Source organism: Rattus rattus, chromosome 7 (genome assembly GCF_011064425.1).
Source record: "Rattus rattus isolate New Zealand chromosome 7, Rrattus_CSIRO_v1, whole genome shotgun sequence".
Classification (NCBI taxonomy): Eukaryota; Metazoa; Chordata; class Mammalia; order Rodentia; family Muridae; genus Rattus; species Rattus rattus.
In genome coordinates, this window is record NC_046160.1 from 28,873,038 (window position 1) to 29,009,046 (window position 136,009).

Here is a 136,009-nt window from a genome sequence, read left to right on the forward strand (position 1 = left end):
ATGAGATTCTGTTTAAAAAACAAACAAACCAACCAACCAAACTTCGAACAAGCAGAAAGTAAGACTCAAATGGCTTCATCGTGTTATGGCTATGTTTATAAAGCATAGGTGTCTGGGACAGATGAGCCCAGTAAAACAATATGGATTAATGAATTTCCTTTGGGAGAGAGTGATCAGAATCTTCTAGCGTTGGCTACTGCTATGACTGTACAACATTACGGATGTAATTTCTAAAAGTACACTGGAGTCGATCTGGGGCTGCGGCTCAATAGTAAATTAGGGTAAAGTCTTTGCCCAGAATGTGTGAATCTGGGTTCAGTTCCTGGAAATGTTACTCAAACTAAAAACAAACAAACAAACAAAAAATAAACAAGCAAGACCCCTGAACTTACGTTAAGACAGTTATTATGTTATATATATTTTACTTCAAATTTTTAATTAAAAAGATGGAGGGTGGTCTAAATAGATAACTTAGAGGTTAAGAGCCCTCATTATTAAAGGACCCAGAGACAATTCTTAGCACCCACATGATGGCTCACAAGCTCTCTGTAGCTTCAGTTCCTGTCCAACACCCTCTTCTAACCTTCAAGGGCACCAAGCACCCATGTGGCGCACACACATGAATGTAAGCAGACATTCATACACATGAAATCCATAAATCTAAACAAACAGTAAAAAAGAAAACATACCAGGCCGTTAAAATAGCTTGACAGTTAAGATACCTGCATTTTAAGGTTGAAGACCTGAGTCCACTCTCCAGGACCCACATGGCTCTCCCATGGTGTCCTCTGACTTCCACATTAATACTGTGGTACAAGCAAGCCCCTCCCCCTTCCATACATGAATAAAGAATTGAAAGTAATTTTTGAGGGGTTGGAGAGATGGCTCTGCAGTTAAGAGCACTGGCTGCTCTTCCAGAGGACCTGAGTTCAAATCCCAGTACCCACCTGGCAGCTCATAATTGCCTGTAACTCCAGTTCCAGGGGTATCTGACACCCTCACACAGTCATACATGCAGGGAAAACACCAGTGCACATAAAATAAAGTATTTGTAAAGATAAAATAACTCTTGAAATGTTTTAAGGATGAGCAATGGGATTTTGCAAGGCTATGTGCAAGCTGGGGATGTTACTAGGATGCTTGCCTATCTTTGTGCAAAGCCTTGGGCTTGACCCCCCAGCATTAACATCACATAAAACCCAGGGGAAGTAGCACAAGAAGGTGGGAGTAAGCAGGAGGGCTAAAAGTTCACCAGCTACCCAGTGGTTCAAGGCCAACCTGGTATACATGAGATTCTACCTCCCCAAAACAAAGCTCAGCAAAGCCTCCTGTCCAAATGCGACGTTTGCTGCATTGTGTTTGCCTCAAAGCAAGCTCTGCCTCACTTTCCCTAAGTAGAGCAGCAGGAAGTTCGTTCTTTTCCTGGCTCTCCCTATTAGCCCAAAGCCCCAGGGATGCTCTACTGTGCTCTTGCGGTAAGCAAGTCTTCCTGCTCCTAGTGTCAGCCAGCGGCCACCCAGTTCAACCAGTGCAAGGGCAGAGCCAAGCCCAGCAATGACTTTTCTAGAGAAACCCAGCAGCTGACCTTGACTTCTACCAGGAAGTGATAGACACCCAGTGCCCCAAATTGCAATGCAGGGGATACACGAGACGCTATTTTAAAATGCATTCTTTTTATCTACAGTACAACAGCTAAACATTAACCCAAACAGAGGAATCACGAACGTATCCCAGGCTGAGCACGCACAGTGCTGGCAGAGCCCTAAAGATGACCTGACGCGACACTATCTGCTTTAACTGCAGTGATCTGAAGCTCAAAGCACAGCAGGGGGAGGCGTGTCAGAGACTTGACCATAACACCAGCCTCTCCGAGGGGTGTTATAGTCAGCAGCCGCCCTACACAGCTAAGTGAGGGCCCTGAAATGTTCCTCCAAGATCCTTCCCAAAACTATATCCAGATAACTGGGCCTTGGATGACCGTGTAGCAGTGTGGGGATGACAAGCCTTAGGCAGAGGACGGAAGATACTGTTCTGTATCAGGGATCTCTCAACTCAACAGTGACCCTTGTCCAGCTGGACTCTGGAGATCACATAGCCCCCTTTACTTGCCACACAATGACTGGCAGGTTTTCAGCCTAGACTTGCTCAGGTGGGCCTTAGTAGTTTTCCTTCCGTGAAGCAATGCTTGCTTTCACTGTTCCTTATGCCAGAGACACAGACTTCAGCCACATCCACCTAGCCTGAGCTAACTATCCCACAGACTCAGCACTGCCTTCCCTCTGGCAGCACACTGACATTCCAGGCAGCCACCAAGCACATTCTGTAAGGCATGATGAACGTCATCCCAATCTGGGGCTCTGGGGGAAAAAAAATCTCCAGGATGCTGTTGAAGCCAGTGGCTTGTATTGAAGCCCTTGGACCCCTCCTCAGCCCCCTGAGCCCGAACAGGACAATCCGCCCCTGAGTGGACCACAGCTGTGAGTGAGGCTGTTTTGGGTAGCTATAGTGGGGACAGGGAGAGGCTGCTGCTGAGGCCTACAACTAGGTGTCAGGTCCGAAGGAAACCCCATTTCCTCAGATTCCAAAAGGCAGAAGAGCTAACGGCTCTCTTCGGTGCTTGTTAGCAATAGGCTGGTCTCCAGGCTCCTTCAGTTTCACAAGTACCTGATACACATTTCAGAGTCCATGCTGGCATCCCAGCTCTCCCTCCTCCCGGCCCACTCCCCTTTCCCCTTCTCTCCACCCTAAACCATCCAGCTCAAGGGCTCCCTTCCTCCCAGCAGCTCATTCACCTTATAATCCCGACATGCTTTTTCTCTATTTTCCTCTCAGTCTCCCTTCCTCTCTCTGTGCCCCTCCTTCTCTCTACTGGACTGTTTTCTATCTCTCTATCTCCCTCTGTCTGTCTGCCTAACTCCTGCTTCTCTCAAGGCTAGGTCCAGTCTGCTGGCCATGATCAGTCTGCTTCTTTCTCTGTCTGGACTCTCCCAGGTGCCTCTACTAGTTCTTTCTCATAGCTACAGTAAAAACCTTTCCATTTATCCATACAGGGTCACGTCATCCATTTAGACCCCGAGCATTCGGGAGCGTTGTTCTAGGAGTTTCCTCGCACACTACCTCCCAACCAGAGTCTTCTACTTCTGTTCCACTCGAGTGGGAAAATTCAGCTCCTCCGGCCCCGAGTGTGCCTTCAGAAATGATCCCCACGACCCAGACACCTCTACTGTGACCTCTGGTCACAAGGGGCCTTTTCAGAAATTACCTGGCCCGCACGTGCCCTGGTGAAATGGCGTGGAGCAGCTCATAGTAAGGAGTTGGGCTTTTGAGACTCTGCATAACAGTGAACTCCTTTCAGGAATGTCCTGGACACCAAGTGGGGCTGTTGCTAAGTTGGTACAGTGTCTGCCCAGTATGCACAAGGTTACATCTCTAGCATGGTATAAACTGCCAGTGGCCAGCACTCGTAGTGCCAACACTTGGGAGGTAGACACAGGAGAATCAGAAATTCAAGGTCACAGTGAGTTTGAAGCCAAGCCTGGAATATTTGAGTCTATTAAAAATCAGGGGGTGAGTGTTGGGGTTGGGGGAGGAGGCAGATTGATCTCTGTGAGTTCAAGGCCAGCCTGATTTTCATAGTGAGTTCCAGGCTGCCCAAGGCTACAAAGAGAAACCTTCCCTAAACATAAATAGAGCAGAGCATTGTAAGATATTCTGGATACAGATCACTTAACTCCTATCTCTTGAGCTCTGTGGCCCTCAGCCCTGAAAGAGCTGGAGAAAGTGATTGTCCGATCGCAGGCACTGAGCAGTGTTTCTCAATTCAGAAGGTGGGGTACGGAAGCAGTTTCTCCCCTCTTTCTTAAACACACAATCTCCCACCACTTAGGTCACCATAACAACAGGAGAGCTCTGAGAGGGAAAAGGCCCCGGAAGTTCAGCATCTCCTTGATCCCCACAAGAGGGCAGCTAACAAACTGACTCTGCCTGACTGCTGGAACCGAGACTGTGAGATGTCGCCCTCTAGTGGACTCAGAGGGCTCAGACAGACGGAGACGTCCCCCCGTGAACATCCGCGTTCCTGTGGCCATCCGGCTTCTCACCTGCAGTCAGTCTTCTCACCGTGCCTTGTATCAGTCCCTGGAGTTCATCCATCTTGGTTGGTGACCAGCACCCTCACCCACCCTGACCAAGCTCTGGCCAGGCTGGAAATTCCTGAACTTGCAGGTTCTTGCTTGTTCCTCCCTATATGTTCCTCCAGAGGAGCTGCCTGCTGGTCACCTCAGATGTCATCTTCTCTTGGTTCCAACTCCAATGGGAGTTGGCTTCCGTTGCACCATTATGAGTTTTTGTTTGTTTTGTTTGCTGTATTTCTGTCCTTGACCTCTCTCTAGAGCAGCAATTCTCAATCCAAGAGTCTCCACTGATTTGGGGGTCAAATGACCTTTTCACAGGGGTCCCATATCAGATATCCTGCATATTGGATATTTATGTTATGATTCATACCAGCAGCAAAATTACAGTTATGAAGTAGCAACAAAAATAATTTTATGGTTGGGGTCACCACAGCATGAAGAGCTGTATCAAAGGATCTCAGCATTAGGAAGGTTGAAAACCGCTGCCTTAGAGCTTCGACCTATTGGTTCAGTTTAGCTGTCTACTGGTGCCCAACTGCCACATCCTAGACAGCTCATTGTCTCCCTCAGTCCCTCTCCTGGCGTTCCTGCTGCACTTGAAGCCTGCCAGCTTTCCCTGATAAGGGGGGTACTGGGTCATCAAGAGCAGCCTTGGAATGAGAGATTTATTCTTCCAAGTGCAAAGTGTTGCTAGAAGAAAGTTCTCAGCTGTTGGTTTTCCCTGGGGATTCCTCTGGTGCAGAGAGGTACCTCCCCAAAGTTATTTTCCTTGTCTTCTTAATGAAGTCCTTATTTAATGACTGGGCTCTGTGAGACCTTGCCTCCACCCCCCCCCTCCAAATCCTCACTTATAAATATAGAAACATAATTGTTTTTGCTCCTTCTTTTGTGGGGGGCTTTTCGTTTGTTTGTTTTTGTTTTGTTTTGTTTTGGAGACAAGGCTTCTCTGCGTGTTGCCCTGGCTGTCCTGGAACTCACTCTGTAGACCAGGCTAGCCTCAAGCTGAGATATCGATCTCCCTCTGCTCCCCAAGTGCTGGGATTAAAGATGTGTGTACCACCACTGTCTAGCCCCACATAATTTCTTAACATAAAGTTAAAAATAAAATCCAACAGTGTGCTTTCTAATTTTATGAGACAAAGGTTTGTCTCGCCAAAGCAATGCCATCTAAATTTCAGCAAACATGTTTACACTAATTATTTACCACAATATGAGATATGATAGAGTGTGATGAAGTTCTAGGTTAGATTCCCAGCAAGACGTACGCATCATACCAGAGAGAAAGAGGGAAGGAGGGAGAGAGGGAAATGGGGAAAGGGGGAGGGAGAGAGAGAGAGATACAGAGAGAGACATACAGACACAGAGAGAGACAGAGACAGAGAGACACAAAGAGAGAGACAGAGAGAGACACAAAGAGAGAGACAGAGAGAGATACAGAGAGAGATACAGAGACAGAGAGAGACAGAGACATAGACACAAAGAGAGAGAAAGAGAGACAGAGAGAGATACAGACAGAGACACAGAGAGAGACAGAGACATAGAGAGACACAAAGAGAGAGACAGAGAGAGATACAGACAGAGACACAGAGAGAGACAGAGACAGAGAGAGACACAAAGAGAGACACAAAGAGAGAGAAAGAGAGACAGAGAGAGATACAGAGACACAAAGAGAGAGACAGAGGAGAGGAGAGGAGGGGGAAGAGGAGAAGCGAAGAAAGGTTAATCTGGTTAGAGCAACACATGCCTGTAAACTCATGAACCTAAGAGGATCAGATCAAGGACAATCTTATCTGCATAGCAAGACCTTATTTCAAAATACATGGTGTGTGTGTGTGTGTGTGTGTGATATTAACAAATTTAAAAAGTCAGTAGCTGCCAGGAAAAAATTTGCTAGAATTTAATACAAATAATAAAATCTGAAAGTAACTGAAGAAAATTGTTTGAACTACATGATTTAAGTCCACAAAAATCTCAGTTGTCAACCTATATACAAATCAACCTTAGAGTCAAATGGAGACCCATCAAGTGTCAGAATAAGGGTTTATTGGAACCAAAATGAAGATAGCCACCTGGGAAGAAATACAACCCCCCAGTGGCTGAGAGTGAGTGCTCCTCAAATGGTATGGGAGGGGCTAGAGTTGTTTCTCTTTTACACTAACAAGAACAAGAGGGAGGCTGCAGCAGCACAGGATGCCGGCTGGCTGTCTTCCATCACTCTTAGCTCCAGGTGAGAAGTGAGGCAAGCAGGAAAGGGCTTCCCCTGGTGTGCGTTGGTGTCTAGATAGCACAGGAAGTCTCGAGAGACCGAGCCCATGTCTCATGTTTTCCCCTGGGCTAAAGAATTCTGTGACTTCATTCTTGTGACATTTAAAATACTTTCTCATTTCCATCCTTCAGTTAACATAGAGATGGATGGCTAATAGGGTACAATCATTTCACAGAATCTTTAATCTTAGATTAATCTCCAGAATCATTGATGATCAGCAGATGGTTGCGGGGGAGGGGCCGTGGAGGGGGCTAAGAACTAGAGTCCCAGGTTACAAGAGAGGTTCATTCCTAGGCAGCTGTGTCCCATGTAGGAGGCAAGAAAGAGACTATAGTTGTGAGGCTGGGACCAAATCATCGGTAGCAACAGGGAACTCTTATGAGCACCCTTTTTAAAAAAAGATTTATTTATTTATTTCATGTATGTGGGTACACTGTCACTGTCTTCAGACACACCAGAAGAGGGCATCGGATCCCATTACAGATAATTGTGAGCCACCATGTGGTTGCTGGGATTTGAACTCAGGAAGAGCAGTCAGTGCTCTTAACCGGTGAGCCATCTCTCCAGCCCACATTTGCACTTTAAAGGTATGAATGATTCTTCAACAAAATAAGGTGTAAAATTTACAATATCATCATGAGCACACGATGTCAGAAATGACAATAACAGGATTGGGATTTAGCTCAGTGGTAGAGCTTGCCTAGGAAGCGCAAGGCCTGGGTTCGGTCCCCAGCTCGGAAAAAAGAAAAAAAAAAAAAAAAAAAAATGACAATAACAGATTTGTGTCTTTCTACAGTGGCACAGTTTATTGAGTGATAATCAATTCACTAAGTGGGTGGTTTCATTGGAAGCAATTTGCCAAGTAATCCCACGTTCCTTGCTAGTCAGGCCAAGGGAAACACAATTTTCTTTATTCCACTCTTCCTGTATTTTGAGGCAGGGTCTCACTATTTGGCCCTGGCTAGCCTGAAACTCGCCGTGTAGATCATAGTCTCCACCTCCTTGAGTTATGACTGACTCCGCTTCCCTGCTGCTGAGATTAAATTTTAACTGCCAGGTCACAAGCCATACGGAATGCAAATACATGCATGTACTCATGTAGGTCGAGGCCTTTATGTAGGAAGGCAGGTACTGGATAGAACGAGGCCTGTCATTGGATGAGAAGGAAGGATGGGCTAGAGAAAAGTTTTAGAAAGAGGAGAAGGAGCTGGGAGGACATGGCGGCAGATATTAAGATTCTTCTATGTGCTTAGGTACAGGTTGATATGACTATTCTTTTTTTTTTTTTTTTTTTTTTCTTTTTTGTTTGTTTTCTTTGTGTATGTAGTTTTCTTGTGGGCAAGAAGAGGGCACCAGACCCCTCAAAGAGACTGAAACGTCTGTTTATGGACCCGTTCCCAGGGCTTAGGACTAGGGCTGCCAAGATAGCTCAGCGGGTAAGAATCCTTACAGAGGACCTGTAAGGTTTGGTTCTCAGCACCCACATGGCAGTTTATTTATTTATTTTTTTTTTCGGAGCTGGGGACCGAACCCAGGGCCTTGCGCTTGCTAGGCAAGCGCTCTACCGCTGAGCTAAATCCCCAACCTGTGTGGTGTGTTCTTTCATGTGGCAATTTAGTTGAGTTCAAGGGAAGGTGCGGTGGCGGGACGCACCAAGCCCACCACAGAATTGGGATACGTACGCTTGGCATGGTAACAACCTGCCAAGGGAACTGTGAGTGAAAGCAAAGCGTCGTGGCAAGGTGCCATGCTCGAATGGCTCTTGGACCACCGGGGTTAGAGAGTACCATGGGGGCCAATGTGGAGCCGCTGAGATAAATTAGCACTAGTTACTATGGCCGGATGGAGCCGGAAGTGTGGAGCGAGCCGGTCTTGCCACTTTTTACCACAACATATTTACACTGTGGAGAGCTCTTGGGGCCACTTCTAGGAATTTGGCAAGAATTTGACAATGGGTTAGACAAGAAAGTAGGCTCAAGATGAGTACAGCTGAGGAATGCGCTCTTTGTGTCTTGATCTTCTTCTTAAGTCCCCGAACAAGGTAATCACAGGACCTTTGTTTATGCCTTGTTAGTCCCTTGACTACTTTGTCTTTAACCTAGAACTGACCCTACTCTTTGCATGTACCGACTACAATGGTATAAAAGCAGACTGGAGAAAATAAACCCACTCCAGCACTGGCTGGGGTCGTGTTATAATGCCATCTAATTGTCTTTTCTTTCTTTAATCCCCGATTTCTCCCTTGAGACCCTGTTGACTGACTGAGCTGGCTTAGTCAACACACATATGCGTCTGTATTAGTAAGGATTGGCTAGAAAGGGTTAAATATACATGACAGAGTGGGAAGTCTGCTGGAGATACTAACATAGAGCCGGCTCATCCTGGATTACAGGTTTGCCCAGAACTGCAGCATTAAGTCCAGAGGTGAGTGTAGGAACTAAGGTAGACAAAGGAATAGCCTGTCCTCACATACTGGACAGGCAGACTTCAGTCCACATAAGCCCTGTGAACAGCTGAGACCAAGCCAAGCTGAAGCCCCGGGGACAGTCAGAAACCTTTGGCCTGTGTCCCTTGCCACACTCAGCAGGTGGTCAGGCAACAGGTAGGAAGAGCCATCCTCATCACACTCTAAGGAGTTCTCTTCTTGACGGGATCCAGGTGAGGGAGCTGCACCCTTTCCCTAGTTTGATGTGTCCAATAAGTTCTTGGAGCTGGTTTATTTGACATGATCTTAATGTGTTCACGTGCTCCTACAATCTCAGTTCACTCCCATAAACGTACAGGGCGGCACCTCTTCTGCTCCCAGGAATGAGTCAGTTACCAGCCTGTACCTCCTTCGAGGTGCTGGAAGATGGGACCAGTCAAACGTCCACCAAGAGACGTCAGTCTCATCCTTAAAATGGGCTCACATGATCTGTGTTAAGGAGAGTCTCTTACGGCAAAGCCCAATCTGAACAAACACTGTTTTACAAAATATGGAATCCCTTCGGGAAGGGCAAGCCCGCTCTCAACAATTTTATCGAAGCCCAATGTAATCACTGTGTGCTAGAAGAATGCTATAAATAAAAATCCATTTGAGATGAGATGGTCAAGGATGAAGCTTATTATTTATGTCAATGTCTTTCCCTGCTTGGAGACTTAGTCGGCAGGGAGGAAAACACCCTCACGAACAGAATTTTCCTTTATAGATGTATATTTTAAAATAGCTAAAATGTCTGAAAGTCTCTGGGTGGTGGTGGTGCCCCACCTTTAATCCCAGCACTTGGGAGGCAGAGACAGGAGGATTGCTGTGAGTTCGAGGCTAGCCTGGTCTGTAGAGAGTGTTCCAGGGCAGGCAGGGCTACACAGTGAAACCCTGCCTCAAAACCACAAACAACAAAGTCAGAAAGTCACACTTTATGAGTGATTTGGAGGATGGACCTGGTCCTTCTAAACACCATTTGTTTTTATGTTAGATTATAGATGTTAGACACAGTCCTTTAGTAAACAAAACAAAGAACATGTTATATGCCCATTTGACCAGAGGTTGTCTTTGGGGATGCCTCTTCAGAGCCCTCTAAAGCTTTTAGCCACTGTAGACAGGAACGTTGTAAAAGTGGATTTTGGAGTCCTTACATTGACTATTGCGATTGCTTTAATGGTCCTCACTGTTCATCCTGCTTTGGTTTTAAAACACCTCCCATTTTGAGAGAAAGAAATATGTGTACTAGGAGTTTACAAAAGATTTCCATTGAGAAAATATATCAGTGTAGATGGGATAAGGGGGGTGGGAGGTGGGGTTGGAACTGCACCGAACATTATGGGTTGGGATTTGTAAACTACAACCACTGCTAGCCCTAGGCTGTACCCAGCCTGAAGTCAGGGAGTCCTAGGAACCTGGGTGCACAGGCTCATCTCGGAAATCAGAGCCAGCAATGGTGAGAGACTAAGGCCCATGCCCGCACCGACACAAGGCAATGCATTCATGTTGTTCTTTGGGAGGGCGAGGGAAGCAAGTGTCCTCAGTAAAGTCTTCCAGGGGACTGCAGAGACTCTAGATTATACAGGGAAAGGTCAGAAGGGGGAAGAACAAGACCCGCGGGGTAACTGACAAACTGTCTTCTGCCTGATCATTATCTCAGGACTGGTCAGGCAGAGGCATTGTTAATAAGACAGTTGCTAGTGCCTCCGGGGTGGTTGGGCCCTTGTCTCAAGTTGCTTAGACGTCTGCACTGCTGTTACTGGAATCCTACAGGCCAGATGCCGGCAGGGAAGACCAACTCAGTGCAAAGGATACATGCAAAATGGAAACAAAGATGCTAAGCTTTCATCCCGCTTCTAGTTACCGGGTGTGGTAGGGGGGAGGGGCGGGAGGAGGGGGTTGGCATCTGCAACCTGTGGCTATCTGCAAGTTGAAGGAGGAACAGAACATTGTCAGTTCAGAGACAATACTAATTTTTTTGGTTGTTTTAAAGAGTTGATCTTTATTTGTGCGGCATTTAGAAGCTTCTAAACACCACCAAAGATAAACCTCCAACTTTATTTTTTGTTTGTTTGAAAACACACACACACACACACACACACCACGACACACACACATACTAATGATACATAGTTTTAAAAATAATTAATAATGTTTAAAATAATAAATGAAAAACACAAAACATAATAGTAAATGTGAGATGAGGGCCACTGGGCATGATGGCAAAGGCCTGTAATTATATTGAGATGTGGGTGCAGGCGGATCTGAAATTCAAGATCATCTTCAGCTACATACTGGTCTGCCTGGGCTATGGGAGAGCGAGGAGGGGGGGGGGGAGAGAGAATTAGATGGAGTATGGCTGGAGTGATGGCTCAGGGTTAAGAGTGTCTGCTGCTCAGTCACCAGGACCAGCATTCAGATCCCACATGACGCATGCTTCCCAACCCTAAATAAATGTAAAAATAATATTTTTAAAAGAAAATAAAAGCTGGGAGGTGGTGGTGCATACCTTTAATCCCAACACTTGGGAGGCAGAGACAGGCAGATCTCTGTAAGTTCAAGACCAGCTTGGTCTACACAGTGAGTTCCAGGACAGCCAGGGGCTACACAGAGAAACCCTGTCTTGAAAATCTAAAATAAGCAAACAAACAAAACAAAACAAAAAAACAAACAAAAAACACCAAACAACTCTAATGGCCTAAGCCTTCCCACTGGATGTTAGATTCCAAAAGAAAGCAAACAATGAGGGCCAAGTATGGGGTTGTCTACGTGGGACCCAAGTACGTAAGGGTTTAGGAAATGTGTTATCACATTCTGTTCTTTGGCAAAGCAGACTCAGGGAAAACATTTAGAGACGTTTTAATTGACTAAGACATAGAACACAGCTATGAGTACACGAGAAAAATGCTTAGTATTTCTGACTGTATATGATGTGCTTTGAAAGTATTGGGGTGGGGGATAAAACATAAGGAACCCCGTGGTTCCCTTAGCCTCACAGGACCTCTCTCCTATGCTCTCGTAGGTGTTGTCTGTGGAGGCAGCTGGGATTTTCAGGGAAGATTATCCCTAAAAGAAAGGCTCTGGTGGTGGATGCTGTCAGACACACTCCTTCGAGAGGTCCAAGTTCAATCCATTTGTGTGGCTCAGCGTGCAGCGTGTGAGGCTTGCTCCTCCAGGTCTCCTCACCTTAGAGATTCTCTTACAGGTCTTGGAAATCCAGTTTCCAAGTCTTCATGTGCATCTTTCAGATGAGCTGAAGGTTCCCTAAAAAAAAAAACTTCTAGTGGGAGAATCTATGCAACTCCGAGACTCTTGATCACCCTTTCGGTCTGGAAAGAGCTGTCATTCTCTTCAGAGAGTTATTCTCACGGTTTTCGCTGTTTGCTTTAGAAGGATGTGGAGAGAAGGTTTTTCTTTTTATTTCTTTTTTTTTAAAAGACATATTTATTTTATTTGTATATATGAGTGTCTTTGCCTGCATATATGGGTGTACATGTGTGGTGTCCATGGAGGCCAGAAGCGAACGTCAGATCCTCTGGAAGTGGAGTTACAGATGGTAGTGAGCCACCGTACAGGTGCTGGGATTCAAACCTGGGTCCTGGATGAGAGCAACAAGTGCTCTGAGCCATCTCTCCAGCCCCAAGGATTTGTTTTGTTTTGTTTTTGTTTTCTTTTTTTCTTTTTTTTTTTTTTTCTTTTTCTTTTTTTTTTCTTTTTTTTTTTTTTTTTTTTTGGTTTGGGTGTTTGGAATTTTGTTTAGTTTTAGAGGTCTTTCTAGGTAGCCATGGCTGGTGTGTAACTTCCGTGTGTGTCAGCCTGACTGCAGCCTTGCAGTGATCCTTCCGCCTGTATTTCCCAAGTATTGAGATTATAAGCATATGCCACCACCCCTCCTGGATCTTTCCCCTTCCTTCCTTCCCTCTTTCCTTCCTTCCTTCCTTCCTTCCTTCCTTCCTTCCTTCCTTCCTTCCTCTCTCTCTTTCTCTTTCTTTCTTTCTTTCTTTCTTTCTTTCTTTCTTTCTTTCTTTCTTTCTTGATATAGGCCTTCATTATAGCCCTGATGATCTGGAATTCACTGTGTAGACCAGGTTGATCATATACTGACAGAGATCCTCCTGTCTCTGCCTCCCAAGTGCTAGGATTAAAGGGATGCACCACTATACTCAGTCTCTCGTCTCTCTCTGTCTCTCTGCCTCTCTGTCTGTGTCTCTCTCTATGTCTCAGTCTCTGTCTCTGTCTCTGTCTCTCTCTCTCTCTCTCTCTCTCACACACACACACACACACACACACACACACACACACAGAGGGGGGAGGAGAGAGAGAGAGAGAGAGAGAGAGAGAGAGAGAGCGCTTGTCCAAGACTCAGTAGGAGGCAGTACTTATCTTACACATAGACACTTAAACTAGGCCTAATTCTCAAAGAAGGTCGTAAAACATCTCTTTAAAACACAGTCTGAGACAAATATCTGGGAGACTGAGATCCTGAGGGGATTCAGGCCTGATATCTGGGGGGCTCTGAGTGGGAAGAGAGCATAAGGGATTCATCACCATCCTATCCGTATCCCAGCCAAGCCTGAAGAGAGCCACGAGGGAAGTGCTGAAAGACACTTTTGGAGTACCTTATCAGGCAACTAGTTTGACATTACCCCCGGAAAACATTAGGGCTGGGCCTCTCCCTTGTAGTCAGCAATCTAGAAAACAAAGGACAGGAGGAACAGGGTTTAGTAACTGGTTTAAAAGACAGGGACTGAGTCACGTCTCTGGCCCTGGAGGAAGACATGACACATTGGCCTTCCCAGAAGGTTATTAATGGATAACTTTCTAAACCTGACTCCAGGAGTCACAAATCTTATGAGATTACTACATAGCAGAAGGTTTTTCTGATTGATAAAGATCAAAGTCATACCATTGCTCCCTCCTTAAAGCTCAATCAGAGTGGGCAGTCAATCATTTGGACAGAACAAAGCCCTCCAAGAGAGGCCACTCATTCTAGATAGCCCTTAGAAGACACACAAATGTCCGTAGAGAACGTCAGTCCACGTAGTGGTCTCTGAGGCTATTGTCTGCACTCACTCCACCCCGAATGTGCACCCCCCCTCTGCTCTATTATAAGCTCTACCTTTTGCACTGGGATCTGCTGATCTTATCTGACTTCTTCTCACAGAGATAACAAGGATGAAGTATGTAAAGGTATGTAAAGGAAGATCCACTTTGTGACAGTCACAAAATATATCACCCTAAAATGCAAGCTGAGGCCCATTGAGTATGTGAAGAGACACTGTACTGGAGCCAAAACGAGGTTGGGATCCTGGGAAGAAAACATGAACTCTACACTCAGAATAAGCATTCTTATATAGATCACCCAAGGCAGCTGGGATTTACAGATTAAATGAAGAGAGATGGGGGTGGGAATGTATCTCAGAGATAGAGTGTTAGCCTAGCATGTACGAGACTCTGCTATTGAACAACAAAAAAAGAACGTGAAAGACGTTCGAGAAACCAGTTATTATAGTGACGTGGGGTGCTAAGAGCAGTACAAGACATTGGTTGGGTATCAGTCACCTACATTATTAGTCCTGGGTAAGGATTGCAGTAAGCACGGAAGAGCCTGTGCCAGGAACCTTTGGTAACCTTTGGTGTCAGGGAGTCCGCACAGACCGGCTGTGCTGGGTCAGAGGAACTCAAGTGACTTTGATCTGATCACTCATGTTTTTTCTAGGCTAAAGAATTTTATGACCTCATCCACATGATGTTTTAAACCATGTTTCATACTTAGTAATTCATGTTAGAGCCAGAGGCATGGCCCAGCAGGTTAAGGGCTTGCTTCCCAAGCCTAATGGTCTGAGTTCGATCCCTAGAACAAGGAGGAAAAAGAAAAGAGAACTGACTCCACAAAGTTGTCCTCTGACCTCCACACATCCATGGCACACGCACACACACACACACACACACAGATACACACTCACACACACAGATACACACACACACACACAGATACACACTCACACACACAAAGATACACATACACACACACACACATACACACACACAGACACACGCATACACACACTCACACACACAGACACACACTCTCACACACTCACACACACACACACACACAGATACACACATATACACTCACATACACAGTCACACACACAGACATACACTCTCACACACTCACACACACTCATACACTCAGACACACTCTCACACATATAAACACATTTACACACACAGAAACACATGCACAGTTACATACTCATACATAGATACATACACACACACATGCTCACACACTCACACATGCACACTCACACACAGACACACACACATACTCATACATGTATACACACACTCCATACAATAATAAGTAATTTTAAAAATAATCAATAATGCTTAAAAATAATAAATAAAAAATCACAAAACATAATAATAAGTGTGAGATAAGAGCCACTGTGCACGATGGGCAATGCCTGTAATTATATTAAGATGTGGGTGCAGGCAGATTTGAAATTCAAGGTCATCTTCAGCTACATACTGAGTTTTAGGTCAGCCTGGCCTGGGAGAGAGCCAGACTAAGAAGAAGAGACAGAGGGAGGGGGAGGGGAGGGGGATGGGAAGGGGAAGGAGAGAAGGAAGGAAGGAAGATGGAAGGAAGGAAGGGAAGAGAGAAAGAAAGAAAGAAAGAAAGAAAGAAAGAAAGAAAGAAAGAAAGAGAGAGAGTTAAGAATGGAGAAGGGTTGGTGACGGCCCAGTCGTTAAGAATATCTGCTGACCGGCGTTCAGACCCCAGCTCCTATATGACAGTCTAGGCATTAAGGAGGGCTGAGACAGGAGATCATTAAAGCTTTCAAGATCCCAGTTTAGCCATGAAGCCATGAACTCCAGGTTCAGGTAGAGACCCTGCCTCAAAGGCAAAAGAGAGGTTGCCTGTTTCTGGCCTCCACATATACACAGACATGTATATTCACTCACACAGAGACATACAAATATGGATGAATAAACAAATAAATGTCTTAAAAACAAAACAAACTCTTTTTTTAAAAAATAATTTATTTTATTTATCTGAGTATACCATTGCTGTCTTCAGACACACTAGAAGAGGGCATCAGATCCCATTACAAATGGTTGTGAGCCACTATGTGGTTGCTGGGATTTGAACTCAGGACCTCTGGAAGAGCAGTCAGTGCTCTTAACCACTGAGCCATCTCTCCAGCCCCAACATAAACTCTTAAGGGCTCAACATGGTGGTGCATGTCTTTAATCCCAGCATATGGATGTAGACAGTCAGATCACCAGAGTTGGAGTCCTAGAGCCTACATGGTAGAGAGAACAGACGCCACAAGGTTACCCTCTGACCTTCACAGGCAAGCCACAGTGCATGTGCCCACACATGCTTCCCTGACGGTGGACTAGCCCAGTAAGTTCAAGGCCAGATCAGGGCATGTTAACCCCAAAGCTGTGAGCCCGTCAGCCTCCCTGTCTTTTGCCCAAATGACCAACCCTACATTTAGGAAGGAAGAACTCTCAAAACCCCTTACAACCCCAGCACTCAAAGATAGACCATGCTTTGGGAAATCCCAGGCTCTGCTCTGCAGAGGGTTTTCTCTGTGTCCCCCCGCTGGTGTTTTCTCACTCTTTTTTTTTTTTTTTTTCTTTTTTCTTTTTTTCGGAGCTGGGGACCTAACCCAGGGCCTTGCGGTTGCTAGGCAAGCGCTCTACCACTGAGCTAAATCCCCCAACCCCCGTGTTTTCTCACTCTTGATGAAAGCCTTTCTTTCTTCATCAGCTGCTTCTGAGATTTTCCCTGAGCTACCTGATGCACTGAAGATTCATCCTACTTTTAATTTTTTTTTTAAATATCAGAGAAAAAGAACCTTATGAAGACCCCTAGGCAGAAACACTTTATAGCTTTATCTCCCTATGTTTCTATTTTTAAATCATGTGTGTGTGTGTGTGTGTGTGTGTGTGTACATGCGAGTGTGTGCCCCTCAGAAGCCAGAAAAGGATATCTGTTTCCCCGGAGCTAGAGTGGCAGGCAATTGTGAGCTACCCAAGTTCCTTAGGTCCTCCGGAAGAGCATTCTTAATCCTCGAACCATGACTTCATTCCTCTTTCTGTCTGAGACGGGGACAGTCATACGCATCTCAAGCTAGTCTCTCTAGCTTGCTATATAGCTGAGAATGACCTTCGACTTAGAATCTTCCTGCCTCTGCTTCTGGATTGGTGGGATTACAGGCATGTGCAGGGGCATGTACAACCATGCACGGGTTATGTAGTGCTCGAGCCCAGGCTTTATAGATGCTAGGGATGCACCTAGCCCTCTTTCCTTTCTCTTTGATTCAGTGCCGTCAAAAAGTCCCAAAAACTGGACTTATGTCAGGTGTGGTGATGTGTGCCTATAAGCCTAGCACCTGGGAGGAAGAGGCAGGTGGATCTCCATGAGATCGAGGCCAGCCTGATCTATCTACAAAATTCAGATCACTTAGAGATACTATAGAAAGGGGGTGGGGTGAAGACATGCATATAGACAGGCACTGCGATGATCCCCAAAGTGGTAGTGTTGAAACTTTGAATGAGGACATCTGGACAGAATGGTAACTGGTCCGAGGATGTCTAAGCCCAGGTAAAAGTAGGGGAGTGTTCCTGCTCCGGAGCAGCCTGGCCTGCGGTGTGAGGCTCAGAGTGGGTGAGGAAGGCTTCTGCTTTTTTGAGACAGCCCAGCATGAGAGTTCAGTCAGTGTGTGAATCGTCACAGCAGTCCAGCCTGAGATCTTGGAGCCTGACCACCGCTGGGGCAACAGGAAGCTGCCAGGACGAAAGGAAGACAGTGTGTGGTCAGCGAAGCTCAGACACCGCCACAGGGGAGGCTGGTTATCAGAACCGACGGGAAGGTGATAAGAAAAGATGTAAATGCAGCCTCTATCCTCATCCAAGCCGAAACAGACAGCCCAGCACAGCCAGGATGTACAGGACTACCCAGACCAGGAGGCTGGCTCCATACCTGCCCATGTGGACCAAAACAGCTGCAGTGCCAGCTGTGCCGTGGGACATGGGACATGAAGGTGCCAGAGCCAATCAGAAACATGGTGGATGCTCTGCTGGTTAATTTCCCTCGTGAGGGGGCGTGTCCAGCTCCATATATCACCCGTTCCTTCCTTCTGTTCATCCCAGCACTCTATTGAAAGCTGTCTCTGAGCTGAGGCAGGCTTCTGAGCACCTTCCCAGAGCCAGTGACTACGGCGACCCAGGGAAGACAGAACCAGAAGATAAACGGTAAAGACACTGGTTTCAGAACCTGATTCTCTGGCATCTTACTGACCTAGACCTGTGTCAATGAAAGGACGCATGCTAACTCAGTCAAATTTCCAGAGAGGGTTCAGTGCAAACTCCTAGTGCATACCGGCAGGTGCAGAACCGATAGAAGAGGATTCTGGGCTGAAAATATAAATCCACACCATCTATAGGAAGCCAGAATTCTTGAAAGTGAGCATGTGCATAGAGATATCCAGTACTTGGGCTGGCTAGGTGGCTCGACGGATGGAGGTGCTCAGTATGGGGCCCGATGACCTGGAATTGGCCTGATAACAGGACAGCTAACATCCGCAGGTTGATATGAGGAGAAATGCTTTCACCGGAAGCATTCATTTCGCTGGAACATTCATACCTGTAATCCTAACACTTGATAGGTTGAAACAAGATTGACACGAGTTCAAGGCCAACATGGGCTACATAGTGAGTTCTAGGCTAACTGGTGCTATACAGATAGATTCTGTCTCAAAACAAACAACTGTCAAAAAATACTGCTCGTTCCAAGCCAGGCTTCATGGGTCCAAGAACCAGATTGGGGGAAGCAGGACTCAGGGAGAACCCGATGGTGGATGAAGGATGAGGTCGGTGTAGACAGGACAGGACTAAGTCCAGAGTGTGAAGAGGTTGGACTTAATGTGAGAATTCCTTCCATCCAATACAGAACCCATAATGTAAAAATGCCTGGCCACACATGGCTCGAGATCACTTGAAATATGGTTTGTGCAACTGAGAAACTATTTTTTCAAGTGTTTTTTTCAGTATATATTAATTATACATGATAACGTATTTATTACTACATTGTCCTACAGTTTATGGTCCCACCGTCATATTGGTCTTTGTTACCATCTCTTGTCCCTTTCCCACTCATGCTGAATGACCCCCTCTTCTCAACTAGCCCCCTTTTTTGATTCATGCCTTCAAAAAGATTTATTTATTTATTTAATGTATATAAGCATACTGTAGCTGTCTTCATGCACACCAGAAGAGGGCATCAGATCTCATTACAGATGGTTGTGAGCCACCATGTGGTTGTTGGGAATTGAACTCAGGACCTCAGGAAGAACGGTCAGTGCTCTTAACTGCTGAGCCATCCCTCCAGCCCCCATTTTTTTTTTAAGTGACCGAGTGAGCTTCGTTAGGACTGTTTACAGAGGCCTAGGTGTCGGTTTGTTTACGGGTGCACGAGCACCTTCCCAGAGGCCACACCCTAAAGAAAATGTTTCTCGCCACCGCTATCGACGTTTAACTTTGTGCAAATACACAGGGAGGAGTGGGTTCCCACGAAGCTCTCTCCTCTCCACGGCAGGGTGTTGATGGACTCAGTTATGTGCAGAATTTGTGCTGATAATCACAGCTGTCATGGTTTTAAGAGTACAGCGACCATGTTGTGTTAGAAATTCAACATTTGCACTCTTTCTTCCAGCTCTTACACTCCCCCCGTCCCCCGCCACTTTCCATTCTCAGTGTTCCTTGAGCGTTGGGGGAGATTATGTAGATGACACACTTATGGCGGCTGTGGATGATCCAGTGGTCCTTCATTCTCAGCGCTTGGACTAGTTATGGGTCCCTGCAGTTACTGATGCCCACTGAAGAATGGAGCTTTTCTTAGTTATTTTAGAAGGGCGATCTGATGAACACATCCTATCCATCAGCAAAACAACAGCACTAGCTCCCTTACTGGGGTCTCTGGCCTCCTGGCCATGGACTTTTGCCTGGTTTTCAGTACCAAATACGAATTCCCTCCTTTGGAGCAGACTTGGAAAAACAACAACAACAACAACAATTGGTTGCCCCCATAACAGACTTGCCCACTACAGCACCAGTGTGGTTCTTGTGGATTGATGCTGTGGCTCCCAGGGTCTGGAGTTGAGTACGATTATTGATAACGATTCCTTCCCAGTGCCTGGGTAGCATCTTCCACCGCTGTGAGGGTTAGGCAACAGGGAAGAAACTTCCATTCGAGTTCCACCTTGATTGTTCCGTGTTCTGTTCCATGGCCAGTGGCACGCGGGCTCTTCAAGCAATAAGGTTTCACACACCAGTTCTGGTAGGCGACCAGCAATAGTGGCAATTGCTTGTAAAAAAACAAAAATTCTTTTAAAATCTTACTTAATTTTAATCGACATCTTTAAATAGGCACATACATCTAGTGCAGCAGTTGTCGACCTGGGGGTTGTGATTCCTTGGTGGGTGTTGAACAACGCCTCTCACGGGGATTGCACCTAACGCTACAAGAAAACACAGATATTTACACCATGATTCATAGCCGTAGAAATGTTATGAAGTTGCAACAAAAATAGCTTTATGTTCGGAGGAGTAACCGACCTGAGGACCTGTGTTCAAGGGTCACAGCAGTAGGGAGGTTGAGAACCACTGCTCTAGCGGCTACCATTCTGGACAGCACAGTGCGGCTAAATTTGGGGTTACTGTTTGGCTTTTGGTAGGCTGTGTAGGGTTTTTGTAATCTTCAATTCTCTCTGATAATTCTAAAAGTATTTTCAAGCGATAGAAATGATATTGCTTGTGTAAGTCTCTTGAGTCCCAGAGAGGCAAGTCAAATGAATTCACCTGCCAAGTGTACTTCATCTAGTGGTGGCTGGATTAGGCAAAGGAGAAAAACGTGCCCGCCTCCAGACAGACTTCGTTAGAGCGCAATGCTGACCAGCTGCTATCTGGCTATGTGTTGTCCATGTCACGAAGGGGTGTCATGACTGAGTTGAGAACATATCGTACACTTCCCAGGGATCGATCCCAATCTAAACCCTTCTACAGAGGCATGCCACAGATGCCTCGTGGATGGACGCTGGAAATTGTGGCCTCGTTCAGTTCAGATTAACACCCTTGAGGTTCGCCAGTGCCTGGGGAGCAGCCAGTATGAGAAAAAGCAATAAACAGACAGGAAATGGGGGCAGAGAATGGAGCTAGTGGGGAAGGAAACCTCTGGAGTGAAGAAAGCAGCGATTTCCAGCACTTCCCCGGTGAGCACTTCATAACGTATAAACAACCTACGCACACGAGAGATAAGAGACTAGGAGTCTTCTGTGGCCCATAAACCTACAGGAAGATGGGGGTGTGAGGTAGGTTGTTCCCACTGGACAGCAAAGCGTTTGGACCACGGGAAGAAGGGGAGAGGATAAGTTGGGAGAGGTGAGAACCCCCAGGAAAACCCGTGGAAAGGAGAGGCGGCTGGCTACTCAGTTTTCTTTCAAGTTGTCGTCACATGCATGTGGTTGGGAGTTCTGTGTGTGGCCATGAATGTGAGGAGGGGTGGACAACTCGCGTGAGTTGGTTCTCTCTTTTCTCTATGTGGGTTCCAGGGGTCAAACTCAGGTCGTCGGGTTTGGTGGCAAGCGCCTTTACGCACCAAGCTGACTTGCCAGCTCCCGCTCGGTTTTCTTGATGGTGGGACAAGGCAGGCTGAGGCACGCTGGCTGTGGCTGCTCTCTTGTCCTTCCTCCACTTGGCACACCCAAATGTGACAGGTTACATTTGCCCTCACGGGTCAGATTGACTGTTGTTCCTCCTACTTGCCTACTCCAGACTCGGGGACACTGAAAGTTTCTGGTACCGTGCCGAGTTCTCACGGGTGTCATCTGGATGTTCACACACCGGTTTGTCAGCTGCATGGAGTCAGCCACTTTCACCCCGTTCCTCTGCCCTGCTCTTCTTTGTTGCTGTCCTGGCTCACGAGCCTGTGGTGGGTGTGCTCCCTGTCTTCCTCCTGTGACAGAGCCACTCTGGAAAGTGTCACCATGTTGTCTCCGGTGTTCCCCAAACTACTGACTAGAAGCATCAGAAATGCTGGCCTCCCATTAGAAACGCCCCTGGTTTTGTGTGTTATTTTAACCACCCCAGTGCTGAAGCAAACTTTTTTTTAAAGATTTATTTATTTATTATATATAAGTACACTGTAGCTGTCCTCAGACACACCAGAAGAGGGCATCAGATCTCATTACAGATGGTTGTGGTTGCTGGGATTTGAACTCAGGTCCTCTGGAAGGGCAGTCACTGCTCTTAACCGCTGAGCCATCTCTCCAGCCCACAATCCTACTTTTAACACCCAAATGTCAGACCTCAGCAGCCTAGGGCTGATGGCCAAGTAAAGTCCTAGATGTAAAGCAATGAAAGCTTTGAAATAGTAGTGACAGACCCTCACCAATCCCCTATCCTCCTCTTTCTGAGCTACAGCCTCGGATCACTAGCTCCTCTTTCAGGAATGTTGAGGCCCAGGATATACTTTTCTTCATTCAGCCAGATTCCTTCTGGAGCGTCTGAAGCTCTCAGTCAAATCCATAGATAGAGTCAGACTGCAGAGCCTTGACCAGCCTTACAGCTCTGTCCAGTTCTCGCAGAAGTACCTGCAGGAATCTGACCAGAAAAAGTCAATTCTAACACTCAAGAGCTTCTGCGTCCTTACACAAACTAGGTCCCTGACAGTCTTTAAGATACGGTCATTCCTTGGGGTCTGAGAGCTGCAGGCCTGAAGGCATCATGTCTTATGGCTTCTATTGTGATAAAACACAGTGACCAAAAGCAGCTGGGGAGGAAAGGGTTTATTTGGCTTACACTCCCACATTGCAGTTCATCACTGAAGGAAGACAGGACAGGAACTCAAGCAGGGCAGGAACCTGGAGGCAGGAAACAACATAGAGGCCATGAAGGGATGTTCTTTATTGGCTTGATCCATGAGTCTTGATCAGCCTGTCTTCTTATATGACCTAGGACAGCCAACCCAGGGGTGGCCTGTGGTCAGCTTGAGCCCTCTACATCAATCACCAATCAAGAAGATGCATTGCAGCGTTGCCCACAGGCCGAGCTGGTGGAGGTGGTTTTTTTGTTTTTTGTTTTTTTTCATTTGGAGTCCTCTCTTTCAAAATGACTCTAGTTGTGTCAAGTTAACATAAAACTAGCCAGCACAGACCACCAGAGGTGACAGGAAGTCACACTGTCTCCCCTCACTTCCTCTTGTGGGGACGTTACTAGCCCTGCTGGACTGTCATAACCAGAGCTCAGGATGGGCTGAGTGGACCAGGCAAGGGAGTGGTCAAATTCTGGAAATGAGATCACATCAGCCTTTGAGTGTTCTTAGCCTCACCCAGTTGTTTCAAATGTACATTCAGGTGTTTATAGGTGATGTCACCCCGCCAGTCCCCAGGGAGATGACAAGCCATCACACAAGTTCAGCTAATCCCAGCGGGCCCCATGTCTAAGGTGAGGGGGTTGAACTGCCATGCTTCCGGGAAGGTTCAGTGGATGCTCTGTGGCCTCCAGACTTGGCATCAACGGTATCACCATCACTACCTATGCTGGCCCTGAGCACCAGGAGCCTCCAGTCTCAATGGCTAGACTTCCAAATGTTAACATAGCTTGCTTATAGTTTGACCCTCGTTCATCTCTGCTGGAGGCCTCACTAGCCATAATCCTAGCTGGCACCCCCAAAATACCATACCCTACAGAAATATATCTTGTACCATCTTCAGTACTTCCACTTGAGAGGATTTTCTTAGTTGTAGTAAGCCACAAGCTGGTGCCAGGGGAAAGGCTTTCAGAGCATCTGTAGGTACAGATTTGGGTTCAGAGCCCAGGGCAATACATGGCGGAAGTCTGTCAAGGAGTTAGAAGTAGTTGTGGGGTGTGTATGAAGGACTTCCATGGTGTTAAGAAGTGATGGGAACCTACAGGGGCTGTACAGGCCTCACCAGCTCACCAGAGGCCACGGGGGCCCAGAGAGGAGGTATCTTTACAGGGTTTCTGCCAAGGAGAAGAAAGTTTGGAAACCTCCTTGAGCTGACAGGTATTCTCCCTGGGGAGACTCTCAGGGCTGTATTTCAGGAAGCTTCTGCTCCTGAAACAGTCCTTACATGGAGCTGGGTACACAGCACCTACAACAATTGTGTGTGTGTGTGTGTGTGTGTGTGTGTGTGTGTGTGTGTGTGTGTGTGTGTGAAATGGCAGACTCCAAAAGTAAGGTCTGTGTCTGTGCTGGTTTCCTGTAAGACAGGCACAGCAGCTTCCATACTGTGTGTGTCAAGAAAGGTTCTCAACCTGCTTAATACCTCGCTGTAAACTTCTTTAGGAGACAGAGTTTGGGAGTCCCCATGAATCTACCTCTGGCCTTACTCCTGTCAGACTGATTCTGGTGAGTCATCCCTCAGTGCTGGTGCTCCTCAAGCAACACTCTGAACAGCTAGTGGCTTCTCTCCCACAGTTCAGCAGCCCTCTTTCCCAGAGTAGCTCTCTCCTTTGTGGCTAGGTCATGAGGTCAGCCAAGGCAAGTTGGTAGCCTCGGAGGCTCAGAGGCTACTAGCATATTCTGCAGAGGTTACAAGCCATGCTGGCAAAGCTTTTTGCCCAAAGAGACGTCGGATGAGTAGATGCCTTCCCACGATGCATTTGTTTACCATTCTTTCATCCTCCACCCTGCATTCAGTACTGTCTGGGAGATGGAGGACAAGGGGAGGAGCATGTCTCTGTTGTCGTGTTTTTTTATTTGAGGGACAGAACACAACAGTGAACAGACAAACGATCCTTCAGCCAGTGAAAAGTGCTAAAGCGTAAAACCCATTAGAGGACAGGGTACAGAATGGCTGAGAAGGACCTGAATATGGATTTGTTGTCAAAGGAGGAGCATTTGAAGAAGGTACCTGGAATTGAGGAATCCACATGTGGATTTGACAGAAACGTGGTCCGGCCCAAGGAAACACTACCGCAGTTAATCTGAAGCAAGAGTTCCTGCTGTGTTTGAAGAGCGGTGCACATCCAGGGTGGCCTAAGTCAATAAGAGAGGTAAGGGACTTGAGAGGGAACAGAGAGCCAAATCAGAAAGGCTACGACTGTGCTTCTGGACTTCCTGTTTGTGACAAGCAGAGCTATTAAAGGGTTCTAAGAGCAGAAGCGACCTTCTTTTATAAAAGGAGCACACTGAAGTAAGCCCAGCCACACAAAGACAGCACGACATGGTCTCACTTATACGTGGAAGCAGAAAACAACAACAACAACAACAACAACAACAACAACAACAAAATGATCTCACAGAAAGAGAGAGCAGAACAGGGGCTGCCAGAGGCTCAGAGAGGACAGTGTGGACAGAGGCTGGCTCAGGGTTAGAAAATGAAGGGGCTGGAGAGATGGTTCAGGGGTTGCTCTTGCGGAGGTCCCAAAGTTCAGTTCCCAGCACTTACATGGCAGCTACAACAACCTGCAATTCCAGTTCTAGGGGATCTGAGCCCTTCTTTTGACCTCTGTGGGTACCAGGCTTGAACGTGGCACACACACACACACACACACACACACACACACACACACACACACACACACACATGCAGGCAAACACTCACATACATAAAACAGAATAAATAAAGTTTTTAAAGAAAATTATATTTAGATAGAACAGGTAAGTTCTAGTGTGCTGTACTGCAGTGGAGTGAGCACACTTACAGCAATATCTTGCATATTTCTAGACATCTACAAGGAATTTGAATATTACCACAAAGAAATGTATCTGAGGGGACGGATATGATTTAAAAAAAAAAACCACCTAAGTTTGATCTTTACATGTTGTGTAACTATATCAACATATCACACTGTACCCTGAAAGTATATAAAATTCTTGTGTCAGTTAAAAATAAAATAAAATATGTGTTAAAGGAATTTATCCATAAGAAGAATTCATTACGAAAAATCCAAAGAAAAATTGGTATAAAAAGAGAGACCTGGGCTGGAGAAATGGCTCAGTGGTTAAGAGCACTGACTGCTCTTCCAGAGGTCCTGAGTTCAAATCCCAGCAACCACATGGTGGCTCACAACCATCTGTAAATGGATCTAATGCCCTCTTCTGGTGTGTCTGAAGACAGCTCAGTGTACTCATATAAATAAAATAAATAAATCTTTAAAAAAAAAAAGAGAGACCTGTTTGAAAACATGGTAATGGCCCACGAGATCTCAGTAGGTCAAGGGTCTGCTGCCAAGCCTGAAGAACTAAGTCTCATCCCTGAAACATACATAGTGGGAGGCAAGAGCCATTTCCTACAGTTGTCTTCTGAGCTCTCTACATGTACATCATGACACTCAAGTGCTCAGACACACACACACACACACACACACACACACACACAAATATGTGTGTGTATATGTGTGTGTGTGTGTGTGTGTGTGTGTAATTTTAAAGTTATTTTAAGATAGGGTCTCACTATGTAGTCCTGTCTATCCTAAAGCTCACTATGTAGATCAGACTGGTCTTGAACTTAGAGAGACGCGCCTGCTTCTTCCTCCCAAGTGCTGGGAGTAAACGCAGGTATTAACCATGACAGCAGCATTGGAGGAGGCAGAGGCATGTAGAGCTCTGAGTTTGAGGCCAGCATCTACATGAGTTCCAGGGCTATGTAGGAGACCCTGTCTCAAGAAACAAATAGTAAAATTATTCCCACCCCCCCAAAAAAAAACCTGAACAGAGTAAGTATTTTAAAAAGTTAAAAGTTAACTAATCACATAAGAGAAAAAGCAGGTAGGTGCGGTAGCTCATCATGCAGTAGCCCGTAATCCTAGCACTCAGGAAGTGGAGGCAGGAGGGGTAGGAGTTCAATGCCATCCTCAACTACATGAGGAGTACTGGTCCCATGCACAGAACCTCCAGAGCTCCCATGAGAGTGGCTCATGGTAAGACAGTAAGACATGCTTCTCCTCTCTGCCTGACTTCCTTTCTGTCGTACCGTATGATGCCTTCTCTCTTCCATATTCTGTCATCATGATGCCACCTACCACGGAGTAGCACATCCAAGGTGGGGGCCACCAAGGGCCAAGCTGTTTTCACATTTACCCCCCAAAAGTGTGAGACACGTGAAGTCCTTTCTTTAAAGATTACCCAGCTTGGGTATTCCACACTGATAATTCTGGGGAAAACTATTTCACACCCAATGTACAGGAAACCATGGGCACTGAACCCAAATCTTCTGTTTAAGTGGGATGTTTTCAGTATCACATATGTGTTTTTTCTAGTAGAAATGCATCTCTAATTGAATGACAAGTAAGAAAACACAAATTACTTTGAAAATGTCCATTGCTGATAGCTCAAAATGTAGACGACAGCAGTTTTTCCTGGAAATTATCAACTACTTAATTCTTAAGCATACGACTCCCTGACTCACCTCCGCACAAGCTGGGAATCACACCAATGGTATGCAAGTATACTCCAGAAGTTACAGAAGGGTAGTATGTCTGAGACAGTACAGGGTCTCTTGGTCAACTTTTGGGCTTTCTTTTGTCAGAAATATTAAATAAGGCCATAGGTTTCCTGCATCTAAGATCTATCATTTATATTTTAAGTTGAAAAGAGCAATGCTCAAATGTGAAGAGAAACTATGATACGCCCCTAAGAAACAATGTCAAGTTAGGAAAACCCTCCTGCTGAGGTCTGAATGAAAAGTATCCCCAATGGGCTCATGAATTTGAACACTTGGTCCCCAGTTGGTGATTCTGTAGGGGGAGGCGGTAGAACCTTTAGGAGGGTGCAGCCTTGGAGGAAGTACATCAATGGGGCCTGGGCTTTGAAGGTTTAATGCCTCATCTTGCTTCCTGCTGGCTTTCTGCTTTCTGTTTGTGACGGAGATATGATCTCTCAGCTTCCCGCTCCTGCTACTTGTTGATTCCCTCCATTATGGGCTCTTCCTCTGGAAATGTGAGCCAAGCTAAGTTCTTCCTTCTACGAATAGCTTTTAGTCATGGTGTTTCATCACAGCAACAGAAGAGGAAGTGACCCACCCCCTGTATCCCTGTATACCTAGGACAATCCTTCTGGCTCTCCCGAGCAGGTTACCTCTTTTCCAAGAGGGTACTAAAACACTCACGATTATAACAGTACTGGTCTTGTGCACAAACCCACTGTAGCTTATCCAAGCTAGGGTAACAGTTCCCAGAACCTGAGGTCCAGATCTATATGGTGTCACCGCATGTCACGTGGAACAGTGGGCAGTCCATGTTTAGCTAACAGTGGAGTGTTTTTGTGCATCTGGTTTTGGGCAAAAGATTCAAGTTAGCCTGCCTACAGAAGCCATGGGGTTTTTGTTTGTTTGTTCGTTTGGTTGGTTGGTTTTTGTTTTGCTTTGCTTTCTTTTCCTTAGAGAATCACCAGAGTATCAGAAAGAAATGGTAGAGCTACTTCAAGATTGGAAACAAAACTTTGTGGAGAGATCCTGTATCAGACATTGGATGTTTCGACTTGAAAAGTGCTGTACTATTATTCTCTGTCACCGAAGCTCATCAGCCTGTGATCACTGAGGCATTTCTTCACAATTTAGAAATGAAATTTTGGTATAAATCGAGCCTCTGTCAACATATAAATCCTGACAAAACTAAGCTGTCTTGGAAGAGAAGGGAGCCTATGTGCCTTGGCAGACTGAGAGCTCCTGCTTTATTTTAGAATCAGAGTTAGTTTCAAACATACCGAGATGCTATGAGGAGATGGAGCAGGAGACACTGCAGATGTCACTCCAGCTGACATCTACCAGGCTACTCTTAGTTGGCAGAACACACCGAAGCCCATGGGAGTGGGAAAGGCCAGACCTGTGACTGGGGGAGGGGGTGGCGGGGGGTGGTAGGCACTAGCAAAGACTGTTCAGAGGATTTCTATTGAGTGACCAGAATCTATGCTGTTCGCCAAGAATTCAATTTAGCATTGACTGAAAGCTCTTGCTTTAGCTTTAAAAGCACACAGCCAAGCTTAAAAGCACACAGCCATGCTTTCCTCAAGCTAAAGAGAGGTGACTCTGGTACTGGAGTTTGTGGAATATAAACCTGGGCCCTTGGCAGCCCTAACAAGCTACGTTCAGCCACTCGCCCTCAATATTGCTAATTATAGAGACAAGTTATACTAATAAGCGGAGAAAGGAAATTTATTCAATGCCACCATATCTGGAAGAGGAAGAAACAAAGAGGTACTTATTCATAAGTCCATCCTCCAGGTACTGCAAGACTTTCGGGTTTATAGAGGGTAAATGGTACGCTTACATCAATCAGTGGTTCTGGTTAAGGCATTGTCTTGGCTCCTGGTCTAACCTGAAGGGGTTGTGACAAGATGTCAGACTATGACATCCTGGAAGACAAGCTCCTCCTCTGGCTAGTACCAAGGCTTCAGGCTTCCCTTTCTCCCAGCATGAGACTATTGAGAAATTTACCACTCTGTCAATAGTCAGAGAGAGAAAGAGAGAGAGAGAGAGAGAGAGAGAGAGAGAGAGAGAGAGAGAGAGAGAGAACTGCAGACCTAAAGGGAAGACATACTGGTTCCAGATGAGTAACACAGCTTTCAAAAATATTTTACTTGGGGCTGATTAGATGGTTCATCAAGTAAAGAGACTTGTCACTAGGACACATGACCTAGTTTTGATCCCCAGGACCCACGGGATGGAAGGAGAAAACTGACTCCCACGCGTCCTAAGAAATCCACATGCCTACCCCTCAAATAAAGAAGTGTAGTTTAAAAAGATTTCAGTCTGGCAGTGGTGGTGCACATCTTTAATCCCAGCACTCAGGACGCAGAGGCAGGTGGATCTCTGTGATTCTGAGGCCAGCCTGGTCTACAGAACAAGTTCTAGGATGATCAGGGCTACACAGAAAAACTGTTTAAAAATGTTTTTTTTTTCCAATCGCATTAATCTATAGCACAGAGTGGTATGTCAGATCTGCCTATGGGGAAACATGACTCGCAAGAATAAAAAACCAGAAAACAGTGGCCTTTCTATTGGACTGACAGGCAGGAAAGGTGACAGGCAGGAAAGGTGGAAGGACACACTACAGGATGACAAAGATCCTGACTTGAAAGACACAGCCAGGCTGGGGATGCAGCTGGGTGGGCAAAGTGCTTGACTGACATTCGCAAAGCTCTGGGTTCTATCCCTAGCACCTTGTTAACTGATAGCCATGGGACATATCACTAATTCTAGTAGTGATGAAGACATGAAGACCAGGAGTTCAAGGTCATCCTTAGCTTCAGAGTGAGTTCCAGGCCAGCCTGGGCTACATGAGACCATCTTTCTAAATGAATAAATAAATATATGTGCTTGTTTAGAGAAATCAAAGGAAACATTCTTAAGCGCAAAGGTGCTCTGCACTAAAACATGTGCACAAATGTTTACTTTTAATAATAAGGCAGAAAACACCAAAGTATTCATTAGTTGGTGAATAATTAAACAAGGTGTGAAACATTGGATGCAATGGGATATTATTTTCCGAGCGAAAGAAATGAAGTGCATCTAACATGGATAAACCTTCAAAAGCTTAAGTGAACCAAGCCAGTAACATGAAGTCATAAATAATTCCATTTTAATAAAATACACAAGCCAATCATTTATTTAGATTAAAAAGTATTATGAATGCTGGTAATAATGATGCCAGAACCTGGGGAAGCCGAGGCAGAAGGACCCCAAGTTTCAGATGTGTTGAACTACACAGTCAAAAAATACTGAATTGAAGCCCTTTACTGGTTGTTTAGAAGTAACAGGAGAGCTAGGAGAAGGGTAGCATAAAGATACATACCTTCATATTGAAGTGATGAAAATACTCTAAACTGGCTGTGGTAATGGGTACACATACTTATTTATTTATTTATTTTTTGGTTCTTTTTTTCGGAGCTGGGGACCGAACCCAGGGCCTTGCGCTTCCTAGGTAAGCGCTCTACCACTGAGCTAAATCCCCAGCCCCACACATACTTATTTTTTATTGGATATTTTTTATTTACATTTCAAATGTTATTCCCTTTCCCGGTTTCCCAGCCATAAGCCCCCTATCCCATACCCCTCCTCTTCTTCTATAAGGGTGTTCCCCCTCCCCTATCACCCCTTCCCTCCCCCTCGACATTCCCCTGCACTGGGGGGTCCACCCTTGGCAGGACCAAGGGCTTCCCCTTCCATTGGTGCCCAACAAGGCCTTCTTCTGCTACATAGGCAGCTGGAGCCATGGGTCTGTCCATGTGTCTTTGGATAGTGGTTTAGTCCCTGGGAGCTCTCATTGGTTGGTATTGTTGTTCTTCTGGAGTTGCAAGCACCTTCAGCTCCTTCAGTCCTTTCTCTAATTCCTCCAAGGGGGACCCTGTTCTCAGTTCAGTGGTTTGCTGCTAGCATACACCTCTGTATTTGACATGGTCTGGCTGTGTCTCTCAGGAGAAAGCTATATCAGGTTCCTGGCAGCATGCACTACTTGGCTTCATCAATATTATCTAGTTTTGGTGGTTGTATATATATATGGGCTGTATACCCAGGTGGGGCAGTCTCTGTGTTTTCTCTCCCCCTCCCCCCCGGAGCTGGGGACGGAACCCAGGGCCTTGCGCTTCCTAGGCAAGCGCTCTACCGCTGAGCTAAATCCCCAACCCTGTATCTCATTTTTTAATAGGGTTATTTGGTTCTCTGGAGTCTAACTTCTTAAGTTCTTTGTATATTTTGGATATTAGCCCTCTATCAGATGTAGGATTGGTAAAGATCTTTTTCCAATCTGTTGGTTGCCATTTTGTCCTAATGACAGTGTCCTTTGCCTTACAGAAGCTTCCCAGTTTTATGAGGTCCCAATTGTTGATTCTTGATCTTACAGCATAAACCATTGGTGTTTTGTTCAGGAAAATTTTCCCAGTGCCTATGTGTTCGAGGCTCTTCACCACTTTTTCTTCTATTAGTTTGAGTGTTTCTGGTTTTATGTGGAGGTCCTTGATCCACTAGGACTTAAGCTTGGGTACACATACTTATGGACACAAACAGTGAGGGGCTGGAGAAAGGGCTCCTTGGCTAAGAGCACTGGCTGCTCTTCCAGAGGACCTGGGTTTGATTCCTAGGATCCACATGCTAGTTCACAGTTGTCTGTAACTCCAGTCCCAGGAGATACAATCAGATGACTTCTGGCCTTTGTGGACACCACACACCTGCGGTGTGCAGATACGCCTGCAGGTTGACCCACATGCATAAATAACAACAATGTAAACCATGATGAATAGTAAACATTAAACAAATTATACCGGAGCTGGGGAGATGGCTCAGTGGTTAAGAGCACTGACTGCTCTTCCAGAGGTCCTGAGTTCAAATCCCAGCAACCACATGGTGGCTCACAACCATCTGTAATGAGATCAGATGCCCTCTTCTGGTACGTCTAAAGACAGCTACAGTGTACTTATATATAATAAGATAAATAAATCTTTAAAAAAAAAAAAAGAACAAATTATACCCAGGTGGTGGTGGTACATGCCTTTAATTCCAGCACTTGGGAGGCAAAGGCAGGCAGATCTCTGCGTTTGAGACCAGTCTGATCTACAGAGTGAGTTCTAGGATAGCTGGGGCTACACAGATAAACCCTGCATTAAAAAACAACCAACGAGGAAAAATGGGCAAATTATGAGGTATATAAGTTTTATTTCCATAATTCTGCTTTAAATAAGAACTAAGAAGGTTGTCTACAAATTTAAATAACAGTATGCAGAAATCTCATTTTCTGGGGTTGGAGAGATGGCTCAGTAGTTAAGAGTGTTTACTGCTTTTGCAGAGTACCCTGACTTGGTTCTCAGCACCCACATAGCCAGCTATAATTCTAGTTTCAGTGGATCTGACATCCTTTGGTTTCCATGCATTTTTTGAATATACATGGTGCAGGCAAACACACGTACAACTAAATGAGTAGGTCTTTTAAAAAAATCACATTTTCTACAGATCCTATACTAAGGAAGCATGTAACATTATGATTTCAATATGCTAAGTTGCAAAAGATGATTCCTGAGTCAAGAAAGCAGAAGCTACATTGGTTATTTCTTTGTTGTGTTCGATGTGGTGCTGGGATGGGACCCAGCGCCTCACATGTGCTGGGTAAACACTCTGTCGTTGAGCTACATCTCCAGCCCTTTTAGGTTTTTGTTGTTTGTTTTTCTTTAAAATTATTTGAGCCTAGGTCTTGTGACCTTCCTGTTTCAGTGCATCACAATGCTCACCTACACGCTAATTGTCTTCCGATACATCAGTAGAGGGCATCAGATCTCATTACAGATGGTTGTGAGCCACCATGTGGCTGCTGGGAATTGAACTCAGGACCTCTGGAAGAGCAGTCAGTGCTCTTAACCGCTGAGCCATCTCTCCAGCCCCCAAGTTAATTATCTTAACAGAGAGACTTTCATGCAAGGAATAGTTACATAGGCATCCAAGAAATGACAAAACAGAATGGGCTGATGAAGTAATACAGTTACATAAATGCACAACATATAAAATCTCCTGGGGAAGCAAAGAACAAAGGAATAAAAGGAGATGGAGTATTATCTGGTTTGAGAAACTAGGGAGGACAAATCCATGTAGTAGGGCACATGGATTCCGTAAGGGAAGGGGGTGGCTGGATAATACATAGCACAGAGTTCGGAAGCAACCTGGGTCTGAGGTACCCAGCCTCTGCTTGAGATTGGAAGTGCCAAGTAGCCCAGGAGTGTGCAAAGGAAGTCAAAACAGGAAGCAACTGCTGCAGTTGGGTGGACAGAAGAAGCAAACAGAAGCAGAGGCTTCTTTTCTCCGCCTCAGTGTCTCTCTTCAGCTATTCATTGTCTCAGAGCCACACAGGTAGCTGAAGTTCAATGGCAAAGCCACAGCCATGCTTTAAATGGCATGAGCTTAGACTAAAAGAGGGACCAAAGTTCATCAGTAGAACTGACTTGAGATGAGAAGATGGACCACCTGCAGGGCTAAGGCAGCCTGGAAACCAAAGCATCATAGCAGGGGCCGTTGTGCACCACTGCAAGGCTTGGCAATGAATATTTAGTAATTCACGAATTGAATGAATGCTCTGGGGAAAAGCTTGATTTAACCAGGAAACTCAGAAGAATGACACAGTTAGCAACAAAATGACCTATGCAGAGGATAAAGCCGTTTCCACCAACTAACTTCTGCCCTGGGTGCTGGTGCTTATCTCTGACCCCAGAACTTCAAAGGTGCATTTGGGGAGGCAGGAGGATAAAAATTTAAAAGAAAGGGTTGAGGTTTAGCTCAGTGGTGGCTTGCTTATGAAGCGCAGGCCCGTTCGGTCCCCAGCTCCGAAAAAAAAAAAATAAAAAGAAAAAAGAGAAGAAAAAAATTCTGAAAAGCCTCCTCGGCCATAACAGGTTTGAGGCCAGCCTTATTACAAGAAATCCTGCTTATAAACAAACAAACAAACAAACACTTTCAAGGAAGATAAACATAGAAACATGATATGAAAGTACCATTTTTGAACTTGAACATCCTGTTGTTGTTGTTGTTGTTGGATGAGTGTCAAAGGCAGGGTTTCTAGCAGCTCTGGGAACTCACTCTGGGAAGATCAGGCTGGCCTCAAACTCAGTTATCTGCTTGCCTTTGCTTCCTGAGTGCTGGGACTAAAGGTGCGTGCCTTCAATGCCTGACTAATTTTTGGACATCTTCATAAAGGACTTGTAGTATTACTATTATTTTAAATTTTAATTTTATGTGATTGGGTGCCTTGACTGTATGTATGTCTGTGCACCATGTCTGGTATATGCCTTGCCTGCATGCCTGGTGCTTGCAGAGAACCAAAGAGGGTATTGGATCCCCCTGGAACTGGAGTTACACTCATTCATTCATATTGTTTTGGGGTTTTGTTTTTGTTTTGTCTGTTTTTGTTTTTTTTTTTTTTTTGAGACTGGGGACCCAGACCAGACGCTTCCCAGGCAAGCGCTCTACCACTGAGCCTAAATCCCCAACCCCTTGTCTGTTTGTTTGTTTTGAGATAGAGTTTCTCTGTGTAGCCCTGGCTGTCTGGATCTCACTCTGTAGATTAGGCTGCCCTCAAATTCAGAGATCCACCTGCCTCTGACTCCCAAGTGATGGGATTAAAGATGTGTGCCACCATTGCCCATCGAGTTACATGGTTTGGAGCCATCATGTGGGTGATGAGACTCAAACCGAGGTCCTCTGAAAAAGCAGCAAATGTCCTTAACTGCTGAGTCATTTCTCCATTCCTAGCTTGTATTATTTTTATAAAGATAACAAAGTTATAAAATGAATTTACAAGAATCTTCACAAACAGTCCCGGGGGAAAGGACCATTTGCATAGGGAATATTAGGATGAAATTATGCTCTAGGATGTGATCTGCCTAAATTACTGCTTCTCAATCATAACTGCACATTGTAACCACTGAGGAGCTTTTAAAACATACCGATGTCTAGGCTCCAGCCCAGACCCATTAAGCTGCAATCTCAGAAGTGGGACTTGGGAACTGATACGTGCTAAACGCTCCTTGAGTGATTGTGATATAACTCTGGTCAAAAAGCACTTGGAGTCAACAGATCACAGATACTTCCCAAGATGAAAGGCATGTGGGTGCAAAGTCAGGACACTTCATTCTGTCCTGGCTACAAGAAAGAGCGACAACCAGAGCTAGTTACTAGAAAAGAAGGAAGAACAACGTGAGATGGGCTACAGCAGCCTGACCCCAGCCTGGCTTCCCTTGTTGTCATAAAGTGCCTATCAGCAGGAACCAAGAAGGTGACATGTGTTCTTGTTTACAACGTGTGTGTGTGTGTGTGTGTGTGTGTGTGTGTGAGAGAGAGAGAGAGAGAGAGAGAGAGAGACAGAGAGACAGAGAGAGACAGAACACACACACAGAGAGAGAGAGAGAGAGAGAGAGAGAGAGAGAGAGAGAGAGAGAGGCTGTTTATGATTCAAAAATGGATAAGGCACACCCATTACAGGAGCAATGTCCAGTAAGCATGATGAACTATTGTGATTAGCTTACTAATGCTTCTCAAACATTACTTTGTATAGGCCATTGCTCGAGAATCTTTTTAAAATGCAGATCCTGATTCAGTAGGCCTGGCCACGGGCCCATTTTGGCATGTTTAACAAGCTCCCGGGTGATTAGAGTGGCTGGTTGAGGTGTCAATTACGATGTCCATCTTAACTGCCAAGCACACGAGATATTTATATTAGCTGAGGAATACATTCTTTCCTTGTAGGTAACTCTAAAGAGAAGCCAATTATAATCACGAGGGCTTAACGAGCATAGCAGATTGCGAAGCACATGTGAAGGCACAAAAGCAAGGAACTGCTCGCCGTGCAGTGCGATGGGCTAAGGCAGAGTCAGATCACTAAAGGGTAGGCCTACTGTTCTTCAGGACATAAAACCATAAGGGATAATCTATGAAAACGAACTCTTCTGGGTCCAATTAGTGTGGGAAACATTGCATTCTGCATCTCTCACTTGGGTATTTACAATGGCTACTTTAATTTTCAAGATGCTGGGAAGGTTTCCTGCAATAAAGAAACCTTTCCTCAAATAGATAACAACTGAGAGGTCAGGCAGGGTAAATCGAAATGAAAAGGAGGGGTTCCTCTTCCAAACACCATTCAGACTTTCTAGATGGTGACAAGAACATTAAACCGACTGCAGAGCCCTTCTAAGTAAGGCCTTGCACAGAATGCCAGACCTGCTCATGAGGAAGTTGAGAGGATTAAAGGCAGCAATGGATAAAAGGTGTTCACATATTATATGCACCATACAGTAACCATAGTATACAGATGGGCTTTGGTTAAGGTTCTTGGTTGCAGTAGAAACTTGCTGGATCTAACTTCAGCAAGACAGAGAAGGAGAAGTGGTGGTGGTGGTGGTGATGCTGGTTGTGGTGGTAGTAGTAGTAGTAGTAGTAGTAGTAGTAGTAGTAGTAGTAATTCATTATAAACAGTTTTCAGGCAAGTTTCTCATACTCCCAAGTACTTAGGCAGTCAGCAGTCACCTAAGCAAGTGGAAGAGAAACTTCCACATGGAAGAGAAACAGTGTTACCAACTCTTTCACCTCTACTAAAGAGGTTCTCTGCAACCTGAGGTGAGGCCAGCTCATGGAGACTGTCTAGTGTATGGGGTCGTGTGTCTCTTCATCCCAATTCCATTTTCTAAAGAAGAGACTCTGATGGTTCCATCTATTTTTACCTAAACAAGCGTAATGACTTTGTTATGGGCCAAGTGCATTCACTAATCCAGCTCAGTGTCCTAATGTCCTCTACAGTTTGTAATTTGGAATGCACAGGATGTGTTTTCTATAGAGACAAGCAAAACATATATATCCCATAATCCCATAATTGTTTAATTTGGGGGACAATTATTTTTTGGGGGGTCAGGATATCATATTTTCTCAGTTAGGGTTTTACTGCTGTGAACAGTCACCATGACCAAGGCAACTCTTATAAGGACAACATTTAATTGGGGCTGGCTTACAGGTTCAGTCTATTATCATCAAGGCGGGAGCATAGCAGCATCCAGGCAGGCACGGTGCAGGAGGAGCTGAGAGTTCTACAGCTTTATTTGAAGGCTGCTAGCAGAATACTGACTTCCAGGCAACTAGGGTTAGGGTCTTTTTTTTTTTTTTTTTTTTTTTTGAACTGGGGACCCTAACCCAGGGCCTTGCGCTTCGTAGCAGCTCTACCACTGAGCTAAATCCCCCAGCCCCTGGGGTTGGGTCTTAAAGCCACACCCACAGTGACACCTACTTCAACAGGGCCACACCTTCTAATAGTGCCACTCCCTGGGCCGAGCATATACAAATCATCACACATATATAGTCAATGTTGAAGCAATGACATTTTCCTGCCTCCGCTTCCTTAAATGCTGAGATTACAGATGTAGCCAACATGCATGGCCTGGGGACATTTTTTAATGGAACAACTCTCTTTCCAACAGAGAGGAGAGGGAGGAGGAGGAGGAGAGGGGGAGGAGGGAGAGGAGGAGGAGAGGAGAGGAGGGAGAGGGAGAGGCAGGGCAAGCAGGAGCACTTAGGAAATGCTGCTGGAACACACAGTGAGCTGGGATGCTTGAAGGAGGGCTCTGAGTACCATGAGTTGAACTTGTATGATAGATGGCAGTGAGAAGAACTTACTGCATGGCAAGGCTGTTGACCCAGATACCTATAAAGACGAGGTCTGTATTAGTGGGGGGACAGGGGAAGGAAATGTCTGCAGAAATATTTGGAGTTAAAAATCTGCAAGGCAAGGGGTTTACACCTATAAGAAAATTCTAACATCAATAAGACCCACAGAGCTCCAGGGACTAAACCACTATCCTCAGAGAACACAGGGATGGACCTATGGCTCCAGTTGCATATGAAGCAGAGGATGGCCTTGTCGGGCATCAATTCCCAGTGTATGGGAATGTCAGGGTGGGTAGGTAGGAGGGTGTGGGTGGGTGGAGGAGCACCCTTATAGAAGCAGGGGGAGGGGAGATGGGACATCAGGTTTCTGGAGGGGAAACTGGGAAAGGGGATAATATTTGAAATGCAAGTAAAATCAATAAAGAAAAAAAAATGGAGGGGTTGGGGGTTTAGCTCAGTGGTAGGCGCTTGCCTATGGCGCAAGGCCTGGGTTCGGTCCCCAGCTCGAAAAAAAAAAAAAAAAAAAAAAAAGAAAAAATGGAAAAATAAATTTCAATTTTAAAAAAGAATCTGCAAGGCCTGTCGATTTATCTATGTGGGGAGTGGGGGGAAAAGAGGAAAACAGTAAAAGTGGTTCAGAATAGTCTTTTGGGAATGACTTGGTGATGAAATTGCTAATTGTGGAGACAGAGTAAGGTTTGGGGATAGGGGATAGATCTGACTTCAATTCTTAGCATGTTTGGAGACAAGAATGATATTCAAGTGGAAGCCTGAAACTTGGGCAGGAGGTAGAAACTTGATATGCAGGGGAGGTGCAGATGCTTCTCTAAATGTTTATGGGTTGGAACTAAAAAATTCAGTGCAACAATGGTGGAATTTGGAGCCTAATAACAGACGGGATTAGGGGCCCAGGGGAGATGGCTCAGTTGGTGAAATGTTTGCTGAACAAGCATTGAGATGGTTTGGGTTCCAGAACCTGTTTAAAAAGCAGGGAATTGTACCTACACAGTGCCGGGCAGGCAGAGACAGAAGGATTCCTGTGACTTACTGGTCAGCCAGCCCAGTAAAATTAGTGAGCTCCAGTATCAGTGTCAACCTCAGCCCTCCACATGCCATGCCCACACATGAAAAAACATGCATATAGATATTTAAGAAGAGGTGGATTAAGTCAAAGGGCCCCCCTGCATGAATTAGTATCACTATCTAGGGAGGATATGTTATCTTGAGAGTGGGTAATATAAAAGCAAGCTCAACCCCTCCTCTCTTGTTCTTTTGTCCTTTTGCTTTTCACCATGGGATTACACAGCACCAAGGATCTTTCTACAGTGGCAACTTTCAGCATTGGACTTCCTGGTCTTCAGAAGCTTGAGAAGGAAATTTATTTTCATTATAAATGACCTGATTTAGTATTCTGTCAAAGCAACACAACACAATTTTAAATCAGTCCGTTTTTGTAATGATGAAAATTCAAAGAGCTCCTGTGTCTAACAGGTACTAGGAGACATCACACGAACAAAACACACAGTCCTTAGCTTGGTAGAGCTCACAGATGCCTAGGAAAGACAAACACAGAGTAATTACAAGGCCCTGGATTGTTAAAACCAGGAGGTAAGGCATCAGGAAGTTGCCCCATGCGTGCCCAAGCTCTCTGGGAGAGCTGTGATAGAAAGTGGTCCTGATGACTGCCACCAAATCTTTGGAGTCATTGGTAATAGAACATTTAGTCTGACACATAGTGCAAGTTAGTTTCTTTTGTGTTTGCCATTTCCCCTGTCTCATCAATTGCAGGAGTTAGCAACACTTGCTACGGAAGTACTGGAACTAGAATGGTAGATAGACATTTTACAAGGGTGCGTTTTTTTCACCTAAACCTCCAATATTTTGGGGGGAGGGGAAGGGAGATAAACGTTGAATGGTAGGGGCCTGTATTAAGGTTTACAGCTCCTGTAGGTGCCAGCATCCCGGAAGTGAAACGGGAGACCCCAGTTTTGGGGGGCATGGGCAGCAGTGCTTACACACAGGCAGTTTAGGGAGAACAATGAGATATCCGAGAGGAAGCGGTGGGTGAATAAATTCAGCCTCATACAGAAAGTCGGAGGCTTGCAGCACCATACGGGGCGCATGAATAGCCCCGGAGGCAGAGCGCTAGAGGTCGAGCGCGAAGCCCAGCCCTGAACCCAAAGGTAAAGGCCGGTACGTGCACGCTTGATGGCGGCCGCACCCGCGAGAAGAGAGCCGCGACAGTGCGCACGCGCAGAGCCCCGACCGGCCCCCTGCGCCCGCCGCGCGGGAGAAGCTACGCACATCACTGAGAGGCGTCGCGTCTGGGTGAGCGCTCCCCCCTTTCTCCCGAAGTGCTTTGCGCGCGGCCGGTGGGCGGGGGAGGGAGGGGAGGGGAGGCGGCGGTGGCAGCCATGTTGTTGTGAGTCTCTGTGCCTCACCCTCGGTACTTCGGTGGTTCGGAGGAGGAGGGGGAGGAGAAGAAGGAGGTGGGGTGGGGGGGAGGGAGGTAGGAGGAGGAGAAAGAAGACGTCGCCGCCACCGGAGGCGGAGGGGGAGGACGGACGGCCGAGAGCGTCGCCGCCGGTGCCCAACGGTCGGTGTCTCCCGGCTGAGGCAGCGCGGCCGCAGCAGCCCTGTAAGTCAGCCCGCGCTCGCTTCGTCTGGTTCGTGGGCGCCGCGGGGTACGGCTCCGGGCTTTGTGTGGCGGCCTCCACGGGAGCAGGCCTCGGGCGGGAACAGGTCGGGCCTGGGCGGGTATCGCGGCGGACTGCGGCCTGGGCCCCGCTCGCACAATGCCGGGGGAGGGGCCGGAAGGGGTGTGCGCCGGCGGGGAGGGCAACTCATGGCTCCCTTCCTTCCCGCGCCCTGGCTTGCCCGGCTCCGCCAGCGCGACTAAGTGACCAAATCGTTGTGCCAGCGGCCCCCAGCGCCGGTTCCAAGTCTGGAAAGCTCCATTTGGACCCAGAGAAACGTGTCTGGAGTTGGAAGTGGGTGAAGCCGGAAGGGGAGTGGGTTTTATGCGAACAGTATGGGTGGGTGGGTGTAAGGGAGGAGGTTTTGGGAGGGGGGTCCTTGAGGGCCTGGAGTGTCCAGGAAAACTTGCCAAACGGATGTGGATGTGAAAGAAAACGGACTTGGGGTTCGACCTGTTCAGGTGCCCTAGTAAGGAACGTGGTGTTTTTGTTAGGGGAACATCTTTTCAGTACCCCCGAAGAATGTATAACTTTAAAGCCGAAGACCAAATCAAAGACTTCAAATATTTGAACCATAGTTTTGTGTGTGAATACGGTCAGATTTGAGGGAAAATAAACTGTGTGGAGTTTATACCCAAACACGTGTAAAGTTAGTGCTTCTTCCAACATTCAACTAGAAACCTTATTTTTTTTTCTTGTAGCCTTTTTTTTTCTGTAACATTTTGGACTTTTTGGGGAAGGATGAGATTTCGGACGTTTTGTAAGAAGACATGCTCTGAGTTTTTTTTCAGATTTAAAGAAATCTGGAGGCAGTTTTTTTTGTTTGTTTTGTTTTTGGGGTTTTGTTTTGTTTTGTTTTGATGAGGATTTCTGGAGAAATGTTTTTAAATGCTTAACACGGTGCAATGCCTGGAAACGATACAGTGTGTCACGAAAGCAGTTTTAAGGAATTACCTTGGCGTGTTTAAAGCTTGTTCACTGCTTAGATTCGTGACTCTTCACCATGTGACCGGGTGAATGGAGGATGGTTTAGGGAATTCTGGCCAGGAATCCTGTTAAAAATACAAAGATGGATATTTTTAATTGGTTAATAATAAGCCTCTGTTGCTAGTCTAATATCCTGTTTATAGTCAGATTACGTCAGGTGAACAGTCGTAAGTACTTGCATGTTCTTTATCACAAGAGTGCCTTTAGAATAATTTTGGGAGAAACTAAGTTCTGTAGGGCTGTCTTTGGTGTTTTGGAGCACAACTCTTCCACACGAAAAAGTTACAATAACTTTTTTGTATTTCAGAAACTTGCTTCAATATTCGGGGTTTTTCTTTTATTTTTCTAATTTTATCAGTCTGATTTACCTTAAGTGGATTTGCCAAGGACCACTTTTAAAACTTTTCAGGCAATCTAAGCTGTCTAGTGATTTAATAAAATTTTCTTTGTCTTGAGTCTAAAGTTCCTTTAGGTGGTTAGCATTTAGTAAGAGTTTAAAGTAACTTTTCTTTATATTTTTATGTAACTTTTTGTCTCTGTGTTTGTGGCATGTGTATGGAGGTCAGAGGACAGATTGTGGGTGATTTCTCCCTCCCACCTTGTGGTTCCTGGGGATGGAACTTAGGTTGTCAGACTGTAGGCAGGCCTCTATTTTGTTGACTGCACAAGATTTTAAAGTAATTTAGCACCTGTACAAAAACATTGATTTTTTTTTTCCTTACCTCATCTTTCTGGTGTTAAGAGCTAGTTTGTCTTTTAAATATGTATTTTTTGATATTATCAGAAGCACTAATCGATTTAGGCCAGGCATGATATCAGAGTTGATTTAGGCCAGGTGTGACATCCAGAACTGATCTTCTCACCAACCAAGACTGCCTGTGTGTATGTTGAGTGGGTGTGGGTGTTCGTGTTTGTATTTATCTGAAATACACTGTGTGAATACTCCTATCTCACCATGGCTTTGTATAACTTGCATTCATTCACAGCTTTAGGCCATTTTACTAATAGGTTAATAAACAGTGCACTTGTAGGTGGTTAATTGAAATTGTCTAATGATTAGATTTTTGTTTTGTTATGGAGACAGGGTTTCTCTGTGTAGCCTTGACTGTCCTGGAATTCACTCTGTAGATCAGGCTGACCCTGAACTCAGAGATCCACCTGCCTCTGCTTCCCAAGTGGTGGGATTAAAAGTATACCCTGCTAACACCAAACTTTATAGATCATATTTTTAGAAAGCATCAAAACTATCTGGCTAGAACTTACTTTCTTCTTTCCTTCTTTGTCTATTAGGCTTATTGTAAGGGAATTAGGTAGCATGCTGAACCCCTTCCTCCCTTTTCCTGGGAGTGTGCCCCCTGCAGAAAATGTGTCCTACCTCATGAGACCAACCAGGGTAGACATCTTCTTTCTATAGGAGAGAATGGTAGTGGCTTGTGCTACTAGTGATTGTGTTAAAGTCTAAATAAACTATTCCTCTGTAGCTTTACCAGCATTAAAAATTGTTGGTTCACCATCAGTCTAACTTGCCTCTTGGTTCAATAGGTTCTGAATTTTAGTGCAGAATGAAAATGTTGCTTCAAATGGAAATGTTTTGTTTTGACAGGGTTTCTCTGTGTAGTCCTCTGGAACTCTGTGTAGACTAGGCTGGCCTTCTGCTTCCCAAGTGCTGGGATCAAAGGGGAATGCCACCACTGCCCGGTTGACAAGTCATTTTTTAAAAAATTACTGCTTTTGTAGTTGAAAAGTGGACTTAGAAATATTTTCAAAGTTTTCTAGTTCATGAAACACTGTAGAATTATTAGATGTGTAGATACACAATGCTTTTTCTTCCCATCATTCAAGAGATTGAACTTTAAATGAGAAATTAGGATTTGCCTGATTATCAACCTTTACCTTAAAGAGTAACTTTAAATTTTCATTCACTTTTTAAATGAGTCTTTGATTCTCTCCTTTTTTGAATCTAAAATGAAATGGTTTAAGAAGTTGAAAGTGATTGACTATTCAAGCATGTTGACAAAAGGATGGTTTCTTTACTCCATTCTGCAAGTTTGGTTGCTATAGTGTTAATCTATTATCATGCCACACGGCACTTATTTTCACTTTCTTCTTTTCTTTTGTGGAGGGATAAAAGACTTTAGAATACTGAGAAACATCCAGTGTGCCCACCTGATGCGCATGTCACACTAGCTGCCAACTACAGAGAATAATTTCAAATGTGAAAAAGGTGTTTTAATTGACTGGAAGCAGGACAGGAAAAAACAAGATTATTATTACTTACTGGCAAAGTATATGCTTGGGCTCTTCACTGATCCCCCAAATTTGTTTCCTGGAAAGGATTTAGTCTATTTGGCTATACATCAACATACTACAAGATTATCTACTCAGTACTGCCTATCAGGCATGTCCAACTCTTGGTCTATTGTATGTGATCAAGAAAAACTGGATGCAGCTCATCATAAAGCCCTAAACTCAACCAAAACATTGTGAGATACTTATAAAAATTTCATTCGTGTCTTTTTTTTTTTTTTTTTTTTAAATGTTCTTTTTTTTTTTTTTTTTTTTTTGGGGCGGGGGGCCGAACCCAGGGCATTGCGCTTCCTAGGCAAGCGCTCTCCCACTGAGCCAAATCCCCAACCCCTCTTTTTTTTTTTAAAGATTTTTTATTGTATATAGTACCATAGATGTCTTCAGACACACCAGAAGGGCATCAGATCTCATTACAGATGGTTGTGAGCCACCATGTGGTTTGCTGGGATTTGAACTCAGGACCTCTGGAAGAGTGAGTGCTCTTAACCACTGAGCCATCTCTCAGCCCATTCGTGTGGTTCTTAAGTATGAACTTCATAGATGTCAGTGTAGTGTAAGTGTCAAAAGTTGGATACTCCAGGAAGGAATAAAACCTGTAACTGCCAACAAATATATAATGTGGTGGAATTGGAAAAGTAGGAAAGTATTGTTTCTGTATAGTCCTCTTTTTTAAAAAAAAAAGTTGGGCTGGAGAAATGGCTCAGAAGTTAAGAGCATTGGCTGCTCTTCTAAAGGTCCTGAGTTCAATTCTCTGCAACCACATGGTGGCTTTACAACCATCTGTAATGGGATCCGATGCCCTCTTCTGGTGTGCAAGTGTACATCCATGCAGGCAGAACTGTCTGTCTGTATGTATAAATAAATAAATAAATAAATAAATATATAAAATTTTTAAAAAAAGGTCAAATAGTGAATCTGGGACCTGGTTTGAAGGTCGATCTTTGTGGTGATTTCTGCTATAATTGACTTGCCAAAAGTAGTAAGTTTTTTTCTTTGTGTTTGTGTTCGAATACTCGGACACAGGACTTGAATGTGCCAGAGTGTATGTGTGGAGATCAGAGGATAATATTGGGTGTGGGTCCTTACCTTCCACAGTGTTGGAAGTGGGGGTCTCATGTTTGCCATTGCAAACACCAGGCTCTTGGAGATTTAGGGGTTTTTCATGGTCAGCCTTTTATGTACCTTTATGACCTGGGGATATTGGTGTATATGGGTTTTTGGGGATCTGAACCTAGGTTCTCACTCTTTAATCACTGACACATCACTTTATCCCTTTGGCACCATTTCCAGAAGACTTCTTAGGGATAAGTGCATCTTAACTAAGATGTAGTTGGTTTTATTCAGACAATATAGGTAAGTGAAATATAGAGGCAGGAGGAATCTATGGACAGCTATGTAATGGGGCTGTCAATGGGAAGAAACAAACTAAATGACATAGTTTGTTAGCTATCAAAAGATTAAATACTCCAGGTTCACGCCTTTAAATCCCAGCACATAGGAAGGAGGTAGAGACAAGCAGATCTGGTCTACGGAGTAAGTTCCAAGACACTCAGAGAAACCCTGTTTCTAAAAAAACAAAATTAAGCATAGGTAGGAACTATTTGAACTTCTCCAGACCATTTTATCTGTACTCTTGTGATTAAATGTCAGACATTTCTGTAGTAAAATCTAAATCTTTATTCCCAGTTTTGCATAAAGTTTTGAAGTTAGAAAGTGGGTCTAGGTATTTTTATTTTATTTTATTTTTTATTTTTATTTTACGTATGTGAGTACGCTGTAGAGTGAGTACACTGTAGCTGTCTTCAGACACACCAGAAGAAGGTTTTGGATACCATTACAGATGGTTGTGAGCCACCATGTGGTTGTTGGGAATTGAACTCAGGACCTCTGGAAGAGCAGTTGGAGCTCTTAACCACTGAGCCATCTCTCCAGCCCTAGGTTTTTTTCTACAGCTTTTTTGTTTGTTTATTCAGTTTGGTTTGGTGTTTTGTTTTGTAATGGGGGTCGGGGATAAGATTCTTACGTAATTTAAGTTGGTGTGGAAAACCCTGGGAGTATGACCTTGAATGAATTTAAAATCCTCCTGCCTCTAACAAGTGCTGGGATTACAGGTAAGCCACTATGTCTGACTTGAACAATTTGATTGAAACATAATTATTATAATTGATTTTCAAAAAATGAAGAGACAGGGTGCTTTAATTTCTAGATTCTGTGGCTTCTACATCAGTAAAAGAGGAGTACTCTTAAGTGCTTGCTAAAAATAAATGCCCTTTTAAATCAAAATTCTTGTTGAAAGTATTCATGGAATGTTAAAGAATATAGTATATTTGTTTTTGAATGTCTTTTCATTAAGGTTATACTATCAAAAGCACACTTGTTTGAGGATTGTAGATTGGTCTTGAGCTACACTGTCTTTAGATGTCGTTAATCAGTAATTCTTGTTTTTAGGGAATTTATAGTGTAGAGAAGGAGTTAACTTGGCTGTCACAAAGGTGATATAAAGGTGACTGTGGACTTTGGGGTAGGAAAAGCTTTGCATATGTATAACCATTATGACTATTCCTGATCAACTTAACTATATCTGTACTAAACTACAATCCAGAATTGGAGGGCTAACCTGTTAGTGAAGTTAGAGAAGTTTGTGTTGGTGAGAAGACTCAGTGAGTTAATGATGTTTTCCATGCAAGCCTTAGTAACCTAAGTATATTCTACCCCAAACCTATGTAAAGGTGCGAGGAGAGAGCTGACTCTGCCAAGTTGTTCTTTCATCTCTACATGAGTGTTGTGGTACTGGCATCCTCACACACTCAATGTCATATCCACATATATAATAATGACGATACAAATAAAAAATTAGAGACATTAATGTCAAGAGATAGGTGAAATGTCATTCGGCCAGAGGGAATCACATAGTGACTGATGGGAGACAAGTGACAAAATCTGAATGGAGCAACTGGAGGTCACCATAATGCAATCATTTGATTGGGAATTTTATTCATTTAGATTTGAACAACCAGGATTATAGTTTAGGAAGATTTAAATTATCCTGAAACTATTATAAAGTTGTTATGGAATTGCTTTCCCTGTGTTGTATTTTGACTTAGGTATATAACCTGTCCTTGAGAGCCTGGGGAAAAATATTACTGGAATTTCTGTTACAGCTCTATCCCTTCTCTAAGAAATATTCCTTTAAATAGTAATGCTAGGAAATAGATTGCCTCCATGGAATAGGTATAATTTCTTTTTTTACCCCTACAAAACTTTACTTTATGTCATTTTCCAAATGTTAGTTTCAAGAAGTCAGTAAACAAATTGTACTGGCTGGTTTTGTGTGTCAACTTGACACAAACTAGAGTCATCACAGAGAAAGGAGTCACTATTGAGGAAATGCATCCATGAAATCCAGCTGGTAATTGGGAAATGATTTTTTTTTTTTTTTTTTTTTTATTCATTTATTATATATAAGTACACTGTAGCTGTCCTCAGACACACACCAGAAGAGGGCATCAGATCTCATTACAGATGGTTGTGAGCCACCATGTGGTTGCTGGGAATTGAACTCAGGACCTCTGGAAGAGTAGTCGGGTGCTCTTAACCACTGAGCCATCTCTCCAGCCCATGAGGGCATTTTCTTAATGGTTAATGGGGGAGGGCCCAGCTTATTGTGGGTGATGAATCCCTGGACTGGTTGGTAGTCCTGGGTTCTCTTAAGAAGGCAGGGTGAGCAAGCCATGGGAAGCAAGCCAGTAAGCAGCATCCCTCCATGGCCTCTGCATCAGCTCCTGCCTTCATGTTTCTGCTCTGACTTCCTATGATGGACTGCGATCTGGAAGTGAACCCTTTCCTCTCCAACTTGCTTTTTGGTCATGGCGTTTCTTCACAGCAATATAAACCCTAAGACACCAATCTAGTCTGAATATTATAGTCAAGTTAAAAACGACTGAACAGGGGTTGGGGATTTGGCTCAGTGGTAGAGCGCTTGCCTAGCAACTGCAAGGCCCTGGGTTCGGTCCCCAGCTCCGAAAAAAAGAAAAAAACAAAACAAAAACAAACAAACAAAAAAAACAAAAAACGACTGAACAAACCCATAGAAGTATATACATTAGAGTAAGAAATAAGTAACTCTTTGCTAAACAACAAATTTCGGACATAGTCAATTTTTATTCTATATGTGGGAATTATTTTTTATCCTTAGGGTTTGTGCCCACGTATTTGAGCTCTTCCTTAAGAATGAAGATGGGGGAGGCAAATAAGAGAAATTCTTACTATGGGGCCAGTATAGCTTCATAGTATTAGACAGAATGCATCAAAGCATAAAACAATATGTCAGATGATTATGTGATATTCTTTGGGCCAGGTGGAAAGGTGCTCACTGTTCAGTTCAAAGCTGGTGTCTACTAGTGAATACCTTCATATTCCAAATTTTACTGAGCATAGAGGTTCTTTTCTTACCCTAGTTGGCGTGTTCAAACTGCCACGTTTTAACCCATTCTGGCTATTTAGAAGGTAACTAAAGTCGATGTAGTGGGTGACATTATTCTTTATAGAAGGTAGCTAAGATGGAAACTTTTCGTCCAGGGTCATGATTTGCGCATTCCTAAGAACCTCGAGGCATTTCAGATAGCAAGTAATGGAGCTCCTAACTACAGCCAGAATTTGAGAGCATTGCTCCATTATCTTGCAAAAGGCATGGCTGCAGTATCAGGCAGCTGCTGTGTCACATTGCATCTGTGTTCAGGAAGCAGAGTTATATTTTGGATAATAAAAGGTGTTCATATCTAAAATGTTCTTTTTAAATTTTTAAAATTTTATTTTGTGCTATGTGTGTGTGTACAATTTTGCGTGAGTTTTTCTCTTTCTATACTATGGGTCCTGGGTGTGGAATTCTGACAGGGGAATTTACAATAAAAGTAAACTTAGAATTTATTTACTAGTTTTATTATTACTAGCCTTACTATTCAATATCTGTTTTTGTTTTTTAAATTAAAAATTTTAATGTATTTTATTATGATAGTCCTAGAATTTTCAGTTTAAATAACACAGAATAAATTTTATTTAAGTTGTGCTGAAGAATCTTTTATCACAAACTCTCTTTTAAAAATGTTTTTATGAAAGTCTTTAAAAACTGCAATTTAAAAGTTAAGGTTTATTTATTTTTTTATGTGTGTGGGTGTTTTGCTTCAGTATATGTCTGTGTACCATGTGAGTGCCTGGTCCCCAAAGAAACCAGAAGAAGGTGTTGGGTCCTCTAGAACTAGAATTTGAGACAATTGTTAGCTGTGATATTAGTGCTGGGAATTGAATCCAGGTCCTTTGGAAAAGCAGACAGTTAGTGCTCTTAATAGCTGAGCCATCTCTCCAGACCCAGTGTGTGTTACCTTTAGGATATTTTGATTGTTCATCTTACTTAAAGGTGGTGAAAAGAAAATGATCAAGAATTCATTGTTTGAATGTCTGAGAAAATTATTACAATTCATTAATATCTAAAAGACTCACTATTCAGAGATTTGTACAAACCATGTATTTCATACTATTTCATAGACTGCAATAAACATTTTAAAACTTTTAACTGTTAAAAGGTATTAACTGTCACAAATGTGTTATGTTAAAAGTCACAAACCATTATAAAGTTAAAACAATATTTTATATAGCCTATATGGAAAAGTACATATATTCATTTTTTTAAAGTTGTCTAGGAAATTACTTTTTTTTTTTTTTGGTGTTTTTGTGTTAACATTTACTTAAAATGTTATGATAGGAGATGGAGAAATGTCTTAGTGGGTAAAGTACCTGGCACATAGGCATGAAGATCTTATTTTGGAGTCCCAGATGGAACCCACATAAAAAGCCTGGCAAAATAATGCATATCTATAACCCCAGTTCTCAGGGGGTGGGTGGGTGGTGGGTAGAAACAGGCTGATTGCTGAAATTCATCGTCTAAATGCCTTGGCAGAATTGATTAACTTCAAGTTCAGCTCTTGCCCTGTCTTAATAAAGTTGGAGCACAGATACCTAATATCTACCTCTTGCCTACACATGTACACATATGTATACTAACAAGTAGTCACAACCCACACGTAGACCAAAAAAAAAAAAATCTGTCTTGATACTGGGGTAAAGTCTTTTGGACTTCTGGTCCTTTAATGGGTGAGCCACCGTGCCTGAAATTAAGCATGTGCTCAGAGCTTAAAAATAGCTACTGAGTGTTGGAGATTAATGTATCTTAAATGTATTGAAACAAGGATCTTATTTCAGAGAGTAAATTTTATTTATTTAGTCCTTCCTCTCCTCTTAGTCCCACCCTTACAAGCCCCTCCCCCCACTATCCCATCCCCTTCTCAGAGGGTACCCTATGGGTACCAGTCCACTCTAGCACATCAAGTTACAGCAGGCCTTTCCCACTGAGGCCAGATATGGCAACTCAACTAGGGGAGGGGATCCAAAGGCAGGCAGCAAAGTCAGAGACAGCCCCTGCTCCAGTTGTTAGGAGGCCCACATGAAGACCAAGCTGCACATCTGCTATAAATGTGTAGGGAGGGGCCTTAGGTCCTGTCTGGCCATGCTTTTGGAGTCTCTGAACTCCCAAGGTTTCAGGTTAGTACACTCTGTAGATTGTCTTTTGGTGTCCTTGATCCCTCCAGTTCACTCAATTCTATCTCTGTGATAGCTTGCATATGCTTGGCCCAGGGAGTGGCACTGTTAGGTGGTGTAGCCTTGTTGGAATAGGTGTGTCAGTAGGCCTGGTCTAGGCCCTCATCCTAGCTGCCTGGAAGTGAGTCTCATAATATCCTTCAGATTAAAATGTAGAACTCTTAGCTCTGCCTGTTCCGCCTGCATCATGCCTGCCTGGATGCTGCTATGCTCCTGCTCCTGCCTTGATTATATAAATGTTCCTATAAGAGTTGCCTTGGTCATGGTATTTGTTCACAGCAGTAAAAATGCTAAGACAATCTCTTACTCTTCCACATGACTCCCAGAGCTTCGCCTGAAGTTTGGCTGTTGGTCTCTGCGTCTCTTTCTCTCTGCTGCTGGATGAAGCCATTCAGAAGACAGTTATGCTAGGTCCTGTCTGCAAGCATAGAAGAGTATCATTAATGGTGTCGGGTTGGCTCTCTCCTCCATGATGGGTCTCAAGTTGGGCAGTCATTGGTTGATCATTCCTTCAGTCTTTGTTCCATCTTTATCTCTGCACATCTTGAAGGCAGTATACATTTTGGGTCAAAGGTTTTGTGGATGGGTTGGTGTCCCCCTCCTTCCATTGGACGTCTCATTGGCGACAGCATGGCCACTTCAGTCTCCATATCCCCAGTTGCTTGGAGTCTCAGCTTCAGTCACTCCCATAGACCCCAAGGAGCCTCCTTTCTCCCAGGTCTCCAGCTCACCCCAGAGACTTCCCCTAATGGTTTCTGTTCTAGCCCTAACCTGTCATCCCCAACACACACCTGATCTCCACCCTTCCCCTCCCCACCCCCTCTCCCATAAAGTTTTTTCTCCATCTACCTCCAGTGGTTTCTATTTTACTTCCCCTTCTGAGATTCAAGTACCTTCTCTTGAGCCCTCCTTATTTAGCTTCTTTGGGTCTGTGGATTGAAGTATGGCTATCTTGTACTTTATGGTTAATTTCCCCTTCATAAACGAGTACATACCATGTCTTTCTGGGTCTGGGTTACCTCATTCAGATATTTTCTAGTTTTGTCTATTTGTTTACAAATTGCATGATGTGTTTTCAACAGCAGAATACTATTCCATCGGGTGGGTATATGTACCACATCTTCTTCATCCATTCTTTTTGGTTGAGAGATTCTTTGGATTGTTTGCAATTTCTGGCTATTACAAATAAAGCTACTATGAACATATGAGCACATGTCCTTGTGGTATAGTGGATCATCTTTTGGGTATATGTCCAGGAGTGGTATAGCTGAGGCTTGAGGTAGAACTATTTCCAAATTTCTGAGAAACTGCCAAATTGATTTCCAAAGTGGTTGTTCAAGTTTGCACTCCCACCAGCAATGGAGTATTCTCTATTGCTCCACACTTTGCCAGCGTGTGCTGTCTTGTCACTTCACTTTGATCTTAGCTACTCTGACAGGTGGAAGATGGAAGGAGTACAGACGTTCTGATTATCGTTTCTCTGGTGACTAAGGGTGTTGGATATTTAAGTGCTTCTCAGCCATTAGCCATTCCTCTGTTGAGAATTCTGTTTAGTTCTGTACCCCAGTTTTAATTGGATTATTTGGTTTGTTGGTGTCTAATTTCTTGAGGTCTTTAGCTATTTTGGATATTAGTCCTCTATTAGATGTAGGGTTAGTGAAGATTTTTTTCCTATTCTGTAGATTGCTGCTTTGTCCTATTGATAGTTGTCCTTTGCTTTATCTGCTGGCCATCCTGTAGCCAGGTGAGACGTCCAGTGGAAGGAGGGGGACATCAACCCATCCAAAAAACCTTTGACCCAAAATGTATACTGCCTTCCAGATGTGCAGAGATAAAGATGGAGCACAGATTGAAAGGGTGTTTCTTCACTAATTTCTTTCTCAGCTCATTTAACATTTGTATAAAGGAGGGTTACTGATTTTTTTTTTTAAGTTAGTTTTGTATCCATCCACTTTGCTGAAGGTGTTTACCAGCTGTACTAATTCTCTGTTGGAATTTTAGGGTCACTTGTGTATAGCTAGAACTTCAAGAACTCTATTGAATAGATAGGGAGAGAGTGGCTTTAAGTTTCTCTGTATTTAATTTGATATTAGCTATTGGCTTGCTGTATATTGCTTTTATTGTGTTTAGGTATGAATCTTAAATATCTGATCTTTCCAAGACTTTTACCTCAAAGGAATGTTGAATTTTGTCAAAGGCTTTTTTAAAAAAAGCATCTAATGAGACAGTACAGTTCCTTTCTTTCACTTTGTTTATATGGTTGATTACCTTGATGGGTGTTTTTTTTTTTTTTTTTTTAAATTGAGTCCTCCCTGGATCCCTAGGTGAAGCCTACTTGATCGTGGTAGATGATGATTTCAATGTGTTTGCGGGTACTTTGTTGAGTATTTCTGCATCACTGTTCTTACAGGAAATTGGTCTGAAATTCTTTGTTGAGTCTTTGTGTGGTTTAGGTATCAGGGTTACTATGGCTTCCTAGAATGAGTTTGGCAATGTCTTATTTTGTGGAATAGTTTGAGGAGTATTGGTATTAGCTCTTCTTTGAAAGTCTAGTAGAATTCTGTGCCAAAACCATCTGGCCCAGGGCTCTTTTTGGTTGGGAGACTTTTAATGATGACTTTTATTTCCTTAGGGAAATACCATTAGGAAATACCAATTCCTATTTAAATTGTTTACCTGGTCTTGATTTAACTTTAGTAAGAAAATCGTCCATTTTGTTTAGATTTTTCAATTTTGTAGAGTACAGGCTTTTGAAATAAGACCTAATGATTCTTTGGATTTCTTCAGTGTCTTTTATGTCTCTCTTTTCGTTTACAATTTTGTTAATTTGGATACTGTCTCTGTGCCTTCTAGTTAGTTTAGGGTTAGCTAAGGGTTTTGAATTTTCTCAGATAACTAGCTCTTGGTTTTGTTGATTCTTTGCATTGTTCTGTTTCTAATTTATTGATTTCAGCCCTGAGGTTGATTATTTCCTGCTGTTTGCTTCTCATAAGTAAATAATCTTATTGAGCCTTGTGGGGGCCTGTATGTATACCTGTAAGTTTGGCACTTTGAAAATGGAGGTAGGAAGATCAGGAGTTCATGATTATTCTTGCCTACATAGTTTGAAACCATCCTGGGTTTCATTAGTTCCCTCTTTCTCAGTCCCCTGCCCCCAACATGTTCATTGAAATTTTTCTAAGAAAAATCTTTTAAAACCACATTAAAGAACTCTTTGGTATTTTTCTTGATATAATAGGTTGTTTTATTAGTACATATTACTTTAATTTTATTAAAATTTTTAGTACATGGCCTTTTGTTACTATTAAACCATTTTTTCCTTTTGTTAAACTTGATTGTTTAGTTAAGCACTACTGGGTAAATCTTGTTAGTTCTGTTCTGCTAATGCTGCTATTTGTATGAGGCAGATTCCCAGAAGAGAAATTTACATCTGAGGATTTGTATGTTGATGTTTTAAACAAACAAAATCACTCATTAAGATAGGCAGTTAATACTCTAGGAAGCACTTATGTTTTAATTTTGTATATTCATATATTCTAAGTCCTTTGATTTGGGTTTCTGTTATACTGTATTGATGATAAAAGAATTTCAGTTGAAAACCTAGGCTGTTTGATTTCATTTTGAAGGATTTGCACATATATAGAACTAGTAAGATGCTGTCCAGGTGATTTATATAGTGTAAACTAAAGAAAGATAAGGACAAAGATCTTTTTAAAATTAAGAGTTAGTTATCAACTTTGTTACCGTCCCATAGCAGTGCCAAATAAATGGAACAGTTTAAAGGAGGAAGGATTTATTTAGCTTCAGAGGTTTTATTTCATGATGGATCGGTTTTACGTTGCTGGGCCTGTGGAGAGGCAGTAACTCATGGTATAGTAAAACCATTGGATTGGCAACAAGGAAGCTGAGCAGAGTGAAGAGAGAATGGTTAGACAGGAAGTAAGTCTTTAAAAGGCACCCGTGAGTTACCTGCTTCTCCAGTTAGGGTCCACACTATAATATTCTGTTATCAGCTCCCAATAATTGGGTCACATGAATATCATCAGTGTACTAATCCACTCATGAAGTCAGGCTTCATAATCTCACTTTCTAGAAGATCCACTTCTGAACACTGCCCTGGGAACTGAAACATCAATATGTGAGCCTTTTGAGGGTAAACTTGATATTAAAATGGTAATATTGCTTCATTGGTGGTTTGCTTTGTTATGGAAAGGTTATGAGGCTCTTGGGGTCTTGATTATATTGATTTCTCTGCCATTTGATTTGTCTATTAACATACTGTTGTTTAATTAGTATGTTAATATGCTGCAATTTCCTAATTTATAGGAATATTAATATCTACTTAGTTGAGTTGTAGAATGATCTCTAGCATAAGCTTGAGTGAGAGGTTCCATTGACTACTCTTTTGAGGGGATGCTGATTCATTAAAACTTAGGCCAAAGTAGATTGTACTCATTTGTGGGAAATTTTCCATATACTAGTCAAAACTGGTTGAGAAAATTATTAAGTGGACTTAACTTTGAGAAGAGTCATCTTTACAAGCTGCAGCTTAGAAGTATTATAAGCCCACTTTTTCTTAATTTTTTCCATGTTCTCTGGGTATGAGTTCTGTGTATATGCATATGAGCTGTGGGGATGGATGTGCACTCACACACAGTGAGTGAATGTGTGTAGGAGACAGAGGTCAGTGTTTTCTTCTTGCCCTCCTTATTTTTTGAGACAAGTCCATCATTGAACGTGGAGGTGACTAATTTTGCAAGACTAGCTGTCTGGCAGGTGCCAGGAATCATCTTGGCTTTGCCTTCCCAGCACTTCGATTACAAGGATGCTGGGAATTTAAACTTATAATCCTCATACTTTACTAACTCAACCATCTCCCCAGCTCCCTTATGCTTCATATAGCTGGGGTGTTTTTGTTTTTGTTTTGGGTTTTTCGAGACAGGGTTTCTCTGTGTAACAGCCCTGGCTATCCTGGAACTTACTCTGTAGACCAGGCTGGCCTCAAACTGAGATGATAGCCTTCCAAGCGTTTCCTTCGAGTGTTGGGATTAAAGGTGTGTGCTACCACTGCTTGTCCTCATATAATTTCTAAAAATGTATACATGCTCTCTTCTGTATGTACACATGCGTGCCAGAAGGAGGGCATCAGATCCCTTTTATAGATGGTTGTGAGCTACCTTGTTGCTAGGAATTGAACTCAGAGCCTCTGGATGAGCAGCCAGTACTGAGCACATCAACCCCTTCATATAGCTTTTGATTGTATGTATTTCATTAATCTTTATTATGGAAAATGTCAAACATAGTAAAGAAAATAGAGTAAATTTTTGGATTTCTATCTGTTGTATTTGCCATTGTATGAAATATCCATTTTACCTTTTAAAGGAGTGTATTGATAATAATGAGAATGTAGAAAGCTATTATCTTAAGTGTTGGGCCTAATTCTTTTTCACAAAGAAAGCATTTTGTATTTGGTGGCGAGAATCAAAATTCAAACACAGCTTACATAGTTTGTGGCATTTAAGTCATAGGTCTGTATTTCCCCTTACTTTAGAATTTTCACTTTGTAGATGTGTTAGTGAAATCAGTTGATTTCTACCTTACCTGGATATTCTAATTTGTTAGTCAGTTTCTTAATGTATCTATTTTTTTATTATCAAGTCCCTGCTAAAGTTTAGGTTTGAGCTTTTGTTTTTAGTCAGGATTCTTTATATTCTTAATGGGTAGCACTGTCTCATACTACATTAACTATACAATGAGACTTATGTCTTGTTCTGCTTTTTGGGGTGGTGAGATTTTTATTTATTTTTAAGCATTTGTTTTGATGTGGGTGTATACTTGCCATGAGAGCATGTGGAGGTTGGGGGCAATTTGTAGTGTTAGTGCCCTCTTTATCACGTGGGTCGTTGGGATTTTGAACTCAGGTCATCAGGCTTGGTAGTGGGTTCCTTTTGTGAGCCATTATGCCAGATTGATGATGAAGTTTTAAATTAGAAAATAACATCAGCTTAGAAATACTGCTATTTTGATGGAATAATACTTGTAACTGACAAGATTTCAACCACCTCTTTGGTATATCAGTAGTTGTCTAAAGCAAGCCATCCTCACTGCCGTCTAAATGATATGACTTCACAGGCTGTTGGCACATTGGTAGCTAGAATTAGTATTGATTGAAGTATGTTGATCTGTGTAGTACTTTTTTCCAAAATGAATGTTTCATGAGCAATTTTTTTTCAAATAAAGCAATGGAAAGACTGAATGCCTTGTAATATGAAAGACTTCGTAATGATAGTTTGCTGATTTTTTTTTCCAAAGGGGGTTTAATGGAACACATATTTACATATGTGAAAGAATATCTTATTTTACCTCCTTGAGGGTTTGGCTCTGAGATTTAGTCTTCAAGGAGCTAAAACAATCTTACATAGAAACATTTGATAGGTTTTTAATTCAGTGACAGTGGTAGAACACTTCTTACATTGCTGTGAAATATTTAGATGCACTAATACTTAAGCAGTGTTACACTTGTTTTCTGTGTTGAATCCTGTTGCACACTGCACAGGTTCAGATTTTGTAGTCTGGGAGTTGAGCCTGCCATTTAGACTACGAAACTATCTGATGTTGGAAGCCAAATAGACCAGCACACGTTTCAGCAGGGTTGGTCTTGGTGAAAACTTTGTTACCAAGTGATTCAAGGTTATCACACTCTTCCTTTCTTTTTTTTATGCTTTGCCTTTAAAGGAACCTAGAAAAAACATAGGTGTGTGAACATGTGTCACAGAACTGTGGAAGTCAGACAGTTTGTGAGTCCTCTCTCCTCCTTACACTGTGTGGGTTCCAAGGATTGAACTCAGATTACCAGCCTTGGCAGCAAAGTGTTTTTACCCGCTGAGCCATTTTCCTGGCCCCTGGTTTTGGTGGTGAGTTAGGTCAAAGCATTAAGTGGTAACCTAGCCTGCCCTTGAACTAATAGTGTGGTCAAGGTTGAATTCCTGATACTTAGTGTTGGGATTGCAAGCGTTGACCATGTCTCATGACCTTTATTTTTCTTCCCACTTTCCCCTCTGTCCTTTAAATTAGAAGTCCTTTTATGTATTTTCAAATTTTACTGACCCTTTTATCATCTCTGCTAGTAATTGCATTTATTGACATTGAAAGGTATTTTTCCATTTTAGTAATTTCATTTGGTTATTTTTCTAGTTTCTCTGAATGGTTGAAATTTTGTACTTACTCTCTTTGCTTCTTTTTCTGTTGCTTTGATAAAACACTGTGACATAAGAAACTTAAGGGAGAAAAGATTTATATTTAACTCAGTGTAAAGCACAGTCCACCATGTTAAGACTTGACACCTAGCATCAGCTTCACACAGCTACTTACATAGTACTTGCAGTCAGGAAACAGATGCTAGTGCTTAGCTCTTTTTCTCCATTTTGTATAGTTGAGAATCAAAGCCAATTCCATTTCACTTAATGCAATCAATATAATCCCCCATAGGCATTCTCAGAGGTCCATTCTAGATGTTGTCTAGTTGACAACTAATCAGATTTGCATACTTGTAGCATGCTTTTCCTTGTCCAGTTGATAGGTACTTATAGCCAGTTCTCAGCCTGTGGGTCGCAAAGGGTTGAGAGTTGCCTAAGACTATCCTGCATATCAGATGCTTACATTACAACTAAAAACAGTGCCAAAATTATAGTTACAAAGTGGCGATGAAAATAATTTTATGATTGGGGTAACCACAAGCTGAGGTACTTACTGTATTAAAGGTTTGCAGCATTAGGAAGGTTGAGAACCATTGCTTTTAAGTTCTTTATAGCCTGATTCTGTCATGCATTATCTTGATGTTGGTTGATTGTTATGAACATATTATGCATATGTGTACCTTTCTGCAGTGTCAGACATTATTTAACAGTAAATTCACAGAGAAGGCTTCTGTGGCTGAGTTTTCTAGATATTCCTGATTTCCTTGATAGCTCTGGCTAAGGAGAATACATTCTTACAATCTTATTTGTTAGTATTAACTCTCAGATAACATAGTATATTTCTATGTATACATACATTGTGTGTGTGTGTGTGTGTGTGTGTGTGTGTGTATGTGTTTAAGTTACAGAATAGTTGCAAACATTAAAGAGGCAAAAATTTAAAAGGAAAGAAGCCTGAGATGGTAAAGCTGGGTACGTCCCTGCATGATATGAATGCCAGTCTGTCGATAAGTTATATAACCTCAAGTTGGAGGAACTGCTGGCTCCTAGTTGCAGAGTGTGGATGCAAGATCAGAACTGAGCTGGAGGAGTAGGGTAAACAAAATAAAGCAAAAGGTAGGCTTGCATCTAGATAAATGGGCAGGCAGATGTATGGCAGCTCCAGACTGCTGGGTAGATAGGCCAAATCAAGCTGACATTTCTCTCTCTATGTCATCACAGTGCTAGGTCGGACAGAGAGAGAGAGAGAGAGAGAGAGAGAGAGAGAGAGAGAGAGAGAGAGAGAGAGAGAGAGTGTGTGTGTGAGAGTGTGAGTGTGTACACTCAGATTTATTTACTTATTTTATGTCTATGAGTACACTGTCACTCTCTTCAGACACACCAGAGCAGGTATCAGATCCCATTACAGATGGTTGTGAGCCACTATGTGGTTGCTTGAACTCAGGGCCTCTGGAAGAGCACTCAGTCAGTGCTTTTGACCACTGAGCCATCTCTCCAGCCCAGGTGTCTGTCTGTCTTTTTTTTTTTTTTTTTTCAATTTGCCAAGCTGTACTGTTTTTTAACCGACCAGATTATAAAAATACCACGGGCAATACCTTAGTTCATCCGTCTAATAAGCCTGTTTATCTGGTCTTCCCTGTTGCCAGCGTCTCCACCTTCTACAAAGTGAGTTGTCTTTTTCTTCATTCCACCTCGTGGGGAAGACAGTTTGAAGGGCCATAGGAAGTTATTTGCTTCCTTAAAGCGTTTTCCAACTGTATAGATCTCATGAATTAGATCCTCCATGCAGATGATGCCAAATTTACCAAGAGATCGAGCAATCAAGGCGTTATCTGTCAAGGCGATGCGCTTTTTATTGATTTTGCCATAGCCTCGCTTGTAGATGAGCTGCTTATTGACTTCAGGTTGGGGTACCCCATGCAATGTAGGGCTCCACTATCCTCAGCATGTTCACTGAAGCCTTGTTGAGCTTCACAAAGGTGCCATTGAAGATCTGCCGGAGACGGAGCAGCTGCAGCACCTTGCGCACCTTTGGGCTCACCCCATTGATACCTGGGATTCTGATGACGAAGGCCAATTTTGGTTCTGCGGGCACATAGAAGTTGCCAGCTTTCCTCGCCATCCTAGCCATGCGAATCTCAGTCCGGTACATCTGTCTGTACTCCTTGTGATAGTGCTTTGCCTTCTCATAGATGAGCTTCCTCCTTGCCTTTCGCAGTGTCTTCAGGGCAAACTTCTTCCTCAGGCGCTTGACCTTCAACTCTGCGAAATTCCTTTGCTTTTTCTTAAGGGTTTCTGGCACGGCAGGAACCTTTTTCTTCTTAAGGGTTCCTGGCGCAGCGGCAACCTTCTTTTTCTTCTCTGGTACAGCCTCCATGGTTCCAGCCCGGTGTCTGTCTTCTTTATGGGGTCCACGTGATGCAATTATTCTCTTGCCTTGGTCTGTTGTGTCTGATAAAATCTTGGCTTTGTTTTTTCTGATGTGGTTTTAATAAGCCCTTGTGCTCTTATAGTTGTATTTACTCTGATAAATGTATAAAATGACACTCTTTTTACTCCCAGACTAAATCCATTTATTTATCTGCTGTGTGTGTGACGTAGGGCAGATAGTTCCTTTCATGTGTCCATCTAAGCACATAGTGCTTCATGATAAGTCAAAATCTGCTTGTGGTGGAGCTAGGCATTGTGGCACAGCACTTGGGAGGCAGAGGCAGGCAGATTTCTGTGTTCCAGGACAGCCAGTCCTGTCTAAAAAAAACCGGAAAGTTGCTGTGATAGAACAAGGCACAGTGTGAAAAATAAAAATGACTTTTTAAACAATATGGAGCAGCATAGTGCAGAGCACTGAGCCATCTTTCCAGCCCACTTAATTCTTATTAGATCCTTAATTGGGCTTCTTGGAATTGATTCTAGACCTATAGTTAGTTCCACGGTCATCTAAATATGTATTTTAATTTAAATGCAGAGTTTATGTTTTTTCTGGGATTCCTCCCCTTGTACAGTAGCTTTGGTTGCTCCATTTTGTGTGTGTGTGTGTGTGTGTGTGTGTGTGTGTGTGTGTGTGTGTGTGTTTCTAGTTCTTTAGGCCTTATATTTAGGCCTTATAGGAGTGGATTTGCTATAGGAGTTTCAGAGCCCATCTTGCCTGCCCTTGGACAAAACTAGCAAGTCTTGTTTGTCAGGAGGCAGGTGCTGGGCACTGTACTCTGGACCTCTAATTTGGCAGTTTTGAACTGCTGAGCTATTTCGTCAGCCTCTGAAAGTCTTCTACTAGCTGTCTTGAATGTTTACCTAGTAACCACTACTTTATTATTTTATCTGACTTAGTTTTCACACCCAGTCTGTGTGGTAGCTCTTCATATTAGAACATAGAGAAAAAAATCTTACTTTATTTGTCCAGAGATAAAGAAGTAGCAGATGTCTGAACTCTAATTTGTTTTATTTATATATTTGCTTTGTCCTTGAAACCTGACTGGGGCAGTGTGGGAATAAAGAAAATACACAGAAAAGCTGGCATTGCGTGGACTTTGCGTACATGAGTTGTGTTCACTCTAATAGAGGATACCTACTAAAATCCCAAAAACTTAGCCTGTTTATTATGAATAGAGGTAGGAGGAGGGGCTAGCAAGTCTCATAGGAGGCCTTTGAATAGAAGCAGTCATCCAAGAGGAGGAAGCTGTGGCTAGTTTTTGTACACACTGTTTTGTAAACGCTCAAACTTACACCAGAAAAGGCTTTGCCATTCTCATAGATCTGAGGAACTGAGGTCCTTGATATGACTGTGCCCACAGGACTTCATCAACTTCCTACAGCTATTTAGTGGAAATCAGGCAAGCTTAGGGAGTCCTTTCTTCCACCCTGTGGCCCTAGGGCATTGAACTCAAAATTGTGTCCTTCCACCCTGTGGCTATAGGGCATTGAACTCAAAGTTGTTGAACCCTTGATGGCAGACATTTTCACCAGCTAAAATCCCTTTGTAAGCCATATAAAGGAGTTTGATCTTTCTCTTTAGGGATGAATTAAAATACAAGTCGCATGATCAGAGTAGTTTTAGAAAGATAACTACAACTTGGAGATTAGATTACAGAAAGGAAAGATGAAGTTTGCAGTGTTTCAGTTAAAAAGGTGTTGTTCTCAACTAGATATCTAGAAAACAGGGTAAGATTGGTTTAACAACTTGAAATGGATGATATGAAATAAAAATGTATGTATGTAAAAAAGGCAGTAGAGGAGAACAGAAAGGAAACTTTCTGTGGTGCATTCAGAGAAATAAAAGGAAGGAGATAACTAGAAGTGTTAGAGAATAGATTTCCTTTGTAAATACATATTTGGTGAGTTTGGTATCCAGCTCATCAAGACAGCTCTCAGAGCATTGAAAAAAGAGATTGTTCATATTACCGGATGGAGAAGGTACCTTCTACAGAACAGTGAGTAATACATTTATGGGACAAGATAAAAAATAGGAATTTATGATGTAGCAACTAGAAACCTAGAAAAGCAAAAATAATTATCATAGGGACAGTAGATAGCACTTTCAGTTTGTCAAACCCTGGGGGTTTCAGAGAAAGAGAATGCAGTGGGGGTAGGGTTGGGTTGGGAGAAGAATAATAGGATTTTTTTCCAGTTGAATTTCAAAGTTATAACTTGGGAAAGGCTTAAGCTTGCATGTTTTGTTTTGTTTTCTTTCTTTGGTTTCTTAATTGGAGGACAGGGGAACAATAACAACACATTGTCACATAAGAGAGTGGTAGGGCTGGAGATGGCTCAGTGGTTAGGAGCACTCACTGCTCTTTGGAAGGTCCTGAGTTCGGTTCCCAGCACTCACATGGTGGTTCACAACTGTTTGTATTCAGGTGTATAGACATACATGCAGACAAAGCACCCATATACATAAATATAAAAGTAAATAAATAAAATGTACTTCAGTACACAAGAGTATTTTTAAAAAGAGGTCAAGTGTTATGAATAGAAGGGTTGAGAAGTGCTTTCTTGAAGAAACTACAACAAACATGGTAGTTAATTCATTGTAGAAAGTTTATCACCATTTAATTATCTTGCTAATTTTTTACATTGAGGGTTTGTAAATAAGTGGTGAGAATTTTTCAAAAATCCTAACAACCCTTAAGTAATATAAAACATTATAGAACTGACTATCACACTAAACAGAGAAATGCTTTGATGCTTGGACTCGATTTTACTTCCTTTTCTTCAGTTGCACAAGAATGTGTAGTGGTCTGTTGGCACACAGTTATATAAACAAACCCCATCCACTTTTATATAGGTTTAGGAAAACCTATATAAAACAAAAATTATCTGTTCTTGTCTATTTTGGAATATGATAGTGTTAGTTAATACCATAAAACACAGTTACTACTTAAAAAAAAATTCCTGTTAACTTACACTTTCTTTTATTTCCTAGGTTTGACCTGTGGATGAAATGAATCATGATTTTCAAGCTCTTGCATTAGAATCTCGGGGAATGGGAGAGGTAAGAACTCACCAATACCAAAAATTTAATGACTCACTTTAATCTTTGAGCCATTGAAATTTATTTTTAAACTTCATTGAAATTTATTTTTTAAACTATGAATCTTAGAAATAGTTATAGCTTTCAGCCCTACGTATTTTTTAACTGAAATTATGCACTGTGTAGTCAATGGTTTTTTTGTTGTTGTTGGTTTGGTTTTTGTTTTTTGTTTTTTTTTTTTTTTTTTAAGTTAAATCCAGTGAGTAATTATTGGTGTGCTTTTTTGTGTCTAGGTGATTTTGGTTGACTTGGTAATTATATTTTGCTAATTAATTGTGTTATTAGAATTAGCTCTGCTCAGAAGAATACGTCCTATCCTGCCATTTTATATGTGTATGCTGTTTGCTTTAGCTACGCTTGATTGTTGCTGCTCTTTCTCAAAAATCTCTCTTTACATGAAGATATTTGCTTAATAAACTCCTAGTCCTCTGCAAGACTCTACTGAAAACACAATATCTAGTCTCCCATTGCTCATCTGACTTGCCATTTAGTTCATTATAAATACTTTGTTACTGATTACAGTTTGTTTTGTATTTGCCTCCTATAAATTGCTAGCTTTGAATGCTTAGCATAATAGGTACGATTTTGAATGGATGTTATCTTTTCTATTAATCTATGGTTTTCTTTGGGTCACCCAGTTAACCATACCATTACATATTTTAAGGCATCTAAAATACTTAGTTTTCCATATTCCTAATAAATTTTAGAAACTTGATTATAAAAACTCTTGTGGACACACCTCTGTTGTGTTCTGTATTATACACTCCTGTGCGGACTGTAGAGAATAACAGTAAACAGACCTGAGATGTATAATTAATTGCTTGCTCCTGGAGATTATTTTACTTTAATAGATTAGAGACCTTCATGAGACTCACTCCATCCAATGCTGTGCTCTTCAGATGCAGAGAGAGAGTCCAGTCACTCCTTTGGGCCACAAGAGGGCACCCTGCAGCTAGCTAACCCTCCCTTTCTTCAGAACAGCGTTGTCCAAAGAGTTTGTCATTTTCAGAGGACTGATTTAAGGGTGAGTTAAGGTGCTTAAGCTAAGTATTGCCAAAATAAACTTGTTAGTTCAGTACATAAAGTAAAATCAAATTTGGACCCTAAGAAAAAATTGAGAGGAATACTTTTTTGGTTTTAAAAGAAAACCTTTATCTTGTAGCATAGTGGCTGCTCAGGCATTACTAAAACTCCAGTAGACTAAATAGAGGCAGTTAGAATCCCACCCCTGTCCCCAACCCCCTTAACTTGTATTCTTTGAGTTTTAGAAAGTAGAGTAGCATATCTAAACAGCAGGTCGGGGAGCATTGTAGAACATGCCTACACTTCCTGCACTTTGTAGACCTAACTGCTAAAGTTTTGAGCTCAGGGCCAGTTTAGGTTACATAGAAAGGCCCTACCTTCAGATTCAAATTTCTACCATCTGTCTGTGACAGACTTGAACTTGATAAGAGTGAGAACCCTGCATTAATTCTAGGCTTGGTTCTTTACTTCTGTGTATATTACAGACTTATTTACAAATGGACTTTTTTTCTATTTTACATTTGATAACTCTAAACCTTGTGGTTAAAATTATGGTCAGAAGCAGTGGTTGAATTAGTTGTCTATGGATAGATGAAGGTTTTAGTAGAGGAGTTGAGTTGAATAGTAAGTTAAATGAAATAACCTAAAAACCATGCTTTATCTGTCAACACATCAGATATGCACTACCAGAGTGCTATAGGGCCTCAATTTCTTGTTGTCTAGTGGATGATTGAAGGCCCAGTTTAACAGGAAACTTCAGCCAGTAAAAATATTTTTTTAAAAATAAGCTGGTTTTGCTATTTTTTAAAAACAGTTTACCAATTAATATTGTTACCTCTAAGAGATAGCTAAGAAGCCTACTCAAATTTCTGTCTCTGGGTTCTCTCCCACAAGCCTTTCTATCTTTCCTCATCTCACAGGCAGCAGGGAACCTTCTGGGATTTCCTTCTTTGCCTGTCTCTCTCTCACCAGTCTTCTCCTCCTTTACTGACAGGTGAGGTTTTTGTTTGTTTTATTCCAGAATTCACTCATTGGAATAAATTAAAGCAGCCTGTACTCTCTGGCTCTTAAGTTTTCTAAAATTGCTTGTTTGGGTTGTTTTTGTAATGTAAAAAACAATCCCGTTTTTAATGGATTGCCCTGTTTTTTCCTTTTAAAGATAAAGTTTTGCATATTGAATCTTAACTGTTATAAATCTCTAATGTATGGAGAATCATTGTGTATACTTACAAGAATCATTTTAAATGTATTGTTTTTGTGAGCTATCATCAGGAGATCATTTTCTTTTTTAAAGATTATTTTATGTATGTTAGTACACTGTAGCTGTCTTCAGACCCTCCAGAAGAGGGCATCAGATCCCATTACAGATGGTTGTGAGCCACCATGTGGGTGCTGGTATTTGAATTCAGGACCTCTGGAAGAGAAGTCAGTGCTCTAAACTGCTGAACCATCTCTCCAGCTCAGGAGGTCATTTTCTTAAGTTGTTCACCCAAAGATAGAAATGAATCTGTATTTATCTATTCATAAACTCATTCTTTTTCTCCTTGATAGCATGTTTTTGTCCATACTGATTTCCATTATATCATGTGGCTTAGTTAAACCAAAATTTAACTTCAGATCATTGAGCTAATGAGTTTTATTTGGGGGATAGTTTTATAACTGTTGTGATAATTCTCTCCTATTTTGACATAGTATTTTAGAAAAATGGTAAAATGGAAAGATGACTCAGTGGTTAAGAGCACTGGCTGCTGTTTGACATGACCTGTGTTCAATTCCTAGCACCCACATGGCACTTTATCTGTCTAACTCCTGTTCCAAGGGGATCTAATACCCTCACACAGGCATACACAGGCAGGTAAAACACCAAGGCATATAAGAATATACAAAGCATTTAAAAAAAACCCTCAAGTAGAGCCTACCATGTTAGTAAATGCCCAGTACTGTGGAGGCAGAGGCAGGTGGATCCTTGAATTCAAGGCCAGCCTGGTCTACATAGTAAGTTCCAGGCAAGCTGAAACTATGCGATGAAATCTCTTTTAAAAACAAAACAAAACAAAATCGTAGAGTGATGGAGTAGGAACATATTGGAGGAACTAAGGAGACTGGGATCACAGTCTCAGAAATCTCACTAACTATTGCAATTAATGCTGAGATTTTTGAAAACAAAAATAAGACTGAACTTAAATGCTCTTACTGATCTGAGCAGTTGTTAGTGATAAGTGGAATTGTAAACAGCTATGTCATCTAGACAGGAAGCAGAGGTAGGTCTAATAGCTCCAGGACAGCCAGAGTTTATCTAAACTTAATATCTAATCTTAGAGCTTATCTAAAGATTGAAGAGTTAGATTAGATAATCTTAAAACTTTTTATTTACCTAGAGATAGGTGGGGTTTATTTTTGAAGATTTATTTGTTGTCTATGAGTTCACTGTACACTGTAACTGTCTTCAGACACACCAGAATGCATCAGATCCCATTACCGGTGGTTGTGAGCCACCATGTGGTTGCTGGGAACTGAACTCAGAACCTCTAGAGAGCAGCCAGTGCTATAAACCAGACTTATCTCTCCAGCCCGAGATAGTCTTCATAATGGAAATTCTTAGGATATTGATGAATTGGAAAGTACTATCTTCTGTAGTAGTTAAATGTAAAGAGAAAAGCCTTAAAGTGAACTCACTAAGGATTTAAGTCCCAGCAGTGTTTTTTGGTTTTTTTGTTTTGTTTTGTTTTGTTTTTGTTTTGTTTTTAAAACCATCTGTATGTATGAATCTCTGGCATTTAAACTGATTGTGTTTTATGCAGAAAAATAGTATCAGACAATTATTCTTTAAGTATTAGGGTTTTATCTCTCTGGGATATTTGAATTAACACAAGAAAAAAGAAAGGGAATCACCATAGACAAAACCTTGGTAATATACAATTCTTTGAAAGAAACAGTCAATAAAATGACTTATACTGTAGAAGGTTCCTAGTGTTTATGACGGCTATAAGCTAGATGGATTGAATGAGTCTTTCATCGTAGTCTCAGTCTTAGAACAGTATGTTTATTGTGTTTTCATTACAAACAAGAAAAATGAGTAAAAATTATTACTATCTTATTTATAGAAAAGATTAATTTACAGCAAAGGTAAAGACGAGAAAGCACCATTTCAGAGATTTAGGAAATTTTATTGTGATTTCTTCTATGTTGCTGTTATCTTACAACTTACTTCATCTGAGATTTTGATTTGTTTTGTCTTTTGTGAACTTGTATTATAAGTAGAGTGACTGTATATTTTGATTTTTTTTCCCTCCACCACCCCAGATAGTTGAATTATAATGCCATCATAGCATCCTTTTTCTTGAAAGTATCTGAGCTTAGATAAGCTGTATAAACTTGATTTTAAGCATATTAATTGGCTAGCTTGATTTTTTTATTTATTTATTTATTTATTTTTTGCTTAAGTTTTAGTAGAAAAATATGATGTTAAGTGTATCTCCTGAAATGGTGGACCAGGAATTTGATTGATTTGTTTATAAGGCAGTATATAGGGGTACTATAGGGTATATAGGGTCTGTTATGTTTCTTCATAACAGGGAGGGCAAGACATAACAAAAAAATGTATTATCATCATATCTGACATTGAGATGGAAGGACAGGTTGACAAGAAACACTGAGTGTCCCAACCATCGTTTAGACTCAGAGCTTTGTGAGTAGGGCACTAGTAGGAAAATAATATACTTTTTAGATTTTAAATTATCTTAGGCTTGTTTTCTATAATATAAATCTTATTTATGCTGTATCGTATATAATCAAAGAATTTATGGAGACACCTCTTTCTATCTCAATTCATTTAACCTTGTTTCTCAGTTTTTATTTTAACTTGTTGGTTTTTTTTCCTTTCTTTTGGACCTGTTGCCTTTTCTTTAATCCATTTTAAACTATGGGTTACAAGCTAGGAAGAACATTTAAGTTATTGTTTAAATTGCCACAAAAGGTATTTTTCTATGGAGATGGCTTGAGTGGGTAATAGTGCATACTTTGCAAGCCTGAGGACCTGTGCTAAGTTCCCCGACACTTACATAAAAAGCCATGGCTGCCAATACATACCTATAATCCCAGCCTTAGGCAGATCCCAAAAGCTCACTGGCTAGTCAGCCTACCCTGTCCTTGTCTCAAAGGTAAAAAGGCAGAGTCATAAAGACACATTTTGCTATTGCCCCCAAACACACTAATGTCATGAACTACATATAGTACACATATATTCACTGAAAACACTTTAATTAAAAAGCATTTCTAGAGTCTGCAGAAGGTCTTTAAGTAGAAATGTTAATTTTAGTTAAATTTTCTGTATATCTAATAATTTATACATGTTTGCAAAATAAATACAATTTCCCTTATAGAAGTACTTGGCAAAATTGGCAATATCGAATATTCCACATGACGTTTTCTTCCCTACTTAAGCAATATACATTTTGTTTTATTTTATCCTATGTGTGTGCTGAGGATGGAACCCAGAGCCTTATATGTGGTAGATAGGTGTTTTACCACACTGTGCCAGTCCCTAGTTCTACTTTGTAGTTTAAAGCAGTGGCCTGTGAAGGCACTCATGTGGAATATTATCTGAGAACAGAATAGTCTCCTCAGTGTAATACTGTTATTCTCTCAGAATATGAATGATTCATCTAGCCACTTCTGTGCCCATGATTAGTTAAGACTTTATCTTACACAAATTAAATATAAGATGTTTTATATTCAACACTGCTTCTTGGTCTGGTAATAATAATATCATTTAGTTTTTATGCATTTTATTTACATTTTCCACCATTTGTAATCACGTCCTTTGATCTTTCAGCATGTCTCTGAGATTGAATTTTTTTTTTCCCCTAAGCTCTTTTCTGCCAGTACCCTCTTAGTTACTGTCTTGGCTTTGTTGTGATTTTCCTAAATTGATCGTTTCCTTGCCTTTTAGTTTTTCCCATTCTATCAGTTGGTATTACAACTTGTTTTCCAAAACATACTATCACTAACCTGTCTTGATTTTTCTGTTGCTTTAGTAAAACTTTGAGTTTCCTTAACATGCCTTTAAGGGTCTTCATAACCTCTTGGTTAGCTTTACCAGGGTTAAATGGGTCATCTTGCATCTTCTCTGCGTTCAACACTGCATTTTCTTACGTCTTGCTTTTGTTCCATTTATGCTTACTCTATTCCTCACATGCAACTCGCCCTGCCCCAGTAAATACACACTAAATTATCTCTCAGACTGTACATCAGTTGTTATGGAGTTATATTTCACTCCAATCTGTTTAAATTCTCTGAAGATGAGATCACCATGCCTTTAAAGGGCAAACACAGGTAACTAGTATGGTCAATATAGTAGTAGAAGTATATACAAGTCTGATTATGAGTGCTAAATGACTTGGCATTTTATTAATAGATGCGAATGATGTCTTTATGAATGTTCACTTAAAATGCCACATGCATGTCTTGAGAAAACAAGTCTTTCAAACAAATTAAAATTCCGTTTGAGTGTCAAACGAGAGAGTAATGAGTGAATATTTCTATTTACGTGTTACCATGTATGTAGAATAGAGCATAAGACCTTGAGATTTTATCTCAAAAAATATTGTTAGGGTTCTCTTTGTGTGTCTTCTGTTATTCATAGCTTTCCGATTTGGAATCGATAGATTGGTGCTCTGCAAAAGCTAGAAAGAGCTGTGAAAAAAATTCTGGAACTTTGATAAGAGCATTTAGAAGTGAAATAATTTTTAATAATTTTTTTAATTTTTTAATTTTTTTGAGCATTTTTATTATCTCGAGCAAGAAATTTGTTAAGTCTTTTGAGAACTATATATAAAGAAAATTATAAGAGATGAAGAGACGACTTAGTGGTTAAGAGCAATTGTTGCTTTGCTCTTTCAGGTGGTTTCTAGCGTCTGCATGGTGGCTCATAACCATCTATAACTCCAGTCTAAGGGGATCCAATACCCTCTTTGACCTCCTTGGGGACTAAGCATGGATGCTGTATGCATACAGGCAAAATTCTCACACAAATTGAATAAATACCTAATTAAAATTGAAATAGAAAATTAGGATATAAGAATATATATATTTGAAAATAGTATTAGAGGCCTAGAATTATTTGAGCCAGTACATAAATGAAGAGTTAACTTTGCTGTTCAGTGAGATGGCTTGGAAAATAGGTTACTCAAAGGTATGCATAGGCTAACATGAACATATAAGCGATATGCTTACATTTCCTTTATATTCTTTTTTATAAATTGTAAAACATAAAGCTTTTTCTTCTTTTTCTCCTTTCAAATAGCTTTTGCCTACCAAAAAATTTTGGGAACCTGATGATTCAACAAAAGATGGACAAAAAGGCATATTTCTTGGGGATGATGAATGGAGAGAGACTGCATGGGGAACTTCTCGTAAGTTATTGATGTTTGGGTGAGAATTATGAGTAGATTCAATGTTTTTTTTTTTAATTTTGCCTATCTTTAAACAGTTTAGAAAAACTTGTTCATACTTTTGTATGACATGTTTATAGTTTAGATTTCTGTTTTTCGTTTTTTGAGATAGGATTTCTTTGTATAGCCTTGGCTGACCCTAGAGGTCCTGTAGACTGGGCTGGTCTTGAACTCAGAGATCTGCTTTCTTCTGCCTCTGCAGTACTAATTTTAAGGGCATAGGCCACCACTGCACAGCTTTAGTTTAGATTTTTGTAACAACAGTTATGTCTTACATGGCAATATACTTTATTGATTAGATAGATATATTTAGTAGTCCTTTCTTTTTTTTTTTAAATATGTATTTATTTCATTTATACGTAGCTGTCTTCAGACATGCCAGAAGAGGGCATCAGATTCTGTTTTACAGATGAGCAATCGTGCTCTTATTTGCTGAGCCATCTCTCCAGCCCCTAGTAGTGGTTTCTAATTGATTTGGATGATAAAAATTTGAAAACTACTAGAGGACTCATTAACTTAACCAGAATTTTCTGTCTTAAATTCTTTTGGGTGACAGTGACAGTCTAGCATTGTAAAATATTAGCCACATCTAGAAATGATATAAATTGGTGATACAGACCTCCTAGAAACAGAGCAGGTAAAAATAGTTTTGATTCCTATTAAGTTGCAAGGAGAAAGTTAGATCTTAGAAACTTAGGGAAAAGGAACTTGGCACATAATGAATTATAACCTGTAAAAAAAAAATCACAGTATTTATTTATAAATTTTAAAACATTGACATATTTATTAAAATGTTTGTGATGAATCAAATTTGTGGGGTATATAAGTAAATGTGTTTTATAAATATTTTCTCTCATTATTGTTGAGTGTGATACAGCTTTTGTATGCTATACAAAGTGAACGATATAAGAAAAATACAAGATTCCTAACCATATATTTTGCAAATTACATTTCCTTTGGGGGTTGAATAAGAGTAGGGGGATATATAGGGCACTGCTTGAGGAGATCTTAACTCCAAAAAAGAAAAAAAGAAAATTCTTGAGCCAGTGAGAAAAAAAGCTCTTACTACACAAACCTGGTAACCTGCAACCCATGCAAAAGTGGACTCAGAGAACAGTCAAAGTTGTCCTCTGACTGCTGCATATGCACCATGGCACATGTGTACCTACATATACATCATACACATAATAATAAAGCTTCCAAAAATTATTTCTCTGCTACTATGAGAGGTCTAATATCTATTATTCCTTGCAGCTTAAGTGATAGTTTGCTTTTGTTTTTTAAAAGCATGTTTCAAACCGTGGGACTTTGAAAGTTTAGTTTCTATAACTAAAATAGTCTTACTCCTCCTTCATTATCTCACTTCGTAAGTTTACTCTTCCTTTCTATGCCACTTAATATCATTTCTTCTTTTGGATTCACCTTAACGTTGGGAAGAAATAATTGCCCATGCTTTATATTCCTGTAAAATTATGGATTGTTTTTGAAGGACTTTATCCCATTTTTGATTATTCCTTATTAAATGTATCGCTGGGTTGGCCTGAACTTCAGTGTAGTAGAGACTAACCTTGAAATACTGATAGTCCTGCTTCTACCTCTCAAGCGCTGAGATGGCGGAGTGTACCACCACACCCATCTAAATCTTTGGTGTTAGGAACCAAACTTAGTCTCATGCATGCTTGATTATCACTACCAGTTGAGCTACATCCCCAGGCTCCGTACTGAATTCATTCTGTATGTTGACTTGTTTTATGTTGATTTGACACAAGGTACAGTTATCTGAAAAGGGGGAACTTTAGTAGAGAAATGCCTGTACAAGATCCAGCTTTAGGGAATTTCCTTAATTAGTGATTGATCCGAGAGGGCCCAGCCCAATGTGGATGATGTGATCCATGTGCTGGTTCTGCAGTTTTATGAGAAAGCAGGCTGAGCAAGCCATGTTAAGCAAGGCAGTAAGCTGCACTCTTCCATGACTTATACATTAGCTCCCACCTCCAGGTTCCTGACCTGCTTGAGTTCCTGCCCTCACTGCTTTTGATGATGAACTATTTATTAACATGGAACAGTGAGCGAAATAAACTCAAGTTGCTTTTGGTCATGATATTTCATCACAGTAATAGTAACCCCAAAACAAGTTGTCTTGTTCTTGAATCATAATACCTATCATGAGTCACAATATATACTAGTATTTAAACTGAGAGGGTGAATGATTAAAGCAAAGAGTATAATGACGAGTCACTTATAGATGTAAGTGGGAAATCAATTATACTTCAAAATTATTATTATATACTTCAAAATTATTATAGTAATGAAATAAATGAATATACTCATGGTATCAGAGACTAAAACTAATTATTGTTTCTGTTCACAAATGAGCCAGAGTTCACTAATTGCCCTTTGGTTTCTTTAAAAACAATTTTCAGCAATAAAAACTTGGAATACTGCCTCTAGTTTGTGGATTGTATTTAAATTATGCTAGCTCTCAGATGTTTAGAAATTACCTTTTGTTTTCAACAAAGGCATTTATGTTGAGTACATAATTTTGTTCTAAAATAAACTAGAAAGTATTTTAAAAGTATTTATCTGATATTTGGGGTTTTCACCATGCACATAAAATTCTGAGATTTAATTGATTTTTTTCTAAACTGATTGGTATTTATTGTGTTAATTACAATATGTTATAGGTTTGTGTGATGTATAACTGCGCTTGGGAACTGCTGCCTCTTGTTTTGTTTTTAGAGGTTTTATTCTTTTTTAGAGGTTTAATACTTTGAAACAATTCAACTTTCAGAGTCATTTTTCTGCCGCATTGATATATTTTTTTTTGGTTTGACTCTTTTTTGCTTTTATCACTAAATTAAACTCATGTGAAGGCGGGTGAAGCAACTCTACAAAGTTGCCTTCTGACTTTCCATCTGTACTTTCAAGAAACAGTGATTCAGCTGGTTAAAAAAATACTTGCCACAAAGCTTGACAACCTGAGTTTGATCCCTGGTGCCCATGTCAGTGTGGAAGGAGGGAACTGTCCACATATAACTGTTCTCTGACTTATACAAATAAAAAAATGTATCATTTGAAAAAAGATATCCCAACTATCCAGAATGAAAGTTGTTTATTTTAACAAGAGTATTATAATACAGGAAGTACTGGCTTTCCTGAAATTGGTGTTAATCTGTAAACTATATTTTACTTGGCTTAAAAGTAAAACTGTATTATGTTTTCCTTCCAAACAGATCATTCAATGTCCCAGCCTATTATGGTACAGAGAAGATCTGGACAGAGTTTTCATGGAAACAGTGAAGTAAATGCAATTCTTTCTCCGCGCTCAGAAAGTGGAGGCCTTGGCGTGAGCATGGTAGAATATGTATTAAGTTCCTCTCCTGCTGATAAATTGGATTCTCGATTTAGGAAGGGAACTTTTGTAAGTATTATTTTGAATACAAATTTGATATTTTCATCTTTTTTTGTTTGTTTTATGGTATTTTGCTCTTTTCTTTCTTTTGACAAAAGATCTTACTAGCCTTGGCTAGCCTGGAAGTTATTGTGTAGACTAGGCTAGCTGAGTCATGCCTGAGTCTTCTGTCCTGGCATTAAAAATATGGGCCACTGTTCCAGTTTAGCCAGATTATTTTTCTGTTCTTAGAACTGAAAGAAACTTTAAAACCATTTACAATTTGTTTTCTTACTTAGTTCATGAAATTGTAGAGTAATCGCAAGTACTTATGTTTTTATAACTGTGTTAACAACCAAATCACATTTAAAAACTTTCCTTGCAAAGGTAATATTGCTTACTCCCAATAGTACTTAATCTGTAACTAAGTCAAATTATGTAACAATTAAAACCTTTAATTTGTGGTGTTAATGCTTTTCCTGTACCGCTATAGTTAAGGTTGACTTAGCCCTTCTGTTATAAATCCCTAGTTTTTTGGCCTTTGCTAAATTAGTTCACTTAACAAAAGTGTTGTTTTATCATTACATGCACTACAGGGTAGTTTTAGACTACCTTTTGGTGCCTTTTTCTGTTCTATTAAGTATTGAGAATCAAACAGATTCTTTTTCCTCAGGGTACTAGAGATGCTGAAACAGATGGACCTGAGAAAGGAGATCAAAAAGGCAAGGCTTCTCCATTTGAGGAGGACCAAAACAGAGATCTTAAACAAGATGATGAGGACTCTAAAATAAATGGCAGAGGTTTGCCAAATGGAATGGATGCCGATTGCAAAGATTTTAAGTAAGATTTTTTAACTTTTTCAAGAAGAAAAGCATTTCTTTTAGGAGTTATTACAGTTAGTTGATGTGATTGATTTAGATGGTTTTTCCAATTTAGGGTTACTTTTATTTCCTTTGTGCCTTGTCTTAATCTGGATGAATTTTTTTAAATAAAATTAATGATCATGAGTTACTAAAAATCTTCAAAATCATAACTAAAACAGGGTGTTATGTTGGAAGATTAATGTTAGAAGCTGCTATTTTTGTCTTATGATCTAAATTAGAACTTTTTTCTTCACTAATTGGTGACTTACAGGTTTAATACTATTTTTCCTCTCCCCTTGAGTTGTGCTTGAGTACCTTGTAGTGGGATTTTTCTCTTGTATTGCTATATTAACTACTTTTTCATCCCCTGTCATTTGTTTTTTTTTTTCACCTTAGATATATGAGGCAAAATTAGTGTAGAAATCAGTGGTTTCCTTATACTATATGGATTGTACTAATACATAATCAATCACTTCTTTAAATAAGAAATCACTTTTTAAGCTTGGAATTCTTGAATACTTATTTTTAGTTGTTTCTAGCAATTAAACGCGGTCTTTTGTTTTTGTTTTTCATTTATTGGCTTTCTATTAGACACTGCACATTTACCTGTACGCTAGAAAGTTGATGCTTCAGGCTGACCCTTGCAGTTTCTAATTAGTCGTCAAGCTTCACCTCATGAACCATGGAATTTTAGATAAAGGGACAGTTACTTGGTGCATTTTATGTTCCTGCATTTACTACCTTCACCTAACAAAGAATAATAGTCTGTTAAAAGAACCATTTTCATCTGTTCATAGTGCAAAAAAGCATCCAAAACCAGTAAACCTCTTTTGACAGGAAAAAAATTAATATTCTTTATTTAGAATCTTTTCTTGATTTTTCTTTTCTGCTCCTAAGTTTTAGTGAAGGTTAGACATTTAAAACTCAGTTGATTTATATATTTATAATTGAAGTGTTAACATACCATTAACTATAGCAAGAAAATGGCACCACTGATAGCACAATATTTTCTTTTGTCCTCTGCTTTTGCTATATTGAGTTGTTTTGTGTGAAAGGTTATTGCTTCCTTTTAAACATTAATATGAACTGTATTTGTGGGTTTTGTTCCATTAGATTTTAAATATGCGTTTGAAATTACTAGTTAAATACAGCATCAGTACTTGACATGTAAAAATGCTTCAGAAAAATAGCTGTGGCTATATGATCTCTTACAAGTTTATCATTAATTTGTAGCAACACACATCGTGTGTGTGTGTGTGTGTGTGTGTGTGTGTGTGTGTGTGTGTATTTTTTTTTTTTTTTCATGGAATGAAATTTAGGACCATTCCACCTTTTCAAATTGGCTAATGGCTAATCAGAAAGAAACCCTGTTTTGGTTTGTTTTGGGTTTGTTTTTTTTCTTAAATGTTTCAGGGGGGGAAAAAAACCCACAAAAGAGAAAGGCAGGTGTGGCTAATGGCAAAACACATTTGAAATCTAATATAGTAATGACTTGGAAATAGCATGCATGTTTTAAGTACTTAGTAGTCTGTACTTGTAATTAAGAATTACTTTGTAAACTGCTTTGTATATGATAGCAAACTTAGGCCAATATGGAACATCTTAAATTAGAGACTGTTAAATTTGATGAACAACTGATGTTTAAGGCAAGTAAAACACTCATTACTATTAGATTCTTTAACTATGTGCTATGTGCTATGAATGTATAGTTTCTCAGAACAGTACAATTAAAAACAATGAAAAAAGAATGTTAGATGGGGCTAGAAAGAGGTTTTGAGTTCAATTCCCAGCTACCACATGGTGGCTCACAACCATTTATAATGAGATCTAGAGCCCTCTTCTGACCTGCCAGCATACATGCAGGCAGAATACTGTATAGATGATGATGAGGAGGAGGAGGAGGAGGATAGAATGTCCGAAATATTAAGGATGTTAATGAGAAGAGAAACCAATGCTAAAAGTTTAATCCAGTATTAGTGAATTTCTTGTGAAAATTAGGGTAATATGGTAGAACAGTGTTGGGGTATTTTATTTATATAAAGTTTGTGTATGTGTTCTGTATACTTTTAAGTTTTCAAAAATGTCTACATTTACATTTCTTTTGGTGGTTTAAACAGAAACAGCTTGATACAGTAAAGATGGTTTTGGGTAGATATTTATTGTATAGGGCTTTCCTAAAGGCTTCCTGGTTGGCTGCTACTCCCTTTCTTGCTCTCTCTTACTCTTGTTCTTTTAGCTAGAACTACCCAATCATACATTTACTCTCATTAAGGAAGCAGATCCAAAACATAAGAGGATTTGCTCAGAACAAAACTTTAAAAGTCACAGTTGTGAGTCAGCTTTTGTTTTAGTTTAAATTTCTTTCAGTCATGGAAACTATAACCAAGTTTTTTGATAAGTGGAATTTTGAGCTTTGCCATATTTGTTGTTAGTTGTTTTTTTATTCTTAATTTTTGTCTATGGTTTTAGACAAAAGTTTCAGGTAGTATAGTTCTAAATTTTAACAATTTTTCTTACCTGTCTATTTGTCTTACCTGCATTATTGAAGTATATGATTATGCTATTCAAATTGAGGAGAGTGATAAAATTAAAAATACTGAAACTGTGTTATCTTTTTTTTTTTTTTGAAACTGTGTTATCTTAAGTAGTTACTAAATAGGAAGAATATGAGAAATGGAATGGTTGATGGCTCAGAAAGCCTTATTTATTATTCATATTTTGGGAATTTTTTCCTCAATCACTATTTTGCCCTTTGACTTGCTACTTTTACTCATGGTGCTTTTCTGTTTTCTTTATTTAGTCGTACTCCGGGAAGTCGTCAAGCCTCTCCAACTGAAGTAGTTGAGCGCCTTGGCCCTAGTACTAATCCCCCAGAAGGATTGGGTCCTCTTCCTAATCCAACAGCGAATAAACCACTTGTTGAAGAATTTTCAAATCCTGAAACTCAGAATCTGGATGCAATGGACCAAGTTGGTCTGGATTCCTTACAGTTTGACTATCCTGGTAATCAGGTACCCATGGATTCTTCAGGAGCTACTGTAGGCCTTTTTGACTACAATTCCCAACAGCAGGTAAAAATACTTCTTTAAGAAATCTCTTTAATAATATTACTAGTGTAACCTGAAGTGATAATGAATCATTACAAATGATAGAGGTTTTGACATTTACTGCTTTATTGATTAAAATGTCATTAAAGTTTTTCAAATAAGTATTTAAAAAATTCACAGCTTTTTAATGAGAATGGCAGTGTTTTGGTGTTAATCTTTGTATTAAATCTTTTCCTGGATAGCTCTTTCAGAGGACTAATGCACTAACAGTTCAGCAGTTAACTGCTGCTCAACAGCAGCAGTATGCATTAGCAGCAGCTCAGCAGCCACATATAGGTAAGTCTTCATGAATTACCCTTTTTGTTGTTAGGAAAATCTTGTATTAAATTATTTAAAATGTTTCCTTTTTATTTCTTAAAGTAAGTCTTGTGTATATTTAATTTATTACTTTTGAAAACACCTGAGTTAGTAGTAATAGATTACATATTAAGGATTATGGTTAATGGAGGAAATTGTTTTGATTATTTGCATCATTTGTTAAATCTGTCTGTAATTAGGCCAGCAAGATGCTTCAGTGGGTTTGCCATAAATCCTGATGACCCACATTTGATCTTAAAATCCAGAATCTATGATGGAGATAACCAACTTCACAAGTTATCATCTGACCTCAACATATGTTCTATGGCATGAAAACATGCACACATACATTTTAAAATTTGAAAATTTATACTTGATAAATGTTAGTTTTTAAGATTTATCTCAGTGGGTAATTGATAATCAAAGATCCAGAAATAAGTGTTATTATTTATATAATCTATTATCCAGTCAGAATGCTCGTTTTTAGAATTAAAAACAGGAATCCCAAGAAATTTTCTTTAAAACCATTAACTTTTTGACATCTAGTTCTAATTAATGTGAATTAACTCAACGATGTATTACTGATAAAATTCAAGTTGGGTGCATGTTTTGCTATCTATATTAAGTTTAGTTACTTTTGTCTTTATTTCTTGTTTTTCCTACCACTTATATTTCTTTACTGTTTAATAATACAAATAATAATTAATATGCTAATAGCTGTATTGTTTTTCCTCTTCTCAGCATTCTGACTCTCACCTTTTTAATAATATGTAGTGAAATAAGTTTAATATATTTGGAAGCTTTTTAAAGGGTAATATAGATTATCAAATTTATCAAGTAAGACGAGTTTCTCATGCCCTTCTGTCTAGTTTCTTCTAATCCTTCTCCTTATATGATTGTAGTATATTAAAACTAGCAAGATGGTATTAATGTAGAACATAAATAGTTTTGTATCATTTATCACTATAGATTTACCTATCTGATTTTGGTTAATTTAATTTATTTTCTAGTTGCAAGTGTTTTGCGGTAGGATTTCTTTGATATTATTTTATTAGTTTTTTTGGGGGGGTGGTGGCTAGGAGTTGAACTTAGAGCCTTACAGGGCATCCCTGGATATCTCTCACTGAACTGTTTCCAGCCTTCAAGTGCTCTTTAAGGACTGATTTGTTTCTCTTCCTTCAAATATATATTGTTCTGTATTAGTGCTATTAAGTCTTATTAGGAATTTTACTTTAGATTTTTACAAGGAAGTATATATGTATGTATGTACTTTTTTTTTTTTTTTCTAATTGCAGCATCTACCTGGCCTCCTTCCTTTCTGGGCCTCCTTTATCCAGTATTTATTAATTTAACCCTTTTATTGTTAAAAATATATTAGTTGCATCTGCTCATGAAATGCAATAGGTTTTATTATTTTGGAGGTTTTGCTCAGTGGGGGTTATGAACTTCAGAATCATCTACTTCCAGAAGCTCGGATTTTGGGTTTTAAAAATATACTTTGGGGGGGCTGGAGAGTTAGCTCAGTGGTTAAGAGCACTGACTGCTCTTCCAGGGGTCCTGAGTTCAAATCCCAGCAACCACATGGTGGCGCACAACCATCCGTAATGAGATCAGATGCTCTCTTCTGGTGTGTCTGAAGACAGCTACAGTGTACTAGATATAATAAATAAATCTTTAAAAAATACACACACACACACACACACACACTTTGGAATAATTAACCCTTATTAATTACCCTTATTAATGAATACATAGTGTTGTTTTGTTCAAATCTAGTGTTGATAAGTGCTTAAAATTTTTTGTGGGTTGTACTCAGTTGTTAAAGTGCTTGCATAGCACACAGGAAATCCTGAGTTGATTCTCTCAATTGCTTTTCTTTAAAAAATTTTTTAAAATACATTTTTATTTATATGTGTTCAGTTAGTGTAAGGATGTGCTTGTGAGTGTTCTTGGAAACCATAAAAGGGTATCAGATTCCCTGTAGTTAGTGGCAAACATCTTTAACTGGTGAGCTAATCTATACAGCCTGATCCTTAATTCTAAGGACCATTTATTTGTAAGTGATTTGTCTGTTTTTTTGCAATTGTCAAGTTTTGTTATCCAAATACTTGCTTTAATGAAATGAGTTTAGAAATGGGGTGTGTGTGTGTTTGTGTGTGTGTGTGTGTGTGTGTGAAGAGTTCATTTATTAGTTGGTATTTGTATGAACTTACAGAATCTTAAACAGTTTTGACAGTTTGATACAAATTTTAGAAACCTGAGTAAGTTGACAATATTTTTGTGGAAATATAAGCTATCAAATTGACTCTGTTTTAATCTTAATTTCACATTTGTAAATATTTATTTTTTGACCATTGGTTCTTTTTAATCAAAATTTAATCATCTTTGGCTAGCTTACAGCATACTTAAAACAGCACGATTCTGTAGAAATAAAGTGCATACTATGAACAATTTTAAATTATTTAGTGACCATGATTGAAACATGAAGTTGGTAAACGTGATCCAAATTATTTTATTGTCTTAACCTGTTGTATCATTTCAGAATTTTGGCACGAAACTAATGAGAAATTTTACATTCTTTAAATTCTGAAATGAGATATGTGTTTATCTGATCTTAAGCTAGTTACATTTTGAATGCTTACTGGAATTATGTGGCTGGTAACTACCATCTTGTTCAGTATTGGTGTAAAGAGCCTTCTAAAGGGGGTTGACCAAACTTTCTATAGAAGGGTAAACACAGCAAATAATATAAGCTTTTCAGTTCTTAGGAAGATTAGCGACTCCACTATAGTAGCAGGAGCGTTGTCATAAGTGATACGTAATAAGGGTACTTGTTTTCAGTAAAAGCTATGGGTACATAAGTTAGAATGTTTGTTTGTTTTATTTTGTTTTCAAGACTGTTTCTTTGTGTAGTCATGGCTGTCCTAGAACCAGCTCTGCAGACCAGGCTGGACTCAAACTTAAAGAAATGTCTACCCCCACTTTGCTTCACCATGTACCACAACTGCCCATCTAAGTTAAATTTTGCTTTGTATGTTAAATTTTTTTCCAGACATCTAAAAATTATGGAACAGCTTTTTGCTTTTTTGTTTTTTACAATAGGTAGCAATATAGGCTTGGCCCATATGAAAAAAGGTTAGTGATAAGTATTAGATGCAGCATATTTTTAAAAACAGACATTGTACACAGAGAATACATGCCTAAGTCAGAAGGAAAAGGTGAGTTGTATAGATGATTTCTATAGTACAGGAAATCTGAAAATCTGTAGCATTAAAAGCCTATAAAAAGCTAGGAGATAAATGACCAGATTTGAGAGACTGAACCATGCAAACCATGTAAGGAAGAGTGACACCCTCCTCCATAGGGTGCTGGTAGATTAGGTTAGTAGGTATGAGTGGCATAATATAAGTTTAGGTGGCCATGCTATTGTTTGATGAACAAATGAGAGAAAACTCACAAAGGGTAATGTTTGAAACAAAAATAACAGTGGAAATAAGAATAATCAGATAATCGTCTTAACAGGAGTGCACACTCAAAGTATAAACTATAAGTAAAGAGCCTTAAAGTTTCATAAACCACTTTAAAAGTGGATTTACAGCATTTAGAAATCAGATTTGCTTTGTCCTTCCATGGCTTTGGTCCCAGAACCCTAAATAGAGGTGGCAAGGGAATGAAGATAAGACAGACACACAGACAAAGAAAAGGCTGGTATTGGGTGAATTGGGTTATCAGAGAAGACTCAGTGCCCCAGAAGTTCAGCATGCTCATTATATGTCATTGAATAGGAAAGGGTCATTATTGCATACAGCTGAAGAAGAAGGCAGGTTTAACTCCTCTCAGAAGCATGTTCTCTAGGGGAGCAGTCCTAAAACTTCAAACATCTGGAGGGAGAAAGCTATGGATACTGTCAACATTGTTTTGCTGTACCTCTGAGTCTTGTCTGGGGAAAGCTTTGCCACTTCCATATGGTTGAGACATTGGCTAGGCTGTAGGGTCCTTGACGTATCATGTCCATGTTAACAACACACATTGTCTCAGGGCTTCCTTACTCCCCACAAAACTTGACATGGTGGCACTCTCCTTTAATCCCCACACAGAGGAGGCAGAGAAAGCCAAATCTTTGTGAATTTGGGACCCAGCTTGATCTAAATAGAGAATTCCAGGTCAACAATGGTTGCATAGTGAAAACTTTTTTTGTGGGGGTGGAGATAAATTTAAGACATCAAAGATTATGTAGAAGTCTTCATACTACAACATGATGTGAAAATCATTGAAAAGGCAATTCTTCAGCGGACTGCATTACTGTGTGGCTATTTACCTAAGAAAATTGAGAAATCCTCTAGAACATTGAGATAGTCTGTAGTGACAAAGACATGATACAGGAGAAACTTGGAGCAGAAAAGGGAGTATGAATATACATTGCATTTTTAAAGAACCCCTTTCACAGAGGTTTCATACCAGATATCCTGCATATCAGATATTTACATTATGATTCATAACAATAGCAAAATTACAGTTGTGAAGTAGCAATGAAAATAATTTTGTGTTAGAGGTCACCATAACACGAGGAGCTGTATTAAAGGGTCACAGCATTAGGAAGGGTGAGAACCACTGGGTTACATTGTAAGTTTCAGGCCAGTGTGGTCTACTCTAATTCACCCCAAAAATGAAGGAAGAGAACGATTTTTTTTGTTTTGAACTTACTTGAAAAATTGAAAAAAAAAATTCTGGGGAGGTGCTCAACATTGTAAAAATTGAGTTCTCCAAATTGGAATGTTTGTTATTATATTCTTGTCAGAATTCTAGTGGGGATTCATTTGTTTGAAAATTGGATGGTGGTTTTTTTTTTTTTTTTTTGATGTTTGTCTCAGGAAAATGAAACTAGGAAATTATTAGAAAACTAAAATGGGGACTTGCTCAACTATGTTAAGATAGCTATTATTCATGGTGATTAAACTATGACATTGACCTAGGAAATACAAGTGTATTGGTGGATAAGAACACTTATAAATAGGTGTGTGTGTGTGTGTGTGTGTGTGTGTGTGTGTGTGTGTGTGTGTTTAGTGAAGGATGATAGTGTGAATTATAAGCTTTAAAAAAGTCATTTATGTATTATGTACTGTGTATGCATAGAGAAGTGGGTGGGCATATAGTGGAGTTTGCTAGTCTTGGCTGCAGGCACATTTGCCTACTGACCAACTTGATCCCCTCACAAAACCCAGCTTGTTACACAGCCAAGGGTGACCTGCTTCCACCCAAGTATTGAAATTACATATGTGTGCCCTCTGCCATAGGTCAGTTTTTGTTTTTTGTTTTTTGTTTTTTTTTTCCGGAGCTGGGGACCGAACCCAGGGCCTTGCGCTTCCTAGGCAAGCGCTCTACCACTGAGCTAAATCCCCAACCCCCCATAGGTCAGTTTTAATCTTGATGTTTCAAAGCAGTGTATAAAAATGGTTATTTGAAAATAACTTGGGATATTTGATTCTCTCTTTGTGGATTGAATTTTTAAATTAAAAAGTAAGAGTTAAGATGCATTGGCCCATTTTGTCTTGTTGATAGTAAAAGAACCATTAATTAAAATTGGTTTTGCTTATTTCAGTGTTTTACTTTACTGATCAGATTAGTAGAAGACAACAAAATTTGATAGGTTTCTCTTTTGGCAAGTTGTAAATAGCATATATAATTTTGTGATATAACACATTTAAAAAAATAAATCCTAGCCTTCCAGTTTCTTCTTTGATGGCCTTAAGTAGAACATCAGTATTAGTATATAATTTCCTATTCCTATAATAACTAAATCTATAATAGGTGAAACCAGTGAGAACATAGTTTTTTTTAGATTTTATTATTGTGTATGTTTCTGCACACCCACATGAGTGCCCAAACAGGGTATATATTGAGTATATCTAGGCTATAGTTACAGACAGTTGTGAGATGCTTCGTGTGGATATTGGGAACTGAACTTAGGATCTCTATGAGGCCAGTTTGTGCTCTTAATCCCTTGAGCCCCAACCAGGGAGAAATCTTGAAACTGTTGACCTGGGGCAGAGTTTAACATGCAGTCCTGAGCAAATGATGGTAAGTATAAGAATAGTCTTGAACCCCCAAAAAACTGGTTTTGAAAAATAGCTATGTTGCACGCCTCTGGGCATAAAATTGTGTGGGCTGCAGCTTATATCTTAGAAATCCTGTCTCAAAAAGATAAGGAAAAAACAAACTCATTTTTATGATCATCATCTAAAGCTGGGTCTCTAACATCTTTAATTTTAAATATATTCATTTTTATTATTTCATTTTCAATTGTCTTATACTTTCCAGAAGAGACAATTGTAACAGTACAATTTCAGCAACTGTCCAAGGGTATATATGGTAATTGTCAGTGTCTAGAAATTTCTTCTCTTTAAGAATACTGCAGATACATAGTTTTCATTCATTTTTGGCTTCTACCTAATCTGTACGGGCTTATATTAAGCTTAGAAATTTTTAAATCAGAGAAACTTAAAGTCACTCTTTTAAACATTCTAAAAATCAGAGAGACTTAAAGTCACTGTCTTTTAAACTCTTTCTTGTTTGTCTTAGGTCATCTTAGGATGTCCAAAAGTTTCATAAAACAGCTGGTGTTCTATTTTTTTTCTTCATTTTTATTTTGTAAATGCAGTTATTCAGTAAAAATTTGAACCCTTACCGTATGGGGTCCCACCCCAGATTCAGAATAGCAGTGTTTTTACCTAGTGAAGAAATGTTTTACATTTTCGTTTATTATTTCTCACCCTTTTAAATATAGCTGGTGTATTCTCAGCAGGCCTTGCTCCAGCTGCATTTGTGCCAAATCCATATATTATTAGTGCTGCTCCTCCAGGGACCGACCCGTATACTGCAGCAGGATTGGCTGCAGCAGCAACATTAGCAGGTAATTTGTTTATCCTTGTTGCTTGTTATGAATTTGAGGAGGGGTGGTCTGTGAGTAATTTGGAGTTTCTCTGAGAAACTAAGATACTGTCCATAGTAAACTGAGACTTGCAGAGAGAGTTCATTTTTCAGTTACACTATTACAGGGCAGCAGCACTGCAGTAAGAACTCTTTTTTATCCCTATGTGTAGTTGGTTTATATTTCTAGTTTGTAGTTAGAAATCTTACAATGTGGAATCTACATCTTTATTTATACTGATCCTAATAATCAAAACAAAATGTCATTTCTTAAGCATTACAAGCAAGCAGGTGCAAACAGTATGGAAGGAATTTTATTGACAGTTGTTCAAGTCAAAGCTGTATTAATTGCTTATTTAAGTTAAGGGAAACTTGTATACTAGTCAGGTGCAGTCTTATTGACAGACCATTTTGCTGGTCTTCTGTAAAGTCATTGGGAGAAGTTTGATTTAGGTTGAATTGGCTACAGATAGAGATATAAGTTCAGTCCTTAAGCATGGTTTATATTGATTATAGAGGCAAGAATGTGTTACTGTTGTTCCTGGGTTCACTTGTATGAGTTGGTGGACTAACTTTGAAAGGGGTCACTGCTACTTCTGACTTTAAGAGATAAATGATTGTCACCAGTTAGTATTTATGACTCTTGGGCAGTCCATCTCTTGGGCAGTCCATCTCTTGGGCAGTCCTTCTGTTGGTGGAGATTGACAGCCTTCAAACTTAAGATATTACTTTGCAAAGTGAGAGAAAAAAGCTAATTTTAAATTATTTATTTATTTATTTGCCATCTAATATACTAAACAGAAAGAAACCTGTCAATGCTTTTGATGTAGAAGTTGTACCACGTGATTCCATATGTATGTGTAGTTTTCTGGTGCCATTTAACTAGATATTAATATGCTGGTGCTAGCAGAGATTTTTGTTTATTTGTGTTTGCTCCTATATATGTGTGTGTACACCTGCATATCCACAGGACAGAGAAAAGTGCCTTCAAGAAATCATTTAGTACATTCTACACAGTTAACTTAGGCCCTTTATTAGAGCACCAGGACTGTTCAGCAGAAATACTGCATAAACCAGAAAATACAGTTTATTAGTTTTTTTTTTAAGCCATAAAATATAAAGTAATTCAGTAGCATATTTGATTTGACACAGTAAGTCTAAAGTTCTGTAATTTAATATCTAATCAGTATTTTAAAACATTTATATTTTTGCATTGCTCTCCATGCTGAATCTTCAGAATACTAATATACTTGTGTAAAGCATGTCTTGATTAGGACTCTTGTTCAGCTACCACACGAGTTTCTGGCTGTGTTGAATAGACAGAGGCTGGAGATAGTTTGAAGTTTTTGGGTTTTTTTTTTTTTTTTTAAATAACACTTTAAAGTAAATAATCACTTAAATTAAATAATTTAAATCACTTAATTTAATTAAGTGATAATAATTTTAATTAATTAAGTGATAAATAATTAAATCACTTAATTTAAATAATCACTTTTTAGAAATATATTTGCCTCTAAGTTTATTAGTGCTTTAATTTTTAGTGACTTGATATTTATACTTGGCTCTAATTTTCTTCTAAACTCTGTAAGGTTGGGTTTTTAAAGTAAACAAGTTAATTGTCCTAATTTGATTTGACATTAAAACATTTGTTGTATCTGTCAGAAGTCAGGACTCAACTCCTTTTTTGGTGGACTCACTAATCTATATAATGAGATATCTTGAACTAAATAAAATAGAGCAGAAACAGTTCATTTTATTTCCCCTTTGCTATCTTTACTCCCCTCCCTTTTTTTGAATCATCTAGACAATATAAACACTGTCTCACATCTGTTTTCATATAACTCAGTTGCATGTGAGGATGGTGACTAGTGCTGTTTCAAATAGGAAAAATGTCTTTAAACTTCAAGTTCATATTACTATGAGCTAGTTCCCTAGTTTTCTTACAAATTAAAAGTTAAAAATTTTAATAATAAAAAATTATTCTTACCCAATTAATGAATTATCTAAAGTATTAACAGTTTTATGGTATCTAGTGTATTTCCTTTATTATTTGTGTCTATATTAGACCCATACATTGGCAGTCAATCCATGTGAGTGTGTAAGTCTCCTGTTAGCATTGTACTTGAATCTGTTCTGTAAGGCCACTGCTCTCATGAACACTCTTCTCCTGTCTTTGATATCAGTAGTAAGCTGGGTATGGCAATGATGCAAGTAATTGGGAATCTGAAGCAAGGTTTTAGAAGTTTGAGACTAGTTGGTTACAAACTGAGAACAAAAACAAACCCACATCTGACTGACCTTATGTCTTAAAAGAATCACTTTCAAGTGTGGTATAACAAGTGTGATGTGGTCAGCTCTTAAGGAGACTTGTCTCCTTTTATAATTTAATGGTAACTGATCTCATATGTAAAATTTAGTGACTTTTTTTTTCTTTTGGTGGGCCATATGGGGTTTAGGTCCAGCAGTGGTTCCACCTCAGTATTATGGTGTTCCATGGGGGGTGTATCCAGCCAATTTATTTCAGCAACAAGCTGCAGCTGCGGCAAGCAACACAGCCAATCAGCAAGCAGCATCACAAGCTCAGCCTGGACAGCAGCAGGTAGGCCTTTCTTTGTGATATAATAAGCCGAGGATTCTTTACAATTCCATTGAGTTCCTGGTATTTAAAAGATGTCCATTTCCTTAGTAGATGGCATGACAGTACTTAATGTATAGTTGATATATAACTACTTACTGACTTTTGTTTTAATGTTCCGATCATTTAAAAGTTTGGTGTGGTCTGGCAGTAGTGGCACACACCTTTATTTAATCCTAACACTTGGGATGCAGAGGCAGGTGAATCTCTGAGTCTGAGGTCAGCCTGGTCTATAGAGCGAATTCTAGGTCTGCCAGACTACACAAACAAACCCTGTCTTGGGGGATGGGGACGACAAAGCAAAACCTAAAACAAAAATGGTTTTGTGTATTTCTATTTTCATTGTTTTGCTTTCTTCAGGTGTCAAGTAATTTACTTTATGTTCTTTTTAATTGTATGTGCACTCTGTCTGCATGTACACCGGTTAAATTACCATAAGGAGGCATTAGACACCTTTATAGGTGGTTGCAAGCCATCACGTGAGTGCTGGGAATTGAACTCAAGACCTGGAAAAGCAGCCAGTGCTCTTACATCAGCTTTTTATTGCTTCTTAAAAGTTGCTAATATACTTGAAGTGTTGGTAAGTGTATCCCCATTACCACTGGGAGACTGAGGCCAGCCCATTGTGAGTAACAAGGTCTTGTTTCAAGAAACATCAAATAAATGTTCTTGATGTCTGTATCAAAGAGCTTGCTCCTTCATTTGTCTTCAGATGTTTTAAGTAGTTACATAATGTCATTTTGTTTAGTAAAAGGAAACAAATATTTAAGTGTACTGTTAGTCAGGAAAAGTCGAGAAATGAAAATAAGATTACTTTTAATTTCCCAAATAAAGTACTAATTAGGTGGCGTTTTTGACAGGGCTTTACTATAAAGCCATGGTGGGCCTCAAATTCATAGAGATCCTCCAGTCTGTGCTTTCAGAGACAATTTTCGAAAAGGCCTAAAATAAAATTACCTTGGTAAATGTAAACAACAATGTTGTTAAGTGAGAATTCTGGTTGCTGTGATGATCTTATTTCTACAAAGTAACTTAAATACTTTGTTGCTTGTTTGATAGGTAGTTTTTGCTATGAATTTTCTTTAATATCTTTTAATACTGTGTTGATGTTCTATGGAAAATGTTTAGCTTAGCCTTTGTATATAGTATCATAGCATCATTTAATAACTTATTTAACCTGTTGTGAATGTGCACTTAGAATGAGTCTGCTTTGCCAGGAATTGCTTGGATATTTGTAAAGTGTATTTATTACATTGTGTTTCATTATTTTGAAGTTACTTTGTTATTTTTTATACTAAGTATTTTTCATGTTGAGCAAGTTCCTACTCTTTTGCTAAACTTTCCTTGAGTTCTAAAATTTTGTTTTGTGGTTTTTTTTTTTTTTTTTTGTTTTTTTGGTTTTTTTTTTGTTTGGTTGGTTTTTGACTTGACATCACAGTCTCATAATAGTGAATTACCTTAAGCTTCTCAGGTGCTAGTGTTCAGCCTTGGAAAATAATTTGGGAATAAAGCTTGGATAAATACTATTTAAAAATTAAACAATTTTTACTTTTTGGCCATTTCCCCTTTTTTTTTTTTTTTTTTTAAAAAAAAATTTTTTTCTTTTATGCGGTTACATTTTTGTTTGCTGTCTTCAGACACACCAGAAGAGGGCATAAATTTTAGAAGTAACTTACCCAAGGACCTAGAACCTCAGTGTTGCTTTATAGAGTATTGTAGTTGTCAAGAACCAATAATGTTATTTCTTTATTTTTATGATGGAAATGAAACTTTTCATGATAAACTTATATTTGATTTTCCAAAAAGTATCCAAATTGTACTGTGATATGAATATAGTTGTCTAAGATGAACTTGTTGCTATAGTCCTTTTAACTGAATTATTTGTCCTTTCTAGGTTCTTCGTCCTGGAGCAGGTCAACGTCCTATTACTCCCAGTCAGGGCCAACAAGGGCAGCAAGCAGAGTCACTTGCAGCAGCCGCAGCTGCAAACCCAACTTTGGCTTTTGGTCAGAGTCTTGCTGCAGGCATGCCAGGTATATAAATAGTTTGATATATAACTACAGTTTGGGAGATGATTTTGAGGATGGGGTGGAGACACTCAAGAGATTTAAAATGTTAAGTTAGGAGTGACCCACTCAGAATATTTGAATCTGGGTGGTGATGGTGCATGGTACTTGGTACTTGGGAGGCAAAGGTAGTAAGTTTCAAGCCAAACTGGTCTACAAAGTGAGTTTAGAACACTCAGGGCTATGGAGAGAAACCCTGTCTCAAAAAACAAAACCTCCTCAGATCAAGATACTAATATTTGAAATCAAATATTTTTGTTTTGAGAAATCCATTTTGAGAATTACAATATAACAGAATTCTTAACTATCATGGGTTTTTGTTGTTTGTGGGGTTTTTTGTTTTTTTGTTTTTTTTTTTTTCACTCTGGTGTGAACCACAGCATCTTTGCACTTCACTTAACATAGTAAGACAGCCTCTTACATTTTAAGGTGACATTCTCCCAGCTGATTCTAGATTGTCATGTTGATAACTAAAATTGATTATCACCAAAAATTATTTAATATCAGGGAAATTTACTTATCACAAAAAGTCAAGCAAAGCTGGAATGATGGGTCAGTGAGTAAGAGAAAGATTGCTCCTCTGGAGGTCCCAGTTCGATTCCCAGTACCCACATAGTATCTCACTACCATTTAATTTGAGTTCTAGGACATACAACACTCTCTCCTGTCATTACTGGTACCATGGTGGCAGACATGTGGTCCATAGACTTACATGCAAGCCAAACACCTATACATGCTTTTAGAAAGAAAAGAACCTGTAGAATCTCATGTTTGTAAATTGGGAAACATGGGCTCAGTAAATATGCATTTTTATCTTTATCGTTGCTTCATTGTGAACACTAGGTCTATTATAAAATTTGCATCAGAAAATGGAAGCAATACTTAGTTCCCCCTTTACCTTCATAGCTACGTCTGTTCTCAACAGATAATTTCAGATTCTAATCTCTCTTTTGTTAAGTTGGCCTATCCAGCCTTATGTACTAACCTGGATTAGCTTTGCCTTGTCTTCTTTGGTGTCTGGTCCTTTGGTTCTGCAAACAGAATCTTTTCAAAGGTAATACATTTTTGCATTAACATGTGTAGAATGTGTAGTTCAGTTAAAGATGATTTTTTATGTTCAGATTAGGGAAAAGGCATCAAACGTTTTCCGTCTGTTTGGACTATGTGTACAAACTTTTACTAATTCTAATGGAATCCACAGCTTTTCTTTTCCTATTGAGGCAAGCAAACCCTCTTCTTAATGCAACACGTTTCTTTTCATTTTGAGGTTATCACATACATAGGCTGATCTAATTTGTCAGTTCTTTTCTTTTTTATTTTTTTAATTTATGTATGTAAGTACACTGTCTTCAGACACACCTAAAGAGGGCATTGGATCCCCTTACAGATGGTTTTGAGCCTCCATGTGGTTGCTGGGAATTGAACTCAGGACCTCTGGAAGAGCAGCCAGTGTTCTTAACCACTGAGCCATCTCTCCAGCCCCTCATCAGTTCTTTCTAAAACCCATTGTATTTTGGCAGCTGTGTTATCTGTCTTAATTGACCTCTAAAAAGTAGTCTGTAAAGCATTTAATCCTTCTGTGGGAGATCCCATATCCCATTTTTGTTTTTTATTTTCTTTAAAATGTAGTTAGATCTTTTTACAGTTGCTTAAACTGTATGATTGTAAGATTTATCTATAATATTTTTATATTATAATGTCTAAAAACTGTTCTCGTTTATTAGATACATATGTCAAAGCATCATTAGCTTCAATCTGTAAAGGCATCTCCAATATAGCCACCATCTCTAATAAATGTACAATATCAGAATTCTTTCTTTCAAAACTCAAGGCCCCTTTGAATTCAGAACTTGCATCAACTGTATGATGTATTAATACATGTAGATATTTTACATTTTCAAATTCTACAAAATGAAACATATAAGCTATTGTATGACATTGTTCTAAGGTGACTTCATTAGACAGAATGTATTTTTAACTCAGTATATTTGTATCTCTTGATTGCCATTCTAATTCTTAAGCCTTTGGATTTTTCTCATCTAGAGCTACCCTTTTTGCTGTCATTGTAGGTTCCATTTTGGATTCTTCTGAAGAATCTTTATTATTCTGATTTAAAGAATCCTTTAATCTCTGTGTTCTGTATCCTTTAATCTCATTGTGCATTCCTCAGTCCTTTCCTTTTCTAAGTCTGCTTTATTCTGATCTCTTAAAAAGGATATCTAAAATTATAATTGTTACTGAAAAAATAATTATTTGTACATCGATAAGCGAAACAAAAATCATAGGGGATCCAGATGCATTGTATCATTGTGTTTTTCATTATTTAAACAGAAAACATTTTTCTTTTTAAGCTCTTAACTCTCCTTAAGGACTTTGCAAGTATCTTCTTACCAAGTCTATTGATTTTTTTTTTTCCCAGTTTTCCCCATTGTTTGCAGATGTCAGTAGCTGGTATCTGCTGAGTCTGTGCCACTTAGCTAGTACATTGTACAGGCTGCTGGCTCTGCCCCCTCCTGTTGGTTCTTCTCTCCACCTGAGGGATCTGCAGGCTTTTGCTCAAGGCCCACGAATGACTCACCCACTCTGAAAAGGTGGCCTTGTGCCTGTTCTGACTCCAGGCCATTGCAGGCTTTTTCAGCAGTCACATACTGATTTCTCACAGGCCCAGGTTACTCAGTCCCTCTGCCTCTTGGGAAGTGTACTACGGCTCCAGTTGGGTCTCTCTTAAAAGGAATACTTTCCGTCTGGCTAGGAAACTGCTCCAGGAGGTGATTGTTCCCTGCCTTTCCACCATTGGCTTTTCTAATACCTGAATCTTTTGTTCTAAGTTTGGGTTTTTAGCTAAGTTTGGTGGGATGCGTACCTACCATGATGGGTGTCATTTGTAACTTTCGGCTTTTCTACTCATATCCCAGTTCCTGAATGATGACTCAGAGGCTTGTCATTTGTTTAAAAATGCCTAAGCCATAGCTAGGCTTGTTGCCACTAGTTTGTAACTTATTTAATACATTTATACTGTTGTATGTCCGCCATATGGCTAGTTAACTGCTCCTTAGTTTCAAATGTCCGACTTCCTTCAAGCCTGGGTTGCAAAATCTCTATTTCTCAGAGTCCTTCTCCCTGCCAAATGTTTCATCTTCTGATTCTACCCTAGATTGCAGACAACAGCTTTTTATTGACAGGTGATGCTTCCAGACAATACACAAGATATTATCCCTACATATATGTCTTCATTCAGATGAAAGACCAGGGACTAAGTGCATCAGTTCGTGGGCTGTATTCAGAGTTTTGCTTTTTATTTTAAACATTTTAGAATGTGTTGAGGAGGGGTATGATAGCAAATTGATTAATAAAAAGATAATTCTGGGGCATAAAATTATAAAGGTGAGATAACAGAACATAAACATGACATCAATACAGTTGGACAGGAGTAGTGGTAGTGGTGATCAGGAAAATGGATGAATTTGAGAGATTTACAGGGTCAGATAAACATAAGTCTTGTAGGGAATTATATGCATCATTTAAGTATGGGTTTTTATTTTCATTTTTGTGAAGAGTATTTGCAGTTCAGTATTCAAATGGGGTAACCTTTAGTTTTTAATGCCGGTGTTAGAGACAATACGCATTTTTAAACATTTATTTATTTAGTTGAGGCATGCATGGAGAACAAGTGTGTAAAGGCCCAAAGACAACTTATAAAAGAATTCTGCTTGTAACATGTGGGTCATAGGATAGAACTTAGGTTATTAGGCTTAGCAGGAATTACCTTTACTTCCTGATGCCTCTTGCCAGCTGGACCACAATGCTTTTGAGCGGGGGTACTATTTAAGTCTTGAATTTAGGACCATTGCTGTGCATCAGCATGAACTGTTGGCTGGCTTCTACAATTTGAGAATTTAATATTGTGTATAATACTACGTTGGGATTTTCTGTATTTATTTGAAATACATGTGAACGTATTACTCTTAATGATAAAGGGTTTATCTCAGCATAGTTCATTAACATGAACGGAATTTGCCACTTTGCTATTGTAATTTTACCAAGACTTTGCTTCTGCATGGTTGTAATAAATACAGCTCAGAGCTGCTATGTTAGTGTAATGTGGTATGTTCTATGTTTTCAAGCGTATTAAGAGCATGAGAGGTTATTGATACATCTTTACAGACAAGCTGGGAAACGTGTCGAGCTAATCACTGTGAAAGGCAAACCTCAGCCTGAGTTCCAAGAGAAAGTTAAACCCTACTGCTCCAAAATATCTGTTATTTTGTTAACAGATTAAGTTTTCTCTTGTGCCTTTGAGCAGTACTTATGTACCATCCTTGGGGAAATTATCAAAGTTGTCACATGAGTCATTTGAGGAGGAATTCTCTTGAAAAACTGCTTAGAGGTGAACATTACTTTCTGGTATCTTTTAGTAATGTAAAAATGTTACCTGCCTCATACATAAGCATACAATAAAACTAAGGCCTCTGAGAATCTTTACAGGCAAACTGTTCATCATCCTAAGTTACCTGCTCAGATTATACTTTTAAAATTTTTTAAACTTTTGGGGGAGGGGTTTGAGACAGGATCTCTCTGTGTAGCTGTAGCCGTCCTAGCATCTACTATGTAGACTAGACCAGGCTGGCATCTATCTCACAGAACCTTTTTTAAAAAAAATGTCAGCACTCAGGAGGCGGAGGGGGAGGGGGAGGGGGAGGCGGAGGCAGAGGCAGAGAAGCAAGTTCTAGGACAGCCGCATTACACAGTGAAACCCTGTCTTGAAAAACCAAATAAAAATAAGATGTTTTATTTTGTGTGTGTAAGTATTTTTGCTGAGTGTATATACTGGATCCCTTGAAATTGGTTGTATGTAGGCTGACATATATGTGTTGGAAACTGAAATTGTGTCCTTTGCAAGAACAACAAGTGCTCCCAGCCTCTGAACCATTTCTCTAGCCCTCATATTTTAAGATTTTAAAGTGATGTTTACAAGTGAAATTCTAAGGGAATGTATTGATATGTACTTGCTCTAAAATTTAGATAAGCTTTTTTTTTATAGTGTTCAAATTTACTTCCTCTAGTCTTTTTTTTTTCCCCCTGGAGCTGGGGACTGAACCCAGGGCCTCGCGCTTGCTAGGCAAGCGCTCTACCACTGAGCTAAATTCCCAACCCCTCCTCTAGTCTTTCAACCCCTCCTCTAGTCTTAGCCTCTTTCTTCATAACTGACCAAATAGTGATGTTTTTTATTACTTAGTTTTTAGTAGCCTATAGCTTCTGTTTCAAGGAAAGAACTCTTTTCATAATCTGTAAGTAAAAGACATTACTGATAAAGGTACAGCCATAAAAATTTTGAGAGAACACATTTTTAAAATGCCTCCGATGTGGTTTTCCATGGTCAGTATTCAAAGGTTTGGTAGTAATAGTATGGAATCATTGACTAAATACAAATATAAGGGAAGTACTCATGTTTTATGTTATAAAGTGTTTTCATTAATAAATATTCATTTACTGTTATCTAGGCTATCAAGTACTAGCTCCAACTGCCTATTATGATCAGACTGGTGCCTTAGTGGTTGGCCCTGGAGCAAGAACTGGCCTTGGAGCTCCAGTACGATTAATGGCTCCAACACCTGTCTTAATTAGTTCAGCAGCAGCACAAGCTGGTAAGTATGACTTTCATTTTTAGAGATTTTAGATACTTTTCTGGGTAGTTTCAAGAAGTATCTGAAATTATTTTACAGCAGCAGCAGCAGCAGCAGCTGGAGGAACTGCAAATAGTCTCACAGGCAGCACAAACGGTCTGTTTCGGCCGATTGGCACTCAGCCACCACAGCAGCAGCAGCAGCAGCAGCCAAGCACTAACCTGCAGTCTAATTCGTTTTATGGGAGCAGCTCTTTGACTAACAGCTCCCAGAGCAGCTCTTTATTTTCTCACGGACCTGGCCAACCTGGAAGTGCATCTCTTGGCTTTGGAAGTGGTAGCTCTTTGGGAGCCGCTATAGGCTCAGCTCTCAGTGGATTTGGCTCATCAGGTAAGTTTGTTTAAAACAAATGTGCTTTGCTAAGTGTACTTGAGGTATTTGAGTTTTTACTATAAAGACAAGCAGTAATAACATAGTGTAGGAAGCATAGGAATAAAGTATGGGGCAGTAGTTTAATTTTACAGAATTCCTGTCAGTCTTTCAGGCATTTATAAATGTTTAGCTCTTTCCAGCAAGCCCATACTCCCTCTGTCCCCAGCTTTAAGAATTTGGTACTCTAAATTTTGCTAATCACTTGTTCTTCCTTATTCCCCATAGTGTTGGAGGAGGTAAATTCCTGGCCACCCTAAAATTTGGATAATTTAAAAAGAACAATGGTCATTATTGGATGGTACATGGTTTTCTGTATTTGACCTAATATCTAAATAAATAAATGTTGAATCACGAAAGAGTCCCATAAGGAAGTACCAGTATACGTAAATAATTTAGCTTTTTCCATTAAAACAGCCTCACATTAGGTAAAGACAGCATACTCTTCATTATATGTAATTGATAACCTTCAAGAGAGCACAGATACAAATTTGGACTTCAAGGGATTTTTCTAAAATCCTTAACATTTATATTTAATACTCTTAAGAAACCCTAATCATTTTCCATTTGTTTTCTTATCACTTCAGATTCTTTTCTGATATGGAAAATGATAAAATTGGTCTGGGGGTGTATATCAGTTGGTAGAGTACTTGACTAATATGCAAAAGCCCTAAGTTTGATCCATAGCACAGCATAAACTGGATGTGGTGGTATAAGTTTATAATTCCATTTCTTTAGGAGGTAGAGTTGTAAGAATCAGAAGTTGAGGGTCATTTTTCACTTCAAAGTGAACTTGGGACAAACTAGCTTCATGAGACCCTGTCTCCCTCCCAGAAAAGAAATAAAATGGCAGGACTAATGCAGTACTAGTTATCAGGTGCTTGCCATTTTCCTGATGTGTCTTCTGAATTAATATTTGTCTTCGTAGTATATAGTATATCTTTATTGAACAGCTATAAACTTGTAGGGAATAAAAGACACTTTTAAGAAATAGAATAAAGAAATGCTTTACTTGCCTAACAATATTTTCTAAATAATGAGTACAGTGTAGGGCAAATCTGGTGAATTTGGACTTTGTATTCACTCTCTTAAATTTTTTATTTTATGTGTCTGGGTGTTATGCCTGCATGTATGTCTTTGCACTACATGTGAGCAGTTGGAGGTAGGAGAGGGCGTCACATCCTCTGGGACCAGAGTTGGTTATAAGCCACCACATGGATGCTGGGTTTAAAACCTGTGTCCCCTGGAAGAGCAGCCAGTGCTCTTAGACATTGAGCCAACTCCCGCCCAAGCCTTTAAGATTTCTACTTATTTCATTCCTTTTCGAGTTGATTATATTTATGTCTAGATGATGCACTCCCATGAGACTCATTCTTTTCATTCTAACTCAATTGATACATTATCCCAAAAGAATCCTAAATGTTCTGAGCAAAACTGATAGAATATAAACATCCTAGACATAAAGTAGTTTCTAAATTACAGCTATTGTCCCCTTATAATCCCCTGGGGGAAAACAGCTTTGATAAACTCCATATTCTTTTCTCTAATGTATGCTTTTGATGCTCTGGTGCAGATGTCTAGGTCATGCTACTCAGTTGTTCTTCAGATTCCCATCTCTCTCAGAGTTAGGAATTTCCCCTTACCTTAAGGAACTCACGCCTTACTCACTTGTAAGCAGCACATGCTGAATTCTGATGCCTGGTCTGGGAAATAGCCATTTTATATTGCTTTTAGGAACATTAGGACTAGGCATATAGCTCAGGGTTAGAGCGGTTGTCTAGTGTGCATTAGGAAAGGCCCTGGGTTCAATTCCAGATATAATAGAAAAATAAAACTAAAATTAATAATTAATTTTAAAAGCAGGGAGCATTACACTTGGCACTTATAACTGACTCTAGATAAATTTCACCTTCTCCATTCTTTTTGACTGTTTGTGAGAGTCCATTCAAGTGCTATACCCATGTACTCTTAACCTGTTACTGCCATGTCACCCAATTACATATATAAGCGGAAGCTAAAATACATAACAGTTGTCTGTTTTTACATAGCTTTTCTTACTGATATGATAGTTTTACTTTTGAGTAATATCAAACAATCCAATTTACAATCCACTTGACCAGGCAGTGGTAACTATTCTAATGTAACAGTTAAATCATGCTTTCTGTGACCTGTTATTTCTAATACGATTTTTTAATGGAAAGTTTTGTGATTTAATGTCTACACATAGTTGATGACTGAGTAGTGATTCCAGCTTTGTCTACCTTCTTAGTATCTTAGGAAATACATTTTGTTTGTCAATGTTGCGTGTAATTTACAGACAGGACAAAATTTAAAGAGCCTTTTTTATTTTTTGAAGTAATTTCTGAATTTTTTCAAAGAGGATTTATCTTGATTTCTCTTTTTGAGGAATTCATTGTTTGTATCACAGCCAGTTTCTTTTGGTTATTTGGCCAAGGAGTGATAATGCCACTGCTCCCAAAGAGCTGGTATTCTTCCTTATCAGCTAAATTGCTGATTAAAATAAACGGAGTCTGAGATAAGTATAATGTGTAATATATATTTCAAGTAATCACTTTGACAGTGTCCTTTTAAATTAGCATATTTGATATAGCACATTGACATTTTGCCAACACCAAGCAAAAAAGATTACATTAAGGTTTAATTTAGTTTTAATATTAAAGTGCATATAGCTTCCTTGCCAATTCTAGTTATCATATGTAAGGTCTTAAAATGTGAAATGTTCCATGAGACATAACCAGTATTTTAGAAACTGCATTGGATGCTATAAGAGCCAGTATCGTAGTATAATCTTTTGCCTGTGCAGTTGTCATCTCCCAACCCCTTTCTGTATAGGTATTTGAATTTGACAAAACCTGGGTAATGACGGTTTCTATCTATTAGAAAGAAGCTCAACTTGGTTTACTATGTTCTCTAATTGTTTTCTTTAATCCATACTAGGTATGACCTACTTATTATATACATGTATGAGTTAACTTATATATGACTTGCAATATAAAAACCAAGATTTAGTAAACTTTACAATTCCTTGGAAAGAATTGCCATATTGGTCCGAATATAGAGCTTGTGGGGAAGGGAGACCTTATTCCTTACATGAGAGGTCTTTGGTTAAAAGAGACTGATATTGCAAAATAAGAAGGAAACTTAGTTGAGTATATTGGTTATAAATGAGTCTTGAGATAGAAATTTGGGGGCATCCCTTTTACATACTCAGTAGAGGGCTCGATTGTGCATATGCGTGCTGCTTTACAGCCAGATTGTTCTTCCTAGCATGCATTCCTAGTTAGCTGAGGGAGAGGGGGACTTCTAACTTGAGTAAGGAGCACAGGAGGTCAGTTCTAGGATCTTAAAAAATGAAGGATCCTGAAGGGTTAAAAAATAAAGGCATGTTTTTAGTGTGGTTCAAGAAAGGTATTAATTTTACAAGAAAAAGTTTGGTGGTTGGGATTTTGCTGTTTAACAAATTATATGAACGATACTGAGAAGTTAGCTCCCACTTGTTTTTTCACAGCCAGTAGTAATATTCGGGCCAATATGGGCTTCATTTTGATCACAGCTAAAATGTAAGTCAGATATGACTGATGAGGGAAATTTATGAATACTCTATAATCTTTCTTTTGTCATTGAGTTGCAGTCTTAAAAAACAGGTTCCAGACACCAGGATGATACCAAAGTAAATCTTACTTGAATTTAATCTATTTTAATGACCTAAAACAGACAACTTTGCAATTCAGAGTTTATAAATCATACCAGGGTATTAAAGCACAGAAACTATATGTGTCGCTGGTAAAATATGTGTGAAATAATGAATCATAACTGCTCTGTTAAGGATTGCTTATTTATTGGGGTGCATTTATACCCTTTTATGATTAATAAGTTGTTATATATAGTTGTCACAGTAATTATCATCTCCATAATGTTTCTAAAATAATTATTGTGATCACTTCTATTATTGCCCAGCAAGAGTTGGTTGGGGATAGGTTTTATTCAGTTAACACTGTATGTAATTAGGGTTTTTTTTATTTCTTCTTCAGTTGGCAGTTCTGCAAGTAGTAGTGCCACAAGGAGAGAGTCTCTATCTACTAGCTCTGACTTGTACAAAAGATCTAGTAGCAGCCTAGCACCCATAGGGCAACCATTTTACAATAGTCTGGGATTTTCCTCCTCTCCAAGTCCAATAGGCATGCCTCTGCCAAGCCAAACTCCAGGACATTCACTTACGCCACCGCCATCACTTTCATCACATGGATCCTCATCCAGTTTGCATTTAGGTAAAAAAAAACCCAAAACCCTTTTTATTTGTATGTATACATGTATGTGTGTTTGTGTGTGTGTTTATAATATGTGTAAAATATTGAATGTTGGATAAAACATGCCAAATTGCTTTTGCTTTTAGATACTAGCCTTTTGAAAAAGTTCTACTTTCCTGAAATTCAAAGTGAGGGTCTAATGTACAGTAAGGTAAAGACCCTCTTTTGTATTTTATGTTCTTTTATGACATACAATGGTGTATGTTTTCTTGTCTGTGCTTTTGATTTATGTGTTCTAGAGCATCTGAACGTCAAGTATATACATGATAGTGAAAGAAATTTTTACTGTCAAAAGTTTTACACACCATAAGAAAACCTTAGTTATATAGTAATGGGATGTAAATAATTTAGTTTAGTGCAGTATTGGCCATTCTACCACAGGTTATATTAGAGAATATCGATTAATGTGCGTGCATTAGAGAAGTTGATAGACTTCTCTTGTGAATATGGTAAAGGGGAAAAAATGTTTTGAGCGTGTTACATTCCTAAAGGTGAAGCACTTAGAACTTTTATTTTTATTTCTAGTTAAAAATTATCCTCACCTCCAGATTGTTAAGTTGGTGGTTATCCTTTATTCCTCTTCTAGGAAGTATTTGTCCATAAAGAAAACAGTATATTTTGAAGAACTTTTAGACATTATTAGCTGTATATGAATCCCTGTCTTATCAAAGAATTCTGCCATTAAAAATAAGGCTTCGGATTTTTTGTGATTTTTTTTTTTTTTTTTTTTAAAAGTACAGCTGAAACTAAAGGGTTTTGTTGCTTGGAAATATTTAAGATATCTTATGATTTTTAAAAAGTAACATTATAAACAAACTACATAAAAGGCTGGTCCTGCATCCCAAATTCTGAAATTTTTGCTCTTTGGAAGATTAGCTCTTTTGAATATGTACCAGTCAGTTTATTCCGATAGGGTCCTGAGGTCTGCCTTACATCCCTATTCATAGACTTAACAAGCTTACCTAGTTTATAGCCTAAGCCTCCATCAGTAACTGTCTTAGTCACAAGAGCTGTTTGGTAAAACATGCCTTTGAAGTGTATGTAAAAGTTTGGGATATAAGAACCATTAAAATGCTGGTGTGGTGGCTCATGCCTTTAATTTTAGACAGAGGCAGGTGGATGTCCGAGTTCTAGGCAAGCCTGGTCTACAGTGCTAGTTCCAGGACAGCCGGTGCTACACAGAGAAACCCTGTCTCGAAAACCCAAAAACAAATTTAAAAAAAGAAAGACAGGTGTTTCCCAATAGTTTTGTGTTTGTTAAAATTATATTTGTTGTGTCCTGTCATCTTTTTATAGGTAAGTTGCAGATCAGGTTCTGTTAACTGTTACTGTGTTTGTTTGTTTACTTAGAGCCTGTATAAATAGACTCATTCTATATAACTGGCTAATACGTTGAATATACATGACTTTTTAGGTGTCTGTAATTGCACTATGGTGTGGATGTGTCTTTCTCTTTTTTAGACAGTTGGCCTAATTACTTAGAGAAGGAATTTCAGTCAATTGTGGGAAATCACATCTGTGCAAGTCCTGTGTTATACCTAGTATTTTTATACCCAAAGCTTCAGTTGGAAGTCAGATGCTCAAACTCATTTTGAATTGCAATGAGTAATCACCTGTAATATTTTCTTTTGTTAGCTCCCACTTTTCCCTAGTTCTAGTCATGTTACTAGAAATATTTCCCTACCAAATTGAAAATAATTCAGGTTTCATGAATTTACTCTCTATACAGTATTCATGAAAATAATCTATTCTCTACTTTCTTATGGTTCGATCATAATGCAAAGCTTCTGTGCTTTGTGACATTAAAAGCATTTTTTAACAGGGTGTTGCTATTAAGGCCTGGCTAACCTAGAATTTGCTGCATAGACCAAGCTGATTTCACATTAATGATGATCTTTCTGCTCTTGCTGCCTCAGTTGTATAGAATGTGATTTTGAACTCTTTATCATTGAATTAGATTTCTATGTGAGTCAATGTCAAAATTGCTGATATGTAAAACACTTTATGGAAGTAAATTTACATATTTGATTTTTATATAAATCATTTTACTTGGCCTGAATAAGATTCCCTGAGAGGATGAACGAGCATGCATTTGTAATCCCACCTACTTCAGAGGCTGAGACAGGGATAGTCCAAATTAAAGTTAGCCAGGAAACTTAGCAACGCTCCTATATCAGAAAAAGCAAATCCCCCTGCTTTACTAGAATTGGTTAAAATTAATTCTTGGTTATTCTTGACCAAGATTTGAAATAATGAAATATAGCTATTACAGTTATTAGTGGTTCTTGGAGTCAGCATTCCCAATGTTCTTGATGAGACTTTAAAGCGCAGCTCTCCTTTTGATTGTACTAGCTGTCTGAATCCCACAGAAATGGCCCAAAAAGCAATAATCTCTTGTAAAAGACTTTCTTTCAAAGAGTAAATATTCATTCAACAGATATCGTTAGATTTGCTAGAGTCACTTTTATTGGAGAGCTATTTTAGTCATAAGTTTTTAATATTTTTAAAATAAAAACTTAGATTTAGAACCTATATTTTTAAATATATTGAACTTAGAATAAAAACTAGTTTTAGCTGTTCAATATTTAGTATAAAACCAGGTTTTTCTAAAACACTTTATGTATGACATTGTTATCATACTTTAATTTCTTATTGACTGATTGGTCGGCTTAAATATCAGTCATTTGAGTCACAGTCCAAATACATTATCTTTGTTTAATTTGTCTTTTCCCTTCATAGTTGTTTCCTCACCTTTTTTTTTTTTCCCCTTGTTTTCTTTCATTCATTTGTTAAAGAAATTGTCCTGTTGAATTTCTCACATTCTTGAGTTTGCTGCTTGCTTCCCTATGGTGGCTGTAAGCATATGCCTACTTTCCTGTACCCTGGCAGTTCCTAAATGGAATTCTATTCTAGAAGCTTGGTTAGATAATAAGTAAGCTGATGGGCTTCTTTTGGCAAGGTGCAATTCTGGGTACTTTTCTGTTGTGTTACACTGAGTCAGGATACATATGGTTGTCTTCATTTGTGAGACTGCCAACTAGTCTACATAGACGTTTTTAGCACCTTATGGCCATTGCCCAAAATATTGGTGTGGCTCTAATATTATTCTGTCTATAAATTCTCTGATAAATTTTCCTTTATAACTTAAGAGGTTACCCTAAAAGGCCATTCCTATAGTGGTTAGGATAATGCCTCATTCTTTTATTTTCTAACTCTCAGAATAATTAGTTACTGTCATTTTCAAACCATTAGCTGTACTATGCATGACCCTTAGAGCAATTCCATGTCACCACTTTTTAGGTGAGGGAAAACGAACTTAAAATATATTAGTGATTTCTAATTTGCCTAATGCTTATGGTCCTTTTTTTCTTTTTTTAAGATTTATTTATTTCATGTATGAATACACTGTAGCTGTCTTCAGACACACCAGAAGAGGGCATCAGATCTCGTTACAGATGGTTGTGAGCCACCATGTGGTTGCTGGGAATTGAACTCAGGACCTTGGGAAGAGCAGTCAATGCTCCTCACTGCTGAGCCATCTCTCCAGCCCCCGCTTATGATTTTAGTATTTAGATAAATTTGGGACTTCTTAGGTGTGAAGCACTATTTTGCATGGCCTTTGTTTTGCTAGACTAAATGACTTCTCAAGATGTGTGCCCCCAAGCCCCAAAAAAGAGATAGTGAAATGTATAGTGTGAGCTTTGAACTCAGTGAAATTATTTATTGGAAAGTGACTCTGAATTGTGAAGGTTTATTAATGTTAAATAAGTAAATAGAAAAACACATTTTTTTTAATTTATTTTTATTGACTACTTTATGTATTTACATTCCAAATGTTATCCCCTTTCCCCCTCTCTCCCACTCCCCTCCCCCTGCTTCTATGAAGATACTCCCACCCACTCACTCCCAGGATTACACATTTCTAGAACTCTTTTTTTTTTTTTCCCCTAATCAGAACATTTTAAATTAAAAATGGGGCATGGGGCATTGTTTACTGTTAAGATCTCTTCTTCCTCTTCTCCCCCCTCCCCTTTAGTAGTTATTTGCTAAGAATAGCTGATTTTGACAGATTTATTCAGTTGCTCCTTTTAGAGGAAATGTATAAGAGTGAACAAGTATGACCAAGTTGGTTTTAAGGGTGTCTTCCATTTTTGTGTTTAAGTATGATTGTTAATAAACGCTTAAAACCAATATAACATATTTTGAAGTATAAAATAGTATGTCCTTTTTCTCTAAAACACCTTCATATTTGTCATTTCATCCTTAATGTGGACATAGCCTGGCTCAGTGATAAATCTATTTAAAACAAAGAAGTTAATAAGTAAATAAGCCCCTAAGACTCAAAAGAATAATTGAAAGAATTGAGGCCACCCTACAGTTCTGAGCTGTGATATTATTCCTTTTCTATTATGTTCTTACATAAGGAATGGAATAGAGTTTTTTTTTTTTTTTTTTAAAGATTTATTCATTTATTATATACAAGTACACTGTAGCTGTCTTCAGATACACCAGAAGAGGGCATCAGATCTCTTTACAGATGGTTGTGAGCCACCATGTGGTTGCTGGGAATTGAACTCAGGACCTCTGGAAGAGTAATCGGGTGCTCTTAACCGCTGAGCCATCTCTCCAGCCCTGGAATAGAGTTTTTAAGTGTTTTGAGTGCTGTATTTTAACTCACCTTTAAGGAAGTAATATTTACATTATTTTGAAGATCTTGTTTCCTGACATTTTTATATAACATTAGTAGATGTCTAGATTCCTTTCTCAATTTAGTTATTTTTGAGATTTCCATGAGAGAGGTTGTCTAAGCACCTTTAAAGTACAGCTATGTACCTTCTCCATGAATTATTTCCTAACCTAAGATGGGTAGCTCACAGACAGGCTGTAGAAGATTATATACCAGTTCTCATGTATGCTTCAGGTACTGTTGCAACTCTTTAAGAGGTCTTGAGAGTTGTTTATTTGCTCATGGGAGGGTTGAATGTAAAGAAATTATAAAGTTGTATTTTGTGGGACAGTTTGTGATTTGTTTTCTGCATAAAATTTTGTTTTTATAACAGGGACTTAACACTAATTCTAGCTAGTGTAGAACTCACAGAGTTTTGTCTCTACCTCCTGAGTATTTGGGAGTAAAGGTGTGCACTACCGCACATGGCTGGACATAGAAATTTATTGATTTTGGTTGTACTGGTTATAAGGCAGAATGATTTTACTTTTGTTCCTATGATTTTGTTCATTATCTTTGTTATTTAGTTATTTTTCTCATAGCTATAGTCAGATCACCAGCAGAAGCAATAAGGAGAAAAGAGTTTCATTCTACTCAAGGTTTGAGCCTATAATCTGTTAACAGCAAGGGAGGCATGGTACCATGGTAGTCGGGTAGCTGACTGCAGAGTCAGGGTGCCAAGAGACATGACTAGTAATGCTAGTTTTGCATGCCCTTTGTTCATTCTAAAAACCCAGAATATAGAGTAGTGCTGACCACATTCAGGGATGTTTTTTCCTCAGATAAACCTTCCTGGAAACACTGTCACAGATAAGCCTTGAGGTCTATCTTCTATTTGATTCCAAATCAAGTAAAATTGACAGTGAAAATAAAGCATCAAACCCTTTAAGCTCTTTTGTGATGTTGGTCCCAGTGTTTGTGAATGTTTTCTTCAATTATAATTTAGTTAAGATTATCATAGATTTAAGACAATACTTGATTGATCTGCTTTAGTAGCAGATCACTGGAGGCACATGTTTAATTAATACAAGTTGGATATCTTACTGAAACCTGAATCTTTCGCTGGACTCAAAACTCTGTTACTGGAACATCTCCATTCAAATTATTAGCCTAAGAATGCTCAACATTGAATTCTGTCTACATAAATACTCTAAAATCTGAAACATGTAAGCCATAAGCATTTAGATGAGGAATCAGTTGTATAGACCTGGGCAAGTGAGTTTGGAACTAAGTTTGTAACTGATGGGTAGTAAGTGTCCATAACACAGTCCTCACTGCGTTTTCTAGTTGTCCTATATGAAAAGGTACGGTATCATGAGAAAAAATTCATCGTTCCAGTTTGCCTCCAGTGAGTGGCATACTTGATTTTTAACTCAAGGATCCCTTGGATTTTCACATAAGCCTTTAACTTTGTCAGCCGTCGTCTTCCCTCATGTGTTTTCTCCTTTTTTCTATGTGTTCCATTGACCTTAACTCTGAATCCTTACGTTTCTAAGTGTAGGAGAGGACTTACGGGACACGAGATAGAAATATTTTGTGTTTTAAAATGCATGTCCACCCTTAGCATATTTTATAGATGAGAGCATTTGCTTTAAATTTAAAAAAGACTTTTCCAGCTTTCTTACCAAATTATGATCATTTACTACCATTTTATTATTTTCCTCTTTTTTCATTATTCCTCTTTCCATTTCATTTTATTTTTGCACTATTTGTGGGCCAAAGACTGAAAGTATTACAAAGGGTACCAACTGTCCTCCACTACTAGATGGGTGCATTTAATTATTGTGGTTTTTTTTCTTTAGTTTTTTAGGGACATATTTATTAACTGATTTTAAAAATCTAGTTGAAAAAGTATAACCAAGATTTTCCCTCAGATAGTCTAGAAGTACACTTAAAAAGAACTTTATACTGTCAGGCACTGAAACTTACACAATTGTAATAACTAGAATTTTGACATTTGCACAGACAAATAAGAGTACCCAGAAATAGAAAATACTCATTTAATTACCTGATTCATGACCCTAGTTGCTATTGTAATGTTTGAAAAAGATGGTCTTATCAGTGAGGTGCCCTGGAGCAATTGTATGTCTGAATGAGGGCATGAGCTTAGATTCGTGTTTCACACGCACCACACCATTTTTAAATGAACTGTTTGTTTTCCGAAATAAAATAAGAGACAAAAGAATTTTTGGTTTTTGCTGTATGATTTACTCATACACTTCTCAAAGGATTCTTTTGTAATATCTATGTGAATAAACGAAAAGGGTCTTATCCTATAACTTTAGAATCTGAAATATTTATATAATAGTAAATATAAATAGCAAATTTTGACTTAATGTATTGCAACTTGATGGGAAAAGTGAATTTTTTAGTGTGTCTTTAGACTTTTTGCTTTCTAGTTGACTAAATTACTTTATTTCAATAGATTGTCTTAAATGATTTATTACTTATTTTAAAATTATTACTTGGTATGGGTCTGTATGGATTTACAGATACTCGCAATTGAGCAATTTAATTCATATTGATGAAATTCTTGTTCAGTGTTGTCTTTCATGTAGTTTATTAACTACTGCTTTAGATTTGGTTTGGTGTGGTTGTAATTTTTGATAGAGCTAAGAATTAAATACAAGACCCAAGCAAAGTTCTGAACGTTTTAAATTTACCCAGTATTAAATATGTAATGTGATGTACTCTGGCTGAGAAAAACCCCAGCCAGCCTTTATTCACTATCGTCAGCTGTGTACATTGCGGCCTGTTGCCTTACTTTATTAAATGATTTAGTTTTATAGGAAGGTAGTAATTCTCTCCAGTGGGAACAGTAGCTTTCCTTTATAGTTTTTATACTAAGTTTGTTGCTAGCAGGTTTATAGTTAGGATTGTTTTTAAGTTTATTTTTCCCAATAAATTACAAATAAAGTTATTTCTGTAAATTGAAGAAATGTTAGGCTCAGCTAAGTAGTTTGGCGTTTGGTATACTGTTGTGATGCCAGCATTTAGGCAGAAAGATTTGTAAGTTCAAGGCCAGCCTGGGCAACAGTTTGTGGTAGCAGATTAGGTCTTAAAAAAAATTGTGGATTGCGGATTTCTTTTTTTAAATTTGATATGTATGTAATTATTGTACTACAAATCAATGGGGGGTTTTGTTTTTATTTGTTTTGGGTTTTGGGGTTTTTCTCCTCAGTTGTGGGTTTTTGCTCTATATTGTATGTGTGTAGTTGATATTTTTTCTTTTTTAAGATTCTTCTATGCTTGGTACATCTTTCACAATACTATCCTATCCCAGTTCAGTCCTTTACCACCACTTAATGACACCAAGAGAGACAATAAATATGCTTGTGTGTGCTCAAGATAACAATTTATATTCATAACTTATGGTACAAACTTTGATACCACTAAATACTTGATAATAATCGTGACTTTAAAAAAATTCTCAGCTTCCATAATTTCCTAATCCCAATCAAAAAAGGCAGCTGAGTTGCTGGAGAGGTGGCTCACTGGTTAAGAGCACTTAATTGCTTTTGGAGAGGACTGGATTTCAGTTCCCAGCATCTACCTTACAATAATGTGTCATTCTTGTTCTAAGGGAACAAGAGGGCACCAATACTAGCCATGAAATCTTATTAAGAATATTTGAAAAGAAATATAGATGCACCTTAATTTTTTTTTTAACTATGGCAAGAGGTATTTAGGGAAGGAGAAGTCAGATGAAACCAGAAAGAATGAAGTACCCTTTATTCATGTGTTCATAATACTTACCTAGTAGAAATTTACCCTCCTGGTCCTTTTAACGAGGAATGTTTTCAGAGTGGTCTTGTCTTCATTATCATAGAAGGACGTAATTTTCATGAAAGATGTAAAATCCAAGCAGTTTTTTGAACCATACTGAATCACTCCTTTTTGATGGAGTATTGGAGTTGCACGGTAAGTTTTTGAGGAAATGTTTTACCAGTCTGAAGAGTGAAGCCTGTATGGGTTGTATGTTAAAACCTGTGGGAGAGAGGTTCTAAATACCACATGTGATGATATCGTACACCCATACATTTGGTTAAAGTGTTAGATGTCCAAACTACTTTTAGAAAAGAATCAAGAAACATTAAAAATAATCAGTTACTTATTATGTGGCTGAATTTCTGATCTGCAGTTACCCAGTGTCTGTATATATTCTCACACAATTAAACATTGAACATGACAGAATTGCTCCATTAGTGCTTTTATAATAGCCTATTAAGGAGGTGGACAGAGTTACACTTCTTGCTAGGATCACTTCAGTATTTAAACATTCAGTCCTTGTCTTTTCTCAAACAAAAAAATGTTTATTATGTGGGACTATATAATTGAAAATTGTTCATATGTTTATTCGTTTTAATAATGTTAGTCATTTTCCAAGCTTACAATATTAAATGTTTCCTTGAAATGCAGGAAAGCATTACTGAATACTTTTAAGTTAATTATTCAGCATGACTAATTAGTAGGTATACTTTCTTGATTAAGTTGTTAGCTTCTCAGGCCTATTTTCACACAAATAAAACAACTTCATTTGTGTTGCAGGGTTACTAAAATGATGGCTTTATGTTATCTATGACATTGTTAGAAGAAAGATCATAAAATAATGTTGCCAGTGCAGAGCAACAGAGAAAGATGTATATTTTAGCATGTGTACATACAGAATTTTTAAATAATGTGAAAAACAGTGCATTTGAGTCATTAATCTGGGAATACTGTATTATTGCAACTTTAACAAATTGCAGTGATATTCCTGTGTTTTATTATCTTATTCACACTGAGGTAGGTCATATACTCTGCATTTAAGCATATTAACACTCATGTTTCCCAGTCAGTGAATGAACAGCTAGGTGATTTCACACAACAGAAATGCTCTGAAGACTAGAGTTCCAAACTAAATGTGTAGATTTGGCCATATTCTGAAGGGTTCGTAGGGCGACCTTTTCCTTACCCTCTTTGATCTTCCGGTAGTTGATTAGATTTCCTGTGGGTGGAAGATATGGAACTCCAGTTCATCACCATCAAGTCAGCACATGCTTTCCTAAACACATGATTTTTTTTTCTAAAAATCTCCTGAGGCAGAGGGTATCAACATTCCAGATGTTGACACCTTTTACTACAGTTCCTCATGGTAGAATGAACCCTAGCCATAAATTTATATTGTTATTCCTTCATATTTAATTTTGCTATTGTTTTGAGTTGTAATGTAAATATCTGATATGCAGGACATCATGTAGTTTGGTGATATTTAACAAAGGGTTAATGATTCAAATACATGTTTGATGCACTGTATAGTGGGAAATTTAACAAAAGAAAAATAATTAGAGTAGATGCTAAAGGTAGAGGAGGAAAGAGAATGAATGCTCTTACTGAGCTCACACTCTTAACATTAAACTTATTTCTGGTCCTTTTCATTTCTTTGGACTCTAAGGTCTCTGATTTTGCATTGGTATTGGCATCATCTCTCTCTGTGGCCTGGACTGACTATGTAGCACTGGTGTATGTCCAATTAGTATAAGTACAGCTGATGGAGGACATTGTTTTTGTAAACTACTGAATCTGCATTTTATAATCGTCTTTACATTTTTCTGTTTTAAAAGGACACTGTCAAGTATGTTAGCTGTTATTCATAATAGAAACAATTTTCTCTTTTAAGTTTGTTTCTGTTAGCTGCTTTCATTTTTTTTTTGTATGGAATAAACAAGCTGGCGGCTTATGGTTATAGGAATCCTTATTATCACTACCATTCCTTATCTACAAAATAATAGCATTTTATGAGAAATATTTTTAATAAAACTTTTTCAAGTTTTCAGAAAAGCATATTATACTGTGGGTTTTAAAAAGTTTCAGACATTAAAAAATTGACTAAAAATGACTTGTCTCTACCTTGAAATATATTGACAATATATTTTTAAGGTCTTCCCCAGAAGTACAGATTTAACTCTCAGTATTACTCCATTATACTGTAAATGGACCTTTTTTCTATGGTATTGGGGATAAAGTCCAGGGCCTTAAGTGTGCTAGGCCAGCACTCTACCACTGAGATGCTTCCTGAGACTGCAAATGACATTGAAAGCATCCCCATGGATCCACACCTGAGCTTTACTAGCGAATTATAACTTGCCCGTTAAGACAGTGGAAAGCTTTGTTGAAGCATATTTGACTACATTTACAGTTTATGTAACTCTTGTCTGTGGAATAATACGTTGCAGAAGTACTTGCTGACCGCCTGCTTTGTTGTAGGAGGCCTGACAAATGGTAGTGGTCGGTACATCTCTGCAGCACCTGGAGCGGAAGCAAAGTACCGGAGCGCTTCCAGCACTTCCAGCCTGTTCAGCTCCAGCAGCCAGCTCTTTCCTCCCTCTCGGCTCCGCTATAACAGATCTGATATCATGCCCTCCGGCCGCAGCAGGCTATTGGAAGATTTCAGGAACAACCGCTTCCCCAACCTCCAGCTCAGAGACTTGATGGGACATATAGTCGAGTTTTCTCAAGACCAGCATGGCTCTAGGTAGGTGATGGTTTGCTACCCTTCTGCTGTTTCTTTTGAACACTGCTACCTTTAAAAAGAAAGGAATCTAAATATTTCTCCTTGGGCTACATGGTGAGTCAGTCAGTGTCTCTGTCTCTCATCTCTCTTGTCTCTCTGTCTCCAGGAAAGGATAAAAGACAAAGTTTTAATTTTGCTTACTGAAATGGCACACTGCCTGAGGCTACCCTAAGCTACATAGTGAATTTTAGGCATAAGATCATTTTTCACACATGCACAAAAGATGGGGAATGCAGATGATTTTAGAAAGGTTGTTTTTTGCTTTTGTCTTGGAATTTAAAATTTTTTCCCATATAGATTCATACAGCAGAAGCTAGAGAGAGCTACTCCAGCTGAGCGACAGATGGTATTTAATGAAATTGTACAGGCTGCCTATCAATTAATGACAGATGTTTTTGGAAACTATGTTATACAGAAGTTTTTTGAGGTAAGTACATTTATATATTGAGTTTTTCTAGCAAATAGCTTTAAAGTTGGGCAACAGTCATTTCCAGGAACCAATGTACTATTTGATGAGCTTTGTAACTACAAAGTACTGTCATGTTCATTTCTTACCAATATTATCTTTCAGTTTGGAAGTTTGGATCAGAAATTAGCCCTGGCTAATCGTATTCGTGGTCATGTTCTACCATTAGCCTTGCAGATGTATGGCTGCCGTGTTATTCAAAAAGCATTAGAATCTATTTCTTCTGATCAGCAGGTAATTGTAAGTTGAGATAAAAATTCTGTAATATTTAATTTAAAATTAAATTTTTTACCTTAAAATCTTGAGGAAAAATGTCCTAAACATTTTTACCAAGAGACTTAAGATATTTTCATAAAATTATCTAAAACAGCTCATTGTTATTTAAAATTTCTAAAGCAGAACTTTGATTCATTGCTGCCTCTCCATGGAGTGCCCACATTTGGCAGATAAAATGCCATATGATGTGTCCTTGCTTTCGCTGTCTTTTATCTGCAGTTGCAGCATGTACTTCACTGCTCTAGTGTTTATTTGGGGGCCTTAAAATATTTCTATTTTAAGAATTTTAAATAACATTATTGTATTCCATTAGCATATCATACGTATGTGTGTGTATACTAAAATGTCTAACCAGTGAAGAAACTTAATATTCCTTTTAACAAGACTGACTTCTTTGGTGCTACAAAGAGAGCACATGCTGGTGTAAACAGGACCCAACTTCAGTTCAGACCCAAGCACACGTGGCATAATCTCACACAGAAACACACATACATTTTTTTGGAAAACAGATATACTGATTTGAAAGAAAAAAGTTGTGCATGTGTTGAATGGTGGTCTGATTTTTTATTTTTTTAGTAATGGACTAATGTAATTTCTGTCACATTCATTTGACTTTTAAGTAATAAATTTAATGTTTAAAATTATTTGAAATCGACAACAGTATTAAGAGTAAGGTAAAAGAATAAATGTTAATTTACCAGATTTTTAAGATATGCTATGTGGCACACTAGTTGTTTAGTTGATTCTTGTGTGGTTTAAGCCAGCTTTCAATGTGAAGTTATTGTATGTGTTCATATAGTACACGAGAATATAATAGAACAAAATAGCTTATCGTAAGCTTACAGTAATAATTTAGAAAGCCATTTTTGACTGTTAAGTATAAAAGTAAATTCTACAGTTTAAAAACAAAGGGATGGGGTTGGGGATTTAGCTCAGCGGAAGAGCGCTTGCCTAGTGAGCGCAAGGCCCTGGGTTTGGTCCCCAGCTCCAAAAAAAATAAATAAATAAATAAATAAAAAATAAAAAATAAAAAAACAAAGGGATGAGGATGTCTTATCGTTGTGATAAAACACCATGACCAAAAACAACTGAGGAGGAAGGAAGGGTTTACTTCTCCACTCACTCACGTGTTGGAAGTCAGGTCGGGCTGATACCAAGGCGGTGGAAAGGTGCTGCTCACCCTGTTGCTCTCCATGGCCTGTTCAGACTGGTTCCTTACAGTATCCAGCAGGACCACCAGACCAGGGGCGAGATCTCCTGCAGTGATTTGGGCCCTTCCACAGGAATCACTAACTAGGAAAGTGCATCACAGGCTTTCTCACAGGTCAATCTGATGGGAACACTTTGTCAGTTGAGGTTCCCTCTTCCAAAATTCTGTAGTTTATGTCACGTTGACATAAAACTAGCCAGTGAAGAAGTGGGTAAACAGATAGGTAGGGGTGTGCGTGTGTGAGCGCATGCTTTAATCACAAAATTAAAAAATCTGTAGGAAAACTCCATTGTTCCTGCAAAAGAAATTTTTAGTTTTAGATTCACTGAAATATGTCACAGTGGAGAAAACCAACAGATTTGATTACTCAAAGCCTTAAGAATGTCTCTGCCATAGGTATCAAAAGTATTTATTGTAAATTATTTCTAGGCTATCTATTTTTTTTATTTAGATTTTTAAGTTAATTTTATTTTGTAATTTAATCTGTCTTAATTTCGGCATAAATCCATGTTGTAGGTTGACTTAGCAAGGTTCCTCCATAATTGTGTTAGAGTATACTTGAGGCCTTTAAAATACCATTAGATTGTGTATGTGTGCCCTATTTCTTCAAAGTAATAATATTCTGTTCTAGTAAGATAGTAAAGAAAAAAATGCCCTTCGGTAATTAAAATTGATAAGTAGTGAAGTGCAGATAACTTAGTAATGCATTGTTCACTCTGTTCTAATCAGTTTGTTAAACTCAGGCAGGCATTAATAATGATTTCCTTAGGAATAAAGGATAAAAATGCTAAAGTTCACAAAAAATAGAACTTTAGAGATCTAAAAAGATAGTTGCAGAACATGTACACAGTGAAAATTGTCATGTAAATTGACATAAACATCACTGGTTTATGTTTATGTCAGCATTACTATGCAGTGATGTGCTTTAATACTTTTTTATCTTGAATGGCTTCTAAATTTTTATATGCTAAAACAAAAACAGGAAATAGTTTTGAGCATACTTTGTTCTGCATCAATATTTTTAACTTTGTTTCATATTTTTAATTTTATTGGATTTTTTTGGTGAACTAATTATTTAAATGTCTTTTGCAGAGTGAAATGGTCAAGGAACTTGATGGTCATGTACTTAAATGTGTGAAAGATCAGAATGGAAACCATGTTGTACAGAAGTGTATTGAATGTGTTCAACCGCAGTCACTGCAGTTCATCATCGATGCTTTCAAAGGACAAGTAAGATGGATTTTTGGCATTAATTTTCTTAGCAGAGCATTTTATAATTTGAATATCTGCACTCTTTTAAGCACAAGCTTATACCTGGCACCTTATTAAAAACAGAAAATAGTAAATGTAAGTCATGTGCAGTTGAACACACCTGTAATCTCCAGCACCCAGGATGGAGGCAAGGGCACTGCCACCTCAGCTAGGTGTCGTGTCTGAGAGCCAGAACATGTGAGGCCTGTTAAAAACTGAATGCCCATCAGAATGTGGCCTCCTTAGTAAAGCCATTAGCTGAACGTAGTTACAAACTTGTTTCCATAATCCCAAGGAGGAAACAAGACATAAAATGATGTTTACAAAGGCAGAAAACTACCAATCAGTACCAAAACCACAAGGATTAATAGCCCTGGTCGCTGCTGAGCTACCCTCTCCCAAGTCCATTCATTCACCCTCATCCACGCCTGGTCTTAAGGCGAGGTCCTCTTTAATGTGTTGCTTGGGCTGTTGTCCTGAGGATTGGACCCCTAACCTTACACAAGCCAGGCAGCTGAACTCCATCCTGCTCATTAGATTCCTTTGTGATTGAGATTATCTCTAGGCCATCTGGGTGGCTCAGCAAGTAAAAGAGAAATGCCATCAAGCCTGATGACCTGAGTGATTTCCCCAGGTTCCACATGGTAAAAAGAAAGACTCCCCCAAGTTGGCCCCTGACTTGTATCATAAATGCTTCGAGACATTGTAATAATGGATCCACCACTTGACCAGTTTAAACTGGGTTATTGTGTTGTCATTTATCTGTCTCATACAATCTTTCAAAAATAACCGAAAATGTACATTTTCAATCCTTTATTTCAAGGTATTTGTGCTTTCAACCCATCCTTATGGCTGCAGAGTCATTCAGCGGATCTTAGAGCACTGCACTGCAGAGCAGACTTTACCCATTTTAGAAGAGCTTCACCAACACACAGAGCAGTTGGTACAGGTATAAGTCCCCTAATAATTGATCTGTGTAGTTTGAATTTTTTTTAGAAATCTAATTTGTTGTTAAAATGTAAAATTGGTGAAGAAAAATTACTGTATTCTCTTGATTCTTCTAGAATTTTAGATGGGTGATTTACATTTTTTTCTTAAGTCATTATTCTTAAGGATGGAAAGTAATTTTTTTAAATGTCTGTCGTAGGATCAGTATGGCAATTACGTTATTCAGCATGTACTGGAACATGGTCGGCCTGAAGACAAGAGCAAAATTGTTTCTGAAATCAGAGGAAAGGTCTTAGCCCTGAGTCAACACAAATTTGCCAGGTATTGCAGTGGTTAGTTCTTCCAGTCCTTCTCTGTATTGTTCTAACAGGCCTAGAATTGAGTTCATGGATGTCAAGTTGTGGGCTGTCCTACCATACCAATTTCTGTTTTAAAAGTGATTACAAAATGAGATTTTGTGTTTTGCTTTCTAGTACTTGGAATAAATTGAAAAGTAAAAAAATATTTGGCTGTAAAGAAAAAAACTAACAGTTTCTGCTTTTAATTTTTAGCAATGTAGTAGAAAAGTGTGTTACTCATGCCTCACGTGCTGAGAGAGCTTTACTGATTGATGAGGTCTGCTGTCAGAATGATGGTCCTCACAGTGCCTTATACACCATGATGAAGGATCAGTATGCCAACTATGTGGTTCAGAAGATGATTGATATGGCTGAGCCTGCTCAGAGAAAGATAATCATGCACAAGGTAACAGCAGGATTAGGAACTCTATCTGCCTCACTTTTGATTGCGCACGGACTTTCATAGGATTATTTCTCCATAGTAGAAAACAGTTAAAGCACATGGGTAGCTTAGTCCACTGAGTAAAATGATATTTCTGTAGGATTTCCTAGACATTGCCCAGTTATACTCAGGAATCATACATCCTTGTATGTCTGGATAAGAAGAGTGCCTGTTTACCAATCTTGTCTATAATGGTTACTGTATTCACTATGGGTCTAGCTGAAAAGGAGCGAGCAGTATAGTTTGAAGAGCATAGCAGTTCCCTAGTGCACTACTTGTCACCAAGCCTGAAGATCTTAGTTCAATCTCCAGGACCCACACAGTAGGAATCAGGCCCTCTGACCTCCACATACTGTAACTGCATGTACACACACACACACACACACACACACACACACACACACACACACACACACACACACACACACAGAAAGAGAGAGAGAGAGAGAGAGAGAGAGAGAGAGAGAGAGAGACTATTAAAAACCAGAAACTATAATAACTTGAGGTTTTTTTACAAGATTATTTATTTTTCAGATTCGACCTCACATCACTACTCTTCGCAAATACACATATGGGAAGCATATACTGGCCAAGTTGGAAAAATACTATTTGAAAAACAGCCCAGATCTAGGGCCTATTGGAGGACCACCAAATGGAATGCTGTAAGGAAAAACGAGAAGATGATTTAACCATGTTCAAAGAATGGGTTTTCTTTGTGAATTATCAAAACACAATTCAACTATGAATCTTTGATTTTTTTTTAAAGCAAAACTATTTATTGACTTTCTTCATCCATTTGTAAATTTTTAAGGTTCTTGTGTATATTTAGGGGGTGGGGGTGGTGAATTATAAATTATATTCAACCCTGAGTGGAGACCTATCAGATTGGATTTCTGGTGAAGCACAGAATGCCTGTATATGATGTAACTGTGTCCCCCCCACAAAAAAAAAAGGAAAAAAAGTTGTCGCATATTTTGTAAATTTATACCTTGTAAAGTCACAAAAAATAGTTTTTAAAGGGAAAAGTACAATATTTTAATAAACTGGCTTGCAGTCTGGTAGGTCTACAACCCCATAGCACAACAGGTTTATAGAGATGTATATAGAATTATAGTTCTTATTTTTTTCCTTTGTGTGAAGCCTTTTATAACAGAATAACAATCAACTGCATAAATATTATTAATATTTTAAAAAGAAAGTTAAGTTGTATTTTGGTAATTCACAAACTATCATGCAAAGAAAAACTCAGAAAGACAGAAAAGAATAAAATGATTTGAGATAACATTATTTACAGTGGATGTGGTTTTAATAAAATTACTGCCCTATAATGTCCCTGACAATGTACAGAATTGTATATACTTATAATTGTAATGAGTTAGAAACAAAATCATGGTGGCACTTCCATTCAGTTAAAACTGCACTGAATGAAAAGTTAAATTTCAAACTAACTTTTCAGTTTGGTTTGCAACAAGAATGGATGGAGATTTATATTTTGTTCTAATTATAGAATTACTAGACTGTTGAGGAAGTGATGGTTTATCCTGCGTTTTCATAGTAGATACATAAAGTAGGACCCGATAGAGGTGAGAGAGGCCACTGAGAAGTGAACTGATAGCTCAGCATTTACGCATGACTGCATATTCAGAGAGCTTTTTTTTCCCTTCCTATAAATAAACACATTGTGTGTGTGTAGGGGTAGATGTAAGTTTACAATTTGAAAGCAGATCTTGTTTCAGTGTTTGTTATGAAAGCCTTGCTAATTTCGTAGTGACTTTCCTTGGTTGTACAGGTGTACATTTGTAAACCTTCATGCTGTAAATGGAATCTGTTTTCTCTCTTTGGGAAACACTTGCATTTTAGTGTACATTTCCATCCCTGCCCTCTTTAACCTGGCAATATAGTGTTGTATAATGTAAATTTATTTCTCCAAATTGAGAGTGATTTTTAAAAATTTTTTATCTTTATATGGTTTCAGAAGTATGAACCAGCTTTCTTTTTATTATTGTGGGAAACGTTTTGTTTTATAACATAGTTGTTGACTCTGTTAATAATGGACATGCTAGGATCTGGATCACTTTCAATTGAAGTCAGGGTATTGTGCATAATGAGTAGAAAGTGTTGGACTGAGATTGATTACCACAGAGGCCAATGCTTTTCCATCTTTAAATGTGATGTGACTTTTTTCTTTGTACAGAAGAGTACTGTATTTTTGAATAGCCTACTCCCAAGTAAGAGCAGATCTGTATGATAACATTTTTCCTCTGGACATAAGACATTATAACAGTAACATGATGTACATTTACAACGCGGCCTTATGTACATTTCCCAACAATCTTTTTAAGGCAAAATTGTGACCATATGTGTATAATTAAAATCGTTTTTAATCCTTTGCCTATGAAAATATTTTGGAAAAAATTGCTTTGTATATTCAGTTTCTGAAAGATAAAGAAAGTGCTTTGTATTTTGTTGAAGTCAGTATTTTGTATAAACTTTATGTTGACCCACTTACGTACATTCAGTGCTGAAAACTGAAATGACCATGCAAGTTCTGGCAGGTGAATTGTAGAAGGGATTCTTACTCGAGGTCTGCAGAAGAAAAACAATGAGAGCACAATATTGAGTATAAAGATTCCATCCTTTTGTTACTCAGATCATGAACCTTAAAATTTGGCATGGAGTTTGGGGTGCCAGGAGTCTTTCACATTGATATTGAGTTACTGTAGCTTTCTAACCCAACATTCCTTGGTGAGGCCATTAAGTCTGGCCACGTGTCACCATTCTCGGTCACACTGGTTCATCAGCATGTCCCTGTCACAGTAGCAGTATTCTCTCTCATGTAGAATGACTCTCTTTCCCCTTTTTATTACTTTGTTTTGCCAGCTTCAGAGTGTCTTGGCCCTGGGTTGAATTTAACTTCCCTTCATCAGCCCATGGTTTCGGATTAAAGCTGTCAGTGTTAGAGATTGGTTACAGCTCTTCTTGCAGAAATGCAGCCCATTCTGGTGTGTCCTCACCTTTCCCTTTGGATGTCCCGACAGCTGTCACTCGGCTCAGAAGGTGGCAAGTCCTAGAGAAAGTTATTTGGAACTGAATCCTCCTCTAGCAGTCCTGATTCATACCTCCCAGTGCTGACAACCCAATCCTCCTGATATTTTTAGGCATATTCTAGAAAAATACCTGTTCGTGTAGAAAATTTATGATCTGCCAATTTTGGTGCCCACCCCGATTCTACCTTCTAGTATGTTGGCATGGAACTTTAGAAAAATCGGACATTTCAGAATAAAGACATCTGATTGGGCAGAATCTGCTTAGGCTTTACTTTTGAGTGTCTCTTTTTGATATAGATTGTTTCTGGACCAGTTTGTCTAAGTCCTGGCTCTTATTGGCTCATATGAAATGTCATCTTCACTTTGTATATTATGTATAAATTAGAAAATGAAACGTGTGAATAACATTGTATGAAATAAACCTGGTCTTGTGTTTTTCTCTAGATAAAATATCCCTTTGTATCTCGGTCGAGATTGCCTGACTACGTCACTTAACTTCACACACACACACACACACACACACACACACACGCACACACGTGTGTGTGTGTGTGTGTGTGACTTGCTTTCTGCATAAACTTGAACTGTGTTCTAGGAAAATGCATATAGGGTTCAAATTCCAGACTTTGTAAATTTGGCTGTTAACAAAGATTTGCTTATGGATTTTTTTGTATGTGAGTGTTCTGTCTACATAGATCTGCATGATAGAGGAGGACATCAGATCGCATTATAGATTGTTGTGAGCCACCAAGTGGTTGCTGGGAGTTGAATTCAGGACCTTAATTGCTGAACCATCTCTGCAGACCCAGGGTTTGATTCTTTTATGATTATTATTTGTTTTGGTTTTTTGTGGGGGTTTTTGGTTGGTTGGTTTTTGGGTTTTTTGATTTATTTTTATTTTTCAAGACAGAGTTTCACTGTGTAGCTCTGACTGTCTTGGAACTCTGTGTCAACTAGGTTGGCCTCAGAGAGATCTACCCGCCCCTCAAGTGCTGGAATTAAAGGTACCACTCTTAATGGAGACATGCTTTTTTTATTTTTATTCTTCCATGGTTGCTGGGTGGGAAGCAGTACTTGTTTGAATCTTAAGTGAAGATCACCATAATGTTAAGTGGGAAGAGGAAACACCATTACACTCCATTGCTTATCTCTTGAATTCAGTTGTTGAGTTTTATCTTGGCTTGATCAGAGCTATGAAAGCAGTTGTTGGGAAGGTGATACCTCTTGGAATTATGCTCAAGAAAGGGGCCTGAGTCATCTCTGTCTCCTCAGGACACTATTGTTTGTTTGCTTGAGCAAGGAGGGGTGAGGAGCTCAGAGGAAGGAACACTGTTCATTGTCTGCCCTTCCTCCCCAACTTGCCCAGGCCTGGGTTAAGGCTTCTGGAATGATTCAGGTGCTCAAGACAGAAGTCAGGAGGATGAGAGGCTGCAGTATTCAGGGTGTGGTGCAGAAAGAAGTAGAGGTCTGTCCTTTGTATTTAAGCTAAAAGCCCAATTACAAAGCAGGCCTTCGGGTACTTTCTGGGTCCAATATCTCATAGATTCCATACTTGGGTTTTAAGTTTAAAAGGTCAGCATGAGTTAGGGATAACAACTCATGGCACAACTCTTGGCCCAACGTGGATCAGGCCTTTGATCATCTCCAGCACCATAGGAACACATCTGGGGAGGAGGGAGGCTTCCTAGTTAGAGTTAAGATCAGGCAATTTTGCTGTTAAAGGACCAGCTGTAGGTGGAGAGACTCTTAAGAGTGCTTGATGCTCTGACAGAGATCAATTCAGTTTCCAGTATCCACACTAGGTGACTCATAACCTCCAGAAACTCTAATTCCAATGCCCCTGGCCTCCAGGAGCACACATGCCCACATGGTACACATATGTAAATTAGCTGTGCTAGCTCAGCCAATCGGTAAGTAGCTCAGCCAATGGGTAAGCATGTACCCACCTACCCATTGCTTCAAAATTGGGTTTACCTAAAGGAAGCCACAGTAATTCAGGAAAACTGCTAATTGAGTAAGGAGAGTGAAATTAAGGAAAATTTGCCTACTGGCATAAACCACTCCTTCCTAGTATATCTGAACTTAATGGGTACAAACCAGAAGCCCAATAGGTGTGTGTGTGTGTGTGTGTGTGTGTGTGTGTGTGTGTGTGTGTAAGAAATGCTAGTGAAGTCTTGCTCACCTCTGCTGCACATTGACTACCTTGTTCCTTGGGGTACTGGACCACAATGCCCCAGAAGTCTTAACTGCAAACCTCAGGCTAGAATAGAAAGCCAGTGTTTTATTGCCATTGCTGTGATGACAATGACCAGGGCAATTAAGGACAGGTTCGTTTGGACTTAATGTTCCTAGTGGGGTAAGAGTCTGTCACATCACAACTAGGAAGCATGGTGCCAAAAAGTTGAGAGCTCACACTCAGAACCCTCAGCAGGAAGCAGCAAAGTCTTTAAGCTCTCAAATGGCCATCCCTACTGACATACTCCTACTACAAGGACATACCCAAGTCTCCCCAGACAGCCATGACCTGAGGACCAAGCATTCAAATGCTAGAAAGTGGGGGCTGGGGGTGGCATTTATCATTTAAACCACATCCTACTCCCTGACTCCCAATGGTTCTATGACTATATGAAGCAAAAATGCGTTTAGTTTGTCCAACTTAAAGTTTCCTTAGTCTCTTGGTCTTGATACTAAGTCTACATCATGATCAGTGGTGTCCCTGATTGAATATTGGGTCCCACCAATTTATGGCCACCTGGAGTGAATGAATGTATAGCAGGTCTTCGTAGTGACGTCACTCTGTGCCCTAGATCCAGTGTAGTAATGCTCTTCTGGGCAGGGATTTGCCCAGGTGCTCCTTACTCTTTGGTTTTGTTGTAGATGAGAGGTTCTGTTCTTTCCGTCAGACACTAACTTCCAGAACCTCGAAGCCACTCTTACTGTCCTGGCTTGTGGTTTTGCCATCACATTTGACTCAATCATAAGCAGCCACTCCCACCTCCAGTCCTCCCCTCACTCAGTAGATGTGTTTCCCAAAGAAGAGGTTACTTCAAGGTGAAAAGCCACTTCCAGAGGATGATGACATCCCATCCCATTTCTTCCTCACCTGGCTGCCTCACCCTCAGAGTGACAGTATGACAGCACAGGACCAGCGCGCATGCTCCCATGTATGATGAATTTAAAGAGCCTTACCACAGGACCCAGCAATCCTGCTCTTTAGTTCCTCCACCACCACCCCTGGACAGACATCCCAAATACAAAAATGTATGACCCCATCAAAAGGTGGCATGAAGTGGTTATAGCAGCTGTAACAGACTACATCTAAACTCTCACCCAAAGGCCACATGTAGCTGGGTCCCCTGGACAGTGAAAGTCTTGGAAGGAGAGGGAACCATGGGGGAAGAGGTTACCCCATTGGAAGTGTGCCCTCCCTCCAAAGGAATTGTGGGATCTTAGTGTCTTCCCTTCTTTTGTGTCCTCACTACAAGGAAGCAGTTGTGTTACCCAGTGTCACCAGGACAAGATGCATCTCTGCTACTTGAAAGCAACAGGGCCATTCATGGCTGCAAACTCTTCATTTGAACCCAATCACCTCTTTACCCTTATGAGGTGTTTATGTCAGTGATTTGTTGACAGGTAGCATGGTGACCGTATCCACAATTGCCACAAATTCAAAGCAGCCAAAATGTGGAATATTGTTCAGTAATTATCTTTGTTCTCTGTTGCTGAGGTAAACTATGACCAAAAAGCAACTTAGGGAGGAAAGGGTTTGGCTTACATATCCTGAACACAGTCCTCAGAGCAAAAGCAGGAACCATGAAGGAACATCCTAATTTGCTTTTCATGGTTTGCTTAGCTTGCTGTTTAAATGCAGCTGAAACCAGAGATCGACTGACTGGGGTTAGCCCCTCTCATGGTGAGCTGTGTCTTCCCACATCAATCAGTACTTGTAAAAAAAAGTTGCCTCACAGACTTGATTTGCTTGAAGGCATTGTCTCATTTAAGTTTCCCTTTCCAGAGATGACCTTAGCTTGTGTCAAGTTGAGAAAAAAACCGTCCCCATAGCCCCAACAAAAACTAGCAAGCACAACTACTGGGAATGATCCTAGAACTTGTGACTCAGCATGAATCCATCCATATCTCTTCACAACGAAAGCGGATGTACCACATCAGTCAAGGCAAGGGTCAAACAGGAGAAACTGCCTGGTGGGTGTCTTAAGCTCGCAGTCCTGATTACTCAGGAGGCTGAGGCTGGAGGATCAGTTGAGTCCAGGAATTCAACTTAAGGCTAGGTAAAGGAAGGAAGGGATGTGAGGGGGAGGCAGGGGGAGGCAGGGAATACAAAGAGGGAGGGGGAGAGAGAAAAGTAGAGGAAGAAAAAAGGGAAGAAGAGGAACAGGGAGGTTCTGGACACCCTCCTCAGGCCCCCCCTGACAGGCTTTTTCCAGGTATGAGTTTCTGGTCCCTCCCCAAGATTCCCGGTCAGGGGGAGTGTAAGTAGTGAATATTCTGGTCTTTGAAGCCCATATGAGGCAATATTCACTCTAGCTTGGCGTTTAAGACCCTTCACTAGCTGTAGCCAGTGTTCCATCATCCAACTCCACTTGCCCAGTCCCCTCACTCGCCCTGAATATTTGGGAAACAATGGTTCAGGCCTTTTTAGGACTTCAGTAATCCAAGCCCGCCTCCTGCTGGTGTCTTTTTCTACCTGCGCCTCTGCTTGACGGTTGTTCTAAACAGTCCGCCTTCTACTGGGAACCCTCCCCTCACCTCTCCACCCGCCCAGCATAGGGTCCCTCCCATGTGCCTGAATCATGCATCGTTGGGCCTGGTGCACTCCTCTACCAGCAAAGACCCGGTTATTCTTCAGCAGCGCTCTGCACGAGTCACTGTGCGCCTCCAAGACCCAGCTCAGAATAGGGCTTGGAACAATTTTAAAAACCGTGGCAAGGATCGTGCAAACAGAACCTTTATCCAAATCAACTGGACAGGTCAGACCCTCTCCCACTGACTGCTTTGTTCCTAAGCTTTAGCGATGTGTCCACCTGAAAAATCCCAGCAGCGCTGATTCTAATAGCGAAGTCTTTATTTTAGAAACGAAACAAAAAACTACCTAGCAGAACCCGGAAGGTTAAATAAGTTAAGGCAGAGCCACGCTGCGAATTGCTAGTGGCGAAATTGGAACCGAGACTCAGCCCCCCACCCCCTTAGTATTTCAAGCCGGGTTTTCCCTGTGTAGCCCTGGCTGTCCTGGAACTCACTGTGTAGACCAGGCTGTCCTCAAAGTGGGAGATCCACCTGCCTCTGTCACCACTTCCCATCGAGTCTGGACTTAATACATAGCTAAGTCTAAGGAGGTATTAAAAAGCACCCAAACACAATCGTGTGTGTACGTGCCAATTGTGTATACAAATTGTCAGGGAAAGATAGGAATATCAGCTAAACTGGGGAGCGGGAGTACAGGGAAGAGGTAGGAGGGAGTAATGTTTTATTTTTCTCTCTGCCTCTATGGGTGAAGTTTTGGAAGGGCGGGGTTTTAGACAGGGTTTCTCTGTGTAGCACTGGGTGTCCTGGAACACTGTAGAGACTGAGAGATCCGCCTGCTCTTTTTCCAAGTGCTGGGATTACAGATGTGTGCCGCCGCCACCTCGTTTATTTGAATTCTTTATGAAATGAATATATCCAGGTATTACTCCTGACCCTCCTTCCTCCACCTTCCCAATACTAAGATCTACAGCTATGCCCCTGAACGCCCAGATTGTCGGGTTAAAGATGGCTGCTGGGCCAAGCATGCTGGTGAACCTGTAATCCCAGCTATTTGGAAGACTGATCACTGAAACCTGAGTTTGAGGCCAGGCTTATAACATAATGAGCAACACGTGGACCTCATCCCAAAATAAATCAATAAGCAAGCAAGCAAACAAATAAATAGACAAATGCAACCACAGAGACCTAAATTCAGATCCCCAGTACCCACAAGCAAACAAACAAAAACTACAGCATGTGCCAGGGAGGCAGAGGCAGGGGATCACTGGGGTTTGCTGAAAAGACAATCTTGCTAAATTGGTGAGGTCCAAATTGAGTGAGAGACCAGGTCTCAAAAAATAAGATGGATAGCAATAGAACAGACTTCTGGCCGAGACACTAACACCACACACACACACACACACACACACACACACACACACACACACACACACCACACACACACCACACACACACACACACACACACACACACCACACACACACCACACACACACACACACACACACACACACACACACACACCACACACACACACACACACACACACACCACACACACACACACACACACACACACACCACACACACACACACACACCACACACACACACACACACACACACACACCACACACACCACACACACACACACACACACACCACACACACACACACACACACACACACACACTATATTTTTATTTTACACCTGTGACTATTTTAGCCGAGTGCATGTGTGCATGGTCAGTTCCTGAAAAGGCCAGCAGAGGGAGCCAGAACTCCTGGAACTGGAGTTAGGGATGCCTGTGAGCCAACCTGTGGATACTGGGAACCACATTCTAGTCCTCAGTAAGAGCAGCAAACGCTCTTAACTACTGAGCGCCTCTCTAGTGTTACTCTTTTTTTTTTTTTTAATGAGATAAAGCTACACCTATGCCCACCATACATCATTGCCAACAGAAAACTGTTAACTCAAGAACCTCCCTGAAAAAATTTAAAAGTAAACCGTTAGCAGAGCTTTGATATAGTTTAAATTTGTTATAAGCAGCAAATATTAATTTCATTAAAATAATAACAATGGGGTTGGGGATTTAGCTCAGTGGTAGAGCGCTTGCCTAGGGAAGCGCAAGGCCCTGGGTTCGGGTCCCCAGCTCTGAAAAAAAAAAAGAACCAAAAAAAAAAAAAAAAAAACAAAACAACAACAAAAAAAAAACAAAGCCTAGTTTTTGTTCATCTTTATTCTTTGAAACAGAAGTCTCAATATGTAGCCCAGACTGGCCTTAAACTGGTGACCCTTCTACCTCAGTGACCAGAGGGCTAGGGCAATAGTAGTGTTTTCTAAGGGAAGTTTGAATGACTGCTTGTAATGACCAATAAACGGAGAGCCATGAATTGAGCTAGACTCTTCTCTTCCCACCTTCTCAACTCAGACAAAGTAAGATAGGAAAAATGGGGCTGGAGAGATGGCTCAGTGGTTAGGAGCACCGACTGCTCTTCCAGAGGTCCTGAGTTCAATTCCCAACACCTCATGATGACTCACAACCATCTGTAAAGGGATCTGATGCCCTCTTCTGGTGTGTCTGAAGACAGCGACAGTGTACATAATAATAAGTAAATACATCTTAAAAAAAAAAAAAGGATTAGGAAAAACCGTAGTACCTTTAAAACTGTGGTGCCCTTATCCTGTGAGCCCAGCCTTTCTGTGACCCCGGCTCACCTTGCTTTCTCCGTCATAGGCTGGCATTCCATGGAACAGGCAGGCCCCTTGACAGCTTTCCCACTGGTTCACACTTGTACTCTGCCTGGCACACCCTTCCTTCAGTCTGTACTCTGGGTCAACCGACCTGTCTACTCCCATTAGGCTCTGCGTCTTGACAGAATGTCAGCTCAGTGAGTTTTCTCTGGAAGGTGAGGCCCCAAGGGCAAAGATTATCTTCCCCTCCAGTACCTCACAGCCCCACCTGGCAGCTGAGGGAATCCATGTTTGTCCTTTTGCTGCTGTTGTTTGGTTTCTCAAGAACTCTAGACCAGGCTGGCCTTAAACAAAGATCCTCCTGCCTCTGCCTCTACCTCTCCACTGCTAGGAATAACCATGGCTGGTTCCTTTTTGTCTTAAGTACACTGCCAGACTTCTAAAGGAGCATGAGAAGATAAATATTACTGAAGAAATCCCTGTGTGACATGAACTGAACTGTGCAGTGTGTGAGTCTCTGTGTGTGTGCACGGGTGCATGTACAAGCAAGCACCCATGTGCATACACACACACACACACACACACAAACATACACATACAGAGGGACGCGTGCACACATGCATACAAACCCTACACACGGTTAGCACACACATGCGTGCACACACACCCCATACACTCACATTGCACGTGGGGTGGTCAGTATACAAGAAAAGCAGAGACGTCAGGTCCCAGGAGAGGCTTCCAGGGCCTGGGTGGTCTCCACGGATCACCAACTGGCAGCACTGAGACCAGAGAAAAGCAAGCTTTGCCGGTCATGAAAGGTTTCTTCAGATCTCCACAGATGTGGGTTCTAAAATCACAGACTGATGTTACAAACTATAATAAAAGCAGTCACTGAAAATTCTAGAACACTTATTAAGAGCCAGACACTATTTTGTCTATACTACCTCATTGCATCCAGGCCGCACTTACACGATGTTCCCTGAAGTCCATGTTCTGGTAACCCCATGCCCCAAGGGGAGACGGTGGGAGGTGGGCCACTTGACGGACAGGTCATGGGGGCTCTGGCTGGGCTGTTGCCGTTACCTCAGAAGGATTCCCTTATGAAGAACACGTTAGCCTTCCTATAGCCCTGGCTCTTGCTTCTCTTCTCTCCTTTCGTTTCTGCCAAGAGAGGGTGGAACAAGAAGACCCCAGCCCACAGAACAGTGATCCGAACAAACCCCTATTTAGTATAAATTTCCTAACCTGTGATGTTCCGTTAGAGTAGCACAAGATCGACCAAGACAGGCCTCCTCCCAACTCTGTGAGGAGCGAACTGTTATCATATGGGAACAGGAAATGAGGCTTTGAGAGAGGTTCTGTGACTGGTCCAACACGGCAGAATCAGTTTAAATCCAGTTTGCTACCAGAGCCCCACACTTCACTGCTGTGCTGGGGCCCTGGGACTCAGATCCCCAAGGGCTCGGGAGCTAGAAGGGCACGTGCACCGTACATGGCTTCAGTTTACTGCTGCGTACTGTGTGCTAGCTCTTCTGGCTCTACTGGGAAAGTCTGAAATTGGGGTTCTTATAATCAATTCATTCTCTCTCTCTCTCTCTCTCTCTCTCTCTCTCTCTCTCTCTCTCTCTCTCTCTCTCTCCCTCCCTCCCCCTCCCTCCCCTTCCCCCCTCCCTCCCGACTCTCTGTCCCCAACGGAGGAATTACTTCTACTAGTCAAATGTTATCTTCAAAGCTATCATTTTGCAACCTTTGCCCACACGGTCTCATTAAAGGAATTTGCAGGGACTTTAAGGTGAAGGAACTCAGTTGCTGACGTGTTATATAAATTTGCATATGGATCTCAGAGCTGAAAGGGAGGCACTCCAGTGCGTGCAGTCCAGTCATATGCTGGACCAACAAAACCTCGTGATTTATGCTCCTGCTGGCAAGCCCAGGAGTCCCTGTAGAGCTTCCATTGCTTCTTCATTTCTAGGGCCTGCTTTGTGTAAAGAAAAGCTTAGTGTTTTCTAGGTGTTTTGCCAGAATACTTTAAGGAATTTGTGTGCCCAAAGTTACAGGGAAGGTAGACAGGTTGTCATCTCTCTCTCTCTCTCTCTCTCTCCTCTCTCTCTCCTCTCTCTCTCTCTCTCTCCCTCCTCCCCCTCCCTCTCTCCCTCCCCTCCCCTAACTGGGACATCTCTAGTTTCCCTTGAGGCAGGGAGGCACATGTCTCCTGGAGCAGGATTGACCTCCCCAATTCATCTCAAGTCCCTAAGGTAGGTAGGACTTGGATTCCGTAATTCAGAGAGGCAAATCAAAGTGTTACTGTTTGCTCAGAGTTCCCTAGGCAAAGCGACCCTAAGAGGTCCTGCAGGGAATCCCCGTAGAGGCTCGCCTTTTCACTTGACCCTCTCTTAGGATCATTTATATTGGTCCCCCTCCCCGAGGGAGCCTGGACCGCTCAGACACTGGGTTATTGATGATTGTCCTGTGCGATAGCTCCTGGGGGCCAGGAGTGAGCCATGCCACCCCAGGAAGTGGCTCAGGGTGACTCTTCTTGGCACACCTGGGAGGGTGTAGCTGGTGCCGGCACACCCACCTTCACGAGAGCTTCCGGTCCAAGCCTCCAACAAAGGCGGCTTCTTGAGACAGCCTTGACTGAGTCACCGGCCTTGGGTGGGGTCCACTACCTCAGTACCCAGCAACCCTTTCCCATACTGCTTCGAAGTATACTGTAGCTGGGTTTCCAGCCGTGCATGCGTGCACCCCGTCCATCTCACCTTACAGCCCCACCTCCTCAGGTCCCCACCCAGCTACACGCAGGGTAGCTCTGTTCCTCTGGTCTTCCCCACGTTCCAGGCTGCAGCCTCCTTCTCTGCACCTGGTCCCTCGTGAAGTGGCCAGAGGATTTCTGGTCCTGTCTCTGTTGCTCTGAAGGGTCAGGAGTTCCTCCTGCCTGGACAAAGTCATCCTGAGGCACATAAATAAAACAAACATCAAACTATATTCAACTCCCTGGAGCCCGTATGTGTTACCTTACAGGGCAGAACGGTGGAGCAAGGGGGATGGCATCCGGATGTCTACAGTTGGGCATTAAGTTGTAATTAAATTGTGCATTTGGAGACAGGGGATGATTATTCTGAATTATTTGAGTGAAGCTGAAAGGTGACCATATAGAATTAATTTATTTTGTAATGGTGAGATTGAACCCAGGGCTTTGTACAAGCAAGACAAGTGTCCTACCACTGAGTCCTACCTCAGGTTGATCGTGTATAGTCTCTCTCTCTCTCTCTCTCTCTCTCTCTCTCTCTCTCTCTCTTGGCTCATTCTTTTTCATTTTCCTTTCTTTCTTCTTGCCTCCTCCTCCTCCTCCTCCTCCCCTCCCCCCCTCCTCCCCCTCCTCCCCCCTCCCCTCCCCCCTCCCCCCCTCCTCCCCTCCTCCCCCTCCCCCCTCCTCCTCCTCCATTTTTTTCCCCCTCAGAGGTAGATTCTTACTCTGTAGCCCAGGCTGGTGTCTTGCACTCACAACAGTTCTTCCACCTCAGCCCTTACAGGCATGAGCCAGCATGTCCACTGTGACCACCTTTATTGTTTATTAGAGGGACTTATTTTATTTTTAATTATGTTTTTAACCAGCCTAAGGATGTGTGCATGTGCATGCTGGTCATAGTGGTATAAGATGCTCTGGGGTTTCAGGTACTTATGTCTCCTCTCCCCACATATACTGGGAGCTGACCTCAGGAAGAGCAGTCACTAACCACTGGGCCGTGCCTCCAGTCTTTTGTTTATATTATTGTAAAAGAAAGCCCACAGAAGGAAGTCCCACGGAGGAGAAGTAGGGAGAACTGAAACAGGAACTGAAGATTCTGGCTGTAAAGGATGGAGCGGTGCTGCCAGAAGGTGAGGCCTACCTTTCTCTGGGTGACTTAGAAGGGACCAGTTTGCACCCCAGCCTCAGGGGCAGGGCAGGCCTCCTGACTCCTGGTGTCAGCCCCATGCAGTTGGCTTCCAGCATTGCAAGAGAATATATGCGTGTTATTTTAAGGCACAAAATTGGTAGTAATTCGTCACAGCATCCACAGCAAACTCATATACAGCCCAAACTCTCTTTCTTCATCCAAGGTCAGGTTCAAATGATTTTAAAATGCTCCCTCGGCTCCACTCTCATCTGGGGGCCCATTTGGAAAAGTGCCCCTGCATTTGGAAGCCGTTGTCCCCTCCAGCTTCCGGTAAACAGACCAGTATCATACACACGTCTTTGTTTTATAAAGATCGTGTATATCTCTTTCTCCCCCAAGACCGTGTGAACTCCTAGAAAATGAGAACCGTATGTTTTCACTTGTGGATCCCCAGGACCCAGCCCCAGGCCTGACTTCCATAGGCTCTCTGCATCTGCAGCAAGGCTGGGTAGCCAGCTCTCCTGACAGCAGTCGTGCAGGATGCAAACGCATCTGAATTCCCAGCACACAGGACTGTGGAGCCATTTTTGTGGGAGAGGCTATAAACCATGCTTCCTGCGTTGGGTGATACAGAAGCTGTGGACAGGCTTAGCAGGCGAATGAACTACAAACCTCCTTCTCCATAGGAGAAGCTCCTGGGCCGCTGCACTCTCAGGAGCAGCGCCTGGTGGAGTGTGGTGATCTCAGGGCGCTGCACAGGGGAAGTGGGTAGTCTGAGGTGGATGTGCAACTCTAATGATATTTATAAGAGGTGTATTCATTTCCTTCTTCTCCCTCTCTACCTTGTTGATGTCCTACCAAATACTAGCAACAGAATAGGAGGTGAGGGTGGCGGTGTTGGAAATAGACACAAGCCTGGGGACAATGCACAACCGAGGATGGTGACACACAGGATCTAAGTACAATTTGTAGAGAGAATCGCTTGTAAGCATCACCTGTCAATCAAAAAGCCGATGGCCAATGAGCTGAGACAGGAAATAGGAGGTGGGACACAAGCAGGAAGAAAGAGGATTCTGGGAAATAATGAGGGACTAAAAGGAGATCACAGGGAGAGGGGCTGGGATCAATTTGAGTGAGAAACTAAGGAAGAAGCAGGTTGGGACTGAAGGAGAGTTAACTAACCATGTGGAAGACATAGAGTAGTTTGAATGGGTTAGTTAATTCACGTGCTACACATTGAATTACTTGCTGCTTCTGAACTGCCTGGGCACAAAAGCAAAAAAAAAAAACAAAAAACAAAAAACAAAACAAAACAAAACAAAAAAAAAAACAAAAAACAAAATAAAACAAAAAAACAAACCCAAAAACCAAAAACCAAAAACCAGAAAGACCATACACAGCTTTCAGTATCTCTGTGAGTAGACCCAGCTCTTCAGCAGAGATCCATGGTTTTCCAAAGTCTTTAAGCCTTTGTGACTCACCATGAGCCCAAGAACAGCCCCAGAGCAGGCTCAGATTTTTGAGGACTGAATGTGAAATGTTCCCCATAGGCTCATGTGTTTGAACCCTTGGTCCCCAGCTGGTGGCGTTGTTTTAGAAGTTTGTGGAACCTTTAGGAGGTAGAACTTTGCTGGAAGCAGTGGGCCCCTGAAAGTAGGACTTACTAAGTTTATTTGTGCATGGAGAGAAGTCAGAAGCCAGGGACGCAGTTCTTTCTCACATGTGGGACCTGGGGATTTCACTCTGATTGTGCAGCCTGGGGCAGGGGTGTTAGGTGCAGGGGCCTTTACCCACTGAGCCAATTTGCTGACTCAGGGCCTTAAGGTTTCAGAGCTGAATCCCACTTCATGTCTGCCCTCTGCCTCCTGACTGCTGACTCAGCGTGCTAGCCACCTCCATGCTCCGCCCACCACGACGGATTACATCATCTCTAACTGCAAGCCAAAATAAACCCTTCCTCTATTAAGCTGCTTCTTGTCAGTTAATGGGTCCCAAGAACACGTAAAGAAGTAACTGATACAGAAGTTTTCCTGGCTGGGCCCCACCCTGGGAGTCAGGCCTTTTTTTTTTTTTTTTTTTTTTTTTTAAGCAGAGTCCTAGAGGCTAGAGGACTGCACAGCTTTCAGACAGGTTTCTTCTAAGCCAGTTGTTCTCAACCTTCCTAATGCTGTGAGCCTTTACTACAGTTCCTCATGTCGTGGGGACCCCCTCCCCCAACCATGCTTTTGTTGCTACTTCATAACTTTGGTTTTGCTACTGTTATGAATCATAAATATTTGATGTCGACCCCGACGGGGTTGCGGCGACCCACAGGTTGCGAACCGCTATCCTAAGCAAAGCTCACATATGTCATGTGTACTCTTCCTTGGGGACAAGAGTTGTTAGATGACTGGAGTCATATGCAAAGCTTAGCACGTAGACCATCCTAGGGAAGTGGCTAGTTGGCTTCCAAGAAGCTTTTGGCGGCGCCTTCAAAGCCAATTCTCCCTGTCTATTCCCTAGGCATCTCTCTTCCTCTCTCGTATGTCCTCCCCACACTCTTAGGATTATCTTCTTAGTCATGCGTAGAAGGCCAATTTAATCTGTCTATTAGGGCTAGATTTGCTGGCAAGTGGTAGAAAATCCTGAGTAAACATTTTAAACAATAAAAACGTATGCTCGCCATCATGTGCAAGTGTGGGTGGGCAGTCAGGGGTTAGCACTATGCTCCACGGGGCCCAGGGGCCCAGGCTACTCCTCACTTGTTCCTCTAACCATATATGGCCTCTGTTCTGAGGTCACTTAAAGCCAAAGATGGCTATCCCATCTATAGCCTTTATGTCTGCATTCTAGCTAGGAGGGAAAATGAAAGGGGAAGAGGGGCATATGCTTCCTTTTCTTGGCTCGTCCCTGAGGTTTGTTTTGTTTTGTTTCCCCATGTCTGATCATTTACCATTGGCAATGGCAAACTCCAAATAACATGGCTGAACACAGCTGTAAAAGATGATAGAAGAGGTAATCTTTACTTGCCGTAGCTATGAACACATCTGAGATTTAGGGGGATTTTTTAAAAAAGCATGTATTGTTATTGTGCAAGGGGAGGATGTGCGGTCAGAGGACAGCTGTGCAAATCAATTCTCCCCTTCCACCTTCAGGGGGGTTCCAGAGATCCAAGTGTGGATAATGAAGCTTGTACAAGAGAGCACTGTACCAGCTAAGACACTTCACTGGCCCAATTTAGGGAAATATCTGAGAACGGTGGAGAACAGGCTGAGAGGTGACCAGAGATGTCTTCCCAACTAGGTAGTGACAGAAAGCTTCAGCAAGATGTTTTATAATGGGAAGGATGAGGAAATTCAAACCACAGCTCCTGTGACTTGACCTGAGTCCAATCGAGAGAACTTGAAGGATCCCATCCATATCTAGAAAAGAATGTCAAAGAATGGCCAGGCCAGATGGACTGACTAGATTATTCAGTGGGATGCTACCAAGCCTGATAATTTGAATTTGATCCCCAGGCCCCACATGGTTGAAGGAGAGAAACAATTCTTGAAAGTTGCCTTCCAATCTCCACATGTGCCCTCCAGCACAGGTCTCCTGTTCTCCACATGCACACAAGATAAATAGATATTCTAAAGAAGGAATGCCAATTTTCCTGACTGCCATTGGGAGTAAACACCTTTATGGGGTTTTTGGGGACCAACTTGTTTAGAGAAATTGCTTAGCATGGTTTATCAGAAAATTGAAGCTATTTGTATTATAATCAAGGGATTGGATTTCTAGAGTCACCCTCATGTTTACAGTTAAGGGGACAGACATAAGGATTCACTTCAGGGCATAGTGATCGAATACTTGTCTGGCATGTTCTGTCCTCAGTATGATGGGAAAAGAAGAAAGGAACAACGACAATAAAAACATAAAGACAAAGAGCTGACAGTAGTAGTATAGAACATCTTAAAACCAACAGCACAGCAACAGCCAGAAACAACAAAATGTCCATGGATACACTGTGGCCTTTTTACATTGCAACAATGAGGCAGATCATACAGCAATTAAAGTACAATGAATCAGGGCTACAAGTGTCAGCATGAGTTAACTCCTAAAACAGAACACAAATTGAGGAGAGAGAGAAGAGAAGAGAAGAGAAGAGAAGAGAAGAGAAGAGAAGAGAAGAGAAGAGAAGAGAAGAGAGCGCTTGTCTTTTCTCTGTACCTCTGGATATTCAGTCTTTCCCCAGATTGAGCGATGTCCACCCGTATTGGTGGGAGAGGATAGTCTTGACTCTGTCTTCTGATTCAAATGCTCAGCTCTTCAGGATGCATCCTCATAAACACACTTGGAAATAATACTTTATTAGCACTGGGTACCTTTAACCCAGTGGACAGATGAAAATAACTACCATAATTTATAATCTTCCAGTTCATAAATGAAAAATAAAATAAATTCAAAAATAGAAGGGTAGAGCGTGATAGCCCAGTGGGTAAAGGCAAGGCTGGTGGCTGAAACACAAGTCCTGACACAAATGGTAATGGTCCTGCTTTTGAGGGAAGTTTATTAGTTGAGGTAAAAAGCAACCCAAAGGCTCAGCTTGCCTAGTGTGAAGCCCTGAATGTGGTCTCCCATACTGCATTGCACCACCTGTAGTGGGGCATCTGTGCACTCAGCCCTGGGGATGCAGAGGATGATGGGAAGCTTAAGGTCATTAGCTACATAGTAAGTATAGGCTAGCCTGGGGTACATGGGTCACAAAAAGGAAAAAAAAAATTAAGTACATTGTAATCTCAGCACTTGACAGGACAATCAGGAGGATGCTGTGAGTTTAAGACAACCTGGCCAACAAAGAAAAACCCTACCAAAACCCAAGGAAGATACAGAGTTAACATGAAAGCTCTCTTCTAT

At 40.2% G+C, this 136,009-nt stretch overlaps 1 protein-coding gene and 1 pseudogene across 16 annotated transcripts; one reads left to right on the plus strand and one right to left on the minus strand.

Moving 5' to 3' along the window:
* Positions 1 to 40,517: 40,517 nt before the first annotated feature.
* Positions 40,518 to 120,237, plus strand: Pum2 (pumilio RNA binding family member 2). Of its 15 annotated transcripts, XM_032909200.1 has the most exons (23): positions 40,518 to 40,669; positions 63,288 to 63,356; positions 64,295 to 64,419; positions 65,339 to 65,412; positions 70,723 to 70,831; positions 74,104 to 74,291; positions 74,935 to 75,101; positions 77,925 to 78,195; positions 78,414 to 78,507; positions 85,313 to 85,438; positions 87,912 to 88,054; positions 89,985 to 90,123; positions 95,658 to 95,801; positions 95,880 to 96,170; positions 100,262 to 100,498; positions 111,510 to 111,777; positions 112,114 to 112,243; positions 112,388 to 112,522; positions 114,861 to 114,998; positions 115,843 to 115,968; positions 116,167 to 116,288; positions 116,519 to 116,711; positions 117,282 to 120,237. In XM_032909200.1, the coding sequence occupies exons 6-23, from the start codon at positions 74,112 to 74,114 to the stop codon at positions 117,411 to 117,413; spliced, it is 3,036 nt and encodes a 1,011-aa protein (XP_032765091.1). In that variant the 5' UTR covers positions 40,518 to 40,669; positions 63,288 to 63,356; positions 64,295 to 64,419; positions 65,339 to 65,412; positions 70,723 to 70,831; positions 74,104 to 74,111; the 3' UTR covers positions 117,414 to 120,237. The 15 variants fall into 15 exon arrangements, with proteins under 15 accessions (XP_032765091.1, XP_032765092.1, XP_032765084.1 ...); XM_032909201.1 differs by lacking the exon at positions 65,339 to 65,412; XM_032909193.1 differs by lacking the exons at positions 64,295 to 64,419; positions 65,339 to 65,412.
* On the minus strand, positions 59,391 to 60,252 carry LOC116906302 (annotated as a pseudogene). Its single transcript, XR_004388592.1, has one exon. The product of XR_004388592.1 is annotated as a 60S ribosomal protein L7-like (transcript).
* Positions 120,238 to 136,009: the final 15,772 nt, after the last annotated feature.

Bases quoted from the DNA above. Each gene is read 5' to 3' on its own strand.
- Pum2 (XM_032909193.1), top strand. From the start codon at position 63,306: ATGAATCATGATTTTCAAGCTCTTGCATTAGAATCTCGGGGAATGGGA. The intron at 63,357-70,722 runs GTAAGAACTCAC...CCTTTCAAATAG, and splicing joins AATCTCGGGGAATGGGAGAG to CTTTTGCCTACCAAAAAATT. The intron at 70,832-74,103 runs GTAAGTTATTGA...CCTTCCAAACAG, and splicing joins GACTGCATGGGGAACTTCTC to ATCATTCAATGTCCCAGCCT.